Source organism: Panulirus ornatus, chromosome 69 (assembly GCF_036320965.1).
Source record: "Panulirus ornatus isolate Po-2019 chromosome 69, ASM3632096v1, whole genome shotgun sequence".
NCBI lineage: Eukaryota > Metazoa > Arthropoda > Malacostraca > Decapoda > Palinuridae > Panulirus > Panulirus ornatus.
Genome location: NC_092292.1, coordinates 19,113,887 through 19,258,065, shown reverse-complemented (window position 1 = coordinate 19,258,065; position 144,179 = coordinate 19,113,887). Strand labels below are relative to the sequence as shown.

The following is a 144,179-nucleotide window of genomic DNA, read 5'->3' as shown; positions in this document are numbered from 1 at the left end:
TCAAGAGCCCCGGCCTAGCGCCCTTAGTAGGCTGATATAACACGTAAAGTGTCAGGGCATAACAGCTACATTGGGTTGACGAGGTGCGGGGGTGTGCGCCCGGTTGGCGGGTGTCGAGCCCCGGTGGCGGATCGTGAGGGGCTGAGGGCGGGAAAGCTGCCCAGCGGCTCCTTCATTTAATCCTTTCACATCGATCAAATCCCCGGGATTACCGGCGATCCGTAGCTGTAAATGTGGCCTTAATCTGCCCCCCAACCACTCTGCTACCGTAACCAGCTCCCTGGGAATGGGAAATGTGAAGAAGTTTCGAAGATCTCACGCAGAGCCGAGTCCTCTCTGTGAATGTCCCCTTCGCTAAGACCTGACTGAATTCCACTTTTCATGGGCGCCATTGTTTTCGCAAGTTTTGGCGGGAATACCCCAAGAGCTGTTCAGTGTTACCAACACACACACACACACACACACACACACACACACACACACACACACACCTCGTTATTCTAATTCCTGGTAATGAGTCTGCTGTGGCGGATCCTTCAAATAGAAAGTAGCTTTTTCTATGAACCTCAACGAAAGATTCAGTCGTGATACAGAAATGAAGAACACCAGACGACGGTGGCCTGTTTACTAGGTTTGGCAACAGCGCGCGTGGAGAACGCCGGGAGCCGTTCGTTCTTCCACAGTTTTACGAAATAACGTGACTCCTAATTTTCGAGAAAATGACGAGAGTGGAAAAGAAATTCACGATTTTTCCATCTCTTAATCCAGTGTTTCGCTGCAGTAATCTTGGTCTATCACCACCCCAGCAAAAAAAAATTGCTTTAAAACAACCGGATATGTTCCCTTCCATTGTTGTTAAAGAGGGTTATTTCGGCGTCGCCTGGGGAATTACTAAGCTATTTTCTGTGCCCTGGTGGCTACCGGTAACTTTCTTGCACTTTTTTTGCCCTACTGTTTGTATCATCCATAAGGTTCAGAGTTATCCAGGATAAAGGGTATTAAGTAGAGAGGAAGAGAGCTGTATGGTAGTATATTTAGCGATGTATGGAAATACATGATACAAAGATGTTACATGAATCGAGAAAAGTTTTGGAGATTTATGTTAAAAAGACGAATAGAAACGCTGAGAGCTTTCCCGTTTATGATGTAACATATGATGAGAAGCGCGACTTTGATGTCAGCAGTGCTAAAAGATATATAACTATAAAATTTGTACACAGAAGTCCTCTTTATACTAATGTGGAGTCTAAGCGGCTATAGATGGTATGTAAAAGCATACAGAAAACGAGTTGTCATGAAAGAGAATAAAGTAACTTCACCTGTACTTTTAGTGAGTGTTTGTTGAGGTTTAAGGAGCGAGTGGCCGCTGGTATAGCAACCAGGAGCCCGAGGTCCCCTGGGGTATTCAAGGCTACCTGGCCAACGCCACTGCTTTCCTTTGTTTTTATCACGGACATTCAGGATGGGTTTCTCCTCGTCACTGTGGCCTGCAGGACCCGGTGAGAAAGGCTCCACTCCCGCCCTCATAAAGAATCCCCGAGGTACCCTGTAGGGCGCCTGGCCCTAGGGGGGGAATAAACTCTCACTCCTCCTGAGTGTTTGTGAGGGAAATGGTAATGTGGAAGAGTAGGAAAGGAAGATATGCGGAGGTTAGGATGTTATTAGTGGTTTATACTCAGCTGGGTGTACGATATTTCGCAAGCGAATGATTCACCAGCGGACGATTTACCAGCGGATTACTATTTAGCGAACAATTTACCAACTCCCCTAGCAAAGAATTTATCAACAAAAAATTCATCATTAGATTATTCACTAGCGAACAACTCACCAGCGAACAATTCGCCAAGGCACAACTCGCCAGGGTAGAAGTCATCATTCGTCACGGAGATGAACATGCACCTGCTTACCTCTGTTATACAGTCATTAGATAATGTACGTGGTATTGATAGCAGTGTGGCTGAACATTGTACCCAATATAATACGTCTTCGATTGGCTAGGAATTCTGGTAACTAATTACTTTCCTCTCACCACCATGATAAACTTATTCTATCTTGAAAAACTATTTCAAATGGCAAAATTCATTTGATACTTAAGTTGAGACGATGTGAAAGGAAATTGATTTGTTTTTAAACACAGGACCATAGTGGAAAAGGCTACGAAGATCAGGAAAAATATTGGGTTGATTTGTATAAAAGTACGTGACAGCTTCTGTAGATCAACAGAATCTTTGAAAACTTTCCCTAACTTCTTAGTTTTATGGTTTCCATATACCAAGGCTGAAAAAACGTGATCTAGAAAGTGTTTGTTTTTTAACGTGTGTTTGTGTCCATTTTTCAAATAACAAAGATGAAGATCAATCTTGGCCACTAGGGGAAGTCCGGTAACATTTCCATACGTTCTGTTGATTATGATCGGTAGTAATCCACTTTTACCTTCTGCTACTTGTACCCTGATCTTCACAGCCCTTCCGGCTACTGAATCATCTGCAAACACAAGTAGGAAAAGATTAATCTAGATCATTGTTTGCCCTGAGAAAATATTTCTCAACAAAAAGTCGATATATAAGGTGACCTGAGGAAAGTACATTATTTCCGAAATGTATATAATTGACATTAAATTACGATTTATGATTGATTCACCTTGTGGGAATATCTCCATTGTATTTGCTGATTTATGTCTTCGTTACTGAATTTCTACTGAGCGAAGGGCAATATCTAAGGAAAAATAAATGAGACATATGAAAGAATATGCGAAAGAAATCTGAAAAAAAAGAAAGTCATTGACCAGATGAAAGAAGTGAACGTAGCGTTGGAGAAATAAATCGTGAAACAGAAAGCGGTACGGAAACCAGTTTCAAGGTGAAACTCACAGCTCACTGCGAAACAGCTGACCCAGAAAGTTTATAAAGTAATCCATTCTCACGAGTGTGTATGTATATATATATATGAGATATCGCGGGGGAAAAGAGACTAGCGTCTTGGCTCATTCTTATATGATAATCGTGGAGCTAACAACAGGCGATAATGCTGGCAAATATTTCTTAATAACTGGTGAAACTACGAGGAGAGAAACCATAGTGACTCATGCGGGAACTGTGGTCGCCCTGAAGGACACTCTCCCTCAGCCAACACAATCCTCCCTGGATCCCCACCCCGATCACCACCACACCACCAGCAGGGAACTGGGGGAGAGAGACTTGAGGAATGACTAGGATTTTGGGTGGACCCTTGTAGGATCTCGAGCAGCAGGAAGTGGGTGAGATAGGATTGATATAAGACCGACCTTTGCATGATCTCCTAGTGGGAGGAACTGGGTGAGGTAGACACAAGGGTGGAAATATAAGCGATATAACCGGACGAGGGGAAACAGTGAGGAAAATAGAAGGATGATTAAGAGTGATATTCATCGCAATAGATTATACAGGTAGGGAATTAGAGGTGATAGACATGGAAGGATAATGTCACAGAGAATGAGGGTAAATGATACATATATATATATATATATATATATATATATATATATATATATATATATATATATATATATATATATAAGTTTGTTGAGTATTCCTGGTAAATTATATGGGAGGGTATTGATTGAGAGGGTGAAGGCATGTACAGAGCATCAGATTGGGGAAGAGCAGTGCGGTTTCAGAAGTGGTAGAGGATGTGTGGATCAGGTGTTTGCTTTGAAGAATGTATGTGAGAAATACTTAGAAAAGCAAATGGATTTGTATGTAGCATTTATGGATCTGGAGAAGGCATATGATAGAGTTGATAGAGATGCTCTGTGGAAGGTATTAAGAATATATGGTGTGGGAGGCAAGTTGTTAGAAGCAGTGAAAAGTTTTTATCGAGGATGTAAGGCATGTGTACGTGTAGGAAGAGAGGAAAGTGATTGGTTCTCAGTGAATGTAGGTTTGCGGCAGGGGTGTGTGATGTCTCCATGGTTGTTTAATTTGTTTATGGATGGGGTTGTTAGGGAGGTAAATGCAAGAGTTCTGGAAAGAGGGGCAAGTATGAAGTCTGTTGGGGATGAGAGAGCTTGGGAAGTGAGTCAGTTGTTGTTCGCTGATGATACAGCGCTGGTGGCTGATTCATGTGAGAAACTGCAGAAGCTGGTGACTGAGTTTGGTAAAGTGTGTGGAAGAAGAAAGTTAAGAGTAAATGTGAATAAGAGCAAGGTTATTAGGTACAGTAGGGTTGAGGGTCAAGTCAATTGGGAGGTGAGTTTGAATGGAGAAAAACTGGAGGAAGTGAAGTGTTTTAGATATCTGGGAGTGGATCTGTCAGCGGATGGAACCATGGAAGCGGAAGTGGATCATAGGGTGGGGGAGGGGGCGAAAATATTGGGAGCCTTGAAAAATGTGTGGAAGTCGAGAACATTATCTCGGAAAGCAAAAGTGGGTATGTTTGAAGGAATAGTGGTTCCAACAATGTTGTATGGTTGCGAGGCGTGGGCTGTGGATAGAGATGTGCGCAGGAGGATGGATGTGCTGGAAATGAGATGTTTGAGGACAATGTGTGGTGTGAGGTGGTTTGAGCGAGTGAGTAACGTAAGGGTAAGAGAGATGTGTGGAAATAAAAAGAGCGTGGTTGAGAGAGCAGAAGAGGGTGTTTTGAAATGGTTTGGGCACATGGAGAGAATGAGTGAGGAAAGATTGACCAAGAGGATATATGTGTCGGAGGTGGAAGGAACGAGGAGAAGAGGGAGACCAAATTGGAGGTGGAAAGATGGAGTGAAAAAGATTTTGTGTGATCGGGGCCTGAACATGCAGGAGGGTGAAAGGAGGGCAAGGAATAGAGTGAATTGGAGCGATGTGGTATACAGGGGTTGACGTGCTGTCAGTGGATTGAATCAAGGCATGTGAAGCGTCTGGGGTAAACCATGGAAAGCTGTGTAGGTATGTATATTTGCGTGTGTGGACGTATGTACATGTGTATGGGGGGGGGGGGTTGGGCCATTTCTTTCGTCTGTTTCCTTGCGCTACCTCGCAAACGCGGGAGACAGCGACAAAGTATAAAAAAAAAAAAAAAAAAAAAAAAAAAAAAAAAAATATATATATATATATATATATTTATATATATGTGTGTGTGTGTGTGTGTGTGTGTGTGTGTTGCTAGTTGAGGAGACAGGGATGAAACTAAACGGAGCACACAACTCACAGACACATAATGAAAGAACGAAGAAAAAATAGACCGAAACAGAGATTAACATGGAAGACAAGTGTGGGAACGAATCAAAGGAAAATAATGAAGAGAAATAAATTGTAATGATTAAGAAAGACTTGATCATTGAGAGAAAAAGGTGAGAGATGGGGGTGGGTGGGGTTGTGGGGGAATGGGACGTCTGTTGGGGTGGGGGATGGGGGGGTGGAGAGGCCCTGGAGCAGTGCGTCAGTTGGGCCGACCTCCTCCAGCACCACCTGCTACCCTCCTCTACCTCCACCATCTACCCCTACATCACCCACCGCCACCTACACCCACGACCACCACCATCAACCCCTACATCACCTATTACCACTTCTAAGTACCACCATCATCAACACGTACTTACCCCATGTGCTACATCATCCACACTCATTGCTTCATCCACATGGCTGTACCACATTCTTGTGTGTGTGTGTGTGTGTGTGTGTGTGTGTGTCGGAGCTATCAGGAGCAGAACCAACAATTATCCTTAACGATCGTTTGGGGTACGCAAGGACCACCGTGGTCGCCCTCCCTCCTTGACCTGGAAGTCAGACAACCTCCTGGCCAGCCACTCCTCGCTGGGCTAACGAAGCGGCAGGTCAAGCTTCTAGGGCGCCTTGACCTTTAACTTGGCTTTTATTAAGGGTCAGGTCAAACACTAGGCCATTATACCCTATGGCTGTAATATCATGCTCGAGAGTCGCACAACTGTGCTAAAGGGCCGTACCGTCGTACTTAAAGGGGTCACAACTTCATGCTCAAAGGTCGTACCGTCGTGCTCAAGGGTCATACCGTCTTGCTCAAGAGCTTTAGGGAACGTTTCTGGTGCGGACGGTTGGCGCAAGTGGTCTGGGCTTTAAGTGTGGCGTTCGTCCTGCTATAAGAGACAACGTTGGAAGAGCGAGACACAGGCGGAGGTTGATGGAGGTGTACCACAAGGAGATAAAGATGAGGTGCAGGTATATAAACAGATGTGGGATTAAAAAGAGAGATAAGCCCTTGGTCGCGCAGTATGGACGTGCACTGGACACTCTAGAGTTTGGTACGGGTTTTGCAATGAATCGTAAGCCCTTGGATTGATATGGCAGCTGTATACATGTGTGGTTAAGTTACTTCAGGGCTAGTGACTCTATAGCTGTAACGATAGAGACGCACGGGATAGATGGACTAGAGATACGAGGCGATCGGAGCCTATAGATGATGAGGGATTGGATGCCATTGCACCAACCATGATACTGATAGGGTGTGACGAGGGAATACCTTTTGGGCAGGTTGTTCTGATGTTTCCCTCGCCCTGCTGATCCGCCGTTCACCGTCTGCATATATACACAGAGCAGCATCTGTCTCAACGCATCGCGCACCAGCTGCCAGAATGCATAGCGCCACTTGGTGGTATAGATCTTACGAAGTAACTATTCTACAGTGAAAATATATGGTTAGCAGTGTAGTTCATAACGGTGCTGCCGTTAAGCAGTGTTCCTGTGAAGAGTGTGGTCCCTTAACAGTACTGTCTGTAATGTACGTAGCAGATTAATGGATATGTTTGATAGTTACCGTTGACCATTTACAGTTTCTCGCGTTTAGAGTTCATCCCTGTTAACGGTATAACCGCGTAAAAGTAAGATCTATGTAGAACACACAACGGTAACCGTTCCCCCTGACCCATCAAATCATCACCAATATATTTCTCCCATTAACAGCATCGACCTCTGGAAACCATTATCCTTTTTGTGTTGGTAAAGCCCATTAACAGTAAACTCCGTTATCTATACACCTTGTAGTCATATACTGGCACCACCCAGACAAGAGCATCGTTAATAGGACCGATCGCTGACGGCTTATATATACCTCCTCTTCCTCCCCCTCCTCCTCCTCCTACTCCTTCCCTTCCCCCCTGTAACAGGGCAGATGATATGCTGTAATTGCCAAAGGGATGACTTTGGTGTTACTTCTCCTTTTACCATTTTACTACTACGACTACTACTACTAATGTTGTTGCTTCTTTTGCTGCTGTTTAGCGCTGCTATGTCTGCTGCTTCTGATAATGCTGCTGCTGCACTTGGCTTCAGCTGTTGTTGCAACTGCTTCTGCTTTTTTGCTATTACTGTTGCTGCTTAATAGCCAAGGGGCTTTCTCCCGAGGGGGATCTTAAGTAATATCAGATTGTCTTAATGAATAAAAAGAAATCAGTAAACAATTGTTTCAGTAATTAGGAAAATCATTTTAGTAATATTTAATTATTTTGATGATATAAAGAGAATCTTTACCCCCAACTTATTCTTAAATTCCAGACCACCAAAAATACCTATTTGAAACTATTCTCCCCAGGCACGTACGGGTTATGCTTTCTTGCATCCACTCTGGACACAAGAAATTTCTATACATTAGGGAATCATAAATGATCTTTTAAGATTAAGGAAGTCTTTAGAGGGATTTTTTGTGTATTAGAAGTAACTTTAAAGGACTTTTTAAACATCTAGGAAATCTTTAAAGAAATGTTTAGCGCAGACTAAAAGAATAATTTAAGTCTAAAGGATTTTTCATGCTTGAAGGCATAAAGTATTAAGATACTAGAGAACATTCTGAAGGTTTATGAGGTTTATTAGTATGGCCTGTAGTCTTAGATGGTTAATAGAAGTGACTTGCAAAGTAACGTGATGTTACTTACATAAGAAACTTTACCAGAGATTGTTGATATAACAATGGTTCACTCAATCATAAATTGAATGACATTTATGTGGGTTTTTTTCGATTAGGAGAATGAAAAGCTTGTACATTTATTATCTTTAATCACTGTTCATGTAATGAAGCGTTTGGCTAAGGAACCATAGTTAAATCAGTATGTGATGAGGTGATCAAATATAGGATTTCAAGATTGATTACGTGTTTCAGATAATCAGGGACTTAAGTTCGTTAGAGGAGTGGGGTATTTGGCGTCTTAAACGACTTTTATTAAGAACTGCTTAAGTAAAAAGGCTTTGTTTAAGTACTGGGCCATGGTTGGGCGTGTGGTAGTTGGCAACATTGTATTGGCCAGCTTGTTTGAGCAACCAACCCGCCCGTCTTGCCTTTGTCTAGGTCGTTAAACTGTGGAAAACCTGTTAATTACAAGCATTGTATGGAGCTCCAGGAGTGATGACGTCATTTCCTGCTGTGTGGAAGAAGGAGTGGAACTGTGGTGGATAGATGGGGTCCACGGGATGAGTGGATAGAAGGCTGGTGGCTAGGTGGAAGTCGGGATAGATGTAGTGGCTCGGTGGGGACGAGTCTTAGAGGCCCTTGGTGAGGGAGAGGGATGTAAATGTATTAGCTAAGAAAACGGGAGGAACATAAACTAGTTCCTTGTTAATTAAGATTATCAGGTAATTAGGTTCCATTGTGACGTTAAGGAGACGTACTGCATCGAACGTTCCCGGAAGAAGATCGAAGTGAGGGAGGAATATGCCCACTGGGGTCGATGACAGGATCTGCTCGTGTGTCTTATTCATAGACAAGAAAATGTAGTGGTCGCCAGCTGCGATACACCTGTGTGTACTAGCGTGCACACCAGTACACCTGCGAAGACTGAGGAGGACAAATATCTTGAACGTTCCTTAAAAAGTTACGTGGTCATTCAAACTCGAGACAGTGTCCAGATTTACCAAAAGAGGAATATGTAGAATGGTGCAAAGTGTGAGCTGAATTTATCGAGTGTTTTGGATCTTTGTATCAAAATTGAACGTGTGTTCTCACATGGCATGGGGGAGTGGGTCATGCAGCCGGCCCCACACACCATGCATGATCTGGGTACATCGAGACGCCTATCTCTAACATGCTCTCAATCACCTTGGTCCTTAACGCTTTACTCTCGAATTTCCTCTATGGTTTCCAACACTCTTATCGCCCACATACACTCAATTACGTATTCCGCATTCATTTCCTCCTTGAATGATCTTTACATATTTCATCCCTAATTTGTGGCCTATAAATCTGTAGAGTTACAAGCACGTGGAAGACCTGTGTCATTGATATTCACATGTGGTTGTGATGAAGGTGGCGAAGCGAAGTGGACGAAGTTCTGTGGTCGAGAATATCAAAATGGATCACAATGGTCCTCCTACAGGAGAGTATTGGCCTCCGCTGCTACCAAGTCGTCATTCAACAGAGGCGAAGGTTGTTGTGTCGTTAGGGGAATGAATCATACTGCGAATATCATGAATCTTACCGCCCTGTTAAGTCTCCTTGTAGAGAGGAAGGTGTAGGTGGAGTAAAGTGAGAGTGGGAGAGACAGGAAAAGGTGTAGATGGAGTAAACAGAAAGAGGGAGACAAGGGAAGGTGTAGAAAGAGACCAGGGAACAACACTAGAAGAGGTTGACGGTGTTGTCTGGCAGGGTTGAGTGAGGAAAGGAAGAGTGAGATCTCCAATCTGTTCTGAGAGAGAGAGAGAGAGAGAGAGAGAGAGAGAGAGAGAGAGAGAGAGAGAGAGAGAGTTTGTCGTGCGAGGAGACGGAGTGTTCTGAGGGCAGAGAGTGGATGGTGGTAGGTGTGTGGTGGAAGTGGAGTGTGGCGGGTGTGGAGTCGGTGGAGTGTGACGGCCGACCTGTGTGTCTGGAGTATACACCAGGTAGTGTTGCCCTCTTCGGCCGGGCAGAGTTATGAGAGAACGTTGCTTCGAATCCAGCGTTGTGACCGAAGATAACCCGGCGTATTGATGAATAAAGGGGGGAAAAAAAAGAGTAAGTGTAGGTTGTAGATGATGGAGTGTGTGCTGGCGCGTGACAGGTGGTGGTGTTGGAGGTCGACGGGGCACCACCAACACCACCGCCACCACCAAGAGGGAGGGAGGGAGGCGACACCGGTGGTGCGGGAGTCACGCCACACAGTCCTCGCTCCGTATTGACCCTCCCTCAGACATCGTACCATCGGACAGCAGTTGATGGTGGTGAGGACGAGCTTGGAGGAAGGAGGAGGAGGAGGAGGTGGCCAGCACAGCCAGGTCCATGCTGGTGAACCCTGACTCGACACGCAACCTCTGACCTCTATGTTACACCAGGTCATTACCCAGGGACTTCGCCTCGTTAACTACTTTTTGGACTTTAGTATAGAACTGTCGGCTGCCTTGTTTTATTTAGCATTGTTCACTTGTTTGAACGAGTGTGATGGCGAGAGGCACGACTGGTGGCATGTCCAGTTTAGGGAAGCATAACTCAGGGTGAGGGCGAGCGACGTCAGTGCTCACCAAACACCTTTCCTGGCAACCCTTCATTTGATCGTGTGTACCCGATACGAAGATTCACCTCGTGTCCAGGATTTTCTATAATTCCGGCCGAAAATCACGCACGAGGATGTAATCCCAAGACGGTATGATATAAAGAGGCTTTAATACGTCATGTCCTCCACGCTCTACCTTTATAGGGAGACGTGTAAGTGATGCTCTACCGAGTAATCCCCTTGGTTCCCAGGCTAGTAGACTGGTTCACTATCTTGGGGTGCCGGTTCGACTCTTCTTTGCTTCAGGTCACGTCCAACAGCTCCTAATTTTGCCATCCCTTGTGATAATAAACTTTAGTCGGCCATCACGCCAAGTGACCAGGTTGTTAATTTATGTTTTCTGAAGGTTTGATATATCTAGGGTACGTGGGTTGTGAGGCCATAGTACTGAAGTGTTGGCTCATACCTCAGCTTCATCATCCTGTGTCCCCAGTTGCTGCTGCTGCTGCTGCTGCTCCTCCTCCTCCTCCTCCTCCTCCTCCTCGCCCTCCAGGTCTTCGTTGAGTTTGAGATTGTTACGTTCATAAGTGTCTTCAAATTACGTATGAGGAACGACGCCGAAGAGGATTGTTTAGAGGTCGGTGAAGCTCGGAACTGGTGGCTCTGTTGCAGCCATCTACATGTGCAGAGAAGAGCCTCTCTCTCTCTCTCTCTCTCTCTCTCTCTCTCTCTCTCTCTCTCTCTCTCTCTCTCTCTCGTCACAACACCTGCGGAAGGATGATGGTAAAAAGCTGGTCAGGTTTGTTAAGATTCTTGTCCTGACACAACACCTGCTAAAAACAACACTGCCTTCAGACGTGCTGAGTTATGCGACCGCAGCTCCTGTCTGGGGCGAGCCAGGTGTGTGTGTGTGTGTCCCAGTGAGCCAGATGTGTTTCGAGGAGCCAAAAGTGGCCATGTGAGGTAGGTGTATACCCCAGGGAGCCAGGTATGTTTCAATTAGCTCTTTAGAAAGTCAGACGTGTCTAAGCAGTCAAGATTGCCCCAAGGAGCTAGTTGTGTCTTAGCTGACCAGATGTGCCCTGGTAGGCCAGGTGTGTCCTTGCGAGGCAGATATATGTCCTAGTGAACCAGGTGTGCCCCCGAAACCACATATATCCCACTGAGCCAGGTGTGTCCCGGGAACCAGATGCGTCTGATGAAAGCCAAGTGTGTCACAGGGAACCAGGGGTGTCCCAGAAGCCAGGTGTGTCCCAGAAGCCACGTGTGTCACAGAATCCAGGTGTGCCCCAGGGAACCAGGTGTATCCCAGGAGCCAGGTGTGTCCCAGGGAACCAATGTAGACACACCTGATCCACAGAGTTGGTAAGACTCAGATCCAGATGTGTCCCACAGTATTCCAAGGGCCGAACACAGGAAATTCCTCTTCACTTACGCAATTATCGTTTCTATATATATTTCTTATTTCTCTTCTAATGAGAAGAATCCGAGAAGGAGACAGCAATTCTTTTTTCCTTCTATCAAATTCAATTCATATATTTACGGAATATATTTTTTCAACATGCGGAGGGAAACTTTGTAGCACGCTCGTCATCAGAGTTGATAACACAGTAGATAAAAATCAATCATATATCTATTTTTTTTTATATTTGATTTACTCACAAAAAAGTAAGTAGTATTAAGGTTTTTTTTTCATGATTTAGAACTTTTTTTCATGGTATGACTGACGATAAGAACCAGAGTTCATGATGATGATGGTAAGATTTTTTTTCTTAAATATGTGTCTACACATAATATACATATGTATGCACACACAGACATATACAAATAGCCAGGCACATACAAACCCATGTACACTAATACACATACAAAGATACATAAATGAATATATAAGAGAGAGAGAGAGAGAGAGAGAGAGAGAGAGAGAGAGAGAGAGAGAGAGAGAGAGAGAGAGAGAGAGAGAGAGAGAGAGAGAGAGACACTAAGTGTCTGCCAGCACAGTGGATGCTACACATACCTCGTGATACAAGTTCAGGAGCAGTGACCTGCGGGGTCACACAGGTCACGGTCGGTCCCCCGCCACTTGTGCTCCAGGGCGACACCCAAGCCCCATGTGACGGTACACCTAGCCCCATGTGACGGTACACCTAGCCCCATGTGACGGTACACCTAGCCCCATGTGATGGTGCATCAGCCCCTGTCGACGTTACACCTAGCCCAATTGTGATCTGGCTCATGTGGGTCATACACTTGGCTCATATGTAGCCCCAAATCTAGTTTATTTTTGGCCCCACACCTGGCTCATGTGCACTACGCACGTGGCTCATGCGGACCACACACTGGATCATGTGGGCCACACACCTGGCTCATGTGGACCCCACACCTGGCGCACAGGCCCTACTCCTGGCTCATGTGGCCCACATGCCTGGGACACGGGTTCATGTGGGCCACACACCTGGCTTATTTCGACCACATTTTTGGCTCGTGTTGGACCCTCGCTTGGCTTTGCACCTGGTTCACGAAGGGTCACACCTGGCTCATGTAGAGCCACACACCTGACTTGAGTACGGTCCCCCACATATGGACCACACACCTGGCTTTTGTAGGGGCCCCATACCTGACTCACGTAGGACCACACACCTGGCTCACGTTGGCCCGCGTGTGGAAGATAATGAGGGCTGAACAAAGACCTGGGAAGGTCTGAAGACCCACAGGGATAAAGAAGACCAAGAGAGCGATGGAGTTTACACATGGCTGAGATGAGGCTAGCTAGCGAGTGGTGACGGAGGGAGTGCGGTTGGGTTGTTGGGGTGAGTGAAGCAGAGTTGAGGTTGCGCTGCGGGTAGAGTAAAGGAGTCAAGAGAGAGAGAAGGAGCTAAGGTTTGGCTCGAGGAGGAAAATATGAGGAGCGTTTGGGTGAGCGGTGGGAGGGGAAAGTGAAGGGCTCAGAGAGGGGTGAGGAAGGTGAGAGAGTTGTGAGGAAGGCGAGGCTAGATTGTCGAAGGATGGGGGACTCGACAGAGGTGTGAGGTTTGGGACTCAGAGATAATGAACCACCAGCAGCGTCGAGGTTTGGCGTGTCTCGCTAGTGTCTGCAGCTGAGGCCGGGCAGGTGGGTGGAGGAGAGGCCAGGCAGGAGGAGGAGGAGGAGGAGGGGGGGCGGCCCTGGGCTGCGGTCGTGACTTCCGCGCCAGCGGGCTTCCGTCAGGCCCCGCGGAGCCGGGGCGCCCCGGCAGCTGCACCCCGACGCTTCCATACCTCCTCCGGGGCGGGGCGTTCCCCGGTCATCGCACGCCTCTGTCTGTATTCCGACGCCACCCACCGGTAATATGTCTCACGAGGGTTCGATGCCCAGCTTGTTGGTTCTTGTCGCATCTCTGGATCACGTAACATGAATCACGTCTGTCAAACTTAAATCAAGAAGTGGGGGAGAGAAGTAACACCATCACGTACGAAGAGGATGACATGCTCCTCTTCTGATACTCCTTCAGGAGTTTCTGGCACCTTTTTACCTCTCCTTTCACCGTACACCCAGGCCACCCCACTCCCCCTCCCTACATGGTGGGAGAGGATCCACGCTGATAGTGCAGTAATTTCCTCTTCCTAATTAGTTTGTCCCACCTGTCTCCTTTGTGCCTCAGGTCTCCTTCATCCGTACCCGCCTTGTCCCTTGGTAGTGCCCGTACCCACCTTGACTCCAGCCTTACACCACTCTTACCCTAAACCCCCCCTTCTCCCCCAACACACACACACACACACACACACACACACACACACACACACACACACACGATGAGGAACTGTTCGTCAAGTTAACTATATCGTGCATGAGACCAAAACTTAGAATATGGTTCTCCAGTTTGATCACCGCCCCTAGATAAGCTAACAGAGATTCCGTAATTCATTTCGTGAATGAAACTGTGGCTTTTTAAGAGTAGGGTCCTTCTTGGAAATCTTGCTTGTGACAGATTAACGTGTTCATGTCAGGCGATAGTATGTCATCTGATCTGTACCCAGAACTAGCCTTCCTTTTGAAATGTAAGGTACCATTCTGAGTACTCCTTACCTAGCACAGGAGACGCTGTAATCTAGTTTAGGTTTGTCCATGATATGAGCTCTGGGTTTTATTGGCCACCAGCTTCAAATCTAAACGAGCCTTAGAAGTAATAAGTATACTTATAAAGTTAACGATAAAATTTTATGCGAAAATTTATGTAAAGACTGACTGAAGACTTCCTGTCTGTGATCCTGAGCGGGAGAAGTTTAAATGCGAAAGTAAAAGTTTTGAAACCTTATCTTAAATTGCTAAGTGTTGAAAAATTTTAGATTTACGAATTATTGTCGAATGTAGAATGAAATGAGTGAACAGAAACCAGGAATAATTTAAGATTCCATAAATCATGAAAGTAATAGTAATGCAGAAAACGTGACATTCTCAAGACAGACACTAAAGGAGAGCATTTGGTTCATAGACTATAATGATCTACAGTTTCATTTATTACTGCATCATATTAACTTTATGATATCAAGTTGTGTGTATCAATATTTCTGCATGCAGATTTGGAAGCCTTTGCATTCAGGTGACTGGATATAATCAATGAATAGCTTTCTTGATTATAAACTGGAGTGACGGGTTTTTAGGATTTGAAGAATCTGGGTGGGGTTGGGATTCATAGGAATGTTAATAGGCTGACCATGATCAAACGGTGGTAAACAGAAATAGAAAAAAAAGGAGGTTTTAGAGCTTCAACCACAACTGTTGTGATACATGTGATTAGTTAGTTATTTGGTCTTTAAACCTAACGATTGCCAGGGTCCTTAAAGCCGCCTTCATCTGGCTGTAATCACCACTTGAAAAACCTTGAACATGTTCTTCAGGTGTTCAGAATAATTCAAAGACCATAAACGTTTTCTCTGCATGTATGGCGCATGTAATTACCGCGTGTGTGAAGATGCGCCAAGGGCTAAGTCTGGCCCGAGTTTTTGTCAATGAAAGCTTGTTCTCGACGTGTGCCATTATTGGCACATACCGGGTGCGGGGTCTCGAGGTGCCATTACTGGCACAGGTCGGTGTGGTCTGTATGTGACTCTGAGCGTAATGAGTTTTATGTGACTATGTGTTGCTCAATATGGTTTAATTATTACTGTTAGCCAGAGATAAGAATATATGCTATCCAAGGAAAAAATTGTGACGTGAGGAATAATGAACTGAATTTAGATTTTAGAACATTATAAAAGGTAAGAGGTAGAAAGCTGGTAAGCTGTCTGCCTGGCGGAAACGATGCTAAATCATAATGAGGTATTTTGTAAGTTGATGAAATGCCAATTACCCCTCTGATTATAATCGTCTTTGTAGATATAGGTATAAAGATGATGATTTAGAATATTTTGTGTCCATGATTCAGCCATTAGGAAAATCGTGATATAGTTTATAGAAACATGATTTTAAAATCGTTGCAATCCTTTCAATTTTCGTATCCCTTTATGAGATGATTTCTTTGATATCGTATTCACACGATTTTACCTCCCCTCCCCTCAAAATGTATCTCTGCACACATCTACACCTGCGGATATACACACAGACACACATACAGTACTTATGCAGATGTATAGCATACACTTCTGTGCATGCGCACATTTGTATCTACACATCATGCATGTATATACATTCAAGCATACATACACTCATCCCTGTGCACTCACAAGCAACACATGCCAACTTAATGCAAGTATAACCTTTACGAAGTATGCAGTTAAGTTATAACTTGAGGGTGTACGAATATACCTGTGGCTCGCCGGTGAACACAAGCGGAAGTTGAGAACGAGACGAAACAGACAGGGAGCCGCTGTTACTGGTGGGGTGTGCCTTGTGTGTAGGAAGGAGAGGGTGATTACCCTGTGGGGTTGGGGAGGGAGGGTTAAGCAAGGGGAGATGGAAGGGAGAAGCGTAAGGGGGGTTAGAACTTGTGGCTGGTGGTGTTGGGTTGAGAGAACAGAAGCTCCAGTAGAGATAATGATTGAATGGTTACTGAGAACACACGTGAAACAAAGACTTGAGTGATGAATGAATGGGATTGAGAGGGTTGTGAGTGGGACTAACTAGGCTGTCGATGGGTTGAGTGGGTTGTAGGTGAGGTTGAGTAGATTTAAGGTGAGGTTCAGAGAGGAGGATTATGAAAGACTGTGGCCTGTGGCAAGACAATTTGGGCTGTTGCAAAATACATGCAATTTACTGAGGGAGAAAAAATCCAACTGGAAACAGTACTTTGATTTCACAATCTTTACTTTCGATATATATATATATATATATATATATATATATATATATATATATATATATATATATATATATATATATATATATATATGTGTGTGTGTGTGTGTGTGTGTGACTTGATAACGAAAATACCGTCGACATACATGGGACAATATCCCGTACAAATATGCCACGATTATGGGACAAAATTTATGACAATATATGGAATAAAATACAGCACGATGCGATATAGGGAACAGAATACTGAATGGCGATACATAAAAGTAAATACTATGATGAGTGAAGAAAGACAAAAGGTGATTTACCGCGCGATATGCCATGATGCGATATATGGAACAAAATAATGTACGAGCCGATATATATGGAACAGAATACTGTATGACGAGATATAGATGACAAAATACTATACGAAAATATTATGAAACAAAATACTGTATAGCGCGATATACTGTATGATGCGAAATATGAAATAAACAATTGTAGGATGGTAAAGTAAATGAGTTATATATTGCATTATACTGCTAACTGAGCAACATTCTTTACAGAGCAGAATATAAAATAAAAGAATTGGTATATGGAAAATCCTGTTTGACACAATAAATGAAAAAGATAAAGATAAGAATAGTACTGCATTGCGTGATATGAGGAGATGATGTGCTTCGTGCGATTTATGTATAGAAACTGCTTGGTGTAATGAATGGAACGGAACAGTAGTGTGGTATGTGGAATGAATCAATGCGTGGCGGTACAGGTGAAAGGAAACATTGCCTGGTGTGATATGCCGAACGAAGTAGTTGCATAGGACTTGGAATGAAACACTGCACGCCGTAATGTGTGGAACGAAACATTTTTGTAGCGTGATATGTGGAACGAAACATTGCTGTCGCGTGATATGTGAAACGAAATCGTTCGCGCGATATGTGGATTGAAACATTACGCGGCGTGATATGTGGAACGAAAAGTTGCGTGGCGCGATATGTGGATTGAAACATTACGCGGCGTGATATGTGGAACGAAAAGTTGCGTGGCGTGATATGTGGAACGAAACATTGCGTGGCGTGATATGTGGAACGAAACATTGCGCGGCGTGATATGTGGAACGAAATATTGCGTGTCGTGATATGTGGAACGAAACATTGCGTGAGGCGATATGTGGAACAAAATATGATGTGGCGCGATACGTGGAATAAAACTTTGCGTAGCGAGATATGTGAAACAAAATATTGCGTAGCGAGATATGTGGAACGAAACTGTGTGGTACGATGTGGAACAGAAAACCGCACTGCGATATGTGGAACGAAACTACGTTGGATGGTGTGGAACAGGTGCCATACACATATGTATATGTGTGTAACGATACATTGTGTTACATGAAGCACATAACAAGGTAGCGAGACTTAATTTGTCGAAACGAAATAGAAAGAGCAACTGAAGCCAATTACGTGATAATCTGGAACCAATTTAAACTTATCAGTATATAGTACAAATAACCGAAAAACAACGATACGAGGAAAATTCTTAATATCATCGTAAAACAAATGATATCTAACGCGATATGTGAAATGAAATTAAACAAGGCGATACACTTTATCTTACAGGAAGATGTGCACAATGCTGCATAGTGTGTGTGTGTGTGTGTGTGTGTGTGACGGCATTATAATGTACGATTCTCACTGGTGTATGGGAGGGGAGTAACAATACGCCAGTGGTGTGTATGGAACGGGATATGTGTATACCACGACTGAATGAGACGGAGCCGAGGTAGTCTATTGTTATCCTTTGATAATCGGACTTTGGCAGGCTGGAAAATGGCCCTCAGGGTCAGTGATGTAGCTGAAATCGTTGCCCATATTCTGAAGTACGGAAACCCAAAATTGGAGGCCTCTAAAAGTGATAAAGATGTACAGTATACATATACAGTATATGAATAGTTTACGTGTGTTTTCAGATTCATGTATATTGTTGGATTTTAATCATCTTAAGTGTTATCAAATCCTGAATATGTCCCACAAATATGAGACACACAGAGAATACTCTTAATGATTCTCACTGTGTTGCGTGTATACGTACATGTTGGTAATTTTGATGATTGGAGTGCTATGTGGCCATCTAAATCGGTTTGCTTGTAATGCACATCACTAAAACAATGTGTATAGATCATCGTATACATACATGTGATACATATAACCATACGTGTATGTTTAGCCTTAGTGTATATACATAATATGTAGTTAGAATAGACATTATTTGTTCCATATGTTAGAAATATTCTCTTATGTACAGCTCTGTTTTATGTTACTTTCACTGTAATCTTTCTATAAACTAAGTAGTTTATTTTGTTTTACTTTTAGAAATTTGCATTGAAATTTTTAAAGAGAATATCCCATCCAAATGTGTGACGAGAAAAATAATTAATTTGGAAAAGGAAATCTTGAAAACAGATCAAAATTAAGATGAAAAAAAAGTCGCAGGAAGGTGATGAGAGAAAATGCGAATGAGGTATGAAGGAAAACGAGAGAAAGACGCACGCAAAGAAATAGAGAAGAAAAGAAAATGGAAAACGGACGAGAAAAAGGACGATGAAGAGAAGACGTCCACATATCCTTGGCACTGGAAGAATTCACAGATAGTTACAGTCGTGGATTCCACAGTGCCAAAGATGGAAGGGCTGATTGGCTACACTGAAGACAACGAACTGCGAAGAAAGAAGAAGGAAGGAAAGAAGAAAGAGAAGATAACTGAAGACAAAGGACTGTGAAGAAAGAAGGAAAGAAGTAAGGAAGAGAAAATGCTTAAGAAACATAGTACGGAAAGAATATGTATGGACGCAAACAAAGAGAAAAGGTGGGCACGAAAGATAAGAAGAATTGGCACAGCTGAGAAGGAAAAGATTGTAAAAGATTATTTTCAGGGGTTCGGTGATAATAGATATCTCTTATCTAATGTATATTGATTAATTTTAAGTCAATATAGTGTATAGAGGTAACAAGAAAAAGCTCATGTATTACTAAGATTCGTCCATATGTTTATTTCTATAGTATTTTAGCCAGGAGAGAGTTTAGATGTTTATCTTGTTAGTCTTTCAGATGTTTATCTTGTTAGTCTTTCAAAGTAAATTAGCTTTCTAAGTAAATCACTAATTCACTGAACGTTGATATACTAACAAAATAGATTCAGTATTTGCTTATGTTAAGTACTTTTGATCGCTTGAACATGTATATGTTTTAGAATATATCCTTCAGAACTGATAACCTGCAACATTTTACTCATATCTTATTAATCTATATGTAAGCCAAAACAATGTGTATTTGGGAAGATAGCTGATTAGGTAAGCAATTTGTATTATAAACTGTTAATGTGATGTAGGCAAACGACAGAACTCGGGATGTGTAGTTCAAGGTTGTCAGTTCCGGCCTCAGGCATTAAAGAAAACGAGATATATGGAGCCTTTATTAGCGTTAACTTTATTATTTTGTTATTTGTGTTTGAAACACTATGTAAAGTTCATCTAAAACCCAAAACCTTCCATCGTTATCAGTTATTAGTATACAGGTCGGGTGGCGCCAGCAGTCGTTTCCGGCTTTGTTTACATTTGTCTGGCGCAGGATGACGTCACGTCCAGTAACCACCCCTGCCCTCCGCTGCATGTGTTGGGCAGTGGCCACACCGCCGGCACTCAAGCCTCAGCTGGCATATGTGAACCACGGCGACATATGCGGGTTTTTTTCCAGTGTTACCGTAACATCTACACTGACCCAGGTTAATCTCAGTGTTGCGAAGGCTTCTAAACTAACAGGACCGAAAGGACGTTTTTGAACGTATTGTTCCGCGGAGGTGTTGTAGACTCGCGTCATCTGGGGCATTTCACTAGAGCTACTACTACAATTGGGCGTCTGCATCACGCACGGGTCGACACTAGCTAGCCAAGACGAGCAAAGTCGGTATAAAGGTTGGCAAATCATCAGTGGCGTTGAATTCTCGAGTATGTTTGCCGGTGGCGAGTGCTGGACCGGGTGACAATTCACTGGTGTTAGGCAACCCCTTGCAGTGACCACAAGAAATCCTAATGTCATGAAGCAAAAGAGAAAGCGGAGACCGAGACATGTCACCCTCGCCGTCAGGTTACCAGGAGAAATGAGGTAATGTAATTATATCAACATCTGCACAGTAACATGGCCACGTAGCAATATATTACATACGTAATTATATAATAAATCTTCATTACATCTTGGTCATTCAAGTTTAGGATTTTGTTGGTTTATTTAGCGATGTATTCCAAGTGGTAATGTATTTCGGACGATGTTTTCATAAGCTGCTTGCTTCAAATGGGCTGACCGGCCCCTAGCCGTTCTACAGTGTTGATATTCACATCTGAAATCGACTTCCGTAAAGATTATAGTCAGGTTCGTGTACGGGAGATTCGACTGTAAATGAACGTGGGTAACTCTGTCCTTTGTGAAAAAAAAAAAGCTCTTAAACCAGGATCATTCACTAAGTGCAAAGGTTCATATGATTCTCCCGTTTTGTTAATGTCGAAGAAGCAAGTTTGATAAACCGTTTAAATAAGTTATTTTCCATGTGTTTAAGTCAACTGTCGTTTTAGCTACTGTATGTATGCATCCGTTTATTGGTGGACTAAACATAAGACATTATTGCTGAACACTCCATAAAATCTGTAATTGTCGGTTTTCTTTAGCGGAGTCAAATGAAATGTGACGTAATTATTGATCTGTATCTACGGGTTTATGTAGTGAGATGAAATGTGACGTAATAGATCTGTATCTATAGGTTTATGTAGTGGGATGAAATGTGACGTAATTATTGATCTGTATCTACAGGTTTATGTAGTGAGATTTCAGTGATGAGCGGAAAATTATTAGACTTGCAAATATTGCATTATTCACAAACATTATTTGATGTGTATTGTTCGTTAAGACGTTTGAAGAAAAACCGTTCTTTATTTGACCTTGTTATCAACAGGCTGTATCCATTGTTTATTGTTCGTATTACGGAATGATAGGAGGAATAAACTCTGTGTCTATCACTTAAATACTTTCGCGAAGTGTTTAGAATAATCACCGTACTGAAGCTTAGATAACTAGAGTGTATTACGAATTTGGATGGTGTACATTACTGACCAGCAGTGTAAAGTTATCGTAGAACTAAACCTTGATTTGGCCAATGTTGTCTACCCATAATTGTATTCATGTTATATTATGAGAAGACAGTGAACAGAACATTCATACTTTGTGTTATTTAGACTACATATATGCAGGTATTACCTGGTGATTGTTACTTGTTTAGAGGAAATATAATCATTCTTAAAGATGTTTACCTACTTGTGGTACTTTTCTGTATACTAAGGCGCTGGTGCTAGTCATACATTGATCATCCTTCAGATAGATTATCAAATCAATTTTAATATCAGGTCTATTGCTGTTGTATTTGCAGTCTGAAAATTATCAATGTATGAGCCAACAGCTTTATTGACTCATTTTGTAGGATAAAAGTTTATATTCTATATATATATATATATATATATATAAATATATATAAATATATATATATATATATATATATATATATATATATATATATATATATATATATATATATAATTTGATATGTTTTTATCGTGCAACCAAGGTAAAAGTATCATTCATGTAAAGTGCGTGTTGCACATGTGCGTAATCCACATATTACTAAATTTGTAGTACATGTGTTGAATGTGAATTAGGCACTTGTTGCTATATTATTGGTAAGAGTTACATGTATTTTGTTGCATATACATCGAGTTTATTTATCATATGTATATTACTTAATGGTACATACATGTATGGAGTCATTTAGCCTTCAATGGTGTGTTCTTGACGTGTTTTGTAATACTACTATGGTCCATTTGTATTACATTATAGCTGTCGGTTGAACATTTAAGTTTTCTGTATTACCATGTTGGCCTCTAATGACAGGAAGCATTCTCGGGTATAGACCCTCATAAAGCAGCATTTCAGCTTTGATTATGTCCTCCCTTTTGACCCCTATTTCCTTATACAGCGGAAGCCACTGTGGGTAAGTTTTAACAACTGGTTTTCTTCATTGCTTTCTCATATACTTTGGACCATAATAGGAAAAAGGTTTATATATATATATATATATATATATATATATATATATATATATATATATATATATATATATATAAAATTGTGTGCGTGCATATGATTTTCGTGTAATGATTCTTAGCAATGTTTGTTGCTCATTCACATTATTTTACACGCACTGGTGCTATTAACAGCAACTCTTGTGTGAGGTTGTTTCGTGCCGTCTTTTTATCCATATTTTTAATAATCAGACGTTCTTTAAATAACGTTTGTTGTTTATGAATATGTAGGAGATGGGGAAACAACGATGTGTCTTTACCATCTAGGGTCCGACCGCCACGCCTACTTGTACGACGGTGCGGAACGCCGTACAGAATACAAGTTAGAACTTCGTCTATATTCATAACAATCGCATGATATCTTCTTACTGACTAGATGGAGAGATTTTTAGATACGTTGATGTCGGATTTTTACTTCTATAAGGACGCTGCAACGTGCAATATGGATTCATATTGGTTACTTACGGGGCATTTCAGATATTTGCAGAGGCTTGTGGCAACTTGTTCATATACACGTTTTTACTTCACATCAGCAGATTTAACGACTGTCTTTGGGTAGAATACGAAGAAAAAGCCTTGCCTACTATTAGTTTAATTTGATATACGCGTTTTGATACAACCAGTCATCCGCAATTAACGAGGAATGATATACTGACTTAGTATTCGTATCGCCACATAAGAACTCCCAGGCACGAGCCAATGGGGTGAGGGATGCGGACGCTAAACTACCAGTCTGGATAGTTTGCAAGCCACGCCCTTTGTTTACGATCTCCCAAGCCGTTGCTTTGATCATAGGTGATCAGTAGCCTGCCATACACAGGGGTTGGTGGACGGACCCCCGCTCCTCGACCTCGCACACCACCACCGTCTCGTCCTCGGTGCCCTACGAATATCCAGCGTCATTCTCCGTACGAAACGTTAGTGCTTGTTCGTCTGTCATCTCTTCCACTGTATATAGATGTGATATGTAACCTGCCTGTGTTATGCGAACATTTAGGTAATTATCAGTTGTGATTACGGGTTATATTGTATGAATCGTGAGCATAATTATCCTCCATATATATATTTGCATTGTTCTAGTATTGCTGCATACAATCGTTGGCTCGTTTATTTCCTGTTGTCACTGGGTTGGTGTAGAGCGGTGATGGTTTGTATACGTTTACCATGAAACTCCTCCCACTCCTCGTTAACGTAAGTAGAGAGGGATAGTTTAGGTAATTCGAACGTAACCTAACGCAAGAAAAAGCGCTTTCAGTTACATGATATAGTAGAATTATCGCATATGTATTTGGGGGAAATTATTATTCTTTATACAGCGACGCCCGTACATCACTGCAGAGAACATGTTATACTCTGTTGTGCAGTATTATAAGTAATTTAGTTACGTCACGGATTTATATAAAACGAAACTAATTTCGTCTTGTTTATGTAATTAGCAAGATAATAGCTGTTCGGAGCTTACGAGACGCGGAATACTTTTTTATATTTATCTCGTTTCGCTGAAGCGAAGTAGATTCGGTAGCGGGTTTACATGAAATTTAACATTCATTGTACCTTGAGTTTATTTTACATGTAGTATCCTTCGTTGTGCCAACATTCTACGAGGCATGGGGTAAACTTTATACCACGAGTTTGTGAGGCGAATTAGCTCTCGTGTATAAATTTCCGATGTGTCGTGGCTTCAAAAAGCCGTGTCCTTTGTTGCATTATAAGGCGATGTGGGTTACCTCTTGCTATATCTTGCTTATATCAGGTATAGTAGGTTTATCTATGCCTTCGGATGATTTCATTATTCTGTAAGTTTGCGTAGTGCTAATATTACTACGAGTTTACTCAGTAATAATGGAATTATATTTTTCAAATATGCATTGGAATATATCGGTCATGTAATATGGCAATAGAGTTTGTCTATACATTGATACAAGCAGTTAGGTACAGGGGTCTTGATCTTGTACATTTTGTAATTAGATACTATAATAGTCAGGGAAGTAAGAGGATCTGAAACGTACAGGTGGGTTCCAGTCCAACTGCATTACGCTACAGTGGCTTGGATAATAAGTGTTGGTGATAATGTTGACCACAAAGGAAATAGGACAATCAATATAATGATGATGTTACTGGGAATGAATAACTTATATAATGGTATGATTCAGGCTGATAATTTGGACCCAATAAACGAATACTCTGTAAGTAATCATAAAGAACTTTATATAACAGATGCCAAAAAGAATGTAACAAAAGTGAAAATTGATGACAGGTTATCGGGTAAGCACGGTAAACAAAGTATTAATAATCATTTGTTACTGAATGAAGGTTTCTTGATATTATGGGAAATAAACTAGGTAACAGTCGTAGGAGTCGTCAGCTGACTCTAATTATACAACGTTTATAACTCCTTCAAACGTAATTTAAACGTTCTGCTTTGTCGAGTGTGCAACTAACCAGCAAGTGTGGAAAATTATATATCAATCAAGTATGAATTTGAAGTGTAAACCTGCACACTTAAGAGTTGTCAGATGTGCATCTATGTAGATATGATTGTCAAATGAACGCCAGCGCAATTTTCTTTTGAATGCTCGTCTTAATGCAAGTGTTACGATTAATCTGTTATAAATTAATGGATATCTACTGAGGGCTTGTATAGGACCATTATCAGTGAATATTAGTTTTTATATATATCGAAAATTGATAACGGAATGTCTTAAAACAAAGTTTTCGAACGGTTATTTTTATGTAGGTTTATCTATCGATGGCTATGTAATACACATCTTGCAGTAGTATTTTCCGCTTGAAATATTCCAATTACAATTTTTAAGTGAACCTTAATATTATCTCTTTACTGCTTCCTGGCTAGGTAAAAACCCAACGGTGATCCGGTATTAGTAATTTTCGTGTCTTTTTAAACATCCAAGGAACCAGAACACATCTCCGTTTATTGCGGAACACCTTAGAAAGAAAAAAAATTAATGTCCTGTGGTTCGGAAGAAAATCTTCAGCTTCATCATATTTTTATTAGGTTAGTATTATAGGCTAGTCTGTCCGGGACAAAAAAAAAGATTGTTGGTCAAAATAATTGGTACCTCGTATAGGCATTACTCATTTACAAGGTTCAATTTTTGTAGATTCGATCTTTTTTTTAGATTTCCATCAAATTTCGCCTTGCTGAATGCTTTGAATATGAAAAGATTTGACAAAACTTCAGTCAGTGTCTTAGCTTATGGGTCGTACTTGCATATATATATATATATATATATATATATATATATATATATATATATATATATATATATATATATAATAACCACAACAATACGACTCTGGTGCATGGATGACTTTCGATATGATTCTGTAAGAGGCACATCAGACCATAGGGTTGTAACGTGGTGCTCAAAAAAGTTATGGACAGAACTTGTCATTGTTTTTCCCCTGCGAGAATTTAGATATATTAACACAAGTTGGATGTACCATTTATCATAGTGATCTGGGTTTTTATGGAAATCAATCGTTTACAGCAGATGATTATATTACGCTTTATTCAGTCATTGTGTTTGTCTCCATATCCGCACTTAAATTGTCTTATTTGAAGCGATAGAATGGCATATGTATTTTGAATACATATGCCAGGTTCTGGTTCACCTTGTCTACGAAAATTGATAATGACAACAGACAACTCGTATATTGAAACTTGCCCGGTCCACATTCTGAAAACACCCAGGAAACTTGTTTTTAACACACGAACCAGCGGTACTAGTAACAGAGCAAGTCGCGTGCCTGACTGATAGGATAAGAACTGTATCGTTTCTAGAGTAAAAAAAGCGTGTGGCTGCGCATGACGGGTACGAGGAGGACAGATCACCGCAGCGGCGGCCATTATGGGGAGGGCAACGTCGGTGTCCGTCAGACCGGCGCCGCCGCCGCCACCATGTTGCCATGTACGCACGCCTCCCGTCCACCGCTGACGGCAAGCAAGCAAGCACTCGTGCGCGTTGTCTAGAATACGTACGTCCCTGCGTAATCTTTTCAGAGCGTCGTATCATTTATAGAGTATTTGGAATAGAATATTTCGATTTATGCTTTAGTTAATTGCTTAAGCGACTCTATCACGTCTGGCGAACTTGCTCAAACCTTCGTATTTTCAAATCATTCGTTTTATTTACTTTTATCAGAATTTGATGCCAGCGGTTTTATCTTCCCCGATCTCGTATTAGGTAGTTAGAGGATATCAGTTATCATTAATAGGTGTAAAACAGTATACATTTGAAGATTACTGGTTGTCGTATCATTCTAATTTTGTGAAGATTTTGTGTGTGAGGTTCATTTTTCACTCGTAATTGATTTCCTGCGATTGCATTTTCCAAGAAGCAAGCATTAAAACAGCAATACTCAGTTGCTAACCCAAATTTGATCTAGTTCATTTCAAATTCCTTATTGTTATGAAGTGGACAGAAATGTATTTTTCTAGGTATGTATGTGATAAACATCTCTAGCGGTTTTTTGTAACGATGTATTACCACTTCACATAATGTTTGCTCTCCTAAACTCGAAGGGTTCCGGTAAGGTACTCGCGTCTCTATCAGTCGGCAGCTGTCGTATAAAAACAGCTTCGCTGACGTCTTTTTTTCATAATTGGAAGCCTTATGGTTAATCTCGTCGACAATATATTCCCCTGATTGTTGATGTATAAGGTTTACGCAATTCCATAACATAACGCAGCATTAATAATGCTACGTGGTTTTGGTAACTCGGACAACTCGACGTACCTTTTGGTGCCTTGAAAACTAAAGATAAGATGGATTGATTCGGTATTGAATTTGTCATGGTGGTATTTTCTGTTGGTTTGGGAAACGTCGACACTCGCCTGTTTATATAACTTCATTGACAATGTTTATGTAAGTGTTCTCCGCCTTCGAGCTTGTAAGAATTCCGTTTATATTTATTAGGTGAAGTTCTGAGTCGATAAAGAAGCCAAGAATGTTTTTCCGATTATGACATATTACCTCATTTATCACCACAACATTTTCCACCTCGACATAATTTTTGAAAATACTGATTGGTCTCCTTGTCAAGGTTTAGCATTGTTCCATGTGTTTGATCATCCACTTCTGTCCTAACATAGCCAGACCAGACAACTAGACGATTAGGTTAGGTTAGGTTAAGTAAGGCTTGGTTGAGGAAGACAGTTGTGCCGATGGAAGTAAAGACACATTCCTTTATAGGTTGCCTGAGGTACACCGTCGGGGCCTCAGTCTGTGTAAAGTAAACCAGTTGCAGTACTTTTGTCTGTGTAGGTAAACTAGTACATATGTCTGAAGGCCACACGAAGTAATGTATTTTCTGTGACACCTATTCCCATATTTATAAATCAATATTCACATAGTCTTCGAGGGTACCATGTCGTACGTGTAACGAGGTTAGTTATATGTTAGAAATGAATACGTGCATTAAAAGGGATATACATGAATATACCTCGTGTTAAGAGCTATGATATTACGAGTCGCAGAGAATTGGACAGAAATATATAGAAACTTCGTAGTGTCTCGCATAGATGACAGAATGCCTATTGCGTCAGCCAGCGGTATGGTTGGGTAAGCCAACTGACTGCGCGACACCAAGACATGTCTGTATATATAATTCATAAGTTTCATGTTCGTTTGTTGATGGCAGACTGTGTTCATCTGTCCCAGACGTTAGTATGTACAGTAGCCTGTCGCGTCTTTGTCTTAGTCATTCGTTTCGGAAACAGGGAGGAGGAAAAAAAGAACATCACCGCGACACCGCAGGGTTGAGTAGCATACTAACGAGTCCGAAGAAGAAATTCAACCGGGATGTCTGCTTCACGCTTCATTTCACCGGAAACCCTAATGGATGGCCAGCCGAGGCTAAGAAATCGGAAAAATCGAAATTTAGATTCAATGGAGAAAGTTACAAATTTAAGGTATAGCGCATTTAATTCATACAAATTCAATTTTTTTTTTTTTTACCAGAGAATGAAGAGGGTGTATATACCGTATGATAGTTATATTTAACAAACTGTAAGAAAGGAAAAATTCTAAATTGTGGTCACGAATACGATAATATAACATTCGTGTGAAGGTTTATTCGAGTCATCTGTTGCTTGCTAGGCCCTGGAAGCATACATTAGTGTTATCCTTTTCGTGAGAAGCGGGATATAATTAGCAGACCACGATGGTCGATGAAGCAGACGACTTTTTTAATCGCATTTCTGCACAGCAGAGCTTGGAACACACAGTGGCCAGACACCCGACCAACAACATTGTTTCGGTCGCTGGTCCCGAGATGGCCTTGAAATCACGTGATGACATTGGCCTGTTAACAATTGTTTAAAACACCTGTTCGAATCTTCCTACTGCTTCCTCAACCAATCAGGTGACCAAAGGATGTAATGTTACCCAAAATGGACTTTTATAGACATTGCCTTTGTTATAATGGTCTTGCAATTAAGAATTTGATTTTATATTTAACATATCAACCGATAAGAAATTCAGGTTTTTTGAGATCTTAGAATTTAAATTAGTACGTAGTCTTTCCCTCGATGTGAGATCACTGAAGTATTTAGTACCGTAAAGCCTTGACCATTTTAGCACGACGGTATGAGCTTCGACTACAACGGTACGATCCTTGAGCACGGCGGTACGATTTCTGATTACTATAGTACGGTATTTGTGTGCGACACTACAATATATGCGAGAGTACGATCTTAAGTTACGACAAAACGATCTTTGCATATGAGACTAAGATTTTTGAAGACAATGGCACGACCATGAGCACGACGGTACGATCCTTGAGCACGACGGTACGATCCTTGAGCACGACGGTGCGATCCTTGAGCACGACGGTACGATCCTTGAGCACGACGGTGCGATTCTTAAGCACGTGGACCTTACGTAAGGTCCTTGAACACGACCGTACTACCCATAGGTATGATGGCTTGACCTTTGACCTAAACACTTAAAGGTCGTATCAAAGACCTGGCCGTCAAACTACTCGAAGGGTCGTACGTGTTGGGGGAGCTAAGCACAAGATTCCAGTTCCCAATGCTATTTATCGTCATATTCACAGGACGAAGTCAACTGCTAATAGGAATATCCAAGTCTGTGTCTTATGCGAAATTCTGGCAGTTTCACCTAAATTAGATCTTAGATTCGGCAGTGTTGTGTAGCCTGTAAACTGTTGTCGATTTTTTTTTCTAAGTAAATAAGAAATAGATGTGTTGTTTACCCTCTGTATGTCTTCGTTGCTCAAGAAAATGGCGGACGTGGCCAACACAGCACTTGTGACGTCATTAGGTTCAGGGGGGAGTTGATACAAGACGATTAAGTAGACAAATATCAGTAGATGAATAAATCTACCGTCGGTGTAGATAAAATGTTCAGACGTTTGGTCCTTACGAGAAGATCCATAAAGCATATGACCGCTATAACAGATGACGAATCTAAACTTTTAGATAATGACAGATGATAGACAGATGATGAATTGAAACTTTTATATATTGACAAATGACTACTGCCAACGTTCGGCCGCTATAGACGGACAGTGTCATTAGATCTCCATATGTGAGACATAGTAATTGATCATTCATACGTCGATATTAATAATGTCATAAAGAATGTCAGCATTACTGTGAAAATTAGTAGGAAAAATGGTGTATATATATATATATATATATATATATATGTAATGGTGTTACCGGGCTCCGCCTGCAAAAAGCTACACCGCGAGTAAATAGTCACATTTAGCATGGCTTTATCGATAGCTGACTACAATCTCGTCAATTATCACTACAACAAAAAGAATTTACATTTCCCTGCTACTGGAGGTTGCGCAGCCTTGGGCTGCAAGGGCGCTCAGAAAAAGGCCCTGGTTAACACCACATGACTCTTTCATAGAAGTTTATCTTGGTGGATTTACTGAAAAAAATAAATATCCTACAGTCAAACGAGGCGATGCGTCCAACCATTTTTTTTGGGTTGTCTAAAACGTAAAGCACCATAATCAGGCTCATTAATAAGAAATTGCTAGTCGCCATCATTGTTATGGTAGCTGTTAAACTGGTGTTTCGAGCGGTAACAAGGGCAGTTTAACTGGCGTTTGAATCGGCAATTTCCTCTGCCGCTTCACCAGCTCGGATCGACAGCGTCCAAAATGTTTGGCTGCTTTTCACAATAGTGCATCGCAAACCATCAAACTCGGTCCGGTGAATAAGTGAACTGTAGTCTGTTTAGTGATCCAGCGAAGAGCAGAAAATATGTTTTTACCACCTGAGAAAAAAAAATACCATTTGTCAATTTTTTACTGTACTGTATTCTGCTTAAGAATAAGGTTTTTGAGGGACTAAGTCATTGGTAATATATCGATGCTTTTCGCTAGGAATTTGATAAGAGTGCATCATTATCATCGGTCGTTTGCGTGTACTTAGGATCTGTAAATGATGACGCGTATTAAACTTTCATCTAGATGATTTGAGGTGTTGTACTTAGATATGTGTCCATGTTTTATGTAGGTTGTACGTGTTTGTGTTTTAGTGTCTGTGTACGTGGGTGCTTATTTTTAAGCATGTTTTTGCAAGTGGGCTGAACCCTGGACTGAACCTGGAGGTTTTAACCTGGGTTCGAGGACTGTATCCTGGAACAGGAGACCACAGAGACTATTCGGTACAAAGGGACATCACCCTGGAACCATGAGACCTCGCCCGACGCACCACGCCAGTCGCCTTTACCGTAAAGGTCACCTCCATCTGAGTGGTCGATGGTCACAACTCTGGGTGACCTTCTCTTGCTATCAATACTGCAGAGGCTTCAGAGGCTCGCTCCCACCAGGATGATGAGATGCTGGTCACTTCTGGAGGCACGTCTTGTGATGTGAAAGTTAGGAGGAGGCCATGAAGCGAGGAGGTTGAAAAGAGGTTTTCAGCTGTAGCTGTTGCTCAGTTGCTGAAGACGAAGCGACTTGGAAGAATGGTGGTAGACGAAGAAGGACATGAGCTAAGTGTTGGTAGTAGTAGCTGGACTGTAGGTATTCCTTAATAGTTCAAGACGATGGGGTCCAATAGAATGATTAAAGAGAAGGTATCTCAAGAGAGCGATTGAAGACGAGGTGACTATATGACTTTCAACGACCTAGTTGTGGGATATCGATCCCCACTCGTTATCTTGGGATGTGTGATGTGCAGGAAATAGCTATATTTTCTTATTCCACTAGACGCAAAGCTGCCGTCATTGGCACTACCCTAAATTGTACGTCTCCCGAAAGGAATAGAGAAGCGCCAGAGTTTTTGTCTTTTAGAAGTTCCTTTGACATACGTAAGGCGCAGAGTTGACCATCGTTCATCAGAGCCTTCCAGTAGACCACCCCGTATATATATATATACACCTTGGAGGAACACGCACATTCATGCGGTTTACCTTCAGGATTGACATTCTAGCGTTCACTCGTACGTGAGTAGAAGACAAATGTGGTCATTTTCCCCCCACCCGCATTTTTCGGTGATCGATCGTGGGACCTGCGAGGAACTGACCAAGGCCGGGTGTGTGTCGCACCGCTGAGCCACGACATCCTCACCAGGGTTATGCCAGACATTCCATACCATAGTCACGTTAGATCAGAGTTATCGCTCGGTGGTTTGTTCTCTAGATATCACGAGTGATGATACTCAAGCGAGAGTTTGCTGCCACCATTAATTCAGATCTGTTGAACGCGAGGATACCGACGCAGGGTAAGGAATGGGTTAACTATAAGAGTAATTCAAGTTTGCCACGAACTATTGGTATTGTATAAGTGGTCTGGATAGTTGATACAGTAGTTGAGGGTAAACCATAGTGTGGGGTTATAGGATGACGCAACGACCAAGATTCTTTCAGAGTCTTCCACACGTTGAATCCATACAGGATGAAGAATGTTACGACAGTCTGTCCACTGTCAACCCAGCTGTTCATCAACTACAAGGGATTGGTCGATATAATGGGTACCTGGTTCAGGCTATATAGTGTTAATGGGATGGCCTTGATTAGGGCCTCAGTTGCCCGAGCCGAGCCGGCTAACGAAAAAAAAATTCGGGTCTGAGTTTCTTTCCGAGCTGTTGCAAAGTCCAGGACAATCATCATAAATTCCAGGCCGAAAGTGACTTGACCTCTGGTAAAAGTGACTCTTGACCTCTGGTTGGGTACGAGTTCCTTTCCCTCGAGTCTTGTATATATCAGTCACGGGCTGTGCAGTATTGCTAATTGATGCATGTAAGTCTTCGCTTTTTATCCTTAATTTCTTTGAGGAACTAAATGTGAACCGCGTACTTGAAAGATTCTCCAGATAACTTTTCTCGCTTTGCAGTGGACTGAACACTGTTAGCGTCAGTTATGGTCCAAAGCATCTTTAGTATTTGTGGTCATTATGCTCATATAGTGTTGTAAGAAAGATCAATTTTACTCATTAGGGTCGGGAGCCATTTTGTTCTTGAGATGTCTGGCCCAACGACCGTGACGATCACAGTAAAATTCCTCCAGAAATTTTGCTTTACTTAAGAGTCTTCAGAATCTTTATTAGTTCTCGGTACATTACTACCTGGTCCACCAGAGGTACGTGGTGGGCAGGTCCGGCTGGGACATGCCGGGAGAGGGGAGGAGGGACATATTACTGGACCTTCCCGACACCTTTACCCTTGGTTCTAACCCTTTGATGGTGTCCCGAACACTGGAGGTACAGTTCTGTCGCAATGTCGCTCTTCTTAAGTCAGGGTTCTGTCCTGTCGCATTCACACCCATCCAGACCATCAGGATACTGTCCTGTCGCACTCGAAATCACCCTAACCATTAGATTATTGTCCTGTCGCACGCACACTCCCCCACAACCATGGTTTATGACCTGTCGCACCCTTTCACCTCGGTACACCAGAAAGTCCACCAACAATAATCGTTTCTGTGAACCAAATATATTTGATTTCAATAACATACGCTCACCCTTTCCAAACCCTGGCGAAGGAATCGGTCCGTATCCTCGTCTTGAACACGACGGTTTACGATCCTTAGTTAGGATGGCCTTGGCCTTTTGTCTGATCCCGAAGGGTTAACGCCAAAGGTCACGCCATGGGGTCATTCCGTCATAATTAAGGGCATAGATTGGCTTCATCGTAATTCACGGTTGGTTGTGTTTGGGCTTTAGGCTTATCCGCTTCCAGAGTCATTAAGGGCGTTAGCGCCAAGCTTGCATCCATCGCCCATCTTCAGGTGCTGAGGACACCATGCTAGGACCACACACACACACACACACACACACACACACACACACACACACACACACACACACACACACACACTATGGCTATGTGGCCCATCAATCCAAGGGATTTCACGACGTTTGATCAAAATCGTTCCATTGGTTACAGATAAAATGTCATTAAAGAACACGGTGGCAGTTAACGACCAGTTTTGCTGTTCCTCATCCACCATTTTCGTCATAAAGGGAGAAAAAGAAAAATAAGATATATATTGCGTGGAATTACACATGCGTCTTGGAGAATGAAGTGTCCTTTTCAATGCATTGGTTCAAAATGAACGCCATCCAACCCTCAGCTTGCTTATGTAAATGAAACGTAGAAGAATAACAAAATTGTGTGTGTGTTGCATAACATTTATGTCCCTCCTGACTGTTGGCCTTAAGTACACAGGAAAGCCAGAAGACCTGATGGTTTATGACAGCTCATCCGCTACGACACGGTAATAGTATGTCAGAGCGGACGGTAACAGTATTCTAAATTTCCTGTCTGTATGGAAAGAGGAAGATAAAACAGAGGACATTACACTTCATGGTGACAACCGAAGAAACGGCCATTTTGAGAGCCTTTCACTGGGTACGATATTTAGCTCTTGTTAAGTCGATGTCGTGTGTGTGCAGAACCACTGTAGCAACCACGAGCGTGGCTAGATTGATTTCAATTCCTCGGTTGCCTTTGTACGAAAACTGCAGGGTTTAGCGTGCGTCAATTCGCTGCCATTGCACGAAAGCTGCGGAAGGAATTTTTCTCGCTGGAGGTTATCGTACGCTGCGCCCCCGCCTCGCGACACCGCCAGACGACGCTCTTTGTTTGTGGTTGAGGTCCTGTGTTGTTAGGGAGGGCAGGGCCGTGGCCACGCTAACTACGCCTGTCGATCGTATTGTTATGCTTCCAGATTTCGTGTGTCTTTGTGTGTGTGTGTGTGTGTTCCAGATATCGATTCTAAATCAGGGACGACGAAGGCACGAACCCCAGGGTTGATGGCCAGACCCACCATTTCCCGAAGGATGGTTACCGCCGTTGCTCAGGGCAGGTAGTACCACTGTTTGGCGGCCTAATCTTTCCCTACCACACCCGCCTCACACAAACCGCTTCTACCACCCTCAAGAACTGTTACGTATCCTCAATCTTGACCACTATGGGGAGGGCGAGGCTGCTAGCAGCAGCTGGAGTCTGCCCTTCCCTGGCCATGTGGTATAGCCTACTGGTCCGGCCGCCAGGTGTCACCACCCGCCTGACCATACCACCTGACATTTTGGCGCCAGTGACGTCACGCAGACAACCACCCCTGCCCCCCTTGCCCCCCTTCTCACCGGCCGGCCTTGGCGCAAGCCCCAGCTAATTGCGCGGCGTGACGTCATCCGACCGACAATTTCACGGTGTTAACGATCATAATTTGCATATTACTTCATTCTTCCTTTTTTTCTTTTCTTTTTTGTGAGAATTCTGAGACCCCCCCCCCCCCAAACTTATGAGCTATTCATATCCTCTGCAGTACAACAAGAACAGGTTTAAACCTGGAACAACACATTGATCCAGGAGAATCAGAGGAACAGTTTGTTGTTTGAGTTATATTTATCGTGAGAGAGAGAGAGAGAGAGAGAGAGAGAGAGAGAGAGAGAGAGAGAGAGAGAGAGACCTATTGGGCTGAGGCCACCACGCTGGCTAGAGGGAGCAAGCTGGTATGTTCAGTGACCTCGATCCGTTGGATCGAATCGTAGCAATTTGCGTTCCTGGAAAGTATTGGAACTTACTCGTGTCACTGATAGTAGAAAACGGGCCTTGTACACCCACACTGCTTTTGTGTGTGTATATATATATATATATATATATATATATATATATATATATATATATATATATATATATATATATTGTACCTAATGACTTTCGACTATAATTACGTCGGTTGAAAATAAGACATGATCACTTGGCCAGGGTCAGTGATTGACATTTAATGACCTGTTGTGACCCGTAGTGACTTAAGTAGTGCCGACAAGTCCCTCACTGTAGCGCTTTGAGTCCATCATGTCTCTCGCTGTGGGGATGAGCTCTCTGCTTTATCCTGTCTCAATCTATAGTGGTGGGTGGGGAGGAGCCTTCTGCTTCACTATTCGATCTCCATCTATCCATCTTGAATATCTAGAATGCTTATACTATCCTCCAGCAGATAACCTGGTCATAGACCGACAGGTATTCTGTCATCAGTCACTCCCAAAACTAAAGCAATTCTTGCCCAAGCTTTCGATACCAGTAGGTTGCTGTCTTCCACGAGCATTCGATGGTTTTATATTCTTTCCTCTTATTTTTTTTTTTACAAGTGTCTTACATCCGTTGGGAAATTTGTGCATCTCGTAGTTCTCGCCAACAGCAGCCGCCATGAAGGACGAGTTTGTTGAAGCTAGTGATGGAGGATGTGTCCCTGGACGCTCTCGTGATGGAGAATGTGTCCCTGGACGCTCCCGTGATGGAGGTGGAGACTATGTCCTTAGACACTTGGAGACAGTGGCTCTGGACTCTCGTGATGGAGATTGTTTCTAAACTCTCATTTTGGAAGGTGCGTAAGGCCACACTGGACGTGTTATATCTACGTAAGGCTCGTTTACTGTTCCATGAACAAGCGTGGTCACGGATGGCCTCCAGCCTACCCTACACCGGACGCAAACAAGCAAGAATCCTGGAGACTTGTTGGGAGGATAAGGCTGTCTTGTGGTTAGCCCAACCGAGAGGAAGTCATATTTCCAGTTCCCTGGACCAGAGCTTTAAAAAAATATGGTCAGTCACCATACACATCCTGCCACTACTCCTGTGGTTGAGAGAGAGGCTCCAGACACACTGTAGAAGGAAAAAATCTTTTTTACTTTATTTAGCTTATATAGTCAAAGACGTTTAGCTTCTTACAACGTGTGGTTAGAAGAATTTAGCTTCTTAGAACACGTAATCAAGGAAATTTAGCTTGTTAGCGCAAGTGTTTTAAGAAAACGAATCAAGGATAAAGTTAGACTACTTTGTAATATGTAGTTTTGAGCTATTAAAGAGCGAGAGCTTAAAATACATTACATTGATTACCAAGTAGTAACTCTCCAGCCTTTTACCGCATAACATTATGCATAGTTGTATTACGTGAATGATAATGGTTAGCAGTGCGACCTACGTACGAAGCTGAGTCTAGTAGCAATTCCTGGACTAGGGCAGTCGGTTCCCATTCAAGCCAGGTGCCCATCCTCAGAGAATGGTCGACAGTTGTGCACTGTTGGTAGATAAAGATAATACTGAATCGCTTATTAATACGTAATTACACTTAAGTTGTGTCTGCAACAGAGGCTCCCAAATTACAGCAGCCTAAGTTAGCTTCAGTCTGCGAGTGACTAATACGAAGCAATAATAACTTTCGTTAACGGGAGGGATCTTTGAAGACTCTTCCGCTGTTTCTTTTCATATCCGAAAAACTTTGATATTTTATACGTAATTACAAGATAAGTGCCGCTATTAATGCATCTACTGCTGAAGCCTCCCTTCAAATTAAGGTCAAGGAATGTTTTCTCGACGAAACTGCTTCTGCTGGAGGTTAACGACAGGAATTTTCTTAACTCTCGTTACTGCGGTGCGTTGGTTGTTGGTAATGGCCGCCCGCGGACACACGCAGGCCGTTGCCTTCGCTCGGCCTCGATTGCTTGCACTTCTGATGAAGATTGTGGGAGGAATTTGATTCTCTCTCTAAGTATTTGAGGTCATTCTTGCAGGAGTTAGTGTTGTGGTATCACGGCTGCCGTGTATCGAGGCCAGACAAAGGCTGGTCGGTCGCTTGCAACTCCGTAGGGGAATGTTTGAGCGTCGGATTTGTGTTCCCACGTTCGTTACTCCACGCACGACTCTCGTCAACGCGACCAAATACCTGGCAGCTTTAGCTTTAAGACCACTTGTAATGAGGTCTTTGAGGTCGGTTAGTGTTTACGGTGCCTTGTATAGTAATTGGTAATAATTCGGTGTGAAACAAGCGTCGAGAAATGGTTTAGTTTGTCTGCTAAAATGGTGGTGGTGATGTCCTCCTCTGATCTATCGCTCTCACTTGCTTTAAGTAGAAATCAGTATTGTTTTAGAGCCAGTCTTCAGAAATTGATAGGAAATGAAAGAATAACGAGAATTTAATGTTTAGTCAGAGGGAAAAGACGGAGCAAAGCCTAGCTTGCTTAAGGAGTTTGTTTCTGTGGTTGCTTGGAGCCGGGGGTGCCGCTTGGCTGGTTGCTTCAAATTTCATACTTAAAATTCGTATTTTCACAACGCGGTACACGCGACCCTTTATATAATAGATTCGTGTCTGTATTCCGACAAGAGTCGTAGTATTTGTTACAGGAAATGCCCTGTATACATACATTTCTAATGCGTGGTCATTGCATGGAATTATCATACTGTTAACTTAGGACCGATGAATCATTTTTCTCAAGAAACTCTGCAATAGTTGCAGGCGACGGTGGCGCGCGTGCAAGGTATATAGTGACCCCCTTATCCCCACCTCGCATCGATCAGTAAGGAGGTGACCCACAAGAGTTTTATGCTCAAGTCTGGCCACACCAGTTTTGGCTAGATTTACAGGTAAAACACAAGGACTTGAAATATATATATGTATATATATATGTATATATATATATATATATATATATATATATATATATATATATATATATATATATATATATATAATGATAATACCATCTTAGATCGCTAATTATTCTATTATCATCATACCCGCCGAAAGGATAAAAATATTTTAGTTCTGAAGCATTTCATCAGCGTATATATTCTTTCTCTTCAGATCGTCTGGTAGAACCTTCCAAGTCTTTGGTGTCGCTTCTCTTTCATTTATTCCAGTTTATTTCTAGGGTAAGCTTTTTGTTCAGATATTTCTGTTTTGAGTCGTGGAGGCGGCTTCGACTCTTCCTGGTAGACATTGGAACCCCGCCTGTGATTTGGGACGAGTTTTAGAACATGCGGTGCCATGCACTGTCCAAAAGCTCTCGGGGTGACGCCCTTAGGCCTTGCATGAGTCCAGGCGATCCTGTGTGTAAACGTCCAGACGATGATGTGTTCGCACAAGGTGCGTCAAGTTCTGATCTCTTGCCCCGGACAATCGAACGACATGTGACTGACATGTTCTCCCCAGAGAGGGGGAGACTCAGAGGTCATTCCTCCATAGGGAAGGAGAGAGGGATCAGGATGACCCCGAGATGGCCTTCCTCGGCCTGCGTCCAAGAGCCTCGCCTGAGGTCAACCTCGCCACATGGAGAACCAGGGTTGGTGACCTGGAGGGGTAGTGTAGAGTGAGAGGGATTTTAGTGGGTCTTCGATGATTTCTGTTGGAGGAGGAAATGTACTTATCTACACATTAGACTCGACAACCAACATCATCAGATTAACACCAACACTATCACTACCACCGCCACCGTGGCGTGCATGAGGGGGAGGGGGGCAGGGACTAGGCAACACACACACCAGCAGGATCAATGCCTGGCCGGGCAGGCTTGGGGGAGGGGGACGACCGGCCCCTCGGGCTGCAGCAACACCCTCTTCCAGGAACCACCTCAGCCTGCTTCCCCCTGCACCAGGAACCACCTCAGCCTGCTTCCCCCTGCACCAGGAACCACCTCAGCCTTCTTCCTCCTGCACCAGGAACCACCTCAGCCTTCTTCCTCCTGCACCAGGAACCACCTCAGCCTTCTTCCTCCTGCACCAGGAACCACCTCAGCCTTCTTCCTCCTGCACCAGGAACCACCTCAGCCTTCTTCCTCCTGCACCAGGAACCACCTCAGCCTTCTTCCTCCTGCACCAGGAACCACCTCAGCCTTCTTCCTCCTGCACCAGGAACCACCTCAGCCTTCTTCCTCCTGCACCAGGAACCACTTCAGCCTTCTTCCTCCTGCACCAGGAACCACCTCAGTCTGCCTCACGTGCACTATTATTAATAAGTGTTGACTAAGTAACAACATTGTTCTCCTGATGATACAAAGTGTACTCGCTGTATGCTTAGTTATCACAGAACTTTCTATATATTTCAAAGTACGAGAGAGAACAACAGACACTATGCGAATGCGTGATTTTGGTGCTTTATATACCTAGTCGCTTCCTCCTGAAAATGCTTACGTATACCACGAAGGAATTGTTTGTAACCAAAATTACTTTTGTAGATTTTATTCATAGTAATTCCATCTTGTTCATTCATCATTTAATTTTTTTTTTTTTTCGTATAGATTCGTGTATCTAGACCTAGCATTTTTCGCACGTATTTTACACGGATTAACGCTCGTCAGTGGGGCTCGCACAGCCAAACAGTCCTTTGGGATTTGAGCTTTATTTGTGAGAAGCCCGACTCGCCTCCGGTGTGTGTGTGACTGCGTGTCGCCAAGGCCGAAAAACGCAATAGGATTTTGACGTCTGCAATCCGGCGTGTAATGTGACTGCAGCGATGATGATGGAGATGGAGTTATTTTTTTCTGCTTAAAGGGAAGTCTGGTCTTGATGGCGTTGGCGCCCCCCTGGCGGCGGTCCATGGCAACTGTTGGTCCTTTCAGTGTACGAAGGGCGGGTCGTGAAGCCAGGCGAGACACAAGTCTCGACCTCGGGTTCGAAGCGTATTTGAATCATTTCTTGTATAAGTTTATATAAAATCTGTCGTGGAAATCTGGTACCCTGTAGCCTTAGATTCCTTGTAGAGGTTGGATATACTTAGGCTTTGCGTTTCTTGCTGAAATTTGATATACTAAAGACTCGTTTTCACCCAGAATCAAAACTCAGAAATTTCAGATTTTCTTCGTATCTCGTTAGTGGAGACCCGAGTAGAGGAAATCCTGCTGGCTGACCAGCTTCGCTCGGATAGTAGGTGCAAGGGTGACCAAGGAACCTTAGTCCAGGATCCTGGAAGAAAAAAAACGTAAAACACACTTGGGAAATGAAATATAAGAAAAGATAATACAGAGCACAAGGAAGGAGAATAAAAACTCCAGGTGGGAGAAAGATAGAAACGTAGGTAGAATGTAAGTTAAAGGAAATAAGCAAGGAAAGGAAACAGCAGAAAAGAAATTGAAAAGAATGATTGAGGGAAAAGGAAGTTACTGAGTGATGGTCTGGTTGGTATGAACGTGGCCGAGTGTGTGATTCAGATAATACCAGAATCTTTTGTCTCGTTCATTGAGGAAGTGTTTTGAACGGTTTCAGAGGCGGCCTTGTCTGGTTCGGTCACGCCCGTGATGCAGAGCTCATTTTGCCTCCCTGGTGTGAGGAAAGGGGGGAAAAAGCGTGTCTGAAATACACCACAAGCAATGAGAACAAGGGCAAGAAGATACGTACATACACGTATTTTCCTACGTCGGTTTTGAACGGGTGTCTTTGCTCCACGGTTAGACCTTGGGATAAAAGTATATACTTTCCCCTTAACCAATCGGGTTGTTTGATCCACGGACCAAAGGCCTACATCTCCACTACAGCCAAGGTGATCAAGTACACTTAGGAGATATTTATCCGGTGGGCTCACGAGCTTTACCACTTGCACGTCCGTAATATTACATACAGAAGCGGAAGACGGTTTGAGGAACCTTAAAACGCTCTCATTTGTAGTCGCGATGGCCTCAGTTTCCGCTCTTACTTCGTCGAGTTTCCCACGAGTATCGTTGGGTTTCTGAATATCTCTGTAGTGTATATGGGGACCAAGTGTTCCAGTACTTTGTTCTTATGACGAGATGTATCGTTCACACCTGAGGCTCGCTTACTGAAAATTCAGACTTGTTTGCATTCAGATTCTGTAGAGGTACATTGCATTATGCAAACGGTAAAGGAAATTTGCTGTTTGCAGAGTGTTCTAGTATGAGAGCAAGTCTTTCGTGAAATTATAATTGTTTGTTTTGGTGACATATAATGCATTTCCGTGATTTTTTTTTTTTTCCCCCCCCTTGGAAGTTCTGAACTTCTGACGGTGCCTCCGTCATGAATAAATCCAAATTTCCCTCTTGGAATGGTAGTTCTCTGAGAGTAAGTTTTGTTCCACGTCAGTTTGTTTTTGTTTGTCCAGTTATTTGACTACTTTACCATCTTGCCACCATCTATACAGGATCGAAACGTAGGATTCCATTACTGTTCTCCAAGCAGATGCCCTCGTTATAGACCAGTAGGTCTCCTGTTATCTGTCCGTCCCATGCATTGTCCCTCCCAGCAGATACCTTCGTCATAGACCATCAGGTCATGACTTCTGTCCTTTCCATAAGAATGCAGTGGAGGAGTAATTCACCCTAGAACCCATTTACACACCCATATATACCTGTGAACCATATCGGGTGTACTTCTAATTATGGGGTTAGGTAAGCAAATCTTGAAGAAAAAGGAGGAACAAAAACGGGATAGGAAGGTGTCTGTACGTATCTTTTTAACCACCCACTCTGATGCATCTAGAATTAACTGTTGGTAGTTAGTCCGCAAGGTTTGAGGTCATGTGAATTCAGGTCATAGTCTCGTGGTAGTTTCTTCTCAAAATAGTTTGGTTGAACTCATTTCCTATGGAACACAATCGCTTTGAAATTGTATGATTGACATAAGAACATACAAGGTCATCGCCAAATCTGTAAGTTTACATTCGGTGAATTTGGAGAAAATTATCAAGACGATGGAATGATTCATAAAGTTGATAACAAGAACATTCGACAACTCGAAGAAACTAAGACGTGTTAAGCTTTGGGGATATGTAAACTTGGGTAAGTTACTAGTCTGCTTCACTTCTTCCGTATGTAGTTGAAGAATGTGTGATACGTTAATTGTAAGTAACTTCCCGAATGTTTCCGTTACATTGAGAGAGATTGTAAGCAATGCAGAAGAAAATATACGAGAAAGGTAGAATCGGTGTGTGTTGCACGTGTACCAGGACTTAAATGAACGTCTCCGTGATTTATGGTGGGAACGCGTGATGGCATCTGCATTTATACATACACATGGGCGGAAGTCGACCAATAGCATAGCTCTAACGTGCCGCAGGACGCGATGGTAAAAAATGGGGGATAACAGTACCCTCCTACGTCCTCGTTGAGGTTCGTATCTATACAGTGGGGTAATATAGAACAAACCTTACAAGCCAGAAGATTGAAATTCGCAGCCGCCCCGTGCAAGAGTGGTCACCTACTGGGCAAAGAACATGTATACAGTTCCGTAATTTCTTTTTTTATAAGTTAGGCGGAAGGTTGGTGTTACGTGGATGCTCGTAAGCTGTGCTGGCGGTTCACATCTGAGCTCGTTTCCCTCGGCAATTGGTAGTTCAGGATAGTTAATAAAGCAAGTGCCTCCTTGACTGCGAGGGGGTTAGCACTGTCCCCCCCGCCGTCCACGCGCCAGGCTGGTGCCAAGACGTCGCTCGCTTATTTGCTTCCGAACTCCCTCCTCTGGTCGTCGTTGACTAGCTATCTACGTGTTGGTGTTTGTACTAAAGCCATTTCTCTCGGGAAATATACGACTTCGAGTCCACTTTGAAGTTTTGTGAGCCGTGTGGGAGAGGGAGGGAGGTGTGTGCCGAGCAGTGTCATATCGCACGCAGTGTTCTGGAGGCCGCCGGCATCTTCCCGCTTCCTCCCTTACTCCGCCATTTTCCTCGGATGACAGCATCTCGCGCCATCTCGCCCCTTGCACACCGCTTAACCGCATCAAGTTTCATTCATTCCATGGCTCTCGGTCATCAAATACAATATGGCAGTAATATTTGGACCGAATATGTACTCATGCTGAAGCATAATCATTCGGTATAATACGCCACTCGTACTGAAGAGAATATTATGCAAATAGCGACGTGCTGGGCGTGAGGGGGTAATGCTTGCGCACACTCCAAGAAACTGGAAAATACATCGGGAAGTCATTCCAGAACTGATGATTTTATTCCTTCTCTAAACTTGTAGTGGTACAGATAATGACGCCTCGTCCTATCATGGCAGACTCCGTTTGACATCATAGTTTTGATATTCCTGATTTCATTCGAGTGGAAGACGACGAGCGGCTCTGTACGTATCGTCTGTCATCGTACCTCCGCCAGGCTGAGACTCCGGAAGCCACTGGTGTTTCTGCTCGTGCGCCGGAACTAATTGTCGCCATTACCTCGCGCAACCCCAACTCTCCTGGATTTTCCAGGTGCACATCTAGGATTCTGCGATCTGAAACTTTTCGCAGAGTTATGTCGATGCGGTTTGAAGCGCATGTTCTTGATTTGGGGAAACGAAAAGTTGATCATGATTGTCATTACGTGAAATTATCTAACCTAACCCCTTATAGATTAATATGCGTTGGAGTCTTGCATGGTGTAATCTGAACGCTTTACAATGAACGAAATCGATAGCAGCTGTAGGAAAAAAGGTGTGTATTGCATGACGTGACGAGGACGCCTTAGATCAATACGGTGCACCGTCTGCCAGCTTCGCCGGGTCACCGGCGTTCCGCCAGGCAGAAATTTATTCGTGTTCATTTCTAATTCCTCCTTTGTTGCAGTATTAAGGCTCGGCTCCTAGTAAGCTTATAGGGAAATTTGGTCGTTTCACTTTAAATTCTCTGTTCAAATCGTTCACCAAGTGGATATCCACGCAAATACTTTAAACGATTCTAGAAGTCTGCAGCCTCGGGAACCAACAGAACTAAAGTTCACACGAGATCTTGTCATTTTTCCTGATACTTCTCTTAGTCGTTTGGCAGGAGTCGAAGCCAATTTTTTTCTAACCGAACTTAAAACCTAAAAAAATCCTTAAACTTTATATAAATCGAACGTAATCCCTGGCCTAAACGAGCGTCGTCTTCCGTGACCACATACTTTCACTGTATGTAGGACTCCCTCCATGTAACCATGGAAATACGTTGAGCGTAAAATGTTCTCGTATAAGTTTAGACGATTAGTTTGCATGATGAACTGTGTAGAGAGAGGAATCAAAATGAAATACTGCGTCGCTTAATTATCTTCTCTCGCTCTCAGTAATATCTGACGTATCAGTATTGGCTGCTACAGGGAATAGTACGCATACATACATATTGTTCCTGTGATAGACGCGTTGGTAATGGTGGCTCGGTCCTCACGCTACACTGCGGTTAAGCCCAGAGTTTTAAAACCTCGATGTCTCGCACATCGTAAAATGATTTAAAGAATCTGAGATGCTGTTTACCAGAGAAATACATATTCGATATTGTATATATTTCGGCTCGTTTCGTTATTTGATTTTTCCGTTTTCAAATGATTTTGTGAATCTCATAGTCCGTCTGTACATTAAATGTTTTTTTGATTAATATTATAATGTTCTTTGTTGAAGATTATATATATATATATATATATATATATATATATATATATATATATATATATATATATATATGGAGCGGTTAAAGACAGGTCATGATGTCACGTAAGGAGTTCCCACATTTAACTGAGGAAAAAAATAGGTCACTGAGAATGATATGCAAAAATGATTATAACACATGTTTTATATTAGTTATATTTTAGGATCATTAGAACTTCTCCATTTGAGCAAAAGAGATTCCTCTAATTATATCATTATTACCTGCAGTGTTCAAGGATCAAAGTTATATATTCTAAAGCTACTTGAAGTCTGTTTCGGATAATAGTATACCCTGTCTGGCAGTTTTTATATTTATATCCCAGATTATATGCCCGTCTGCTTCAGTGCTCGGGAAGGTCACCTCTACCAACCTGACAGTCAGTCTTGATACGCTGATTACACAGCGTCAAGAAAGCGTCTGGTCTGGATATCTCTTTGAATCGTAATAAGTTTACAAGAAGGGACGAGGGTTTTCTGTCTTCCTTTGGCAGTATATGTATGGTTGTATGGCTCTTTGAACACGACTGAACGACTCTTGAGCACAAGAGTCTGGTCATTGAACAGGATACGACACTTGGACGCATCGGTATGAATAGCCTTTGTTGGGATGGACCTGACCCCTTACTTCAGCGTCAGATCGTGTCATCGTGTTCAGAAGAGGTTAGTCTTTATATTCGTGTAAGATCGATCTCGATAATTCATTGATATTGTTTCCATCTTAAGATTTATCTTGTTAGAAGGCTTTCCAGTTGTAATTGTTTTTCTTTGGTGTTGGCGTTCTCAGAAGGTATATAATTCTGCTACAGGCTTTCGAAATTCACAATAAGGTGGATCACAGCACAATCGACCGCATACTGAGATCTCTCCTTTTCATTATCAATTTACGTAGATAATCATAATTGCCTTAAAACATTTGAGTATTGATACAGATTCATCTTGCTAACGTTTATTTCTGACAATCTTACTCCAGACCATATATATATATATATATATATATATATATATATATATATATATATATTATTTTGCTTTGTCGCTGTCTCCCGCGTTAGCGAGGTAGCGCAAGGAAACACACGAAAGAATGGCCTAACCCACCCATATACACATGTATATACATACACATCCACACACGCAAATATACATACCTATACATCTCAATGTACACATATATATACACACACAGACATATACATATATACACATGTACATAATTCATACTGTCTGCCTTTATTCATTCCCATCGCCACCTCGCCACACATGGAATAACAACATCTTCCCCCCTCATGTGTGCGAGGTAGCGCTACGAAAAGACAACAAAGGCCCCATTCGTTCACACTCAGTCTCTAGCTGTCATGTAATAATGCACCGAAACCACAGCTCCCTTTCCACATCCAGGCCCCACACAACTTTCCATGGTTTACCCCAGACGCTTCACATGCCCTAGTTCAATCCATTGACAGCATGTCGACCCCGGTATACCACATCGTTCCAATTCACTCTATTCCTTGCATGCCTTTCACCCTCCTGCATGTTCAGGCCCCGATCACTCAAAATCTTTTTCACTCCATCTTTCCACCTCCACTTTGGTCTCCCACTCATCCTCGTTCCCTCCACCTGACACGTATATCCTCTTGGTCAATCTTTCCTCACTCATTCTCTCCATGTGACCAAACCATTTCAAAACACCCTCTTCTGCTCTCTCAACCACACTCTTTTTATTTCCACACATCTCTTACCCTTACATTACTTACTCGATCAAACCACCTCGCACCACATATTGTCCTCAAACATCTCATTTCCAGCACATCCACCCTCCTGTGCACAACTCTATCCATAGCCCACGCCTCGCAGCCATATATATATGTGGCCTTCCTTCGTAGCCTTTCCTCGTAACTTCTGTAGATGTCAGCTTTCCTCATATCCTCATCACTGCTGCTGCTGTAAGGTGATACTCCCTGCACTACTCATAATACACCCTTCCTTCCCCCATTGCTTCACTTATCTCTTCTCCATCTACACAGATTAGCAGTTCATGATGATGTTACTGTCCCACAGTGATAAAATCCTTATAGATCATCAGATCTTCTTATCTTTCATTCCCATGTACTGTTTTCCAGCAATTAATAAACTCTTCATAGACCATCAGGTCTTGTCTTATTTTGGCTTTCATATCTCCCTCGCACCAATCAGACATTTTCACGGCTCGTACCACCTTCATACCACTCGTATAAACCTCGTATCACTCGCAACACCGTCACACCACATGTTCCACCCCCTTTTACCATTCATAACGAAATCCAAACCACAAAACCAATCCTCACATCTCTCATACCATCTTTACATCACTATCGACTCCGCACGTTCAAATCAGCATTCACACCAGCCTTGATATTACTCGCATACTACCATCGCACCTCTCATGCCACCGCACAAAACTCGTGCCAACCCCATACCATTCATACCACCATCAAACTACTCTTACCACCTGTACGCCATTTATACTGCCTTGTATATATATATATCCTCGCACCACACGTACTACCCTCATACAACACGTTACACCCATATTAGCCCCACATCACTCATACCAACTTCACACCACATATACTAACCGTCGCAACCCTCAGGCCAATCCTAGAGTACTCGTCCTACCCTCGCATTACTCTTACCTACCCTCGTACAATAAATACCAACCTCACACCATGGAAATCAACCTCACATCACTCGTAACAACAAAAACACAACATTCGTGACATATTTACACTATTCATATTAACCCTTCACTGTTCACACTGCCCTACACCACTCAAGCTAAAAGCACACTACTCATAACTACCCTCACACCAACTCTTACACAATTTCATAGTACTTATACCAACCTCACACTTGACATCCAACCCCACACCACTCATGCCAATCCCACATCGCTCATACCAACCCCACACCACTCGTACGACTCTTCCCATCCTCTCACCACTCGCATCAACCCCGCACCACTTGTACGACTCTTCCCGTCCTCTTACCACTTGCATCAACCCCAAACCACTTTCACCAACATCAGACCATTCATACCAACCTCGTATGGCTTAAGCCAACGTCACACTATTCATCCTAATCTCGCACTCATCTTGGGCCTCTCATAGCTACCCTCACAACGCTCATACCACCCTCACACCACTTATAGCAATTCCACATCATTCATACTACCTCGTCACCACCCATACCAAGCTCACACCACTTGTACGAACCTCGCGCCACTTATACCAACCTCTCAATTCTCATAACTCCACATCATTCATTCCATCCCCAAACCACTCATACCACGCCGCACAGCATTCATATCACTTTCACACCACATATCACCCTCACCACCAATTCCCACCTCACAACACCCACCAATTCGGAGCCACTCATACCTCCTTCATTTCACTCGTACCATCCCACCTCTCAGCATTCATACCATCCCACCTCACAGCATTCATACCACCCCTATACCATTCATACCGACCCCACTTCATTCAAACTTAACCCACATTTATACCAACCTCACACCACTCGTACCAACCCTGCAATACTCATAGAAATATCACTACTCACAGCAACTCCATATCGCCCATACTACCTCCACGCCACTCATACTTCTCATCCCGTCCTCATTGCGCTCATACCAGCCTTGCACGACTCGTACACATACCACATCACTTGTATCCATCCCTTAACACTACCACAGACCCTAAGCCACTACCAACCTTACACCATTCTTACTACCCTCACACGAATCATAGCACCATGTCACTCACACCAATCATATCACTCTCGCATCACTCCTACCAACTCCACACCAATCATACTAACCCTTACAGCATTTATTCCAAATGGATACCACTCCTACTGACCCAGCAGTTCTCATACCAACCTCACACCACTCATACAACGCTCACACTAATCCTACATCACTCGTATCACTTCCACATTACTTATACCATCCCTACACTGTTTACCAACCCCGCAGTACTCGTATCTGCCTCAAACACTCGTAACAGCTCCACACAACTTGTCCCATCTTCACACAACTGATACCAGCCCCACACCAATCATACCAAACCCATGCCACACATACCAACCTCGCACCCTTTATACTGCTATGCCACCCATACCAATCCAACCACCACCACTCATAACACCTCTAATCCTCTCGTACCACTCCATCACTCATTCCTCCTCAAATTACTCGTATCAACCCTATACCACCTCTTTATCACTCATATTAATTGCACACCACTCATAACCCCACATTACTCATACTAACCACACACTACTCATCCTAAACCACTCCTACCAACTCCACTATTTATCAGTCTCGAACCATTCATACGAACCTACAACTCCATAATCGCACATCATTATGACATCTTGGAAACACCACCGTACACAATGGCTGTTTTGCATCTAAAACATTGGGAGTTTTGATCAGATGCCAAGGACGATTTTGAGCCAAATCTCAAGAGTTGGATAGAATGGTGGATCTCCGATGATCTTTGTTGATGAATGACATTAAAAGTGATTGATGTGTGTGTCTACTACTCTGAATGAAAAACTAATGTCTTTATAAGTATTTGGTATTAATGAACACTAATGTAGGCAGATAGAAAGGTACAATTGAGTATAGTCATGAGCAATTGAGAACTAAAAATATGCTGATGATTAATGGGGAGAACTGAACTGAAACGCACAAGATTCTTCCATTGTGTAATAAACTATTGACCTATAATTAGCATTAATCCTTTTTTTTTTTTTTTTTTTTTTTTTTTACATAAGCGGTTTGTTCCGAGCTTGGGATGCCATAGAAATTGTTTTAAAGATCAATTACATGTGTGTGAAAGTATTGTTATGGGTGGAGACAAGTCTCTTTGAACATACAAGTTATACTGAAAGAAGTATGGAAACAGTTTTACATCTTAGCACACTGGACCAAGCTCTGTGCTGGAACTTGTAGAACTCTTATCCAAAATTGTTCAATAAAGTTTTGTCCAGTAATATTTTTTTCATTTCTTGGCTTATGCCATCCAGAAACAGATGGTCGCCAATTTACTTTCCTTGGAAAAGCTATTCGTGTACTATGGGATGACACGAGGATGCCCATCCTTCCAAAGAAGGTAGTAAAAATTATGCACCAGTTAGTCAAATATGATTTACTGACCGATTCATACAATAATTAGAGCCAGATGTTATACACAACTAACCAGTTACATAATTTGATTATTTTGAGGAATTTGAATAAATGACTTGAGATTTGTCAGCAAATAACTACTGAATTTCATTCCTCTATAGAAAGAAATGGGGAAAGGAGGAAATTTCAGTGCTACACTAGCAAACATTATATTCTGGAGAAATGATTACATGCATATATCTTTTTTTTTTTTTTTTTCTCCAAAAGAAGGAACAGAGAAGAGGGCCAGGTGAGGATATTCCCTCAAAGGCCCAGTCCTCTGTTCTTAACGCTACCTCACTATCGCGGGAAATAGCGAATAGTATGAAAAAAAAAAAAAATCGATGTCCCCAATAACAGAGTTCACACATACATATCAGGATATACAAAACAAGCACTCATGATCAGGTAATCCCTTTTTAATCAAAAATCTAGTTTTCTAATATCTGTACTATCCAGTTTCTAGCTATGGACTCAAAGTACTGCTTATGCCTATTTAAGGGCAAGCAGATTCACAATATTTCCTGACACTTATCACAGCCTCCAACATTAAATGAAGTGCACTAAAGAACATATGGTTCAATTAAATATCTTCAACAATTGCATTAACCCATGAAATGTTTAACCATAATTTCTGCTTGTGACAGTTGTATGTTTATTAAAATATATTCAAATCATGGAAAACTAAAACCTTTTTAATAGGAATATCTTGAATCATGGACATGTTCAGTGCTGTAACCTAGATGATTAATTAAAATGTATACTAGGTTCACACTTCTTGACGTTTATAATTGTTTCTGATCCAAAACCTACCAATTTTCAATAATGTATAACTGAAATCAATTCACTGATCAACAGAACTACAAACACAGACTGCTGCACTGATACAAATACTCTTACAGTTAATACACCAACTACTGACAAGTATTGTAGGCATACAGCTGATATCTTGTGCATTACATGTACTTAGAATTCTGTAAACTGTGATACTGCAACATTTACTTAAAACAGTTTGAGTACAAAATTGCTGGGATACATAATAGCTGTGCAAGAACACATCAATACTTGCAGCACAATTAACCTCTAGATCTAACAAGAATCTTGTGACTGGTATTTTCATAGACTACAAGCTTTACAATTCTGACAACCATTATTAGGCCTATTTACCATCCTTTGCAAAATGTACATCACAGTGTATAGTACTTGCACTTTCACATCTGGGACCAAGACAATGAAATACAATGCATATACCATATATACTCACATATGATTCGAGTTTTAAAGACCAAATTTTTAGGCCAAAATTTAGGGTCAACCTATACATGAGTAATAATTTCATTGGGTTGAAATCCATGCATGATGGGAAGGACTAGGAGCAACTTTTAGTTTCAAACATGAAAAATATTTACCAGTTACTGCCAGTAAACAATGGAAACAAAATACGTACCAATTAGTAATTAAAAGTACTGTAACATTGTATTATATAAAAATGACTTTTTGGAAAATGAGAAGCAATAAGAGTGTAAACACACTTTGAGTGTAACTTAATGGTAAAGGCGATTGGGAAGAGCCGATACAAAGCCTCCACAACCAGGGCTCTAACATATCGGCTAGACAGTACGTATTTTTTTAATCATTTTCAGTTAAACTTATATCAAAATTATAATTCGCAATAAATAACAATACATTATACAAATTGAAATTCTGTGCCCGAATGAATATATTATAATTAGTACTGCTGAAACATGATGTATTTCAATGTAAAATAGGATAGAATATATGAAAACAAAAGACTTTACCTAACCTTCCAATGTTCATGAGATGTTGCTCATTCTTTTAACAAGTTTTTAATTAAAATATTATTACAATATTCTATTCTATTCATACTGTGCTTGATATGATACATTTGCGGAAATGTAATATTTTTGCCAAAATGAAATAGATTAAAGTGGAAAGTGGGACAAAATGACATACAATTAACTTTCGCCATCTTTCATTGCTCAAAAGATGTTACAGTATGCGATTTTTAAATGATTTTCAGTTCACTTGTATTACAATAACATTTTATCCTAATTGACGAAAATACTTGAATGGAATTATACAATATTTTCGCTGAAACTACATGCTGTAATAATGAATGGTAATTTGCCTTCAGCACTTGGTGTTTCAGGATCAGGAAACCTCAGTTTGTAGGACACTCTCTTTTAGTAAAGATTTTCTGGAATGAGTTACATGCCAAAAAATATGGTGCTTTATTACTCTGATTGTTGTTCCATTACCCTCAAACCTGAGGTAGACACAGACGAGTGTATATGGTAGTTGCTCTAATACCTTGGACACCAGACCGACAAAGCCCTCATTTCCTAGGATACAGCACCAAAGAAAGATGAAATGCTTAAAAGGAAAAAAAAGTTTTCCTACGATACATCGCCAAAGAAAGACTAGTCTTTAAAAAATCTGCTTTGGTGCATCTAATAAAACAGTAAGTAAACCAATATTATCAAGTTTTTAAAAAGTACATAAATACTACACAAAATATATGGGATTTAGTTGCAATGACTAAATGTAGAATACCATTTGTTGTACAAATACTGTGAACTGAAATGGAATGTCATCTGCAACTTCCAAAAAACTTAGAATATCAAAATAAATCTAATTTCTATGATGTACTTTTTCAGTGTCATCACAGTTACTTTACAATATCAAATATATAAAATATCAGCGAGAAATGTTCAAGTAGCCTGTTAGGCTCATAACAATGGCTGCCATGATGGATGGGCATAAACACACACTCACATAGATGAAAAGTCCTATACCTAAAATTGTGAACAGCTTAGTTCTGTAAGTTGGGTGACATGGTAGGTCAACTACTGTATTACTAACTATTAACCACTTTATATTCAATCAATTGCATAATTTAAAATCCTTGTATATATGCTATCCTATCTAGATGTACTTCACCAATGAGCTTATCATAAGTGTGGAAATATCCATCTCGCCTAAATCTTATGCTTTTGTATGATTAGTCAACTAGTACCTATCATGACCTACCAGTTCTGTAACATATGTTGTAATGCCTCAACTGTGTATTTCCAGATGAATGGTTGCCTAAATCCAATAATCAATAAGATTTATTCAATTTTTCATACTTGATCATCATTTCCCATGTTAGTGAGGTAGTGCAAGGAACAAAGAAAGGCCACATCTGCTCACATCCATTCAATAGGTGTCATGTAATGCACCAATGCCACAGCTCCCTATTCAAAAACCAGGCCCCACGGACCTTTCCTCTGAGGATTGATACCCCTTAGTTCAGTCCACCGACAGCATGTTGACCCCAGTCTACCACACTGTTCCAATTCACTTTATTCTGTGCATGCCTTTCACCCTCCTGCATATTCAGGCCCCAATCAATCAAATCTTTTTCACTACATGCTTCCATCTCCCATTTGGTCACCCTGTTCTTGTTCCCTCCGCTTCTCACGCACACACACGAATATATACATTTGCAATGAAATGGTTCAGACATGGAAAGAAAGAGTGAGGAAAGGTTGACAAAGAGAATGTGTGTGTCAGAAGTGGAGGAAATTACAGGGAGACCAAGCTGGAGATGGAAGGATGGAGTGAAAAAGATCTTGAGCAATCAGGGCCTGAACATGTTGGAGGGTGAAAAGTTTCCATGGGATGAGTGAACTGGAACGCTGTGGTGTACTGGGATCTACATGCCATTGATGGACAAACAGAGCATGTGGAGCACTAGGATAAACCATGGAAAAGTATGTGGGGCCTGGTTGTGATAGGGAGCTGTAGTTTCTGTGCATTACACGACATCAAGAGAATGGATATGACCATGTGTGGCCCTCTGGTCCTGGTGCTACCTCACTAATGTAGGAAATAGCAAGCAAATATTAAAGAAAAATGTGTGTTTGTGTATGCAGAGACAATGTCTGATGACAATATCTTATGTTTAGCCAGGAGGAGGTAAAATCAGGATTTACAAGTGAAAGTACTATCTGCTACTTGTTACCAAGATATATAACATCTAGTCTCTACTGAACTAACAGCTTCAGTAATAACAGTGAAATCTAAAGATTTAAATGCTGCCTCTTGTACAAACATTCAGGTAGAAAAAGAACATTCATTTAGCAATGCAACCATCCTTACTCATTCTGATATAATACTGTAACTAGCATATCCCTTCAAACCTGGTAACTCTTTCAACCTTCTTTGCATCTTTGAAGGTACAGTGATCTTTTCCAAATACCTGAAAACACCCATGAAATTTAACACATGGGACAGTTGTGAAACAGAGAAAATATGTTAAGCCTATTAACCATAACTCCTCCTAAAGTGAGAGATCATTTCCACATTACAGACAATGAAAGCAAACAAGTGGTAGTCCTACTCGTACAAGTTGTTTGATCCGCTGACAACCATTTGTTTTGTACTGTTAGAAACGAATTGGAGTTAACAAAAGATGGAAGCACTTGAAAGCCTTAAATATCACTTCGGTTTATATACTGCATATCAAAAAAAAAAAAAAAGTATAATGTATATTCCAAATAAAGTAATCTTTGGGTATGATATAATATCAGTAAACTGAGATTCCAATTGGCTTCTAGTATAAATACAAACTATTACTGATGAGGTAAATTATTAAAAACTTTATGAAATAAAATTTCAAGAGATCCCCTATGTTTCTTTTTACCTTAATACTTTACTTATTCCTTATATTAAACCTAATACATTATGACTACATATGTTAATACTCCTGTCAATGAAATATATGGAAATCATTAGTTTTAACAATATTCATTCTTTTTAAGAAACTTTCTGGGACAAATATGATTAGATCAAGATATGGGAACCTAAAATAATTTAGAGTACCACCAGGCTACCGAAACTATCTAGGGTATCTCATGCTAACATAACTAAGTAATCACTCTGTATGAACAGTTTTAATATAGTGGAAATCAAATATTGCACACATGCACAAATATAGTTAACATTGTGAGTATCTTACAGAATCTACTTCTAGTGGCTGACACTCATGAGTATGAATTTTTTCATACAGGTAGATCTCCTGCCCCAATTCCTTGGGACTTATACAAGAATTACATTTTTTGGATCATAGGTACTTATCTTTCCATTGAGTTCAGACAGCCTTTGAATTTCCTAATTCTAACTGGTATTTTTGCATACAGTTCATGACAGCTTTTCTAGGTCTTTTAATTTCCTAATTTCAATTGACATTTCTGCATACAGTTCATGACAGCTTTTCTGTCTCCAGAAGTCAACACAGCACAGGCAAAAATATTCCCAATTATAGCCACCTCATAAGTGAGAAAATGACAAGTGAGAAAAACTACAAAAGGAATTGACAAGCTCCTCAGGTGTTGGTGGACCTGATTCTTAAAGAAAAGGGATGGTTAGCTGAAAGGGGAAAGACAAAAGAAGGGTGAGAATCCCTCAGCTTTACTGTTTTAGGGAAAGAAATCATCTCAAAGGTCCAATCTCGTGTGGCTGGTCTTCTTGACTATGGGAACTATGTAATATCGGAATATAAATTACATAAAATATACAAAAAAAATCCTCCATCTCCACTTCTACTGTCATATATGACAGTTTTAAATATGATAAAATGACTCACCCATACTTCTGAGGATTTTTGGCATTACATCATGGTAACCCAATCATAATTACTCAGCACCACTACAACCAGCACTATCATCTGGATGTTTGCTTGTTGAATGTGATTATAAATGCAAAAACGGCAGAAGTAAGAGATGTACCTATGAAAAGAGAAGAACACAGCCATCTCAAATTCTAATTGGAAGAATAATGAAAAACCAGGGGCATAGGCTACAGCAGAAAACAGAAAATAAAGCTATAACCTTCAGACACACTTGTACCATTTTTGTAGGAATCTTAATGTGAAGGTAATTGAATTTTAGATGATGTTGGATTATGGAAATTCACACAGAAGATCTACCTGTGTTATAAATAAGTATTTAAGGATTCCTTTATCAAACTAAATATTCACAAAATTTTAATACTCTGCACTGAGTATCAACAAAAATGTCCAGCTACAATATACAGGTATATTTGTATTTATCATACTTGGTGCTGTCTCCCGCGTCAGCGAGGTAGCGCAAGGAAACAGATGAAAGAATGGCCCAACCCACCCACATACACATGTATATACATACACGTCCACACACGCACATATACATACCTATACATTTCAATGTACATATACATACATAGACATATACACATGTACATAATTCATACTTACTACCTTTATTCATTCCTGTTGCCACCCCGCCACACATGAAATGACAACCCCTTCCCCCGCATGCATGCGAGGTAGTGCTAGGAAAAGACCACAAAGGCCACATTCGTTAACACTCAATCTCTAGAAATCATGTATAATACACCGAAACCACAATATACAGGTACAAACTAAAATATCAACTGGTTCAAAGTTATGACATATTAAATTTGCTGAAATTCTTTATGCATACCAGCCAGCAAGAAAATTGCAGAACAATATATCATTCATATACTTTCAAAATATTCATTTCCAAAGAAATCAAAGTTAGCTTTCTTGTAGCATATATGTGCAAAAAAAAATCTTGTCTCCACTTTTTACTGGGTCAAGCAATGATTTTTCCCATTTTCATATTTCTATTACCTTAAACATTCAAATTATAACATTCAAAGATTGGTATAATCATGAACCCGAGTCCACATCATCCCCTTTTATATCGGTAAATAAACCTTCTCATGACATGAAAAGCAATGCATTACTTCAGATTTTACACTCTTATATAGGACTATTTACCAAGGTGACCATCACTTTCATTTCAGGGAATTTTCAACATTTTTTTTATCAAATTAAACAATAAAGGGTTAGGAATACCTGGAATTATTGTTAAAGCAATTAATATACAATATGAACCAAACCATAATAATAATACAATGAACCAAACCATATACTGTAATGCATTAAACTTTGGGATTATGGTAACTCATAAAATATCAAATTTAGGCTCTAAAAAATTGCTTTAGCAGAAAAGTATGTACCTTGTCTAAAAGCTGATTATACTTGGATGTTTTATGACATACACAGGTTGGATTCCTTGTCCTCATAGTCTGCAGGATATTCAGCTTTCCTAATGAGCCCTTCCTTATATGTTCCATCTTGAACATAGTGTCCCTCAGGTCCATGGAGACCATGCTTCTTGATGAAAGTCTTGACTTCCTTCTCATTTACAGTAGACATCTCAAGACTGCATCCCCAAGCTAACAATGCTAGTGGCTGTGGGAAAAAGGCATCCTCTTAGTGAAAGTAAATATGGTGCTGAGACCAAAGTCTGTAAATCAGGACTGCATGAATATACATGTAAAGTAATGAGGAAGATGACATGTGCAAGAACCCTTTTACTTGGAAAGCTGTACCACAGTGATTAAGATAATGGTTGTGACCATGAGCAAGAAGGTTGTCTTATGAAATACTGGAACCAAAATAAAATATCTGGAGCACTAAAAGTAGGAAATTTAAGTTTGGTGATAATGTATGTTAACATTACATATACAATTATGTGAATTCAGTTATGCTTGGCTTAAGGATGACCATATGAAAATTAAAAAGTAAATGGGAACTCTCTCAAAAACTTACCCTCTCTTATTGAGGCAGAAAACTAACATGTACTAAAAATGAAAAGAAATAGTGCTTAAAATCAAATTTCATACCTGCATATCAAAATACTTCATGCAAACAAATCATTGTAGAGTGATTAAGAATAAGTTAACAATCCAAATCATTTGTTAAAGGGATGACATTCATTACTCCTTATACATGAAATAACTTACCCTTTCTCGAGACAGCAATGTATATGGCGTGATGATGTGTTTACGAATGCACTTCCTAACCAGTTTGCGGAGTTGATGAACCAGTGTTGGCTGAGTGCAGGGATCATATAGCATGACTATGGCTCCATGCTGAAACAAGGCAGCTTCCATCTTAGCCAATTTTGAATTATTTTGCATGAACATGCAAAATAGATTTTTAGAATACAAAGCTTGAAAAAAGATTATCAAACCTCTATGTCAAACCCATAAACATATATTCCTTGTAACCTAAATCTACTCTGCATTATAAATATACACTACATTATGTTAGAACTCGAAGACTGTTAGTTGCTCATGATTTTAATGGTAAAATTATCCTTCTTTATGTATATGGAAACACAAAGATCAGTGGGTCTTAGCTGTGGTTAGGGGGCTCTGGTTTCAGTGCATTATAAGACAATTACAGAGGAGGTGAGCAAATAAGGCCATTCTTCATGTGTTCCTGGCACTGCCTTGCTACACAGAAAATGGTAAACAAGTATGAAAAATGAAATAACTCTGTAACGTACTTAAATTTACCTATCTACATCTCCAACACCCTCTCCCTTCAGGAAATCCTTCAAGCATGTATCCTCGGCAAAAGAATATCAATAACTGGTGATCTCAGATATGCTCCTTTGCCTTTTAGTACCTCGCCCTTAAAAAGTCACTGGCAGAGGGCAGCCTTAGGAGCATTTCCAGAGCCTCCTACCAAATGTTCCAACCTACTACTACCTAATATTCACAACTAAATGTTTCTTCTTAATACTAATACCTAGAGCTCCTTTCTAATGTTCGTACTTACAGTAAAATAAAATATTCACATTTCTTTTTTTTCTTTCATACTATTTAATATTTCCCACATTAGCGAGGTAGCCTTAAGAACAGAGGACTGGGCCTTTGAGGGAATACCCTCACCTGGCCCCCTTCTCTGTTCCTTCTTTTGGAAAATAAAAAAAAAAAAAGGGAGGGGAGGATTTCCAGCGTCCCGCTCCCTCCCGTTTTAGTTGCCTTCTACGACATGCAGGGAATACATGGGTGGTATTCTTTCTCCCCTATCCCCAAGGATAAATATTCATATATCCAAAATTAATTGTCAAACATAAAAATGGAATGACTGCAGAGCTAAAGATGTCCCATATGTCCATAATGTCTCAGTGTTTGCCCCCTTTGAAATCTTAAAATGTTTATATGAAAATTACACAAGAACAAATCAATATCTACATTTGCTTTACACTCAAGACTACCCCAATTCTTTTCTATTCTTTCCCTTCCACTAAATCATACTTCATTCTCTTGTGCAAATACTTGCTTCTCACCCTCTACTTCAATTAAATGACTACTGTATTACATCTTAAAATTTTCTCCATACGTCTATTCTCAAAACACTGAATCCCATTTAGGGAGTTCATTTCATCTTCTTGCACAGCTAATAATGCCCCTGGTAGAAAAATCTAAGTAATCGCATGCTAGTCAGCACTGTCACTCTCTTCAATAACCTGATAATCATTGTTTTTCACAAGCCACTAAATCTGCCCATCCTTTAGCAATAAATCTAACACCTTCTCTTTAATACCAATCCATACTTCTCTGAAAAAGAAGAATGTAAGCTTAGTTATACTAGCTATACTTATCACCCAAGTGCTTCACTCACCTTAGCAAGGTAGTGAAAGGATCAAACAAATAACAGGCTCACTTGTACACATCCGCTCTGTAGGTGTCATGTATAATATAATGTAACCAGTCTACTATTCACAGTCCACTTTCTATTTCTTATACCTCATTTCATTTTTCACCGAAGGCCATTTTAAAACATTGAAATACAAGTAATAAAACATACCTTCTTTTAGCTATTAGTTATTTACGGTACTGTTAATACAAGCTGTATAGTTTCTACATTGACTCACTGGGAAAATATAATAACAATAAAATGTTCGAGAAAATACACACAGCTATGTTAAGACTACCCCTTGCTTGCGCTTCAAAAATGTCCATTATTTTATTGCTCTAAAATCTATCATTTTTTCAAACTGAATTCAACTTTTTTCTTATAATATATATATGTACAACTTTACACATCCTAATATCCTTCACAAACCTGACTTTCACCTAGCTAAACTCTTTCGAGTGAATTTAAGTCCAACACATTTAATTTGTTGTCATGAGAATGACTTAATGCATGACTTGTCATTCTTGTGCCTGCTAATCCTACCAATACAGTGGAGAAGACCTCACAATTCAGTAGCACTACACGATTCACAGTACACAAAAATAATCAAATTCGAAATGCTTACCATTACGTAAAGGATGACAATGCCACCAACAAGTAATGAGAAAACGATAAATCAGATGCCTTACCTCAATGCTGTGAAGCCATCTTTGGACTGGAACGAACTTATACTCTCCAAAAACAGGCCAGAGTGGACGATGTGGTCCATATGTAGGAAGAGTTGTGTTGTATGTTATCTTTCTGTTCATACAAAAATGTTGGGGGGTGTAATTCTTAGGTAAATCGACACATTCTTCTACTGATGATAAACTGGCTTGGACTGGTATACGATGGTGCCTGGGGTTATAGCAGGTGTAATTAATTGGAGAGAAATCCCAGTCCATTGTCAAGTTAACCTGCAAGGCAAAAGAAAGATAATGAAAAGCTGATGTGAAATGCATTAAATAACCTAAGCAAACTAAAAATGAGTACTAACATGGTACAAATAACACTATGCAGAAATCAATTGGCAAAACACCATTTGGATTGTGTCAGACCTAAAAGATATGTCAATTTCTCATTTTGAAAAATTTTTATATTTCTTTAATCAAGGATTTCTTTTACATAAAACTAGAGAAGAAGATTCTAACCTCATGCCTTAAAATAGGCTAAAAATTGATCTAGTACAGCACACTTAACCTTACAAGAATCTACTCAAAATGAACCTCGAAATCTCATGCACACAATACTTGTTGCCTATGTTTATCCATAAATCATACAAGCCATGGAAAGATCTATCATGTAAAGAAAATTTTTAGCAGCCAATAAATCTAGACATATATGCCAAGGACTCAAATAAACAATGGTCCATGAAAGTATAAATCAAAACACCTGATAAATCACGAGGCTTTTAAGATCTAAAAACTACTAGTAATTCTGAATTCCATGTAACGGTTATTCAGAACACAGCAACCCTCACTGCATTCTGCATGAATAACATGAAAGTAATAGGAGTCATCAAATTCAAAAACTAAATACTTAAATATGATATATATTAACCTGACAAATTATCTATCATAAGCGACGAACAAAACTTTTACAAGAAAAAAATCAAGGAAAATCCAAGGTTATAGCCAGATTTTCCACTTCAGATTTTAATGAAAATCAGGGTATAGATGTTATTTTACAGGCTGATTAAGTATTTCGAGTCAAATGACTGCATTTCACATTATTAATGTCTTTAATTACCCCTTATAATAAATTAATATGCTAATTACTCGACTAATTACACGAATTTTTGGGTTTTCACCACAGATTTCTGTTAAGCATTCCAAACGGCATCTATCCTGAAATTCTCAAGAAAATCTTTTTTTTTTTTTTAAATTAAGAAAAATCCATTTTGCTCAGATTTTCAATTTTCAGATTTTAATGAAAATCTGGGTTTAGTTGTTATTTCACATGTTGATTAAATATTTCGAGTCAAATCACTGCATTTCCCTTTATTAATGCCTTCAATTACCCCTTAGACTAATTATAATAAAATTAATATGCTAATTAGTCGACTAATTACACGAATCTAAAAGTTTGGACCTCAGATTCGTATACAGCATACCTAAAGGCATCTATCCTGAAATTGGCAGGAAAATCCATTTTTTGAAAAAAGAATCAAGAAAAATCCAAGGCTATAGCCTAGGATTTTTGCTCAGATTTTCGACTTCTTCAGCTTTTAATGAAAATCTGGGTATAGATGTTATTTCACATGCTGAGTAAGTATTTCGAGTCAAATCACTGCATTTCCCCTTATTAAAGCCTTTAATTACCCCTTACACTAATTGTAATAAAATTAATATGCTAATTACTCAACTATATACACGAATTTAAACGTTTTGACCTCAGATTCGTATACAGCACACCTAGAAGCATTTATCCTGAAATTCTCAAAAAAATCCATATTTTGAAAAAAATAAAAAAATCCAAGGCTATACCCTGCCATTTTGCTCAGATTTTCAACTTCTTCAGATTTCAATGAAAATCTGGGTATCGATGTTATTTCACATAATGAGTAAGTATTTCGAGTCAAATCACTGCATTTCACATTATTAATGCCTTTAATTACCCCTTAGACTAATAATAAAATTAATATGCTAATTACTCGACTAATTACACGAATTTAAACGTTTTGACCTCAGATTCGTATACAGCACACCTAGAAGCATCTATCCTGAAATTCTCAAAAAAATCCATACTTTGAAAAAAATCAAGAAAAATCCAAGGCTATACCCTGGCATTTCGCTCAGATTTTCAACTTCTTCAGATTTTAATGAAAATCTGGATATAGATGTTATTTCACATGCTGAGTAAGTATTTCGAGTCAAATCACTGCATTTCCCATTATCAAAGCCTTTAATTACCCTTACACTAATTATAATAAAATTAATATGGTAATTACTCGACTAATTAAACGAATTTAAAACTTTGGACCTCAGATTCGTATACAGCATACCTAAAAGCATCTATCCTGAAATTGGGAGGAAAATCCATTTTTTGATAAAAATCAAGAAAAATCCAAGGCTATACCCTGCCATTTTGCTCAGATTTTCAACTTCTTCAGATTTCAATGAAAATCTGGATATAGATGTCATTTCACATCCTGAGTAAGTATTTCGAGTCAAATCACTGCATTTCGCATTATCAATGCCTTTAATTACCCCTTAGACTAATTATAAAAAAATTAATATGCTAATTACTCGACTAATTACACGAATTTAAAACTTTGGACCTCAGATTCGTATACAGCATACCTAAAAGCATCTATCCTGAAATTGCCAGGAAAATCCATTTTTTGATAAAAATCAAGAAAAATCCAAGGCTATAGCCTTGGATTTTTGCTCAGATTTTCGACTTCTTCAGATTTTAATGAAAATCTGGGTATAGATGTTATTTCACATGCTGAGTAAGTATTTCGAGTCAAATCACTGCATTTCCCCTTATTAAAGCCTTTAATTACCCCTTAGACTAATTATAATAAAATTAATATGCTAATTACTCGACTAATTACACGAATTTAAACGTTTTGACCTCAGATTCGTATACAGCACACCTAGAAGCATTTATCCTGAAATTCTCAAAAAAATCCATATTTTGAAAAAAATAAAAAAAATCCAAGGCTATACCCTGCCATTTTGCTCAGATTTTCAACTTCTTCAGATTTCAATGAAAATCTGGGTATCGATGTTATTTCACATAATGAGTAAGTATTTCGAGTCAAATCACTGCATTTCACATTATTAATGCCTTTAATTACCCCTTAGACTAATTATAATAAAATTAATATGCTAATTACTCGACTAATTACACGAATTTAAACGTTTTGACCTCAGATTCGTATACAGCACACCTAGAAGCATCTATCCTGAAATTCTCAAAAAAATCCATACTTTGAAAAAAATCAAGAAAAATCCAAGGCTATACCCTGGCATTTCGCTCAGATTTTCAACTTCTTCAGATTTTAATGAAAATCTGGATATAGATGTTATTTCACATGCTGAGTAAGTATTTCGAGTCAAATCACTGCATTTCCCATTATCAAAGCCTTTAATTACCCTTACACTAATTATAATAAAATTAATATGGTAATTACTCGACTAATTAAACGAATTTAAAACTTTGGACCTCAGATTCGTATACAGCATACCTAAAAGCATCTATCCTGAAATTGCCAGGAAAATCCATTTTTTGATAAAAATCAAGAAAAATCCAAGGCTATAGCCTGGGATTTTTGCTCAGATTTTCGATTCTTCAGATTTTAATGAAAATCTGGGTATAGATGTTATTTCACATGCTGAGTAAGTATTTCGAGTCAAATAACTGCATTTCCCCTTATTAAAGCCTTTAAATACCCATTAGACTAATTATAATAAAATTAATATGCTAATTACTCGACTAATTACACGAATTTAAACGTTTTGACCTCAGATTCGTATACAGCACACCTAGAAGCATTTATCCTGAAATTCTCAAAAAAATCCATATTTTGAAAAAAATCAAGAAAAATCCAAGGCTATACCCTGCCATTTTGCTCAGATTTTCAACTTCTTCAGATTTCAATGAAAATCTGGGTATAGATGTTATTTCACATGCTGAGTAAGTATTTCGAGTCAAATCACTGCATTTCCCATTATTAAAGCCTTTAATTACCCCTTAGACTAATTATAATAAAATTAATATGCTAATTACTCGACTAATTACACGAATTTAAACGTTTTGACCTCAGATTCGTATACAGCACACCTAGAAGCATTTATCCTGAAATTCTCAAAAAAATCCATATTTTGAAAAAAATCAAGAAAAATCCAAGGCTATACCCTGCCATTTTGCTCAGATTTTCAACTTCTTCAGATTTCAATGAAAATCTGGATATAGATGTTATTTCACATGCTGAGTAAGTATTTCGAGTCAAATCACTGCATTTCCCATTATCAATGCCTTTAATTACCCCTTAGACTAATTATAATAAAATTAATATGCTAATTACTCGACTAATTACACGAATTTAAAAGTTTGGACCTCAGATTCGTATACAGCATACCTAAAAGCATCTATCCTGAAATTGCCAGGAAAATCCATATTTTGAAAAAAATCAAGAAAAATCCTAGGCGATAGCCTTGGATTTTTGCTCAGATTTTCGACTTCTTCAGATTTTAATGAAAATCTGGGCATAGATGTTATTTCACATGCTGAGTAAGTATTTCGAGTCAAATCACTGCATTTCCCATTATCAAAGCCTTTAATTACCCCTTACACTAATTATAATAAAATTAATATGCTAATTACTCGACTAATTACACGAATTTAAACGTTTTGACCTCAGATTCGTATACAGCACACCTAGAAGCATCTATCCTGAAATTCTCAAAAAAATCCATATTTTGAAAAAAATCAAGAAAAATCCAAGGCTATACCCTGCCATTTTGCTCAGATTTTCAACTTCTTCAGATTTTAATGAAAATCTGGATATAGATGTTATTTCACATGCTGAGTAAGTATTTCGAGTCAAATCACTGCATTTCGCATTATTAATGCCTTTAATTACCCCTTAGACTAATTATAATAAAATTAATATGCTAATTACTCGACTAATTAAACGAATTTAAAACTTTGGACCTCAGATTCGTATACAGCATACCTAAAAGCATCTATCCTGAAATTGGCAGGAAAATCCATTTTTTGATAAAAATCAAGAAAAATCCAAGGCTATAGCCTTGGATTTTTGCTCAGATTTTCGACTTCTTCAGATTTTAATGAAAATCTGGGTATAGATGTTATTTCACATGCTGAGTAAGTATTTCGAGTCAAATCACTGCATTTCCCCTTATTAAAGCCTTTAATTACCCCTTACACTAATTATAATAAAATTAATATGCTAATTACTCAACTATATACACGAATTTAAACGTTTTGACCTCAGATTCGTATACAGCACACCTAGAAGCATTTATCCTGAAATTCTCAAAAAAATCCATATTTTGAAAAAAAAATCAAGAAAAATCCAAGGCTATACCCTGCCATTTTGCTCAGATTTTCAACTTCTTCAGATTTCAATGAAAATCTGGGTATAGATGTTATTTCACATGCTGAGTAAGTATTTCGAGTCAAATCACTGCATTTCCCATTATTAATGCCTTTAATTACCCCTTAGACTAATTATAATAAAATTAATATGCTAATTACTCGACTAATTACACGAATTTAAACGTTTTGACCTCAGATTCGTATACAGAACACCTAGAAGCATCTATCCTGAAATTGCCAGAAAAATCCATATTTTGGAAAAGAAATCAAGAAAAATCCAAGGCGATAGCCTTGGATTTTTGCTCAGATTTTCGACTTCTTCAGATTTTAATGAAAATCTGGATATAGATGTTATTTCACATGCTGAGTAAGTATTTCGAGTCAAATCACTGCATTTCCCATTATCAAAGCCTTTAATTACCCCTTACACTAATTATAATAAAATTAATATGCTAATTACTCGACTAATTACACGAATTTAAACGTTTTCACCTCAGATTCGTATACAGCACACCTAGAAGCATCTATCCTGAAATTCTCAAAAAAATCCATATTTTGAAAAAAATCAAGAAAAATCCAAGGCTATACCCTGCCATTTTGCTCAGATTTTCAACTTCTTCAGATTTCAATGAAAATCTGGATATAGATGTTATTTCACATGCTGAGTAAGTATTTCGAGTCAAATCACTGCATTTCGCATTATTAATGCCTTTAATTACCCCTTAGACTAATTATAATAAAATTAATATGCTAATTACTCGACTAATTACACGAATTTAAAGGTTTGGACCTCAGATTCGTATACAGCATACCTAAAAGCATCTATCCTGAAATTGCCAGGAAAATCCATTTTTTGATAAAAATCAAGAAAAATCCAAGGCTATAGCCTTGGATTTTTGCTCAGATTTTCGACTTCTTCAGATTTTAATGAAAATCTGGGTATAGATGTTATTTCACATGCTGAGTAAGTATTTCGAGTCAAATCACTGCATTTCCCCTTATTAAAGCCTTTAATTACCCATTACACTAATTATAATAAAATTAATATGCTAATTACTCAACTATATACACGAATTTAAACGTTTTGACCTCAGATTCGTATACAGCACACCTAGAAGCATTTATCCTGAAATTCTCAAAAAAATCCATATTTTGAAAAAAATAAAGAAAAATCCAAGGCTATACCCTGCCATTTTGCTCAGATTTTCAACTTCTTCAGATTTCAATGAAAATCTGGGTATCGATGTTATTTCACATAATGAGTAAGTATTTCGAGTCAAATCACTGCATTTCACATTATTAATGCCTTTAATTACCCCTTAGACTAATTATAATAAAATTAATATGCTAATTACTCGACTAATTACACGAATTTAAACGTTTTGACCTCAGATTCGTATACAGCACACCTAGAAGCATCTATCCTGAAATTCTCAAAAAAATCCATACTTTGAAAAAAATCAAGAAAAATCCAAGGCTATACCCTGGCATTTCGCTCAGATTTTCAACTTCTTCAGATTTTAATGAAAATCTGGATATAGATGTTATTTCACATGCTGAGTAAGTATTTCGAGTCAAATCACTGCATTTCCCATTATCAAAGCCTTTAATTACCCTTACACTAATTATAATAAAATTAATATGGTAATTACTCGACTAATTAAACGAATTTAAAACTTTGGACCTCAGATTCGTATACAGCATACCTAAAAGCATCTATCCTGAAATTGGGAGGAAAATCCATTTTTTGATAAAAATCAAGAAAAATCCAAGCCATTTTGCTCAGATTTTCAACTTCTTCAGATTTCAATGAAAATCTGGATATAGATGTCATTTCACATCCTGAGTAAGTATTTCGAGTCAAATCACTGCATTTCGCATTATCAATGCCTTTAATTACCCCTTAGACTAATTATAAAAAATTAATATGCTAATTACTCGACTAATTACACGAATTTAAAACTTTGGACCTCAGATTCGTATACAGCATACCTAAAAGCATCTATCCTGAAATTGCCAGGAAAATCCATTTTTTGATAAAAATCAAGAAAAATCCAAGGCTATAGCCTGGGATTTTTGCTCAGATTTTCGATTCTTCAGATTTTAATGAAAATCTGGGTATAGATGTTATTTCACATGCTGAGTAAGTATTTCGAGTCAAATAACTGCATTTCCCCTTATTAAAGCCTTTAATTACCCATTAGACTAATTATAATAAAATTAATATGCTAATTACTCAACTATATACACGAATTTAAACGTTTTGACCTCAGATTCGTATACAGCACACCTAGAAGCATTTATCCTGAAATTCTCAAAAAAATCCATATTTTGAAAAAAAAATCAAGAAAAATCCAAGGCTATACCCTGCCATTTTGCTCAGATTTTCAACTTCTTCAGATTTCAATGAAAATCTGGATATAGATGTTATTTCACATGCTGAGTAAGTATTTCGAGTCAAATCACTGCATTTCCCATTATTAAAGCCTTTAATTACCCCTTAGACTAATTATAATAAAATTAATATGCTAATTACTCGACTAATTACACGAATTTAAACGTTTTGACCTCAGATTCGTATGTAACACACCTAGAAGCATCTATTCTGAAATTCTCAAAAAAATCCATACTTTAAAAAATCAAGAAAAATCCAAGGCATTTTGCTCAGATTTTCAACTTCTTCAGATTTTAATGAAAATCTGGGTATAGATGTCATTTCACATGCTGAGTAAGTATTTCCAGTCAAATCACTGCCTTTCCCATTATTAATGCCTTTAATTACCCCTTAGACTAATTATAATAAAACTAATATCCCAATTACTCGACTAATTACACGAATTTAAAAGTTTGGACCTCAGATTCGTATACAGCATACCTAAGTGCATCTATCCTGAAATTGGCAGGAAAATCAATTTTTGGAAAAAAATCAAGAAAAATCCAAGGCCTTGGATTTTTCCTCAGATTTTGAACTTCAGATTTTAATGAAAATCTGGGTATAGATGTTATTTCACATGCTGAGTAAGTATTTCCAGTCAAATCACTGCATTTGGCATTATTAATTCCTTTAATTACCCCTTAGACTAATTACAATAAAATTAATAAGCTAATTACTCGACTAATTACACGAATTTAAAAGTTTGGACCTCAGATTCGTATACAGCATACCTAAAAGCATCTATCCTGAAATTCTAAAGAAAATACATTTTTTTTTTTAAAAAATCAAGATAAATCCAAGGATATAGCCTTGCATTTTGCTCAGATTTTCAACTTCAGATTTTCATCAAAATTTGGGTATAGATGTTATTTTACATGCTGATTATTTTGAGTCAAATCACTGCATTTTGCATTATTAATGCCTTTAATTACCCCTTGGATTAATTATGATGCTAATATGCTAATTACTTGACTAATTACACGAATTTTCAGGTTTTGACCACAGATTCGTATTCAGCATACCCAAAAGCATCTATCCTGAAATTCTCAAGAAAATCCATTTTTTCAAAAAAATCAGTGGAGCATGGAGAGAAGGTAAAGAGGCTAGGGATGAGGAGGATTTATACAAATATTTTTCATCAGTACATGGAAGAAAGGGAACAACCATATTTTTCAGTTTAGCATCTGCTATAAGGTCCAAACTATTTTGACTACAAGCATATCCAGGACCTTCAGTGCACCAGAGTTCACTTCTTATGGCGACTATTGCCTTGGCCACCCCTTTAATGGAGTTCCAATTGGAACAGGTGTCAGAGATATACATAGATAGATAGACTTATCCAGTGACTTCTGCCTAACCATTGGAAAGTTTATCATAACGAGAAAAAAAAACGTAATCAACAATTCAAATTAATCAAGGTCACCTAATTATTTACCATCTGAAAATTGTATTCAAGAAAACCTTGATTCTCCTGAAACAGATGTACACAATTCTTGAACTCAATTATGAAATGATCCTCAGTAATGCAATTCATCCAATCACATACCTTGCCAGTATCACATTTAGCATGAGGAACTCCCATTGTAATTCCATGCTTATCATCCTTCATACTATCTGGGAGATCAGCTGGAACATCACTTACAGATGACACTTTTGGGGCATGTGGGAACCATTTACCATGCCAATTCTCAATGGGATCTATCTGGAAAAGTTGTAAAGCTTTAAATCTAAAAACAATATTCATAGGTACTATTCTTGTGTAATGTTTTTCATTAAAAAATCACTTGACAGCAATGGCCATGAAAGCATTACTGCTGAAAAGGGATATGTTACAGATAACATTATTTTTCAAAAAACTCCAGCCTTCCTTCAATGGTTTTTGATACATACTGTTCTAACCCCCATTAGAGTTTCAGTACTTTAGCAGGTATGTAAATGCTCTTACAAGATTTCCAGTAACAAGTGAAAAAATGGTTAGTATACTTACTGTCTGTGTCATCTGCTCTACATACAGTGAATGGTATGATTCATGCTGCAAAACATTTGTGACTAAAATAGTAGAAGTAATGACAGCCTCCATAACTTTCCTATAGTATAATCTCCAAGGTAATTCCATTCATTGTGCTAATTACCTGAAAAGTACAGTTGCACTAGAGCATGTGGCATAAACTCCCCTCCTTGTGCACAACATTTTCAAAAATTGGAAATTGATTATTTTCAAAGTTCTGATCATAGCAGTGAAGAAAATGCCAGTTCCTGAGCTATAAAATGTAATACTCAAGAGGCTAAGAAATCATTCATGTCTCCTGCAAGGTTTTGAGGTCACTTTTGTCAACTAGCTAGGAATTGCTTATGCAAAACAAGCATCTTGTATCTAAACATGGTTGTCATATCAGAATCTTCAATATTCCCGTATTTCAATATTAGCATTTTTCTTATTGGTATCAATAATACCACATACTCTGGGGTACCTTGCAAAGCCATGGAAGGGCTACATTATCTTACTCTATTCTCTAACACCTTCCCATACTATGCCAGCAGAGACACAAAATACATATTGTAAGTGAACACAGCTTGGGTAATAAGTTAACAGCAAATGAAGTGAAAGATCATGGATAATTGAAAAATGCAGGTCATCCATAATCACTGGAGAAAACATTTTGAAAGTGTACACATATCAGGATTGAAAGACATAACACAATAAGTAGCCATACCCTACATCAGACCAATAATTATTGGTCTGATGTAGTGTATTTTTGCTCTTCTTTTCAAAAGTATCAAGAAAAATGGCTGTGTAATTCAAAAAAGATATAAAGACCAAAGGATAAAAGTTTCCTTCTTAGTCTTTGCCAAATTTACAAACCTTAACTTTATCTTCTTCATCCTCTTTATCTTCATCCTGAGCACTGCGTCTTCCTTCACGTTTCACACTGTCCTCAACTGCATGCCAAAATGCTGACTCAACATCACTGAGAGCCTCTCGTTCACCCCTCTGTAGCAAAGGCTGATCATACTCATCAGTGTCAATATCATTCAACCAGTTTGTATCATCTTCAAACTTTTGTGGTCCTGGATCATCTGAAAATTAACATTTCTTTTATATACACAAAAGTTGGATAAAACTATGATGATGTATTATTCAAAGACCCATACATAGCAAAGAAAAGAACATTTTGTGGAGGGAGAATTTTTCTATACCTAAACTGGATAAGCTGAAAACCTTTGGAAACTGACCACTAACCAAGCCAAGTTGGTCTGAAGTTTATTAAACTAATCTGACTGTGGTTTTAGTGCAGCATCCACATCAGCTAGAGATTTGATAAGTTCAAATGAAGTCATCGATCACATGTTCCATTTGCTATCTAAGGTGGGAGAAGCAATTAGGGAAAAAATAATGATTTGACATGCCACTCATACCAACAGCTATGCATCTATCTATCAATTTATATCACATATAAAAGGTAAACAGTGTCATTAAAACTTCCAGACCCTCATGCAGTTATAGATAATCCTTTTACAACCATGTGTCAAATTCAGGTTCTACGAGTAGAATAGTGTTCACACCTACTTAGAGAAAATATCTCATCTGCAAAACCCTATTTCTGATCCTGTAATTACCACCTACCTAATCTATCAATAAGTAAATAAGGGAAAATGGCTTTGAAAAATATTCTGGTGAACTGGCTACCTTACTTTCAAGTGCTGTCATTATCAGTATCAACTTTTTATCAATAAAAATAGGTCCAACTGCAAATACTAACCTGGAACAATGTAGCCCACATCAGATCCTGGAGGAAACACAAGCCTTGCTTGTGTTCCACATACGAGTAGCAGAGCTATCGAGATGCATATCACTGTCCTCTGCAAAATTACAGGCATTACAAACCTAAGTGGAGGTTATGTTGTGTAAATGACATTAGAACATTTTAAAAGTACATATAATATACACAACCTCTGTAAACTTGAAAAGTTTAAAATACAGTTGACAGGAATATACTTTATCATGTTCTACATCTATGTGGAGGAAAAAAAGACAGTGTACAGTTGTCTGCAAATATGGCAGTTTTTGGAAGGCATATTTCAGTCAAGCCTAATATGGAGAAGAAAAATAGAAACAGGAAAGGGTAAAAACTAAGGATATTTGAATTAAGTTTGGTGGTGAGGAAGGGTAGTCTGAAAGGTGAATTAAGGAGATGGTTTAATCTATGATGCACACAGATGTGGAGGGACGAGTATGAGCATGTACATAAGCAAGGCGAGATGTAGAAAAGGAACAGGACACACAGAGAAGGTAAAGCATCGAGCAAGAACATGGTAGCTGGCACACTGTATATAATAAACAGGTTGATTACTGAGCTCATGAAACAACATAAAAACTTAAAAATATATCTATGAATAAAAGAGAGAACCTAAATTATTATCTCCAAAATGTCTATGATGGTCTGGAAAAAAGTTTTATTGTCCTGGAGGTTAAAGCTCACAAAATCAATAAGATTACAATGAAACTATACACAATAGGTATCCTTAAATCTAGACACATGAATATGTTCATGTTTCACATGCATTCACTTTGAACACCAAACTAATTCCTAATCACTACAAACATCCCCTACACATCTTCCAGTTCCATTTATTAAACATCTTTATTGTCTGGGACTGACATATGGTTCACTTAAATGCTTTCACTAATTTACACTAATATGTTTCCCTAACCTACTCTTTTGATTCCTATGATTCTTCTGAAGTTAATCATTTTTAAGTCTTATTGTTTACACATATTCTTTGGAAACTTGGTCCTCCATTCACACAAGGTTAGAGTACTATCTGTTCATACACATTTTTCTATCATTCCATGATCAGTTGCTTGGCATTCAGTAGCCTTCAAAGAAGTCTTCCTTTTATCACTTTAATCTTTTGTTACTCCCCTCTGATGTCCATAAAGCAAATAAATATAATTCCTTGCTCCTGTATTACTGCTATAACAATACATCAGGTATTTACATGACCTAATTTGAAAAAAGTATTCAACAGGCTTCATGTATATAAACTAAGTTAAGTACTATCTGTTCATACACATTTTTCTATCATTCCATGATCAGTTGCTTGGCATTCAGTAGCCTTCAAAGAAGTCTTCCTTTTATCACTTTAATCTTTTGTTACTCCCCTCTGATGTCCATAAAGCAAATCAATATAATTCCTTGCTCCTGTATTACTGCTATAACAATACATCAGGTATTTACATGACCTAATTTGAAAAAAGTATTCAACAGGCTTCATGTATATAAACTAAGTTAAATACAACCAAGGAGCCTGATTAGCAGCGAGCAAATACATCTAACATAGCATGTATAATCCACTCCAAATGATCGACATGATCACAAGAGAAAGATGAATGGACACCAGATTACATGGAGCCGAGGGGTGTCACCTCATGAATGGGGTATGTAATTTTGAAGCAGATGATTATCCACCCCATCTCCCTTGTTCAACCCCCTCACCCTTCTCACTAGGTTATCCACCTATCTATCTTCACAGCCTTGTTTTGCAGCCATCCATATCTTTCTCCCTTAGCCAACCCACATCTTTCAATGTCAATATATTTCTCCTTTTCTCTAATCTCATCTGGTTATTTCTCTAGTTCTTCCTGAATCATGTCTTTCTTCTTGGTGATCCCCACTTATGCCTTCCTGATCATCTTTTTATCATACTCCCTATGTTATTTCCTTAGTTTCTTGGCTGTACCCCTTATATTTTCCAAATTCAGACTTTCCCTCTATATTTCTAATATTCCTTTCATTTATTTCTTCATCTCTGTATTTCATCAGTTATACCTTAAGGCCCTTCCTCTTTCTGCTTTCATTTACAATTCTTTTTTAGCCACTACTACCTTTAATTTCTCCTCTTCACATCTTTCTCCTAACCTTCCATTACAATAAATACAACTCCTTTCTAATTCTGTTACCCTTTTTGCCCTCTCCTCTCACACTCTTCCTTTCCAACCATTCTTCCCTTCCTAAAAACTATTCAATTATCCTTCTTTCCCTCCCATTCTCTTCTTTCTTTCAATTCAATTTTACATCTTTCATAACCTCTCTTCTTACCATGATACCAATCCACCTCCCTCCTCCAGTTCTCCAAACCACTTCTCCATTAATGGTGTATGTCAATATTGACCCCCCCCAAGTGTGAAAGCCACAAGTGGTGAGCGAGACTTTCTGCCCACACAGCAAGCCACCTACTAATGCCCCTTTTTCCACAACACAAACTGTCCCCAAATCCTTTTTTTGTCATTTTTTTTTTATTTTGCTGTCGCTGTCTCCCGCGTTTGCGAGGTAGCGCAAGGAAACAGACGAAAGAAATGGCCCAACCCACCCCCATACACATTTATATACATACACGTCCACACACGCAAATATACATACCTATACATCTCAATGTACACATATATATACACACATAGACACATACATATATACCCATGCACACAATTCACACTGTCTGCCTTTATTCATTCCCATCGCCACCTCGCCACACATGGAATACCATCCCCCTCGCCCCTCATGTGTGCGAGGTAGCACTAGGAAAAGACAACAAAGGCCCCATTCGTTCACACTCAGTCTCTAGCTGTCATGCAATAATGCCCGAAACCACAGCTCCCTTTCCACATCCAGGCCCCACACAACTTTCCATGGTTTACCCCAGACGCTTCGCATGCCCTGATTCAATCCACTGACAGCACGTCAACCCCGGTATACCATATCGATCCAATTCACTCTATTCCTTGCCCGCCTTTCACCCTCCTGCATGTTCAAAATCTTTTTCGCTCCATCTTTCCGCCTCCAATTTGGTCTCCCACTTCTCCTCGTTCCCTCCACCTCCAACACATATATCCTCTTGGCCAATCTTTCCTCACTCATTCTCTCCATGTGCCCAAACCATTTCAAAACACCCTCTTCTGCTCTCTCAACCACGCTCTTTTTATTTCCACACATCTCTCTTACCCTTACATTACTTACTCGATCAAACCACCTTACACCACACACTGTCCTCAAACATCTCATTTCCAGCACATCCACCCTCCTGCGCACAACTCTATCCATAGCCCATGCCTCGCAACCATACAACATTGTTGGAACCACTATTCCTTCAAACATACCCATTTTTGCTTTCCGAGATAATGTTGTCGACTTCACACATTCTTCAAGGCTCCCAGGATTTTCGCCCCCTCCCCCACCCTATGATTCACTTCCGCTTCCATGGTTCCATCCGCTGCCAGATCCACTCCCAGATATCTAAAACACTTTACTTCCTCCAGTTTTTCTCCATTCAAACTTACCTCCCAACTGACTTGACCCTCAACCCTACTGTACCTAATAACCTTGCTCTTATTCACATTTACTCAACTTTCTTCTTTCACACACTTTACCAAACTCAGTCATATATATATATATATATATATATTTTCTTTTCTTTCTTTCAAACTATTCGCCATTTCCCGCATTAGCGAGGTAGCGTTAAGAACAGAGGACTGGGCCTTTGAGGGAATACCCTCACCTGGCCCAATTCTCTGTTCCTTCTTTTAGAAAATTAAAAAAAAAAAAAACGAGAGGGGAGGATTTCCAGCCCCCCGCTCCCTCCCCTTTTAGTCGCCTTCTACGACACGCAGGGAATACGTGGGAAGTATTCTTTCTCCCCTATCCCCAGGGAAAATATATATATATATTTTTTTTTTTTTTTTTTTTTTTTTTATACTTTGTCGCTGTCTCCCGCGTTTGCGAGGTAGCGCAAGGAAACAGACGAAAGAAATGGCCCAACCCCCCCCCCATACACATGTACATACACACGTCCACACACGCAAATATACATACCTACACAGCTTTCCATGGTTTACCCCAGACGCTTCACATGCCTTGCTTCAATCCACTGACAGCACGTCAAGCCCTGTATACCACATGACTCCAATTCACTCTATTTCTTGCCCTCCTTTCACCCTCCTGCATGTTCAGGCCCCGATCACACAAAATCTTTTTCACTCCATCTTTCCACCTCCAATTTGGTCTCCCTCTTCTCCTCGTTCCCTCCACCTCCGACACATATATCCTCTTGGTCAATCTCTCCTCACTCATTCTCTCCATGTGCCCAAACCATTTCAAAACACCCTCTTCTGCTCTCTCAACCACGCTCTTTTTATTTCCACACATCTCTCTTACCCTTACGTTACTTACTCGATCAAACCACCTCACACCACACATTGTCCTCAAACATCTCATTTCCAGCACATCCATCCTCCTGCGCACATCTCTATCCATAGCCCACGCCTCGCAACCATACAGCATTGTTGGAACCACTATTCCCTCAAACATACCCATTTTTGCTTTCCGAGATAATGTTCTCGACTTCCACACATTTTTCAAGGCTCCCAAAATTTTCGCCCCCTCCCCCACCCTATGATCCACTTCCGCTTCCATGGTTCCATCCGCTGACAGATCCACTCCCAGATATCTAAAACACTTCACTTCCTCCAGTTTTTCTCCATTCAAACTCACCTCCCAATTGACTTGACCCTCACCCCTACTGTACCTAATAACCTTGCTCTTATTCACATTTACTCTCAACTTTCTTCTTCCACACACTTTACCAAACTCAGTCACCAGCTTCTGCAGTTTCTCACATGAATCAGCCACCAGCGCTGTATCATCAGCGAACAACAATTGACTCACTTCCCAAGCTCTCTCATCCCCAACAGACTTCATACTTGCCCCTCTTTCCAGGACTCTAGCATTTACCTCCCTTACAACCCCATCCATAAACAAATTAAACAACCATGGAGACATCACACACCCCTGCCGCAAACCTACATTCACTGAGAACCAATCACTTTCCTCTCTTCCTACACGTACACATGCCTTACATCCTCGATAAAAACTTTTCACTGCTTCTAACAACTTGCCTCCCACACCATATATTCTTAATACCTTCCACAGAGCATCTCTATCAACTCTATCATATGCCTTCTCCAGATCCATAAATGCTACATACAAATCCATTTGCTTTTCTAAGTATTTCTCACATACATTCTTCAAAGCAAACACCTGATCCACACATCCTCTACCACTTCTGAAACCGCACTGCTCTTCCCCAATCTGATGCTCTGTACATGCCTGTACATGTACATATATATATATATATATATATATATATATATATATATATATATATATATATATACATAAGTATACGTATGTAAGTAGGAGAGATGGCCAGAGAGTGTTATTGGATTACATGTTAATTGATAGGCGCACGAAAGAGAGACTTTTGGATGTTAATGTGCTGAGAGGTGCAACTGGAGGGATGTCTGATCATTATCTTTTGGGGCAAAGGTGAAGATTTGTAGAGGTTTACAGAAAAATAGAAAATGTTGGAGAGGAGTGTGGTGAGAGTGAGCGAGCTTGGGAAGGAGACTTGTGTGAGGAAGTACCATGAGAGACCAAGTACAGAATGAAAAAAAGGTGAGAACAAAGGACGCAAAAGGAGTGGGGGAGGAATGGGATGTATTCAAGGAAGCAGTGATGGCTTACGCAAAAGATGACTGTGGTATGAGAAGCGTGGAAAGTTGGCAGACTAGAAAGGGTAGCGAGTTGTGGGATGAAAAAGTAAGATCATTAGTGAAAGAGAAGAGAGAGGCATTTGAACGATTTTTGCTGGGAAATAACACAAATGACAGAGAAAGAGGCAGGAGGTCAAGAGAAAGGTGCAAGAGGTGAAAAAGAGGGCAAATGAGAGTTGGGGTGAGAGAGTATCATTAAATTTTAGGGAGAATAAAAATAAAAAGATGTTTTGGAAGGAGGTAAATAAAGTGCGTAAGACAAGGGAACAAATGGGAACATCAGCGAAGGGGGCTAATGGTGAGGTAATAAGTAGTGGTGACGTGAGAAGGAGATGGAGCGAGTATTTTGAAGGTTTGTTGAATGTGTTTGACAGTAGAGTGGCAGATATAGGGTGTTTTGGTCGAAGTGGTGTGCAAAGTGAGAGGGTTACGGAGAATGATTTGGTAAACAGAGGAGAGGTAGTAAAAGCTTTGCGGAAGATGAAAGCCGGCAAGGCAGCACTCCCAGATATCTAAAACACTTCACTTCCTCCGGTTTTTCTCCATTCAAACTTACCTCCCAGTTGCCTTGTCCCTCAACCCTACTGTACCTAATGACCTTGCTCTTATTCACATTTACTCTCAGCTTTCTTCTTTCACACACTTAACCAAACTCAGTCACCAGCTTCTGCAGTTTCTCACATGAATCAGCCACCAGCGCTTTATCATCAGCGAACAACAATTGACTCACTTCCCAAGCTCTCTCATCCACAACAGACTGCATACTTGCCCCTCTCTCCGACACTCTTGCATTCACCTCCCTAACAACCCCATCCATAAACAAATTAAACAACCATGGAGACATCATGCACCCCTGCTGCAAACTGACATTCACTGAGAACCAATCACTTTCCTCTCTTCCTACTCGTACACATACCTTACATCCTCGATAAAAACTTTTCAATGCTTCTAATGACTTGCCTCCCACACCATATATTCATAATACCTTCCACAGAGCATCTCTATCAACTCTGTCATATGCCTTCTCTAGATCCATAAATGCTACATACAAATCCATTTGCTTTTCTAAGTATTTCTCACATACATTCAAAGCAAACACCTGATCCACACATCCTCTACCACTTCTGAAACCACACTGCTCTTCTCCAATCTGATGCTCTGTACATGTCTTTACCCTCTCAATCAATACCCTCCCATATAATTTCCCAAGAATACTCAACAAACTTATACCTCTGTAACTTGAGCACTCACCTTTATCCCCTGTGTCTTTGTACAATGGCACTATGCAAGCATTCCGCCAATCCTCAGGCACCTCACCATGAGTCATACATTCATTAAATAACCTTACCAACCAGTGAACAACACAGTCACCCCCTCTTTATTGATGGGTAAAGGGGAACCCCCAGCAAGTCAAGATTTGAGGTGGGGGAATCACAAAATGTAGCGATTTGCTATTGAAATGAAGGTCAGAATCATTCAACAGACATCAGTAACAATCAAAAATTTTCAATCAAATCAAACCTAATGTAAAATTAGCTGGGTGTCCGAAATAGTAATATCTTACAAGTCCTTTATTACAACATTATGCCATCAGAGTTCCATCTACGTATCTTCCTAACGATTTCGTCACCACAAGTTACTGATCTCCAGTGCTAATTTCAACTCGCTACTCAAGCTTTCCCACTCCCATCCTTTTCACATCGTTATTACCAACAACATAAGTTAAAACAAGCTGATATCATGCTAAGAATGCTTATCCTTATCAAAAATAACTTCACTGCTCTTACATTTACTTTCATATTCCTCTAATCAAACTAGTAAATCTCCAATCTAAACTACTGTACGTCAGATTCAGCTAACATTAACACAATGACACCACCTGCTTCCAGTAACTAATATTGATAAGTAATTGTTTCAACATAGTTCAGTTGTATCCCACACATCTCTACCACTTCTCTGCTCTCTGGCACCTGTTCCATTAACCCTTTTCTTATCGGTGACTTTCTCATACTTCCTACATTAATATATAAGCACAGCCACATCCCTTGAGTAAGACAAGGGTCGTTAGTGGTGCTTATAGGGTCAACAACAATGCCGTCAGAAGCAGCAACGTCCTCCTTACATCCAACTAAAAAGCTGGATACACCAATCTGGGCTACACTTAAGGCGTTTGGCCTCTCGACATTCAATAAGCCATCATTAGAACAGTACACTGCATGCAGATATACATATATAAAGCATACAAATAAAAAGAAAATGTGGACGTGATTAACCTTGGCGTTCTAACATATTGTGCTTGCTGGCCTTTAAATCGGACACAAAGTATACTCATTTATAAATGCATTTACTTGCTACTCGATGAAACAGCCATATTACTTAACGTAGAATTCCACATATGTTCACCATGGCGTATGAATACATTACCATGGTAAAGTCCAGGAAGCACGAAGAATCTTCGGCCTTCCTGGAGACGTCAGTATCCACCCTGCAACAACAGCTGACTGACTGACCCTTTAACTGGGCCTGCGTAACCAGCGGTTGCACACCAACATATTTATAACAAACAATTTGCGGTTATTATATACGTTCACTTGTATCTTATAGGTATTACCATCAGAAAATTTCTGATAAATGATCCATGGAGAATAAATATCATTATCAGCGTTATTTACGAAATCATATTTGCATTAGAAGTGAATAGAGTTTATCGCCTGGGGCTTTAAAACTTTGTATTTTAAAGTTCGCTTTGCCTTTAACTTATGAAAATACAAGTATACATATTCATTACCAGCCGTTGAGGTATTTCATAAGTATATACCATTTAGATATTTCAATTACGCAGTATAATACTCCATGTATATTACAGATTTATGATTAACTCAAGGAAGAAATATGTTCATGAATACATCATTTAGTATTTTCATCGCCCATTATGGTATTCTTTAGAATCAATGTAATTACTTCTTTTTAATAACTCCAATGGAATAATATTTGCAAATAAATGCATACACTGGCAAACGACCTTAAGCACCAAGTGGATTTCAGCCTCGTACCCTTGGCATGTGATCATTAAGCATTTATCTTTCTAAAATTTACGTTACATCTCAATGCATATTTCTAGAAAAACCAAATACTAAACATCATGTGGCTAGACATAGACGTGCAAAGTGTATAGTTGACTGGCTCCACATCATCAAATGATATGTTTCTTCATTATTGTCAAACTGTGGCAATGAAAGTAATATTCTCTTCATTGATGATGTTTGGAGAAATAAATCATGTCATTGAAAAAAAATCATAGTGAAATGGCAAACAACTTTAACAGGACAATAAATGATCATGTATATGCATTAAAGAAACAGTTTTCATACCAAGTTGAAGAGGTGAATTACAAGGAAAGTAACACTGAGTCAAATGGCTGCGAACTTTAAATGTTTATCTTACTTCACTTCAGCAGAAATTCTAGTTTTATATTCCCAATATATGTGTATTTTTAGTTTGATGTATCCAACATCTATACATGTATATATAATAATCGTTTGTATTACGGTAGAGGAGTTTTATAGGTACTGACAATCCATACTATTTGATAACTGAAGTCATTTAGCCACCTAAAGGCAGGAACTTAACTTTATAAGCAATATGAAAAATCTCTTTTGTATATCAATCATAATTTTTGCAGAAATGTGGTTGGAAATGAATGTAAACCATGCTCCGACATTGCTTTTTAAATCTAATTAGATATTAGTCATATTTTAGACTTGGTATATTCAACAAAATGAAACTTCTGGGGATAGTTATACATCATTAAGAATAAAGAGTATTTTGTTTTAGATAAGATTATTACTAGCATAAGACTTAAGAAGTTTGGATACTTTTTCTTGAAAATACATTCATTTTAACTATAGCTTATTTCATGAAGCCAGCTATATATAGGAGCTTGGATCATTTGTTGACAATTGAGTGATTGTTATCTAATGCTGCATTAACCTTGTATGTCACGTATGACCGCACAGGAGACGTATTTTCATATTTCATTAAAGATACAGCTGGCATTCAAGCTTCCATATATCAGTTAGTAAAAAAGAAAGGTAAGTTTGGGGGTCCTCCAGCATGAGGAGGAAGGATAAGAAAATCGGCGTTGTATGACACGTTCGAATTGGTACTTCTAATACCACTACAGCAGGATAATTAATTCAAAATTCATGGTTTTTAAAAAGAAATGTAGAGTTTGTAAGGGGTATAGGATGGCATTCGTTAGAAAGTAAAGGTAGTTGTCGGGCAGCCAATGGACAGGCACAATAAAGTATTTAGGTATGGGGGCCGTGCTAGTGAAGTTTGTGGGAGATAATGTTGGCCTTAAAGGCCGTCTTCTGTTATCAGATAGTAGTAATTCAAGTATTATGGGGAATAAGGCTTCTGTTGTATTACCACGTCACGATGGGATCGCGATTAAGTACATTTTAGCTGTTCTTCGCTATTGGCCTCGGATATTGAGTAATTCTGTTCTGTATTTGTATTTTAATGTTAAGGTAATGGGATACTATTTGCAGACCATTATATTTCATGGAATGCTATTAAATACCATTATAGTCGTGAGGGATATTTGCATAAGGGAGAATTTGGGATAAATTAATGTAGAAGTTAATACATGTAGAAATAAACAGAATCAGTTATAATGGTGTTACTTTTGACAGGACCCAAATGGGGTCACATCAAATGCCAGACCATATCTACAGCCTGTAGTCATACTCAAAGTTTAAACCATTGTGCTCAAGAGCTGTACTGATGTGCCAAGGTGTTGTACTGTAATGCTCAAGGGTTAAACTTTGCCCTCTTATTTAAGTTTAATTGCAAATCACAAAGCTACTTAAGTGCTTTGTGCTTGTGGTATTTCTAGTTTTTGCAGGACAAGCTTCAAAAGTATGTGTTTTTTGTGCAGATGTTGACTTTGCGTATAGTCACTAGTAACTTTGCCTGTGACTTAATGGTGTATAGGTTTTAAGCTTGTATGAGCTTTGTAACGGTGTATGAATTTATTTATAAGGTTTGAAATGAACTACTAAGATGGTTGAAGTGTTCCATTAATTTCACAGAATAAATGGTGGCTTGTTAGAAGTCTAACGGGCATTTACTTAAAGTACCTGTTTGGGATTCGTGATCTTAAACTAGGAATGGATTTTAATATGATAAATCTGTATTTTGGAGTTGTCTGGAATTATGTAAATTTGAATTTCTTTTACTGAGTTTTATGTACAGAAGTATAGAACAGGACAGGGTGAGAAAATATTAAGATATGTCTGTATTAGGATGCTTGATATGTTCAGTAGGCAATGAAATTTTAATGTATTATGTTTTTTGTAGACATCCTTGTAAAGAAGAAAGATGAGTCAAGAAAATAATGACACCATTATCACTGTGGTTGATGGAAGTAGTGTCAGTGAAGCAGATAGTGATACTGATGAACAAGTTTGTTCCATAGAAGAAGACAATACCCCCGTAAGCAGTGATGATGGGGGCTGTGATTATGAATATGATGAAGATGAAACTGTAGCATCTGAGCAAGTGCAAGGTATTGAAGAAAATGAAGACAGTGAAGAACAAACCACTCAACTACCGGAGACAAAAGGAAAGCAGGTCCTGAATGACAAAAATAACTTCAAAGGCATTCACAATCAGCAGAATCATGATGACAATAAAGGCAAAGGAAATTATAAAGGTACTAATAAGAAAAACAACAAAGGAAATCAGCAGAGTGCAAAAAACTTCAACAGTAAGACAGGCAACAGTCAGAAAAATAGCAGCTTCAACAACAACAACAACAGAAACAGCAATAATAACAGCACCACCAACAACATCAGCAACAGCAACAAGAAAATCAACAAAAACAATGGTAACAACAGGAACAACAACAACAACAATAACAACAACAATAATAAAAACAACAGTAACAAAAACAATAACAAAGGCACCAATAACAAAGGCAACAACAACAACACCAACAACAACAACAAGTAAGTGTAGAAATTATCTATATTCTTCCATTTTTATTAGATTTAGATTTAAGATTTTTACAGTATAACTAAGGTAACACGAGTAAGGTGTATGTAAAGATGGATGCACTACTCTGTCTCAGATATTGATACTGATCAGTAAGAAGTACTTTGCTGTATTAGCCAAAGGTTTGTGAGTATTGTATTTATGAACTTAATAGATATGATGTTTCTGGTGTGAAACCCTTCTTTCTTCATGATGCAACTGTTTTTGCTGTTGATGGGCCAGCATGATAGAATAAGAGACTTAATTACAGGAATGATGGGATTAGCAGAAACGGTCATGTGGAATAGGCATATGAGGAAGGACAAAATTACAGAGATGATGGAAAGACCAGTTAATACTCACAACAATTGGAAACATTGGGGTTGAAGGTGTAATGATGAGTGAGACTATGAAGAGTGGATGGATGAAGCTACAGTTAAGGAATGTTCATGATAGCATGGAAATATGTTCTACCTGACAGCTAAATAAAATCAGTCCTTGCTACACTGTGTTGGTACCAATAGAGTATATTAATAGTAACAGAGCAGTAAGTTTTCTTAGAGCTGTCAGAGTATGTGGTTGGTCAATTACACCCATGTTAATGAAGAACGAGGTAGATTTAGAAGTGAGCATGTAGATCAAGTTTTAGTACTTTAGCAGGTATTGGAAAAATTTCTTTGGGGAAAAACATTGACCACATTTAAGAATTTAGAAAACATGATAATTGGAAAGATTTTTAGGAAGTTAGACCTCCCTATGGTGTTTAGAGCCTTAATGATGGATGTAGGGCTTGTGTAACTGTAAGTGGTGGTATACGTGAATTTGAAAATTTATTCAAGTGTATGAATGATGCATGATGTGGCTACATTTACTGTTTTAATAGATGAGGCAAGTGTTATTGGACTCTTCCTGCATATGGTTTCATCATGATAAAATAGTTGTGTAGCAGGGGGCTGGAAATTCTCCCCTCCAGTTTTTACTTTTTCAAAAGAAGTAAGAGAAGGGGGCCAAGCGAGGATTGTCCCTCTAAGGCTCTGTCCTCTGTTCTTGATGCTACCTCGCTAGTGCAGGAAATGGCAAATATGTGTGAAAAAAAGTTGTTTACAAAGGTTGCATCATCACTGATGGATAGAAAGAATGCTGTTTCATTGAAGAGCTCACCCCCACAAGAGTCCACCATTTCTTTTTTGGTAACTGAAATGCAGCCCCAAAGCTGAAGGAACCCCATAAAATGGTTCTTAAGGTATTGATTAATTGATAGAAGGGGCATTCTGTTAGATGATTCATGTGGGATGATCGTGTTGTAATGCTGAACCACGTTAGTTTTACCAGAGGTGGACAGATGCTCTGAGTACCTTCTGTAGGGTTAGAAGTATTTCAAGAGGATGTTGGAGGAATGGTTTTTGAGATGTTTTGTGTTTGTGATGTGAATAATAACATCATCATCATTTAACATTTCAACTCGGGGTACAACGTGAAAAATTTAAGATTCTTACATTAACATGCAATTTTTTTCTTTGTCATCAGTTGCAAGAAAGATGGAGGTGGAGAAAAAAATGATATAAATTTCTTAAAGCAGTTGAAATCCTTGATATCCATTTACACAAAGGAAAATGAAATATGCCAGCCACCAATAGACAGTCTAGTGCTCAAACTACACTACCGAATGGGTGTCTGCATATTCTTGTTGACTTTCAGTATGATACAGTGAGTATAAAAAAATTCTGATTCAAGTTCTTAGTTCAACAATGTGTTGCTGTTATATAGAATTATGAGGGTGATATATAGAATCATGAGGGTTCATTGCACTTCAGATGTGCAAATTTACATGAATACAGATGTATTAGTTGATTTTATGACAAGTCTTGTAGAAAGGAGTTATGTGAGTTTGAAATTTAAGGAGAGAAGTGGCACTGAATTTTAATTGATGATTCTATTATTGATATCACATAAATACTAAAATGGTATGCCTCCCATTACTGTGAATTAATACCTTTTTATATCCTCTGTAGGTGTAACTGGTTCTTGAGGGAGTCCATCTACTGTGTGTATAATTTTAATGCTAAAGAAACTGTCAGCTTTGAAATAAAGAACATATGTCTCTCATATCCCTATGTATGTGAGGTATGTAAATTTAGTTATGGTAATTGATTGTACTTGTTTTATCAGGATGTGCCATCATGAAGAGGAGGCATATAATGACCCCCTTATGTATTATATTGTTTTGATTACCTTTTAGATTTTTACTGTGAAAATGGAAACAATTTTAGAAGACCATGAGTTACTCTGCATGTAGAAAAATGCTGAAACATCTCTTTGACTTTTTGGGAAAAGTGTATGATGCTGTTTTGTTCAGTCTTCATGCCTGTCACTCCATGTTAGGAAAGCATGGTTTTCCTTATTTATCCATTAGTTCCTGACTTTGCTATCCAGTCAGTAACTCTGTTAGATCAAGTTAGATATGTAAAACTTAATGCAATACTTTTTTTCTAGTTCTGATTTGAAGGAGGGGAAATTAGTATCCAGATGTAATGGTATTTCTTTGTTTGTTTTCTGAAACTTTAGTTATGTATAATTAGCTTGCAAAATTGTGATGATTAATTTTATTGTACTTTTTATGAGCAGTAACATACTAATTTATATCTGAAGATCTGAAGACAGAAATGAATTGTGAATCTGCATGCAAGTATCCAGAAATTCAGAACATGCTCTGTCTCTTAAATCAGGCTCTTAGTTAGTATGTTCACAATGCATTCCTGTTTCTGTCCCTTACCAGATGTTCCAGTTTAGATTTTTTGAACATAACAATACCATTTCATTGAATGACAAACTTTCTGAAAATGATTCATAAAATTCTGATCAAAAGTTCTTTTCCATGATGGGGCCATATATTATTAGAGTTTGGTATTGCTAAGCAGTGAGCATCATTAAACTTGCCATGATTTTGCAGTACATGTCGTGGTTTTAAAGTTATTGCTGATCTTATTGGAAATAGTGCAAGTGATGCTATATTGAAGAAGTATAAAAAGAAAGAGAAAGCCTAAACAGAGGAAATATTTTTGATAATAATTAACTATAAAACTAGGGTATTTTACTTAATAGCAAGCTTCTTGCTGTAGTATTGCTTTTTATTGTAAATAAATTGATGAACAGAACGAACATTTAGATGGACTGTTGAATGTGTGTGACATGGTGTCTTTTGCACAAGGTGGCTTGTGAAGTTTGAGAACTGTGCTTAATGGTTTAGTGAAAAGAGGAGGTAATCAAAGCCTTGCCTAAGATGAATTGTGGCAAAGCTGTAGATATGAATGGGATTGCAATTAAGTTTCTCAGGTATTTTTGATTGGTTAGATTATTCATTGTTTGCATGGCCCATGGTGAGGTGCCTGAGTACAGGCAAAATGCACATATAGTACCCATACACAAAGGCAAGGAAGACTAAAGTAAATGCTCATATTGCTGAGATATAAATGTGTTGATTAGACCTGTTAAGGGGTACAAGAGAGTAGTGATTAAGAGCATGATGACATGCAAAGAACTTATTAATTAGGGGAGGAGTATTATGGTTTTAGGAGAGGTATGGGATATGAGGACCAGGTGTTTGCTTTGAAGAATATGCATGAGAAATATGTAAAGAAAGAGTTGGAATTGTATGTGGCATATAAGGTAAATAGGAAGTTAATTATAGCATGAGTGTGTATCAGGATAGTAAGGTATATGTCCGAGTCCGAAGGGAGTAAAGTAAATGGTATCACGGTAAAGTTGCAGCTTGAGACAAGGATGGGTGATGTCACCATGGTTGCTTAATCTTTTCTTAGACAAGGTGATGTGGTAAGTAAGTGTAAGGGTCTTATAGCAGGAAAGGTTTATGACAATTCTGGGGATTGTGAGGGAATTGGAGATGAATCAGATTCTGTTTGCAGATAACATCGCTCTGGTTGAAGACTCAGAAAAGAGAGTACTTTAAGTGCTTTAGATACCTCATAGTGGACTATGCTACACCTAAAACTATGAGGGCTGAAGTGAGTCACAGGGTGGGAGAAAGAGCTAAGTCCTCATTGCAGTGAGCATTGTGTGGAGAGGATTGTGTTTGTTTGGGGAACATTGGGTATGTTTGAAAGTATAATAGTCTCAACAATGTTGTGAGGTTGCTGAAGAATGCAAGAGGGAGGGAAGAATGAAAGAGGGTAGATGTGTTGTTGATGTTCCAGTTAGTGGGCTAAACCAGGAAATGTAAAGTAGTCATTGTACATAGCTTGTCTGTGATAGTATGTAGGCTTTGATTTTGGTGCATCATACATGACAATTAGAGAGTTGAAGTATGCAAATGAAACCATTGTTCATCTGTTCCTTATGCTACTTAGCCTAAGGAGAGATACATGTATATTTAAATCAGAAACTTTGGAAACTCCTGTGCCTTTTTTTGTGGGAATCAGTAATGCTTGGGCATTGTGATTTTATATATGTTTGGACAGTATATGTTGAGACTCCTTGAAAATTCCTCATAGTGCATTTTATGTTAACCAATTTTAGATCGACATTTCTTTACTTCAAACTTTAAAGAAGAGGATGCAAAATTCTTCAGACTAACATTTTCTATAACTCATATATCTTCATAAGTGTCCTCAAAATATCTCATATTTGCAACCATTGTAATTATTCAGATACCTGAGACTACAACTTATGAAGAAAGTGATTGTCCTCGTCGGTACATCTTATTTTACCGCTGGATACACTTCACTTTTCTCCTAACTGCATGTGCGTACTATATTCCACGGATGTTTTCAAAGAAAGCAGAAAATCCACGGCTTAAGAAACTTATTGTTGATTTAGCCAAAGAAGAACAGAGGTTAGTTTAGGGAAAGTAATCCCATTTATGGTTCTTTGTGTAGCCTGATTTTTCATATACAAATTTTTTTTAAGAGAGACATCTGTGGGATAGAATTAATTGGATTGATGTGGTGTTAGGGGGTGATGTGCTATTAGTGGTCTGGACCAGAGCAAACGGAGTGGTCAGAGTAAATCACAGAGTAGTGAGGGGCATGGCTGTGAATGATAGGCTCCAGTTTTGTTATGTTATACATAAGAGCTAGAAAGAATATGTGAAAGTGAGATGATTCTTCATTCCTGATGCTACCTCATTAAGGCTGTGAAGAATGGGGGGGAGGGGATTTAAAGAAAAAAAATATGTGTATGCCTTACCTTCCTTTCCCAGGAGTACCCTCTACCCTTATGAGGCTCCTGCACTTGGTAAGCTGTATAAAAATATATGGATAGGTACATTTTCCTTAATCTGCATATGAATCAAGGTTAGGGGGCACATACAAGAAAGAAACAAATAATACATACAAAATTTTAAGGTTAAAAAGATATGAAAAACGATGTTGAGGTAAGGGACTCTGGGTAGTGTCATGGATGAGTGTAATATGAAAAACGATGTTAAGGAGGTAAGGGACACTGGGTAGTCTCATGGATGAGTGTATGATCAAATAAAATATACACTGACCTATGTGGTAGATTGACAGTTACACAGGTCAAGATGAGACAGAGAGGGAAAGACTGCATAACAAAGAGTATGAAGAGGAGAGTTTGCTCCTAAAAAATGGATGTATATAATGAACTGTTGAAGGTTAGGGGTATTTCTGATGAGATTGGAAAGTTTGTAGGGATATACTGTAGTTGAAGGCAAAATACCATGGAAGAGTTTTACAAATTTGATGAATGAACTGTTAAAAACTAGATGAACTATAAATGAGATAGAAGGAATCTTTATAGTGTACAATAGAAATATTTTGTGTACAGGAAGGAAGTATGAATGAAGATGAATCTCAACTACACATCATCAAAGTGTGCTACGTTAATGATTGTGTTGTAGTCATCTAGAATAATACACTTTTTAACACGATGGACATAATTTTAGTACATATAGTTAGGAGCTTAACCTTTAAATAATGACTAAATTTACATCATGCAAGTCAAGATTTCTGTGGTACTGTTTTGAATTGCATGCCAGATGTAAATTTCAACACCCCTCCATGGCAAAACAAAGGTAGATAAAGTATATAATTCTTTCATTTTCTATCCTTCTTCAGGCATATCTTTAACTCCAAGAATATAAGATGTTTTACTATATTTGTATCTCATGGTTTTTGCATGTATATACACAGGTTTTCTTGTAACGACACTATAAAGGTGAAATGTTGTATGCACTTTTAATCCCTGTAATGCTTATTGGAACAGAGTTAAAGATCTTTGCTTAGTTTAGTATTAGTTTTCAGCATAGATTTCCTTATATAAAGCATGCTTAGTTACCGTTATAGTTTATATTAACTTTTCATTGTTTTATGTGATGCATCTTTATCACTAATTTCTGTATGTGAAAGAAAGTGGTTGATTGTTGAAGAACTTTGTGTGTGTATTCTGAATACTTACTCAGAGTAAGAATTAGAATTTGTTTAAGCTTTACAATGGTAAATGACTATAGTTTTTAGCAAGGGTTATATTTTAATTTTTAATTGGGTGATCTTACTGTCTAGGTATGATGGGTCCACTTGGGAACAAGATACAGAGACAATGCTAAATTACATGCACAGCCACATCTCCACACATACAATGCTCTACTTTTGGCTTGTTTTGTGTCATGTGGTGGCATTGGTCATAGATATAGCAGCCATTTTCTTCTTTGACTTCATGCTGCAGGTGGGTCATACTTCTTGATATTCTTTACAAAATTATTGAAACATCATATACTTATGCCATTCTCTGACTGAATACTGAGTAATTAAAAGTAAATATATTTCACCCCAACATATTATTTTTTATGTGGTTATATCCAGCTCTGAAGTCTTTATTAGAACTGATTAAACCGATTTTTTTTTTCAATACCTTCAGAATAACCACCAATATGTTTGCCTTTATTATGTATTTAAATTTCAAGGTATTTGGAGGAGGATGGGCCCTTTCTCTAAGGATCTTAATTATGCTCACCAGTTTTTCACTGGGATGATGCAATTGTATAAAGTAAAAGACCTGAAGATATTTGTGCCATTGAGTTAGCAATAAAAGTAAATTGTTTTTCAGGGTAACTTTTTAAGGTTGGTATACTTGGCGTACCCATTTCAGCGTCACCCACAGAACTTTACAGACAAACTCTCCCGGACATTTCCTCCATTTGTACATTGCAAGCTTGATGGTTCTGTCTTAGTCAACAATGCTCGAGAAGATAATATTGGATGTCATCTCACATTGATGGAATTGTATGAAAAAGTTTTTATCTTCCTGTGGATTTGGCTGGCATTAATAACAGTATGCACAGCTGTATCGGTGCTTTTTCTGTTACTTGTAACTTTACCTCCCTTTAATCGGCTCTTCCTGTGTACGCATTCATCCTCTAAGGGTATTAGAAATGTCAAGAATAAGGTACTGAAACTTTGTGGTTATGCTGATTTGTATGTTTTATACTTATTCAAAAGACATAGGAGTGAAACACAGTTCATTATGTTTTTGACTAGGTTTGTTCATTGTGCTGAAAACAAAATGCTGGTTGGAAATGACGAAACAAATCCATCCAATTTGAATAAGCCAGCAAACACTGACAATGGCCTAGATTATCCCAGTAACACAAAAAATGAGAAATTTCTTAATTTCAATCATACATTTCCTCCAGATGCCCATACTTCTATTGATGTTTCAACCCCAATAAGTAAGAATATCTTGACTGGTTTCTCTACAGGGGATCATATACGCAGTCGAAAATTTCATGCATCGTTATCAAGTCCAAAAGTTCAGCTACCTTCCGACTGCATTGAGGTACATTAGGTTTAGTATTCTAATGTGAAAGTAGCTTGAAAAGAGGAATGAAAATTGGGAAGGTTTGGAATAGCATGTTAAAGATGGTCATAATTACATTTGGTACATAGGTTAGCTTTAAATAAGTGATATTAACTTTGGCAAAGTACAATTATGAGGTCTGAAGGATTAATTACTCAGAAATAGAATTAGGTTTATGTTCCATGATTGTTTGAAATCATAAGTCTTTATGAAATTGAATGTTTGAAATAATAAAATAAAGGAAAGCATACAACCATTAAACAAAATTTCTTGTCTTTTTCACTGTGCAAAATGTGAAGAACAGGAACATTGTAACAAATTTTAGTAACATTGAAGTATATTGTTGATTTAAATATATAATTCACATTGTGTAAATACTTAGTTTTCCAGCCAAGAGCAAATAAGAATTGACTCTTGGCAAGCAGAACACTGATAATATATCATATGTATTTTTTTTTTTTTTTCATACTATTCGCCATTTCCCGCGATAGCGAGGTAGCGTTAAGAACAGAGGACTGCGCCTTTGAGGGAATACCCTCACCTGGCCCCCTTCTCTGTTCCTTCTTTTGGAAAATTAAAATAAAAAAATGAGAGGGGAGGATTTCCAGCCCCCCGCTCCCTTCCCTTTTAGTCGCCTTCTACGACACGCAGGGAATACGTGGGAAGTATTCTTTCTCCCCTATCCCCTATATGTGCTTGAACAGTTGCATTTTTGTAAATGAAAAACATAAACATAATAAATATACTTATTAGTGAAAAGAGAATAACTCTGCTGCAAAGACACGAGCAGTAATTATGGTACTGCAGACTATACTGCAAGTCCTACAGCAGCTACGGCTTGTGATTCACTAAACCAAGTTTTGATTCAATTTGGTGTTACCCAGGACCCCTTTTCAGGGGCTGTGCTACATTCATTATCAAGGACAGGATGGATTTCTTTGAACCATGAATTTCCCTGATTAGATTGTATTTTGGTTTGTCAACTGCTGATGACACAATACCCCTCCAAAGGTAAGTTTTAACTCGGTGCAACCTCTAGCAGGCAGAATCTAGTAATGCCTAAACTATGCCTACCAGTTGTAAACAATTTACCCACAGATGGTGGGCAATAAGTCATCAACATTAACAGTAGAGTCTTCCAGCTTACCTGATGCTAGTACAAGATAGGTAGTGAGTTGTATCATAAAGATTATTTTACTGAGTGAATTTTGCTTATGGAACGAAAGTGCCTACCTCAGATTTATCTCTTCATGAAATTTCTGGTTTCAGGTAAGAACAGAAGAGAAAAACAACTTTGTTCTCAGATATGACATTTTCCTTATAAAAGAATAAAGTTGTAATCTTTAATTAAAGTGCACTGACTAATTTACTGTTTAGGTGTCTTTAGAAATAGTTCAAAAATTACGTATGGCTTAAGTGAGTTCCAAAGTATGAGATTGCATTACTACTATCATTTGAATCATTACATTTTCTTGGTTTGGAGTACATTTATTTATTAGAAAAGCTATTAAACATATTTTTATTTTTTTATAGTAATTGCTTGTTTCTTGGTTGTTAGTACTTATATATGGAAAAGCTATTAAGCCATACTTTTATGTTAATATGACGGGTTTTAGCTGTGTGGATAGAGTTGAAAGACTACTACCCATGTCTCCTGCACATCATGGAAGGCAACTATGAGACAATAGCATAGATTTCAGAAACATCCCATTCTGCAATATCTTTAAAAGGAGAAACAGAAATAACAGCCAAGCTAGGGTTTTTCTCTTGCTGCTTACTGAGATGTGGAAAGAGCAGACATGACAATACGGGTTTGTAGTCAACAAGTAGGATAGACTTATGTTAGTGCATTCTTATCATATAATTAAGGTAAAAACAGTTGCTGTTCACTGGATGCAGGTCATTCAAAACATATGATATTTTATGATTTATATCCATATCTTTCATATAATTTTCTTTCAGTTTAATGACTAGTTTAGGTCTGCAGTGAAAATGTGTTATGTTATTCAGTAAACTTCAGATTCCTTCATTTCTGGGAGATGTTTACCCTAAGTTGAGTTCACAGTGTCATTTCCTTTACCTTTTTTTCTACACTGTAATGGCTTGGTAAATATTCAAGTATTTTGTAGATGAAGAGGCTGGCTCAATTAATCCATTGTTACTCTAGGGACCCTTTCTGGGTCATAAAGTTGTTTGTCCAAGCTCTATCACAGACCATGGGGAACTGTTGTACATCACAGTGTGCAGAAATACAGTATGTCATGACTGTTTTATGTGAATCCCTATTACTTGTAAGTTACTACAGAATAGTATTAATTGCTGATTGTCAGAAGGCACAAATTTACTGTCATTATGTCAGCTAAACCTGCACGTGATTTAGGAGACAGACATTATTTAACAATATTTGTACGTTATAAACATTTCTACAAGTTAGTGCACGACTTCACTATCACATTTGGGTACTTTGATTATGTGTGCAGCTTTATTATTGGAATGATCCATATTATGTTGAAAACAATCTTCACCTTTTTTTAAATCATCTGTAACAAGTTGGACAGCCTTCATTACAGCTAACTTAGACCTTTTTTGCAGGCATAATATACAAATCAGTGATTGTTATAGCATGTATGTAGAGTTATTTTTTACATGACAGTTTATTTTTGTAATGTGAACAATGATGAAGATTTAGTAAATTTTCCATCACCAGCTAATTTTTCTTTTTATACCATTTGCAAGTTACAGGTACCATAAAACATTTTATTTCAATGGATATAATAGTATTACTACTAATATTGTACCGTTTGTACTTGCATGTTCTGAAAATATGAATTACTATAATTGCAACATCTTGTTTCATTATTCCTAGAAAAGTGTCAAATTTTCTACAGTTCTAGCGACAGTCACCCTTGTCTTTTCAATGGTAAGAAATTTTTTTCTAAATTTAAAGCAAAGTACCACAGTGAGGGTACATTAAATATATAGAGTAGCCCAAGTCAGTGGGTTATTGCTATATGAGCTAATGCACTGGCCTCAGAAACCATGCTCTTGTAAATTTTATTTTTAATTCAAATGATGCTCATACACTGCCCTCTAACGGCTCAAACTTCTGATAAAAGCTATGTTTTATGAGTTCACTTAAAGTACATGTCCTTACTTTGAAAACAAATTGTATATCCTTATGCTTTGAGCCTACATAATACTAATCAAGCCATAACAGTATAACTCCATTTCAAAAGGACAAGAAATTACTACTCTCTGGTTAGGTACAAGGACAGCATGACTAATGAAAAGAAATGTAGTTTAACTTTAATGTTGACATTTAAAGAGATCCTTAACAAAGAACATAATGCCATACAAAAATTGTCTTAAGAATATATCCTACTATATCTATACCTCTGATGCCTATCCCCTTCAGGAAGTCCCTGAAGAGGGTAGCTAAGGCAAAAGTCTCCATAGCTGGTGAACTCCGGTGCAGCATTACAGCCTTTAGTGCCTCACCCTTAACAGGCCACTGACAGAAGGCAACTCTAGCCCAGTGTTTTATGAGATTCCTACTTAATGTTCCTACCAATTACCTCTACCTAATATGTCTACCTAATGTTCCAACCTGTTACTTTTACCTAATGCTCCATAACCTCAGATAAAGGTAACAATGTTAATGATGCAATCTGCTAATTCATTAACAGTCCATTATCTTTAATCATTAAATCCCTTTTCCAGTTATTCACTTATTGGTTAGTTCTAGTTCTTTGCAGGTAATATCTGAGCTTTAAAATAACCACATTTTTTAAAACTTACATGCCTTTCCTACTTTAGCATGAGGAATAAACAAACAATAGCTCATTTGCACACATCCAATCTAGCTGTCATGAATAACATACTGAAACCACAATTAAAGCCCACAGACTACTCATATCACTGCTTCATATGCTATGGTCCATCCCACTAACAGCACATTGCCACCATATACCACAATGATCCACATCTCTATCCCTCCTGAATGTTCATGCCGCAATATTCTGCACCTCCCTCACTCCATTCTTCCTCTTTACCCCTTCATCCCTCCATCTTCAAACAGAAATCTCATTTATCAATGTTTTGTGTTCATCCTCTCCATGTATCTGAACCATTTCAGTACATCCTTGCTGGCCTTCCATTCACACTACATTGACAACCACACCTCTCTCTGATACTGTGATTCATTACATAATCAACCTGCCTCACTTCACACATTATTCTCTTGCATTTCATTTCTAACTCATCCATCTTCTTCCTTTCTTTAGTATTGTAGGTTCAAGAATCATATCTGTACATTTACAACACTATTATACCTGTTATCTTTGCCCTTTTTACTGACCAGTCCCCAAGGTTCCAAACATTACTACATCTACTCATCATGAATAACCAAGATTTTTTTTCCAACTTGCTAAATGAACGAATGACCTATAAAAAAAAAATGTGACAGCCATGCACAACAGTATCATAAAATGTTTGTTTTACACCACCATTAAAAAAAACAAGACTTGCTTATCATTTTAACACGACTTAACTGGTTATGAATTACAGACAGTACATGGCACTTTGATATTTTGATAAAAGATCAAATGCTTCCAGAAGTACAGCTCTTTTTGAATTATAAAATGACTAAAAACATTTTTAAGAAGGCATCTAATAATGTGTGCAAACACAGATACATAGCTAAGACTGCTTAATATAAATTTCTGAGGAAACTAATATCCGCAATTTATGTTTCTGTACCCTTCATAGAATTGATTATAACCCAAACATCAAAATTCTGACTGAAAAGAAACTATAATGTTTTGAAAGAAATTGTGAGCTGCAGCTGGTTACTGAGTCTGAGAGGCCAGGAACTTTTTTATTTCTGCCAAAAGTTCACGTTTCACAGTGTCTGGCACCAATTCTGTGAAAAAGAAAATATGTCTTAAAGAAAATACTTAAACCTTATGGCCTCTCTGATTCACACTGCAAATCTAGTTTCAATTCCTGATTTGACTGCCACTTCAAGATAAAATGTACAGCCATCAATGCTTGTTGTGGAATCCACACATCAATACCAGATGCTATAGTCTAATTTTTGCCATATACTGGTAAATCTATGCGGAGATGTGGAGGTGGCATGAACGAGATCTGCACCCTCAAACAATAATTTTTGAAGCTGTGAAACATTTACAAATTATCAAATTCTAAATTATTAATTACAGTTGTGACAAAAATACCTTGAAAAATAACCCACACCTCATACATATGCCTAGGTAAACTAGAGCAACTCATGATAAGTGGCAGCAAAGCAGGATAAGTCAGTCCTTTCCCTATAGTAGTCATAATATACATGGACCCCATATGTGCAGGATATTCTCAAATGTTCTGAAAAGATGCCAGAGGTTTGCTATTACAATTAACTAGACTGTAAATTTCTAAATAATGACATACAGCTCAAGCTAGTGAGACGCTGTTTTAATTATGCTACTCCACTGCTAAATAAAGAAGGTACTCCATGAATATTTTCAGGTATATGTAGAAAGAAGTATAGTATTTATGACTAGTAAACATGAATTCTAAGTGTTTTCATAAGCAATACCTAATATCTTGTAGCAGCAGAGCTTAAAATAGTATCACATAATCTAAGGACAAAGATCTCGTACAATCTTCCCTGAGATCACAAATACTGATCAGCGTAGGGAAACTATACATGGAATGCTACAACAAGCATTAATGGCTGTTAACATATAATTTTTTGCGTGAGCAACGTTGCGTTCAGAATAGATGACTAAGCGCTTCAGAGGACTGAAGAGCCTCATCTAGCTCTTTCATCTGCTCCTTCTTTTGGAAAGTAAAACAACAGGGGATGATTTTCAGCCCTCCAGTTCCTGCCCTCTTGGATGTCTTCTATGACACAAGAAAAACCATAGTGAACAGAAAAAATAATGAGGTATATATATGCCCCACCTGCAGTGGATAAGTTAAAGGGCATATAACAGATATAAACAATGTTTCACCAAGTTAAATTGTATTTCATTTTCTTTAGAAAATCACGCACTAGTTAACTGAAGAAACAATATACGGAGATTTTTTGTTAATACTTGAGAATATCCCACATACAGAGAACCTTGGATACTTGGACTGCTGTTGTGAAAGTTATAAGCACTTCATATTACATATCCACAAAAACTGACTGTTAAGGGTAAATATTCATGTACACTAGTTCATGGTGCATGCACACACAAGAGTCCGCTGTTAATGGTACATATCAACAAACAATAATCCACTTTTCTTGATACACATTTATACATATTTGTCCACTGTCCATGCTCCTTGTTCATACAATACACTCATTAACACAATGCTCACAATACTTTTCAGACTGAATTTTACCTATACAATATGGCTTTTGATTTTAAAAGAAAAATGAATGTGTGAAAAATAAAAAATGATAAAAAACATTCTTACGTCTCCCTTGTGGTGTGATCTCCTTCACCAAGTCATCAACTGTTATTTGCGGTAATCCTCTTTCCCGCACTATCTCTTTAGCATGTTCCTGAAAATATTTAAACTCATATGAAAACCTATAAGCTTAGTTCCCCTTTATATGTCACAGTAAGGGAATAAACTCCAGACATTTACATGGTTTTTCACTAAAAACATGCAAAATAAATATTCATGTGAAATACGTTTTAACACAAACACTGAAAAGTACTAACGTAGACAATGTTGTACTTATGTAACATGAATGAGAAAACCACAACATTGTACACTCATAAGTCATTCAGCAATAATGGATTGATGTCATGCCTCTGTGATGTCTTACACTGACAGTTTAACCAAAGGCATTTAAACAACTACTTCCTTCCCTACCACAGTAAAAATGAGAACATCACTTCATGTTATCATTAATGTGGAATTTTCCCTTTGTCCACTACAGAAAAAGGGTTAAATCTCAATAGTTATGGTATCATATCCAATATATCTAATCATCATTTAGTCCATCCCCATCTAACTAGGGTTAATTAATATATGAAGCCATGCTATCTTATGAATTAACTTTGCAGAACTAATGTGCCTAACCATGAACGCTGGGAGACCCAATTCAATGCGACTGACTTGCAACCCTGCTAATGTTATAATACCATACTATACTAATCTGTGGTAAGGGTGATATGATGGAATATGAAAACCAGAAAATATGAAATAATCATATTAATGATTACTGTACATGAATGATTAGGAACATTGGCTAAGATAGTGGCATCATGATGTCAATAAGGAGCAATAAACAATAGTTGGAAATACGTTGGGTTAATTAATGCAAAAGTAATACACTTGTAAAACATCTGCAGAACCTATTTTACCATATGTATCAGATAACCAGTTAATAACTCTAGTTTCCGTGATATATTACCAACGTATTATCATCATTTAACGATAAAGATAGTATGGACCACTACAAGTATTCTGGAACTACAACAATCCATGTGAAGCACGTAAGCTCTGAAAGCAAAGTTCTGCGGAGCTAAACTAATAAATTTCAGATTTTCATAGCAAAACCCCTTGCCAATTCGTGAGATTCAAAAATTAATTGTAAAGTTTCTCACCTTCAGTTGGTCTCTCCAACCACATTCTGTCAAGCGTTGCCTAAGCATGTCCTTAAGTCTCTCTTTCTCACCGGTCTCAACAAGCTTTTGGTTAATGGAGTTCTTCAGCTGGGTACTTCTGTCAGACATCTTTGTCTTCTTCTTCAACGTAATCAATATTCTTGCATTTATTTCTTTATGCAGTTGATATGAGGTTTATCAAGAAGTTTGCCTTCAGTCAGTTCACGTCTACTGGGCAAAGTACATGTTGTTGTGTATGCGAGCTGTGTTTACCTGGAGATACGGCGGCGACTGTCTCTTGTTTTTGGCGCCTGATACAAATTCTCTAAGATATGTTGCCGGATATTTACGCTTTAGACAGGACAGTTCCATCACTCGATATAATAATGTTTTCTTTGGTCTGACATTGAACGACCAACTGAAAGTATTCACCATATCAGATGATCGTATTGTCAGGCTCAATGGATTTTACTTGAGGCATTTCTGTTGACGGTTAAGTTAATAACTATTTACGCGGCTACTGAAGCGCGATTTCACCTTCTATTATTCATTTATATTTATCAAATTTTACTCGATCGCCGTTTCCTGCGTCAGCGAGGGAGCTCCAGGAAACAGACGAAGAAAAGCCCATCCACACATATATATACATAAAGGCCCATGTACATAACATATATATGCATACACACACACACATACATATATACACATGTACATATTCATACTTGTTTGTCTGCATCCATTTCTGGAGCAACCCCGACCCACAGGAAACAGCAACGATACCCCGTTTTAGCGATGTAGCGCCAGTTAATCAAAGGCCATATTCGTTCACACTCCGTTTCTAGCTGTCATGTGTAATGCACAGAAACCACAGCTCCCTATCCACATCCAGTCCCCACAGATCTTTCCCATGTTTTTTACCCCCATTTCACATGCCCTGGTATGTCTAATTTCTTTTATCACCACATTGCCAAGGAGCCCCTTCAAAATTCTTTAGCTTTTAAGTCTCCCTCTACTTAAAAAGGAAATTATTCTAATTTTTGCCACCTGAATCCAGGTTGTTTACTGCTGGGGGTCAATGTTTAGTACGGTATACGTATAAATATATACATATACTTTATTCATTCATGAGCAATGTAGCGTCAAGAACAGATGACAGCCTTAGAAGTTGTTCCTCAGTTGGCTCTTTGCTGTTCCTTCTTTTGAAAAGTAATACAGAAAAGGAAGACTTCCAGCCACACACTCCCACATCTTAAGTTGCCTTTTACAACACACAGGGAATATGTGGGCAGTATTCTTCCTCCCCATCCTTAGGAATACATATGGATATACATATTCATCCTCTTAGTAACAAGAGTAACAAACAATGTTGCAAATTAATATAAAATTTATTTATACAAAACAGTACAGAAAAGGCAAGAAATCACAGTACACGGAATGTCTTATCAGAAGACAGCCTGAAAAACCTGGAGAATATTTTGACATAGCTACTAAATTGTCTACTATTGGCCAAAACAAGGTTATTTCATCCATAAATAGTAAAATTTAAGTATACATACATACATATCCCTATGTAGTGAAAACAAATTGCCCTAAAACATCTTGTGCTTACGGAAAAAAAAATAGCAAGCAATATTTCTCAATAGTAAAAGATTAACTAGACAATAATTATGAAAGATATAACTACTATCACAATAATAAGGCACACGATTGTATGATTGTTACAATGCATATCTGACAATGTGGTAAGGGCAGGAGCAAAATCAGTTTCTGTTAAGGGAAAAATATACAAAATTTTGTATACGTATCTTTACCTTTAAAATACTAAAATATACAAAGGATTTTGTATGAATATGTATCTTTACTTTTAAAATTGGGATTTGCATGCAAGGATTAGTGATGTGGCAACAGAGGGCACAAATGGAGGACATGGCATCCCTTGTGTAAATGGAAAAGTAGATAAAGTTTACAGAGTTGTGCTGCAAGAGGAAAAGTGACCGATAATAAACGGTTTAAAATATGTGGGACACGTACCCATAATTTTACTATAAGTAAATATTCTGGATAATGAATATGAAAACAAATGCAGGGTCAGCAAAAACTGATAGGGAAGAGGCAACAATAAAAAATCGAGTCAGTACCCAAAACAGCTGAATGTTATATCATAAAAAAGTAGATGCAGGGTGTTTGAAATATAGATAATACACAAAATGAGTCACAATATGAATAGGTCATGAAAACTTTGCACAAAATTAAATTCAGGGATAGGGGAGAAAGAACACCTACCATGTATTACCTGCATGTCATAGAAGGCGACTAAAAGGGGAAGGAGTGAGGGGCTGGAGATGCTCTCCTCCAGATTTTAATTTTCCAAGAAGGAACAGAGAAGGGAGCTAAGTGAGGATATTTCCTCCAAAGCTCAGTCCTCTGTTCGTTACGCTACCTTGCTAATGCAGGAAATGGCGAATATGAAAAAAAAAAAAAAAAAAAAATCTGGATAGGATTGCAGTATTTTCTTGAGAGAGTGTTGTTGAGTTAGACCATTCAGAATTTGCATGACCCAGATGAATGCCTACAAAACTTAGCAAACTGCATGTACAAAACCTTTGTGCAAAGGGGGGGGGGGAACCAAAAAGCTATCTAAATTACCATGGCATATACTTGGTAAGATGTATGAAAATAGTGACTACATAGTAAGCAATGGAGGGAAGGGGAGATCAATGTGGCATCAAATGGTGCATGGGTTAAGTGCTTGCTTTGAAGAAAGCGAGAAATACTTGGAGAATGAATGACTGGTAAATGCCACTTACGTATCTGGAGAAAGCATGATTAAACTTGAAAGGATGCCTCACAGAAAGTGCCACGAATGTATAGGTATAAGAAATGTATTAGGGGTATTAAGGGGCATGGAGGATGAATGAATGTCTCAGACCTTCAACACAAGAGATATGGGTGGACGTGTAAATTAAATGCATGAGAACATGTTCAAAGCTAGGTTAAGTATAAGGAATAAATATCAAAGAAGAGATGTGACACAGTAATAAGGAATGATTGAAAGGGCCAACCAAGGTATCAAAAAGGAAGTTATGTTGAGGATGGGGAATGAAAAACTAATTAGGAAAATCTGTCAAAAATGATGGGAGCAAGGGGTAGGTCAAAATGATGTATGGATACATTAGTGACTGAAATATCAGCAAGAGGGGTGGATAGGATAAAATGAACTGGATTAATAAGGCATGAGGGAACTTGCTTACAATGGGATGAACAAGGCCATATGAAATGGACAAGATAAATTATGGCATAGTGTTTGTGGACGGTCAGCTCTGGTTTTGGTATACTATATATGACAACTAGAGATTGAATGTGTACAAATGAGGCCTCGGTTCATTTGTTCCTGACACTACCGTACTAAAATTGAAAAAAAGATAAAAAAAGAAATTACAAAAATTTTGGTCATGTAATCAAACATACGGTGCAAGCATTATTAGTCCTGAAAATGGCATTTTTTACATAATGACTTTATAAAGTTGACCCAGGAATCACAAGGCTACAGCAAACGAGATGTAGACTTTGGACACCAAAAAGATACTGATTAGCTTACTTGCTAACCATCTGTGACAATGCTATTACAAACGTAATGACATCACAGCGATGCCGAGAATATTGCTGCCCTGCATTGCGAGGCTAATAGTAGGTACAACTGTGCTTGGAAATTGCAGCAGTTACTGTGGCATTTGAATACAAGGCCCCCAGAGGACTGAGGGACTTCTATCAGTAATGTGAGCATTGCATGAGTAAAACTCATGCATGGAGACTAGATCCACTTCTTTAAGTCTTGACTCCATTACCTTATCTTTCACTCCAGAGGAGAATCATGCAAACCTCTACAAACACATTCTGTAATTGTACTGCAGTTCATATCTACAAACAGACAATTTTTTCATCATAAATCTTCTAAATAGTACCAAATAACCAAGAAGATTTATGATCCCAGAATGTGTATGTAGATACCACTGTCCATTCATTACAAAATGACTAAAATAAAGTAATATGGACTGACTAACAATTGAAGTGCATATAATTTAAATTAAGTTTTAATCTCACCATATAATTTCCTAAAATTCTTTTTACAAATTAGAAATTACTCGTGCTCACACTTCTATTTGCCTTTCTACCTATTAACCTAGACTTTCTTGTAGTTGGGCCAGATCTTACAGGATTTAATGAATGAACACTAACTGTCGGTGCCACCCCAGCAAGGACACCAGAAGCTACTGCAACCAGAGTAGATGCTACATTGGGAGTCAAATTCTGAAGACACTTGGCAGCCTCTTTAAGATGCTGTGATAAAATATCATTTTTCAATCTTTCTGCATTAAGTTCACGTCGCAGTTGTGCACGAGACATATTCGTAGGAGGGCAAAGTGTGGGATGATGAACCAACTGTGATGCTGTAGGTCGTGCAGCAGGGTCAACTTGAACCATCTGCTTTAGTAATAACTGTAGCTCCAGGGAATATCCTGGAAGTGGAGCCAGTTCCCCATTACGTATTGCATGCCATTCATCTCCATTAAGGGGCAGAGGTTCACCTCTCACAGCTTCGTATATCGTGAGCCCTAAAGCAAATACATCTGCTTTTGGCAACTGAGAAAAGTCTTCTTGAAGAATTTCACGTGGCAGGTAACGACAATCACCCTCTTCCACTTGGGGATTAACTACAGAAGTAACATGACCAAGATCACCTGAAAAATGAATAAATCTGTGAAAGATTTCTATGGAACCCTTACACCTACTGTGTGGATTACAATGAAACTACCCAGATAGGGGGAGGTGCAAGGAATCCAACCATACTCAATTAGAAGAGAAAATAATTCCTTTTACAGATTCTAACTCCACTCAGGAAGGTACCAAAAAGGGGGACCTTTATATTATAGATTCCATATAAATCATAAGATACTATCAAAAGTTACTGAAGAACTAGCTTACATGAGAAAATTTTATAATCCCAACACCTTCATAGCAGACCTGATATAAAGTCCGTTAAGTGTTGACCAAATCAATCAACCACACCAAACACACACAGGGAACAGAATCAAATGAATCAATAGAGCATATGAGAAAAAATTTGCATGCTGGCAGGATGAAACAAGGTATAAGAAACTTGAACAGGGAATAAGGAGAGCAGATGGGCTAGTTGTAACAGGCAAAGACCTGAGGAAGACATGGAATGAGCATCTTGACAAATTTCTAATAAAATCTTACATGATGGGGAAGCAGATATGGTGTGTTTGAGAGAAGGTGGCATATGGGGAGTCAATGTGAATGATGGCAGGAAAAAAGGACAAATCAGGGTGTCCTGAAAAGGTTTCAGCATATGGAAGGGATCAGTTAAGAGAATATATATATATATATATGAAGTAAAGGGAACAAGGATTGTTGTGCAAAGTATAGGTTACAGGGGAGGAAGCAGGAAGTCTAACATATTTTGAAGACAAATGTAAAAGTCTGTGATAGGTATAGGAGAAAAAAAATTACAAAGTGGTGAAACTGGACAAATTTCAGAGTGACCTGTATGTAGATATACTAGGATCAAAAAATTCTGTCTTCTTGAATTCAATCAAGTCCATTTACTATTAACTTTAAATTTTTGTGTAAATCCCAATAAAACAATCTCATTACATCAAAGATGTTCTAATCATACCTAACTGCTTTACCAAAGAAGTGTAGAGCAACGAAGAATGGGTCAATTTACACAAAATTACTCTTTAATAGCATATCATTCACAGCTTTATAGTATAACTCATTGGTTTACCTTGACAAATAAGAATTCTTAAATTCAAAATTTCTAGGTTCAAAAGAATACATATCTTTTGGAAAAGTTCTGCAAGCTCTATGGTATGAAGTCAAACCATATAACAATTCTTAGAAGATTTTTCAAGGTTGTGTGCCTGAATTTTCAAAGGGAAAATCAAATAAGACAACTTCTTCAAATGTGAGCCCTGAACTCTGCCATACTAACAAATAAAGAGAAAGAGCTTACCAATTTTATAGGTGACTTCTTCTTCGTCCTCTACTTGCTCCTCTTCAAACCCATCATCTGCCGACTCCTCCCCCTGCAAGTTTACTTTCTGTTCACGGGAAACGAAAATGTTGGCGGGCTTTATGTCCAAGTGTACCAACTGAAGAGAGTGTATGTACCTGAAAGACAAATATATATATATAATTTGCAGATCAACATTTTCATGGAAACAGTAAAATGTAAATGCTGACATGCAAAACTCAAGACTATAAGTAATTTGGTATATTCTGATTATAAACGAGATTTTACACTTCATAATTCATTGATAATTGAGTCAATTCATGCAAACCATTCATTCACATGTAAGGTTTTCATTCCACAACATACATCCAACAATGGGAGCCATTAATGCTGAAGTAAACAAAAAGCACATTCGATTATCAGAGGCTACTTACTTAAGACCCTTTGATATATGTAACAGGACTTGTTTAAGGACGTGTTCATTTATTTTTCTTCCGGCTTTATTCTTCTCAATCATATCTGCTAAAGAGCCCCCATTGCAGTATTCATTTTGAATTATCATGTGGTCGTTCTCAGCCCAGGCAGAGTAGTAACGCACTACATGGGGATGCTTTCCCAAAACAGCATGTGCATAAACTTCATTTAACGCTATTCTCCTGCAATGAAGACAACAGTTAATGACCTAACTAGTTAGCATCAGGAATATATATATATAAATGGCTACATGCAAGTGAGCTAAAGTAATTCCATAACTTTTATAAAATCATATCTAACGGCATTATCGCCGAACTAAAATTATTCATTACATCCACTTTAAAAACAGCTACATAAATTTAGTAATATGGCCCGAAATGAAATTTCATACTTACTCGTTAATCGAACCAGCAACAGGCTTTAGAGACTTCTTGATGGCATAAATACAACCATCTAATCGATGGAGACACTTGTATACTCCACCAAACTCTCCTTGGCCAATCTGTTCTAATTCAAGGAATTCGTGATGGTATCTGAACACATTTGCTTCATGTATCGCTAATCTCTTGGTTGGAAGACCACCTTCATCCTCACATTCGTCACAAGAATCGTTACAACAGCAGTCTTCCAAACTAAGGTCCATTTGTTCAGGCATGGTGGTTTCACTGCAAAAAAGAATAAGGAAATTGTTTAAGAAACCCACAGAACAACCTATAACAACTCTGAACTAAAGAATAAATCTAACTATAACGAAATGTAAGCACCCTAAGATGCATTTCCTCAGAACTGGTTGTGGGTCCATGGAAAAGGAACAGCCCATTTCTTGGAAAAGACGTTCCCTTCCTTAATTCGTATATAACCCTAAATCGCCAAAATTACTAAAAGTAAGCAATTCTATAAAATATTCATTTCATCATAGAAGGTTCGGTCACTATCATAAAAAAGCATAATAAAGATACGCTCTACTTTCGCCTATCTATATATATCCAATAGAAATAAAAAAAACCTGCCCATAGAAATATTGCAAATCACTAACATTGTCACCCCTAGTGCCAATAGTAGAACCAATAAAACCCAATACTCAAAAACCATGGGTCAGTTTACGCGTGTTTAAACCCCCGTAACCCGCTAGTACCGGTCAAATCTTCCGCGCTTAGCAACAGCTTGGTAGTGCCACGACCCTCGCATCTACAATAATTTCATATGAGCACTCGCTCAAGCCGAAAGCAATGAAAGTGACTATCGATAAAATATATATTATATTCTCAAACATTTCCAGTTTGGAGACTGTCAGTAACGAAAGATGATCTTAAAATAAGACAAAGTGAAGTTTGGCAGCATCAGGAGGGGCTGGGTACCGGAGGGAGAAGGCAACGTTGCCATCTTCTCATTTTTAACAACTTTTCGGGTAATCTTTTAAGGTGTTACCTCTACATGAAAACCCACAACATTCGTGAGAAACTGACACGTATAAGTTCTTTTCTTTTTTTCTTATGGTTACGAATAGAATATAAAAGTTTCATGAAACGAGCACCCTGAAGTTAAACTTTTTTTAAAATTTTACGAAATCTTACTTCATATTACACGGTTGCATATTATCTGTTAATTCCAAGTATTAATCTGAACCACAGGAGCATTCCTAATATATCTCGACTTACTTGCCAGGTGATGTTAATTCCCGCTTTGATCTGCTTCGCTTTCTAGAGATCATCATCCCAGTCGGTGTAAATGGATTGATATTTGCAACCCCTTTAGCCGAACATTTTCCTTGTTGGTCTTTTTGCTGTGACGGAGTTGTCGATGAGGGAGTATTAACTAAACTGGACGTGGATACCAAAGGTCTCTGTCGTAGATTGGGGAATAATCTTGATCGCGAGGTTCTGCTGGAAGAATCTGTCGTGCTTTTCTGTAGAAGTGTCTTTGGTGTGGCTGGAGAATCGAATAGACGCAATGCTCGAATTTTCTTGTACGGCGGGGAATCTACGGCGACATGAGGCGATGTTTCACATTCTGGTCTGATAACGGGTCTAGAGGTCTTCCTGGGGCTGAACAAACGAGCTGGAGAGGGACTGGGCGGTGCCACAGCGACTATATCGTCTCCCGAAAGATCGCCGCCATCGTCAACATCACATCCAGAGCTCAGCGTGTGAAACGAGGAGTTCACCTCTTCGTCTTCACAGTTGTCAAAGTCTAACTTCATCGCCACATCCATGTCTCTCACTTCACACTAGACTTGCACTAACATGCCACAAGAGCGCCACGAATACCAACGAAGTCTATCACACTACTAAGATCGCGTTCTCACTCCACGACTTCATCGTCTCAACTCAAACTGGGAAGCGGCTAGACGCTGAGCATTGTGGGAGAGAGGCCTCGGCCAATCACCAGCCTGGGGAGCTACTACAGCCAATCAGCGGGTAGCGTGCCGTCCTACCGTCAGATGCGCCACCCCGACCCTCCCGCCAAATCCCAGCTGATCCTGATCACGTGATTATGCCGCATGTTCCCATGGTTTTATTTTATTCATTTATTTCGCGTTTACTCGCTCGAGAAGCAAAGGTACGATACATGGTATGATCATATAGACCACACGTATATAATTGGAAATAGTTTCTGTAATTAAGATGTCCAGAAAACAGCTGAACTCATACTATGACACACGTGGCAAAATATTTGTTTTGAGCCGTACCTTCCCACCAGCTCGTATACAGCGTGATTCATTTCAACGATCTCACGATAGTACAATATCGTTACCCACTTACACTTACGTGAAGGAGATGAGGAGTAGTATGTCCAATAAATCTTAGTTACCTCATTTTCAGTAATTACCTTCAACATAATACTCAATCTTGTACAATCAACCGTTACTACTATTGCATCACAGTATACTAAATTTACGTGCTTGGGAGAGGGAGATGCAGCATCATCTTGCTCGCGCTTTGACAAAGCGTCGCACGCTACCACTGAGAATAATTACTTACTTTTTTCTTTACACTCACTTGATTATTTAGTTCTAATGCTTAATGAAAGGGAAAGTGTGTTGGTGCAAAGAACCCGTGGACATAAGAGGTATTCCTCCAAGGCAAGCCAGAATATATGCTAAGAACATTTTGAGATTTGAAAATAGCATTTGGTACCTTTTTCATTCACGATGAAAAGTGTATTTCTGCCTGCAGAAAACGTCATTCACACATCCTCCGTGCAATAATCATATTCAGCACAGCTATTTTAAGCTGAATGGCTTTTGCGTTAGTTGCCATTATATAATTAACAAGCGGAAATAGTGCGATTAATCCCTTAATTGTAAGAAAAAAAACTAACGGACATGAAACTGTACAAAATTTCAGTTTTAGGACAATTTTTTCTATTCATCTATTCAACGTTTATGTGACACTTACAAAGCCTGAGTTAGCGTGTTGTAGGATGCTACTTGACCTGCCAAGAATCAGCTGAAATGTAATCTCATGAGAAATTACCATTTGTAATTCTGTCACTTCTGATCAAGACGACTGTTCGTTCGTCTGTTCGACTGGAGCTGATGATATGGATTACTGAGACTTGCAAGTAACATAACACCAACACGCTTGCCTCGCCCACGTGCCGCTACCTGTTGATACCATGTGAACTCATCGGCGAGGCATGCACCCGTTGGCTGGCTTACTCACACATCCGGCGTCTGTGCGTCATATTACGTCACAACTTGCGTCACTGCGTTCACTATTTACATTTTCCGCGTTCCATACGCATGTCTGGCAAGTGGTATGGTGGTCTCACTCACGCGACAATCACACGATTAAAGCAACAAAATTACAGTAGGAAAATAAATGCATTAATGTACTCTGAAATGAAACATTTGCGCACTGATTATATATATATATATATATATATATATATATATATATATATATATATATATATATAATATATATATATATATATATATATACTATACTAATACTATACTATTACTATACTATACTAATACTATACTATTGCGTCTCCTCACACTTACCTTCATTTAAAGGGTCTAAGACTACAGATCCGGGAGGACAGATAAAACTGCCGTCCGCGGTGAGGTCATAAAAGCCTTAAGCGTCTGACGCAGAGATAGCCATGACACGACCTCAGGTATAGCTTGGCAGGTTTGGCGAAGCGATGGGCGTTGTCGGCCGACCACTGTCGTCCTGAGAGGTCATTCTCCTCGAAGGGTATGATCGTAGCACGGGACTTTTGCACGAATCTGGGCCGTTGCATTCCTAAAAATTGCTGCGTTAATGTACACATGTAATGCACGGATGAATTAACCTTATTTGCAACATAGGAATCATGAATAACAAATGCGTTACCAAGAGTTCATATGATTCTATTTTGCTAAATAACGATTCTTTTTCTTTGCCATAGGATCAAGAAGCATCAGTAAATGGAAATTGAGTTTCTAGCCTCCATAACAGCCGTCCTGACTAAGGGAAATGTATGTAGAACTAACGTCCCTCTCTTGTGACAGGTTATGTTTCGTAGTGGAATGAGTTTAGAAAAAATGAGAAGAAAGGAAGAAAGGGGATATAAAAAGAGTGAGCGGGGTCGTAAGGAGAGTGAATGGCTCTTACGCTTAAAGAGGAAAGCGGGCAGAGGCTACCTGGGAGAGGAGAGACAGTTGCACGGCGGGGCGAGATTAGAGAGGAGCAGGTCACTGGGTACGGAGATGATGATTCCCCCCCCCAATCAAGAACTTCGCCTTCAGGTTGGGCAATATGCTTCGTGGCATTTCACTCTATGTGGCGATTCCTCACACAGGAATTCACCTTGGGGTAGTTCGATACGCAAATTCATGAGATAATTCTAAGCTTACAGGGAAATTTTTGCCATCGAATTCACTGGATTCTTCCCAACTGAGTGATTTGTCAGGAACTTTTGTGATATATATATATATATATATATATATATATATATATATATATATATATATATATATATATATATATATTTCATACTATTCGCCATTTCCCGCGTTAGCAAGGTAGCGCTAAGAACAGAGGACTGGTCCTCTGAGGGAATATCCTCACCTGGCCTCGTTCTCTGTTCCTTCATTTGGAAAATCAAAAAAAAAAACGAGAGGGGAGGATTTCCAGCCCCCCCGCTCCCTCCCCTTTTAGTCGCCTATATATATATATATATATATATATATATATATATATATATATATATATATATATATATATATATATATATGTTGTGAAGGTTCTGTGTCACACTGGGTTTGTATTCTAGCTTAAAGCAGAGGATCGAATATTCAGAAAAGGGTTTTGATCGTCCGTGTAAAATCTATGATACTGAACAACGTGTATCCGAATATTTACTTCGTGTGGTGTCTAATGGTATGTAACGTGGGGATCATCACAGATTTTGGCTAAAGCACCTGGTGTCAGTTCGTATAAATATATTTCATATTATTTTCCAGGTACTGCCGAATTTCTGTGACATTTACGAATCACCATCAACAAACGTTCATCATCCATTCATCACCTCAAACCGGAAGAACGTAAATGCTGGGACCAAAGAAATTCACTTTTTTATTTACATTATTTTACTACTGACGCCATATGTGGATGCTGCGGAACTGTGGCTCTTTCATGGCGATTGTCTGCACCGTTCACTGCAAAAATATTATTTGATTTTTTGCCGCAAGATCGATGAATTCATTATGGTACACTCCTGCCCATCCTGTGAGCGGTGTTACAGAAGAGTTGGATACAGGATGGACACAAGGAACAGAGACTGGGCCTCGGTGACTGACTTTAAAGTGACTGTTAAAGTGAACTGGGCAACAAAGGATAAGTCGTTCAGCAATTCGCACAGTAAATTGTTCACAAAGGTAGAGCAAGAACGGCCAAATTATATTACAAGGTATGTAACACGCGACCTATTTTAAGTGGGCAATGTCAGGATACTTTTCTGTTATCCGAGGCAGAACATTGCTATGGATGAAGTACATAAATCATGTAATGTTGGTGGGAACTATCAATGAATTAAACCATTTTCTCAGTTGCAGGGTGTGCGAGTAGTGTTGTGACATGTCTGCTCCCAGTGTGATGCAACGCTAGTTAAGGAAGAGTCTGCGCGTCGCAGTTCCTCGTCGTATTGCGTCATTCTTGCGTAAACTCAAAATTTGGCGCCAAGAACCACTCCTTTCACCATAGCTTCCCACAGCCATACATACTTTCAATTGCTTCCTTACACGTCCATCTGTCGAAGAGGAAGGAATGGCATAGCTAATCAGTAAGCACGGCAGAAGCCAGTCATGACCGTATGAATCCTAAAATGAACAGGAGGAAAATACAGAAACTGATAACTGAATTAACACGAGTGGGAGAGGAACTGGCGGGAAGATATACTCAGGCGGGAACCACGACAGCATCAGGCCCCAGCCGCCTTGCACGTATGTGGCCGCGTGACCCACTCTACAATCCTGGCCAAGGTCAACTAACAATGATGCCACTCACTGTCTTTATCCTCCCTTTCAAAATGTCATTCCATCAATGCTTTACGTCTGAAAATGTTTTACCACGACCACTAACATACACCCATCACTCATCAATAATTAGTAACATCAAAAGGTGCAACTGTATTAAGTATAATTATTTAATTAGTGGCACAAATTAAGACCAACAAAACAAGGTGACTTGGGGTTGTGTGTGGCGGCAACTCGTTCTTTAGTCTTTCCCGCCGCTATATGCTAAATTGCGTCACATCGTCAATGGGCCTACTCTCACAGTGACCACGTGAGTGGAACACACTGATAAGGCTGTTATATATGGCTGACAATAATAATCAACGTCGCTATGAAATTTAATACTGTGGTTCACAACAAAGCATAAAAATGTAAACTGAAAAGTCAACAATTCCGTAGTTTCATATACGACTCTTCTCTTCACTTATTTATGAACATATTGTACGAATAACGCTAGCATCATTTGAAATTACGTTATTGACATAAGTTACATCAATATTCATTCATAACAGAGCACGAAAACCTTGGAACATCGATAATGATTTCTATATAAAAAAGTGAAAACAAGCATACTCATTTTGCAAAAGTCCAACATACATCACAGATGCCAAGCTAAGATTGTATATTCAATCTTTGCACATAAATCTTTCAATGTTTTACCCTATTTGTACCCTGCTTTCTATACCTCTGTTATGCCCGTATTTCTATATATGTGCCTGTTTTGTTCGTCTGTAATACACTCTTCCCTCTCTCTTTCTCTTGCACTAATCCATAATATGCCAGCAGTGAAATTCAGCATCTCTAAATAAAGGACTCAGTCTTATTCATTCTAAAAACATGATCCGAGAGGATATGAGATTGTGAATGGGTTATATGATAAACCAGTATTACTTCTAGTTTACGTAACTCTGAGGCAGCTTCAAGGCTCCGTTGGTAACAGGGCGGTGGACCCACCCTCCTGGGGCCCACTGACCATACAGAGGGGTTCACTGTACATAAAGTCACAAGGCTAGCGCGCAGCCTTCTAGGCGTCACGAGAGGCGTAACACCACCCACGATCAAAAAGTATAAGTCCTTCAAATAAACAGAAAAGCTTGACATCACATATATTCTTAAATCTACTTGATATCCGACTGTCTTTCTCGCCTTCACGAAGTAGTGTCTGGAATAGAAGACCAATGGCCTAATGCACTCATAAAAAAAAAGTCTGTTTATAATTGAATAAGCTGGACACAAAACTTTGACTCGCGTAATTACTAAATATTCATCTTTAGGGTGTTCTCAGAGATTCCGGGATGTGTGTATACCTAATGTATCTAACTGTATTGGGAAGTTATGTGAGGAAAGTTGGCAAAAAAAAAAAGTTTTCGAGGCCAACTCTCAGAATAACTCCACGGATCTCTTGATCCTTGGGCGTCTTGGTTACGTAAAAGCGGCAGCTGAACCAGCAGCCTCCACTCCCTTGTCGGCCTACGCTCTAATGCTCTCACAAATACACCCAAACGAGTTACAGTGAAAGGCTAGACGTCATATATTTGTCTACCATGAAACGTAAGAGTATGGGATGACTTCATCACAACCTTTAGTTTCTTGACCGGTTTGATGTGACCATTTCTTCAAAAGTCACGGAGCTAGAACCAGAAACTTGTTAGAAAAATGTACATTCACAGTATATGAGTTAGGAATGAATGGAGACTGTGAGGAAATAGTAAATGTGGACAGCATACAAAAGTTAAAAATAAAAAATATACGATACCAAAGAAAGTTCAAGAGATGAGGCCTCACGAGTTTAGAACTCCCTCCCTGTACAGGACAGAATTCTATGAAATGTTACTAGGGCGGCTTATGTTAGAATAAAACTATTCTAAAAAAATCGGAATAAAAATATTGAATAAGAAGGAAAACCAAGGATACGTAGAAACAAAAGACAATAAAGTCATGGGCAAACAGAGGACAATGCATTCTACTAATAAATAAACCCAAAGTGAACATCAGACAAATACCTTATATATCCAATATATTCTGCGTGAATATAAAATCAAATGTTTTATCAAGTACTTGTTGCATTGTTTTCAGCTAAATTCTTTTACTTTACATACATGAGAAAAGGTGTCCTTAGAAGATAAGTGTGTGTGGAGGTGTTGAGTTTCGTACACAGTTCATGACCGTTTGTCTCACGGGCATCAGCTGTTCCTGACTCTGATCTCCGTGCCAAGTCATCCATATTGATATCCGTATGTGTCTCGTACAAGTTTAAGGTGCCTTAAATCATAATATATACATATTAAGAGAAATCAGATCTTCCCAAGTGATCTCTAATATCATAAAAAACTAGAGAGAATAAGTTTCTTTATCAATAATTAAAGAACAACTGGTACCTGCTGTGGTGTGGGTAGGGATGCGAGCCAGGCTCCACAAGGTTAAACGTCAGGAAAGTCAATTTCAAACCTTATATGGCGTTGTTTACATCTAGATAAAACTGACGTATCCATAGAATTAATTTCGTTGAAATGTGCAAATATTGTTGTGCACATGCACATGTTCAATTAGATAAGATTTTACCCGATGCAAATATGTACTCAAGGACATGACATACCACTTCATCCTGCTGTCATGATCCAAAAATGTCTTTGTCTGCCATCAGAAACTGTGGCCTTATTTCGTAAACATACAATCGAACGAAAATCATGAAAATCATGAAATCATGATAGGAGTTTTAGCTAAGTAGACGGTGATGGTAAATACTATCAGTTCATGATATCTTCGGTTGGAATACTCCCTCTACGACCTATGGTCATGTAGGTTGTACCGTCCCATTCGACGTTGGTAACTAATCTACAAATAGTAAATTTATTTTATAAAATCTATGTAGGTTTGAGGTTATCCGTTGTTCTCAGAAAAAATTATGCACATAGAGGCATGTTTAACTCATGAACGGTTGCGTCTCAGGAAAAATGATCCTGTGGGCTTGGTACAAGGCCATATGTGGGTACATGCTGTTTGGTAACACTGTGAACTCTTTTGTTCTCTCGAAGAGCATTTTCTGCCGAGATAAGCTGTCTCAAAGGGACGAATATTAGAAACGAGGATACTGCTTCATTGGAATCATCACTTTATTACCTACAATTATAAACCCGAAGCATCATAATTCTGAAGGATAATTTGAAAATAAAAATTACTAAACAGCGAAATATACCTTAAGTTAGGATTTGTTCTGAATCTATGCTACGTCTCACTATAGAACCACAATTTGCGAGACATACCACTTTGTTACGGGAAGTTTTGAAGCGTATAACCAATCCACCGTGAAATACGTTTATAAGGCGACAAAAATCAGTACGTAAGCAATGTTATATGTAAAACAGTGTGAAGGTCACAAAAAAAACTTATCCTTTCTGCTATTTGTATGACTTCTATTTAAGGAAGTGTTGATTCCAAGCTAATAAAGGACTAGTACAATCTGGTGCTAATGCATAATTCCATCTGATTTCACATTAATTTTCCTAATTGATTATTATGAGTTGTTAGGCTTCCGGCGTCCATGACACATTCACGGACTTCAACCAAAATGAAATCCCAAAATACCTACTAAAAATATCGTTGGTAATCGGTACACTAATTTGAAATTCTAGTTCACAAGAGTTAATACTTAGTTCCCTAAAAGTTTCCCCTAGCATTGGACTGGAGCCATCTTGGTTTAAGCGTAATGCACCACTTATATTTTCAGGTTTTGTTAATGTTTTAACATGTATTGGTACACCAATTCTCATGATTTGTATGTGTGGTCATGGTTGTTTTATACTTGGCAGAACAAGGCTCAAGGGGACACTAGATGATGACAAATTTTGCTCCTAATTGGTTCCAAGCCATAACAGTCATTCAATACTTCACTGTTCTGCTACAGTAACCACTCACCTCTCTGATACGGTTGCTCCAGCAGTTTCGTAACCTCACACCAGTGGAAGTTTGAAACTTGTGGTGAATGTAACTGCCCGGAAGTATACATTTAGGGGGTTAACTCTGGTTGGGCAACTCGGCACAGCTTGTGGTCTCACGGCCATCAACAATCTTGTCTTGTTGATGTATTCAGAACGCAGTTTCAGGCAGCTTCTTGAAGTTCTGGCTTGCGAAACTGCTTACCGAGGCTGCTGAACATAGGTAACACCGAAGATGTTTTTGTGAATTAAATGTTTGAGGTAAAAACCTATAGAACTCGGTAACAATTCGGTGTTTCTCCCGCTTCGCTTCCTCTGAACACCTTGTTTACATCATGATTCTCTGATACATCACGACATAAAAAATCTCTGAGTTTATACATCAACATGACATTAAATTTAATGAATCAATTTGTACAGATTTATGTCACTGCATATTCTTTTAATATATAAAGTAGTACAAATTTGATATATTTAGTGATATGTTCGTTTCCTTTACGCAGACGACGGCCGTAAATCATAACAATGGTGCATGGATATAAAGGTTAGAAATTGTAATCCTTTTCGTATCTTTAGGGAGCAATAGTTGGTGATTTTTCTTTGGTACAAATGTTAAAGAAATATGGTTCACTGCATATGGATGTTTGAAATGATGATGAGAAGGTATGGAGGCTGATATTATACGTTGTTTTCAAAACAGCAGGAATGGTTGTTGAAAATGAGGTGTTCCTAGCATAATTAGTAATATTATTGTGGTTATTGCAGAACAACTACAACTCATTGCAGTTGGCAAGCTTTTGTACTGAATGATATGTTTAGAAGAAATATTGTCCTGACAAGGGTTTCATTGAACGTATTAAACTGCATTAGTTACGAGTGTTTTATGTCTTTAATTGTGTAACGACTGTCACAAGGATTTTGGTTTGTACTTGACGTACTTTTGTCAGTGTGTGTGCAGGATGGCAAAAAGTTTTTGAGGGAAATTTTGTGTCGCGCATTTGCAAAAATCGAAGGGTCCGTATTAGAGTTTACACGTACGAAATTATGAGTGTTTTCAGGAAATAATCAGTCATCATGTTTTCCTACTCAAGAAGCACTAAGCACTGGGTATCTCATGTCTTTTTTGATATTTGAGTCGTATATTATTTTAGAGGACTGTGAATGAATAGAAATTCTAAAGCTACTAGAAGGTAAGTGGAAGTAAACTTTGTCATTTTGATGTAAAGTAGATATCAAAACCCTCATTGCTTGCCTAGCTGTAAGTATTTCATCAACAACACATAGTATACACGCTTTTGTCATTTTGATGTAAAGTAGATATCAAAACCCTCATTGCTTGCCTAGCTGTACGTATTTCATCAACAACACATAGTATACACGCTTTTGTATGTATCAGCGTTGGTAGAAGAATATCAACGTGTGAATTACAAGAGGGAACCAAGCCCTAACATGACTTGAACATTCAGCAATAGGCATGAATGGGTTGCTTACCGCCACTATGGGCCAATGAAAGTGAGGGTTAGTTCATTCACGTCTTGAATAACCCGGAATTCCATTTGAGAGAGAGAGAGAGAGAGAGAGAGAGAGAGAGAGAGAGAGAGAGAGAGAGAGAGATTTTTCATCCTTAACTGTTCGTGTCGACAACCCTTACATACATAACGCCATTAGGTCTTTGACGCAATGCCGCCTTTCAGAAATATCGAGGAATATAGAGAAATTGCAGATCATACAGATACACATTTACCATTCACATGTGGAACTTGTTAGACAGTAATACTACATTATTTAAACTAGTAATTTTGCAAGCAGAATGTACTGGAAATGTGAATGGAAACAGGATTCGAGGCTGCCCATGGACATTATTGATACACTTGAACCAATTACTAAGAAAAATTAGGGTTTGTATCATATTTCAATACGAATAAGCAGCGTCAGTAAAAACAAGAACAAGGCCCAAAACGGGGACCTCATCAGTTTAGGTTAGCATCACTCAGGCAGCCTAGCCAGCCCCACCCACTACTGATTGTTGATATCCTTGACACCCTTGAGGAGAAGAGCTAGTGGTCGACGAAGTAAAACTTTCTTTTTTGTTGCTTTTTTTATTAATGTTCAGCACTGAGAAATTCAAATTCTGTTGTTTCCTGTTGATCGAAGAATCAATATCGAAATGTTCTTTACCATAACTTATATCCCGCCCGGTGCAGAAGTACCAGCTGATGTAAGTATCCTCTGCTCTTCGTAAATAACTCGCCTTTCCTTTAGAATCATTGCAATTCTTTACATATAACTTACTTTTCTACATCATCACCAATTGCTTATTGTGTATTACTTTTCCTGTACTTCTTTGCCTCTCTATCCACCTACTAAACTACCGAAACATGTTAACTGCAGCTCTACTGCCTTCCCTGTGTGTACCTTCCCATGACTTACCTTTGTATGTGCTTATCGTCTACTTGTTTATTTAGCTACAAACCCCGTATAATTAGTTATATCACTGTCTTAGTAAATGTCTTCATTCTTAACTAATTCTTTGCCTCCTTAAATGTCTTCTCACGTACTTGTCTACATATTTACTAAAAATATGTTTATTTTTCTATTTATTTAACTTTGTGCCTTCATACTTGCAGTCGTACCCACATACCTGTCTGCCTGCCACTGTACCTGCTTTCGTACCCTTTTACTTCCTTATCAACTTCGTACCCAGTCATTCATCTACCTGGCTGCCAGCCTCTCTTTCCACATACCTGCCTCTGCTTATCTGCCTAGATATCTTCCTGCGTACCGTACGGTCTTTGAACCTTCTTATCTCTTTACCTACCTACAGATAACCTTTACCTGCCAGCTTCCTTCTTTACGTATCTGCTATTCCCTTTTCTTCTTTCCTCTGCTCCTACTTTATTGTCTACTAATACTTGATCTTCCACATGTTTATGATCGCTTCATAATATTTCACAACACTGGTTATTTTGTTTCAATAAGGTAACAGGGGAAACTGAAGAGCTAGGAAATGATTCTTCTCAACGAGTTTTGACAAAGCTTTTGGAAATTAATAACTATGTGGGCACTAGATGAGAATGAATTCGTAACTCTTTGCTTCATTGTACCCTGTCTGCTAGCTAACATACTCGTAAGCGCTTGGTTCCCAAACACCGCAAGCCGAATGTCGGACAAAACCCAGGAAGAGAAGAGAATAATGATAATAAAAGAGTAACTTAGCAGTAAAAGAGCACTAACCCCCCTAGCCAAAAACGAAAGAAAAATAACCTATCGATAACATAGAAACTTAGGGATAAATGGAAAAACACGATTACGTAGCCATGGATAAATAAAAAAAAAAAAAGTAGCGCAGCTTAAACTTTCGAAACTTAAGTCAAAGTAACCATTTCTAAATCTACACACACACACACACAGTGTCAGGTGTACTGGAGTTTTCCCTGTCTTTTCGATTTAATAGTCTCCTGGGATATGGGTCCTCTTGGGAGTTTAACAGACCTGCTACAAGCCTGGGAGCGACGTTGTGCTTTCTTTGGTACTGTTACTCGTGTTTGCTATTTTTTTGTGTTATGGTGCTCAGAAGTTCCACGTTACTTGTGCAAATAAACGACGGAACTTTGTTTCGTTGAAATCATCCCACACGAACGGATGAAGGAAATGAATACCTCTATATACTTTGGAATATCACAAAGGAACAAAGTATAAACAGTCTGAAATTAATTTAATATAAAAGTGCTTATATGATTGTTGCAACATCATTCATTCTAAGAGGACTGTGTTGATGACTTGGCTTTTCCATAAATGCACTGCAGTATGATGACCTATCAACTTCTTGTATGTGGGTGCAGTGCATATATAACCTGACGTGACATACGTAGGATGACGCGTTAAGTCACTTCACATAATCCCTCGTTGTCATTTAGAGTCACTCCTTGCGCGGTCATCGTCCGACCACACCTATGTCTCCAGTTCTAACTAGTGGGAGACTTTCTCATACCAAGTTGGGTTATGCAGTCCTGTATCAACTTTCCTGGTGAAAAATACCACCAGCCCGGTTTTTTCCCCCAACTAACTTATCGTAGCAAAGCTATGTCGGTGTCAATGCAATAGTTCACTCAAACTATGACAAAAGTGTTGTTTATAGAAACATAAACCCCGTTATGTATATATTTATATTTCACTGGATCTCCATGCTTTTATGTTCTTAGTGACCTTACGCTCCGTGGTAACATGACACGAGTTAGTATATCGCTTTCGGATTAGATTTAAATCCTATGGTCAGAATGCTGGAGTCTTGCTACCTGGATGACAGAACTAGGACTAAAATCCATTTCAGGTGTTGACCACATCAAGCCGCGAGTCACATCAATTTACCTGACCTCTGGTGACCTTATGTGCCTCCTGTCACGCTGGAGTCGGTTTTAGCCTCTTCTCTAACCGTTGCCGCAAATCACCCTTATGATTCTCCTTACTGTCCTGTGTTGCACAAGTTTCAGTTATTCCTTTTTGTCCATACAACAGAGGGGTCCCTTTTTCCTGTTTCCACTCCCTCCTCGCTACCCATTCCTCATATTTTTTTTTTTTTTTTCCTGTGGCTTCTTTAGCATCAAGTAACTTCCATTTTGAACCTGTCCAACACCCCATCCTTACCTATCACCCCCCAAGGTGATGTCACTTTCTAGCCTTTATTTTTCTTTTGCGTTTTCGTGTAGACTGGCAGATCAGAGCCTAATGAAATGTATATTCTTTATCTTCGTAATATCATGAAGTGGGATTGTTACAACCTATGGCGTGAGATATTACGATCTCCATGGTATTCGTGTTGCCAACACGAAGGCTTCCCGGTTATGGTATTGACGCTGTCTAAACTCCATTGGTGCTGGTAACGCTGCCTACATACCCCTTAGTATGTTGGTAATACTGACAGGCGCCGGAATATAGATGTTAGTTGTTTGATAACGCTGACAGAACTGTCCATAAGTCAAGGTCGTCCATATACAGGAACGCGCATGTTCCCTTTCTTATCATCTTGCCTCGTGTATACCAGTGAAATCGTATGTAGAACAGGAAGGAGACATCTAGCAATTGATATATATCTACACATAAATATATGCCATTCCCTTGTAATATATGTCAAGAGCGTTCGCTTCTGTAGTGACTAAAGTAAGTGCAACACCCTCTACCCTCTTGTGATATAGCGAGCTTTGAGCTGTAACCAAGGGCGTCCTAAATTGTTTGGTGAGAGAAATATTTTTTTTGGTGTAGTAATGTTTAACCAGCGAATGTGAAAGCAAGGTCAGTTCTTTGAGAGGTTAAATTTGGCTGGTTTACATGTATGTTTACTTTTATCACACGATCCTTTATGGAGTGTGATAAGTGTTGTTAGTGTTCGTGCAAGGCAGATAAGTAGTAAGTGTTTAGTGCCTTTAGATATGAGGATATAATTGTAGACTGGATCGTGCATTCCTTGCTGGTGCATAGGTCAACACAGCCGACGAGAAAAAAGTATTTCTGATAAAAAAAAAAAGATAGATTCCATAATGCCTTAAAGGGAAAACATACATAAGTCTCCTTGATAAGTGTGTGCCAAGGACAGCAGTAACACAAAAGGAGATATCTTGCTAAAGATCTACCGGACTTGCCCAGTTCAAAGCTGGTCGGATTCGGAACAGGTAAGGCACGGAACAAGTTGAGGCTGGGTACGGAAGAGGGACTGGTTGGGTAGGGAACGGCTTTGTTGGATATTGAACAGGTAGTGGTAAATAAGAAACAAGTATACCTCCGGTCTTACAGAGCAGACAGTATGGAAAATGTGGTATGGGTTACGTACACGGAACAGGTTCATGGAGTTCCACATCTCAATATTTGGTTGCTGGGTAATGGAGAACTGGTAGCCCAGTACGAATAGGGACGTGATAGTGAATATTGTACCATGCATTGTTTTACGCGCCACCGCTCAATAAAAAAGTACGAATAACAAACTGAATATTCATCCGTAACCTAAACCTTTGATAACTCAGCCTGAACTTATACATTTATGACAGAAGATTCTATCGCTCATCGTGGAGCCATAACCAACTCCTCAAAAACATGCTTAAAAAAAGAAAAATGCTGTCGATGTTCTTCGGGCGCTATCGTAACGCTGTCCCACCGCAGCCGTCGGAGCTATGAACGCATCTGGCACATTTTTGAATATCACTCACCCATCGTTAATGCGAACATCCATAGAAACACTGGCACTCCAGCTCCCGAAAATGTAGTGGCTTTGGGATCCACAATAGTCACTTTACAGGGATATTCACTGATAAGCAAGCGATACAGTTTCACGTATGTATGTAAGGAAAGCAGTGGACGCTTCATAGTTCAGTAGAATATATGATAGAACACCTCCTTACCTTTCATATTTCAACGTGATCCAGATCCTCTTCGTTGTAGTCGATCACCCTAGGTGTTTCCTCAAAATGTAAGACACTGCCCACTTGATGAGAGAAGTCATTTCGATGTTCAAACATTTAAGTAATCCGGGCTAGGCTGTGGAGGTGGGTGTTGATCGTCTTCACCCGACAGGCTGCCTTACGTGAGTGATAAATCTTCTTGTTCATTCTTACCCTCCCTCTCGTGATCCCTTCCCCCCAACCCCCAGTTCCCTCCAATCGTCCTCAGTACCTTTTTTTCTTTTTACCCCTACCCTCCCTCCTTCAGGTCATCCTCCCTCGCAATGTTGCCAACCTTCAGGGCTCGTGTGCCGACAGTGTTCCTTAAATCACTGTAATCATTGTGCCACATACGTTTCAAAATAAGGTTATTTGATACTTCTATAGATCAAACAGATCAAACACGATGAACAACAAAAGATAGAGAGTTGGGTTTGCTTTTTGCAGTTTACGGTAAGCATAAAATCAAGTAAATCTGTGGCAAAAGGCAAAACTGCTTATGGAGTTTAAAGCCCAGTGATTACGGTGTGTGTGTATTAACAGTTTCGTGTTTGTAGATCAACATTGTGTTTGATTGCGTAATTTTTTTAGTTTCCTGATCATTTCTAATATCCATCCACTTCCTTTCTTTGATTTAATGATGTATCATAGTAATACTGCTTGTAGCTGAGGCAAATATGAAAAACTAAAATGTAACTTCCCGTGTGGTATGCGACCGTTTTCGGGGGCAAATTTCCAGGACACTGTTTGTTCATGCCCAGCCACTGACCGACGCCTCTCAGTGGGCAGCATTTTTGGCGAACCATTCAGCGGAATCGATTAATTTCGCGGAAGGTCGTGACGTGGTAATGGGCAGCAGTTTTGGCACATGTCTTTGGCCAGGTACAAATTGCCCGCCTAAGACCGATCAGTGCTGGCGGCTGAGCCAACGGTCACCGACCTTCCCTTACCAGTCTATTAATTTAATTTTCTTTTTGTCTCATGCTGAAACAGAAGGTAGGTAAAATGTGGTTGACGGGGGAGGCAAATGACGCCGGGAATGTGGTGAGCGAGGGGGTGGGGCGAAGGAGTCGGGAACGAGGAAGAACGTTACACCAAATGTTTTTAACCATCATGGACTGTAAGAGAAACTTAAATTTCACAATGTAACGAGAAAACATCACATGAATATTAAAGAAATGTGAAAGACAGCTTAAGATATGATTTCAAAGTCGTAAGACTTATTCTAATCAGAAAAATGATTATTTGATATCTATGACATGAGAATATTGAAAGAATATTATGTTCAGTAATAGAGGGAGTAGCACTGACTCAGTTTGAGAGAGGTTCTGCACATCTGAAGGTGAGTGAATGGAAAAGAACGAGATAAATCTTCAACTTCTTTGTTTTAAAGTTGAGATTTACTGAATGTGAAAAGGGGTGTGAGGGACTTTTTTCAGCTTAATAGCATTGAGAAAGGGTGGCACGTAACCATTATTCAAACCAGTATTAGGAGATGTGAGATGCCATGGTTTGGGACGTAAATTTACTTGGTTATTTTTCATTTCCTATAGGGAAATCTGACTTGAGTCACACTTCGTCAAAAGCCCATAAAAGTAATTCAGCGTTTGCATTAGAAACTTGTAGCACACACACAAAAAGGTACACAGATACCATGGTGTACTGGTTGACGTAACTGACAATGACTTACGCACAAGCTTGCCCAAGCCCGTATCTGAGGCCGCAGTTGGCCCACAGTTAACTCAGCTTTCCATCCTTTCTATAAGCTGATCGATAAATGGGCATTTGACAGACTGGGATATGTGTATGTGTACATATAAAAGTTTCACATTAAGAAATTGAATACCACGACGGTAAAGTTCTTTCTCCGTAAAACACAAATGTCACAATGGTAAAGAGAGGTCAGGATGCGGCCCCATGAGTGAAGAACTTACGAGTAAGCCACGCGGCCAAACGAGTAAAAAACATCTTCCCCTTATGCACAACAAACAGTTTATCACACTGATTCACACATGTAGACACAAACAGTTTGCTTTATAACGGCAGAGTTTTTGATAATGTTGAAAAACGCAGGTTAGCCGTGAGGCCAAGACCCAGTCACACTGGGCTACGCCGTGCGATCCTCAAACAAACAGAACAGAACCGCAACCATTCATTCTCTCCACACTCACAGCTTTTTTTATCTTTTTTTTTTTTACCACGCTGTCAAGGGCCTGTGAGACGCCTGACGGAGAAATATGACAAGTGAAGCCCGTGTCCAGGAGGAAAAATTAATCTTGTGTGTGACCTTTTTCTAACAGAAAGGCAGGAATGTTTTGGGTTCGGAGGCTTGGTATGGATTATATGGAGCGTGGCTGTGGGAGGGTTGATCTGCTGATTTGAATCGGGTTCATGGAACTGTAAAAAGCAAGTTCGTTTCTGCTCAGGAACGAAATCACATGAAGTTTCTAATTATTTTGCAGTGTTTTATCGTGTTTTACTAAAAGGCTTCGAGTGTGCTGTTGAGGGCAGCGAGAATATTATTTAGAAATAAGCAACTACGAGAGGAGAAAATGCTAGCATAATGGCTGTGCTCACATAACACAAATATGGTAACAGAATCAGATGTCATTACTAACACTTCTGCATACAATTTTTTGTTGATACAATTTGTGTATCGTGCAGATTCGATCCTTGGGTGTGACTGCGTTGGGGCAAAGACCAAATTATCATACCCAAGGGTTGCACTTAGGCAATGGTTGTACCATCATACTCAAGAGAATAATGAACATCTAACAGTCGAAAGCTATGTAAATTAGCAGCATATATATATATATATATATATATATATATATATATATATATATATATATATATATATATAACTTTGTTTTCGAGTGTTAATTAGTTATGCAGTTAGAGTAGGGTGTATCTTTGCATGTTAGTTTTCCAAAGACGGATTTTTCCTGATTCTGAAATTAAAATTAGGAATAATTTTGAAGATGTTTCTTATAAAACTTTTGTAGCCACTTATGATTTGTGTTTAGAATGACACTGAAGCTGTTTAGCCTAACATTCGCTCTTAGCCATAGCGTAAGATTGCAACATTGATAACAGGAAATTGGAGTTACCGAAGGACTATTTTTCCAAATATTTTCTCTTCAATTTCATCTGTAGAAGGAATGAATGATAAGAATGTCAGCTGAAAAGGGAGTTCTAATAAAGACTTTATCATTTAAAATAAGGAGGCCAAAAAGCACTGTCTCAAAGCTCAAAGTGGACCATTTTGTGTCACTCTACTAGAGCTAAACGCAACCAAGAGGGCCGTGCACATTGAGGCAGTTGCGTGAATTTTTGCTTGTTCTTCGAAGAGTCCAACGGGAAGAAAAACGAACGGCGGAGTATTGGTTATACGAGAAAAGAACGTGTTCGAAAAAATACAATGTGCATAGATACCGAAGCATTTAACCATATGCATAGTAATGATTTTCCCCTTGATTACGGCGGTGCGTCGATGTTGCGACCAAACACCATAGAGTATGGTCACTGGATGCGACTTTTTTTGTTTTATATATTACTGCCCTTGATTCAGTGGTGTGTCCTTACCATATCCTAGAGTCGAACCGTCGTGATCAACAACTGTACTTATAAGTACGAACCTTGAGTATGATGGTCTGGCCTTGAACGTGACCTTAGTGGTAAGGTCAAAAGCCATGGCATCATACCAAATGTTTGTGCCGCTATGCTCAAGGGTGGTACCGTCGTGCTTTTAATGGCCGCATCGTGGCGCTGAAGGGAAGATTTCGCTCTCAAGAGGCTAGGCGCTGCAGTAGCGGCTGATAACAACAAGCATACCTTAGGCCTACCCCGTCTACTAGGCTGGCCGCGGCCTAATGGTGGTGTCAATTGTTGTCGGTGGGGGCAGGCTTACCTCTTTTATGAGCGTAAGCGATGGTGGTTCAACAATTACTACCTGAGGGCAAGGGTTGAGAGACAAGCATTCATTTCTTTTCATTTTTAAACCAAAAGAGTCGGAGTACCTTTTTCCAGTAGACAACGGGCGCGAGCGATAACCTTTGCAGCGAGTCGCGGATTCTGTTATATTAAGGATTAACACCATTAATTCATCACAGGTTTTTGATGAGCTTATCCTAGATAGATAAATAATATGCAGGGTTTTTCCTATATCCATGTAATGAATATATCTCAATGCCAAACTCAGGGAAGAGAATAACGAATTCTTTTCGGAAAGGCCGAAGCATAGAGGACACTAGGACGGAGGGTTAGGCTATCCCTGCCAACCTATGACATGTAAGAAGCTCTAGCAGATGTGGGAGCCTTGTCTGAACTGCCCACGAGGTCAACATCTGCTATTGTTTAGGTTTCAGAGAATTGTTTTCTCTACATATGTAGTAATGGAAGAAAAGTAAAGTTCAAATTGTGGAGGTTGATGTTAGGGATGGAACGATGGTGTGTTTTATGCATGAAATTAGCGTCTTTTTGAAGTACGGACTAGACTGAGACATAGTGAACGGAATTAGCATACAGTGTGTATGAAACTTCTATAAAATCCTTTAAGATATGTGCACACACACTTATTAGTAAAGACACGGCTGTACAATCTTCCACCTGTAACACACAACGGAACACTATCCTTAAAGTATAAACAGGTAATTACACATGCACAAAGGGAAACATTAATTTTCTGGATTGGGTGAGTCGGATTATACATATGGCAGCGCTGGAGTGGAGAGGATTGAAGGACATAAGTGGAAACTTATAAAGGAACTAGTGACAAAGTATGTATGATTATAAGTAGTAGTTGTAGAATTATCTGTAGTTAGATTCATTGAGAATGTTCATATAATAAGAAATATGTTTTCATCGCAAAGCTGGATAGACTGTGCAGGAGAATACTGCGATGCTGAGGAACAGGTAAGATTTACGACAGCTTTACCGCTGAGACAAGAAGCCTCTGATTTACCACTAAGCACCGCGTTTTCTCCTTGGCCGCAGGTGGTGTGAGTGTGGCAGCACACCCACACCTGCAGGTATCACTGACAGGCCAAGACACCGCGAGAGGCCGGCCCGGTGCATTAGGCCTATTCCATCCCCTCCAGAGGCTTTTGAGGATGTCACTTTAAACGTCGAAACGAAATATATTCCACTACCGCATTCAGGTTAGTGTTGTCATTGCCTAGCTTTCTTTTATTATGTGATCTTTCTCATTTTTAAGACTTAAGAGGTAATGCTAATATAAATACCATTATGAAACTTATGTTTAATTGAGTGTATGATTTTGTACTGATTACATACACAAATACACAGACACACGTCATGTGGATGGACATTAAGATTCTTTAAAGCCAAGTGGGTGAAACGGAAACAATAACAGCCTTCACTCTCGGGAATTCATACACTTACAACCCTGGAAAACTTTGTCAAGTTAGATAGTTTTCATATCTGCATCGGATGTTATTCTAAAGACATTATGAAACAAGAGAAGTTGAGAAAATGAGTGAGCAGAAGTGGCAAAGATGCGGTATGGTGATGCCAGACAATATGGAAAAGAAAAAATGAGATCCCTTCCTTCGCACCCACCACCATTAACTTCTTTCTGTATGCCTTCAAGATGTAGGTATATTTTGCTTCGCACAATGTCACTTCTGCTTTTAGTGGACGGGAAAATTGTCTTAAATATTTCATGAAAGCTCAGATTTGTGATAATTATATTCAAATATTTCTTTAGACAGAATTATAAGAGTTATCTTTAATAAGTATTGTAACTTCATATTGGACGAATGCTTCCAAATGGTTATCATTCTGAGGAAAACGTTTGAAATTCATAGCGAAGAAATGTAAGACATAACACCACAAGCCATCGGTGGATGAGGAGCTGTATGGGGTTTCGTAGCAAAAGCTGACTTCGTTATATTCAGAGCTCGTTACCTCGTCTTTCTTGCTTAGAAATATTGGTTTTATGTCTCGAAATGCCTCGTGTACATACCCATATGTGCTCAGAATTTTCAATATTTGCATTTTGTTCTCGATCCAAGAAGATTAGAAGCACATTAATGTTTATCTCCTTCAAGTACACTATGTCAGGGTCTTCACCCTGTGCTCCTCAGTATCCTTCTGATGTACGGGCTTGAATGGTGTGAATATACGTACAATTTCCATTTTGATTTAGATTTTTTTTCTTCAGCGTATCCTATTTAGATATGAGAAGTCGCAAGAATTTAGTTAAACACATTAGAAATAATATGATTAACCTTGGTTATGTCAAAGCCATCATCTTAGATTGTGATGCCGCATTATGAGGTTGTGGTTACCTGTGTACGGAAATGCACATAAATCCTCCTGTAGTGAACTATGTTGACGCACGTAACAGATCGAGATAAGACTGCGAATATATATAATTCTGTAGGTCTGTACTCTGTCACAGCAACGATTTTCAATTCCTGAGTGAAGTTAGATTAAAAGAATAAGGTTACAGGAGTCTAGAGGAACTTTGATCCCTGTACTTGCCCTAGCCTGGCAACAGGTCAGCGGCCACTTTTCCCGCCTTTTCAGCCTCCTACCCACGCCAACAGATGCCTGGTAGGGAATATTTTACACCAGTTTTTACCTTTTTTTTTCGCTGCATGTCCGTAGGCTGTCCATGGAGTTCAAGGCTTGAAATGAGAGCTGTGGTTATAGGTTAAGAGGCGATTACAACCGGGATAAAGCCGTGTTTCCGTTCATCTACCATGTGTGCTCTGGTTTTTGATCAGGAAATATTTAATGTTTTACCTTACGTGCATTAAAATGTGAGGAATATTGAATATTTTACAGTGGTTTTATATATATATATATATATATATATATATATATATATATATATATATATATATATATATATATATATATGCATGTATGAAGAGAGAGAGAGAGAGAGAGAGAGAGAGAGAGAGAGAGAGAGAGAGAGAGAGAGAGAGAGAGAGAGAGAGAGAGAGAGAGAGAGAGAGAGCGCACCTCAAGAGTCAGGCTTAGTGTATAGGTGGGTAACGAACGATTGGGAAGATAGCCATGAGTGATGGTGTTATTCTTACCAGTAATGTAAATGTTGTTGTGGTTGGTGGAGGAACAGCTGGCGGCTGGCTGGTAGTAGCCTTCTCCCATAAAGTAACTTCGTTAGTTCATTACTGTGCCATGTTTGTGATTACATGAAATTGTGTTCCATTAGTATTTTGAGGCCTATTTTCAATAGTCTATACGGCGCCTAGATTTAGATTTTCGTTATTCTATAGACGTCTAGTATTACATAGGAAGTTTTCGTTGGTTAAACCCTTATCATATATATATATATATATATATATATATATATATATATATATATATATATATATATATATATATATATGTTTTAGAAGGTAAATAGTTTTGGAGCATCCATTTTATCATGTTTTGTTATATATTTCATCGAAGACCCAGTGTAATTAATGTTCATAGAAAGCATAATGTATGCATTCTAGAGCGAAAATTCCTTCGAAATTTTAAGCAGACATAGAAAGAACGAGTCCTGATTTCTTTGTCACATACTTCAAGAATTCCACCAGAATACTTCTGTGGAAACAAAATCGACTGGTGAAGGGAAAATAAGGGGACAATGGAGAAGAAAAAACGGATCAGTCTGAGTGTGGGCTTATCTAGGGCGATCAAAGCCAAATCCCCTCTCCAACTCACGACACAGGAAACGTCTTACCACCGGAATTCTCCAGCTTTTCGACGAAAGTGGAAAAAGCATGAGTTGTTTTTCAGTGAGATGATGGATCAGGCGTCCTCTCAAAGCTAAGTTACTGCGATATCATAATAAATACTGGAAAATACTGATATGTGCATTACACTCGCATATTTAGCATATCCTAGATTTGTACACATACTTGGTCTTCAGACCACAGCATTAAATCTACGAACCTAACCAGGTTTCCCGAAATTTTCTATTTTTCCGTCGGAGTTTGAATATATATATATATATATATATATATATATATATATATATATATATATATATATATATATATATATTCTGACTTTTGTGGGTAAGGTTACGTCACTAACGGGTGAAAAATATGAGCGTGACCCCCGATGACCCTGCGACTAGCGTCTTTTCTCACCTTTCTTCGACTCAGTCTGGTCGGGTGCAGCTCCCAGACCTATTCTGGTCGAAAGTTGCTATTGTACCTAATGTGGTCGAGAGTTACAATACCTAGTCCGGTTGAGAGTCTGATGAAGTATAGCTACCGCGCTTACTCATATAACTGGATATTACAATATATATATATATATATATATATATATATATATATATATATATATATATATATATATATATATATATATATATATATATATACAGAGAATTAAGCGCACCTATCTTGGTTCACAACGGCACATCCATTATATGGCTATATCGTAATGAGGTTGTTGACAGAGAACTGTCGGGTCGAGGTGTGGGTCCCTTGCCTCTCGTCGTTATGGAGGATGACGGGGGTAGGCTGGGGGGAGGAGGGGGGAAAAGGGGGGGTAATGAGGCCCACTCCAGCGTCTGACACCGCCCGTCCAACCTCCCCTCTCCCCCCTGCCGCTCCCTCTACTTTTCTCATCTCCCTCCTCCGCCTCCGCCTCCTCCTGACCCATAACGTAGGCCCACAGCAAGCAGCATCAGTGAAATTATGGCGGTTGTCAGACTGGAGATCTTCCTTCTTTTTTTGCTTTTTTTACATTATTACACATATGTCTGCATGTTACGTGAGATGTATTATGTAAAGGTCATGGAAAGTTTTTCTTTACTGATTACGATATTTAACTCCATAAAAAGCAATATATATATATATATATATATATATATATATATATATATATATATATATATATATATATATATATATATATATATATATATATATATATATATATATGATATAGATGAAAATTTTATATGGTTTGTTTCAGAAATTCAAAAAAATAGATACATAAATTTTGTTGGTAAAAGACTGCGTGATAATACATGTCATATGCACTTGATAATTAACATGATGAAGGTCACATAGCATGTGTAAGATGGTGCTGGAAAAAAAAAGTAGATTTTCGACTAAGCAAATTAGATATATAACACAAGTAATATGACAGGTCTATTATAAGTTTTGCGGGGAGAAAGATGGAGGAGTACGTCCAGTATCGATCTTATAGGCTCAGAGAAGTACGCTCAGTATTGATCATGTAGGCCTAGTCGAGAAATCCATTCAGTATTGATCATGTAGGCCTAGTCGTATGTCTCGTATATTTCCAAGATTATCATTTCATTTCAAGTAACGCACATGAACATCGTTGTAGTACTTTTGCCTCTCTTAATGTTATTTCTAGTAGCTCCCTTAGAGGAAACACGTAAACTTACATCCTATCTTGCTACGTCACCATAGAGTGTTACAGTTCAGTTAAATCAGCAGCAAAACCAGTGGGTCCCAACGAAGTCGCTTGTGATAGTGGAAGAGACCAGAGGAGAAATAGGCTCGGAGGAAAACAAGAGGGTCATTTAGGGGGGTGAGCCTTCGCCCCTCCCCATCCTCCCAAGATGCACTATACCAGTTCTCTACAGTTAGGGTTTTTCTCGGCCCTAAGTTTGAATTTAAAGGTCCATGAGAAGGGCGTTGGGGGGGTGGGGGGAGGGTAGGGAAACTCTGGCGGCCCAGCCAGCGGCCAGCGGGGGGTTGAGAGAGAGAGAGAGAGAGAGAGAGAGAGAGAGAGAGAGAGAGAGAGAGAGAGAGAGAGAGAGAGAGAGAGAGAGAGAGAGAGAGAATTGTATATATATATATATATATATATATATATATATATATATATATATATATATATATATATATATATATATATTTACTCGACAGTCCATTTTTCCTGTGAAGAAACATTTATTTGGTTTGTTTAACACTTTACTTATAGTGGCCATTGCATGAAATGCTTTCTGCTGTATGAGATGACAGTGTAAACACTACCTGAAATTTAGTTGATCCAATATATTGAGTTTTGAAGTACATTACGTATGTATTGCCACAGGAGCTTTAACTTGTCGAATTAACGTGATATAACTTAGGCATGAAAATTAAAAGAATCATTCGTTGAGTTTTAAGCTAGCCTTTAATGATCAGAACCTAAATTTTGAAAGATTAGTGAAGCTGAGTGATGAGGAGAAGCTTACGTAAAGTTTCACGAGTACTGTGGGGAAAATTTGACGTATGTCGGTGATGGGGCTCGGCCCGGCCAGCTCACCCTATCCGTGAGAACAAGTGTGTTTCACAATGGAGGTGGGTATGTGGCACACACGAACGTAAACAACTTTTTTCTCCCATTCCATGTCTTACGAAACACTTGAATGTACGTGTTGTACGTGTGATGATTTATAATATATGGAGTGACTTACAAATATGAGTGGTCGAAAGCTATACCGTAGATACTTCTAAGTCTTAACAGACTTGATAGATGTTTCGTTTCAAGTTCACGACTGACTTTATTTGCACCTCCTTAGGTACAAGAACAGTTTGCAGTTTTTTCTCCACGCTGAAACATCTGTATGTCTCACATCTACTACACTAATGTGTGAGTTTCTGACATGTTCCAGTAACACACACTGCCTCGAAGGGACCCATTGTTGCAGTCTCAATTCCTCTGTATAACAAGTGTTCCTCTTCATAAGAAAAATGAAAGAACGTCTTCTTGTTTGTTTCTCGACATTTTTGGGAATATTGCTAAAAAGAAAATACATGAAATAACGTAAGAGATGTTTTCTGAGGAATAAGGCTATTCGGTGCCCCAATAACACCTGTGGAAGAATGCCTCTGACATGACATGACCTGACCTGACCTGACCTGACCTGACCTGATATGATTACACTTGGAATAATGATCGAATTACATTGCATATTGAATTTACTGGCACCATCCGATGTAATCATTCCATCATTTTTTGTATTACGTTTATCTCAGTTTTACATGGCCACTCATAGGACCATATGAAGTGTTTTATATCATGGGTAGGAACGTGAGGCGGCCACCACGCGCCACCATCACCCAAGGTTTGAAATTAAAGGTCCGTCCTGGCGGTCAGTTGGCGGGCACGCAGGGAAACTCGCCACGCGCCTCGCCACGCCTTCATCCCTGAAATACATGTGTTATTTCCCTTGTATATTGAGCTTCAGTGACTTAGTTTCTCTTAAGGTGTGTCAACTCTATAGGAATCAGATTATGGAATTTCATTTTAAATAGAAGTAAGTAAAGGAAAGTTGGCAGGGAAAACGGTAGCGGAGCGTGGAGGGTGGCAGAGTTGGAAGGTTACTGGCAGGGGCGTAACCCTACCTCCCTAGCCTCCGCTCCGCCGCCACCAGCGCCCTCAGCGTGGTAACACTGCACAGCACGTACATATAAAGAGGCTAGATAATTTAAAGGATATTTAGACGAAGGATATTACATATTAATATGCCACAGACTGAGAGTGGTTATGGACTGGAAATAATTAGGTTTATCGTTTTGTGAACGAAATGCGCTGGGGTACGAAAGAAGATTGAAAAGACAGGCTTGGATCTGTACTCTAGGTGGCAATGTGGCTTGCCCCACACTCGCTCGGGTGTGTGAGCTGCTCCTTCCAGTGGGTGTTCCGTGAGGACTGTCATGGCCTCACTACTGTAGCAGAAGGTGTGGGCTGCCTCACTCTGTGGATGGTGGGTGTATGCGTTACGCTGTGGTTGGTGTTGATATGGGCCGATTGAAATAATACGGGGTGGTTTTTTGGACCGCTCTGTGCCGGGTGGTGTTGTGGCCCACGTCATATCATGGGTGCTGCTACTGTGGGCCGCAATATACTAAGGGAGGTGGTGACGTGAGGCCACACTAAGGGTGGCTGTGGTGTTACTGTTCTTCCGACATTGTGGATGATAATGATGGTATGGGCTTTGCCACAGCGTGGGAAGTGGTGGTGTAGGCTGCATCAGACTGTAGGAAGTGGTGGTGTGGGCTGCTGCTGACTGTAGGAAGTGGCGGTGTGGGAAGCAGTATGCTGTGGGAATTGATTGTGTGTGGGATTTACTATACTGTTGGAAATGATTGTGTGGGCAGCATCATACCGCTTTTCGCACCGCACTTGCGATGAAAGATGACGCGGGGTTTTGAAAGGTGGGTTTTTATAATCCATCACATATTCAAATAAGTCCTTGACAGTCTGGTATAGAAATTGTGAAGACATAAGCAACGCACTCACATAAATCGTATATACGGGTTACTGACCGTTATTATTTGAATGCTAGTCCAATTACCGACCTCTGCTCTAGCAGGTTCAGAAGGAAATACCGGATGGCCGTGGGATCCCCGTCGATGTTTTGGGGTTCTGAACTTTGCTGACAAGGAATATTGAGCCTGCAATGCTCTGAAAAGCCTCGGTGGTGCAAAACTGGGTAGTCGTTTTTAGTGTTTCCTCGAAGCTGCTTGCCCTGTTGTCGCTCCCAGACTGTTGTCCGAAATACCTTTCGGTGGTGAGTTTTGCTGGGAAAACTTTTGTTGCCTACTTTTGGAACGCTGAGAACTTTTTTTTTGTAACAAAGTGTCTCTCCCAATTCTGTTTTCTGTCATTCACTCAGTATTATTTCTTTGTATAATTCTTATTAGATTGGTTTTCTTTTTATATAACTTTTCTTGTTACATAACCCCTGCTTTATCAATTTTCTACCTGGAATAGGGTTTGGGTACGAATTACGGTTCTCCAGTGGACAATTACTTTTTTTTTATGACTACAGCTTGAGCATAGGATAAACGACTTGCAAATCTTGAGTAGATACAAAAGTTGTCTTTCGTAATATCTAATTGAAAGAAGATGGTTACGAAGTTCTTGACAAGGAATTCTCTAGCATCGCCATTCTTCATTTTATACATGGCTAGGAAGAACCAAGGTGAACAATAAAATTTTATTTATATAAATGTCGTAAGAAATTTATAGACGTGCTGAATTTAATATTTCGATAGTTAACTGACGAAACTTTCCAGCGTTGTTTAGTTTAAGTGATAGTTTTGAGGGGTGAAGTTAATAGCCACTCACATGGCGTTGTGATGGTTATTTGTGATTATTGTTCTTGTTTTCCGAGGACAGAGTTTTACACTTCGTGTTGTATGGTGAAAGGGGCGCCTGGTGCAGGTAAGTCGTGTTGGAGCGTGTGGAGGGCAGATGAGCGTCGTTGCAGCAGTACACCAGACGTGCTAAGACGTGATTCCTGGAATTTCCTGCAATGTGGCGGCTTCATGTCTGAATTTCTCCATTGTTCTATGCTGGTATGTACGTTTTATTACACACACGCATTATATATATATATATATATATATATATATATATATATATATATATATATATATATATATATATATATATATGAAATTGTAGACCACGAAGGAAAATCAAAGCAGGAAAATTTGCTTTAGCGCTTTCGTGTATTTCAACACATCTTCAGAATTGAATAGTAAATCACAGATGGAGGGAAAGATAGAGAGATGTCAGTATGTTACCAGGATCACATGATCACATCTTACATGGTAATGAAGCAGGCAGTGAGGGTGGTATAGTAACCCACGTGGAGTCAGAGGACACTCAGGTAACAAAACCCGATCCTACAACTCAGGTCACTACAGGTGTGTCAGGTCATCAACCTTCTTTCTCAATTCACTCAGAAATATATTTAAGATGACGCTGTCTAGACTGGGTAATCCTCTACTAACATTCATATTCCTACCATCGATCAAGTGTATGAGAGCAGATTCAAATAGATTTCTGTTTATAAAACTTTAACACTTAATGATGGAAGAAGCTCTGGACTAGTCAATAAATGTAACTTTTCACTCATGTGAGCTATCACACCATGGAGAGAGAGAGAGGTTGACTACGTGAAGCTATATGAAGTTTCAAATTACATGAATATGTTAAGCATATACTGTATAATTCTGTGTAATGCTCACATTCTGTATATTTTGTGGGTCGTGTGATATATATTGATGCCTTCAGTCAAGCGTCTCTAGTTAAAATTGTATATACATGCATTTCCCTTATTAAGTTTTATTATATCTTATGTATTCGCATTAGGACTAGTTCTTTATAAATATCATTGAAAGGCAATAGGTAAATATGTAAAACTACAATATAAGGACAAATAGGAAAAATTAATATCTGAAAGTAAAAACACATGATTGAACAGACGTGGACATGCACAGACAGACGAGGCTGCGCTCAGCCGCAGGGTAAGCAACGGCTGGCTGAACCTCCCCAACACCAGATGTGTGGGTGGAGCTCACGGGATGCCTAAGGTGGGACTGTGGGTCCATCATTATTCTTGTGTGATACACCGTGTAATATCAAGTGGCATTTGTGTGCTAATATTTATGATTACTGTTTGTGTGTTACGGGAAGAGAAGTTCGCATTCGTGTAGTTCCTCCTGTTAACCTTGTGTAAAGGCACCATGTCATTACTCCGTATGACAGTTAGCAGTAAGTACTAATTAAATCTAACAACACACGCCATTATAGTCCCTCCTAACTCGAGGTCATAAAACTTACATGAACACAACAAATAATGGGGTAATTATGAAATCAACAACCAACAGAACCAAACTGTCTTAAGCGTTGTTCCGTATATGTCAAAGTTTTAGTAATATCAGTGAAGAGGCTGTACGTACCTGATCCACCTAATGAAATTAAGTGAACAGATAGATGAAAAGAAGTAACTAAACCAGAGTTACCCCTTCCCTCAACCCTCGCTCCAGAAGCCACCATTACTTGCAACGGAACAGGCCAATAATTGCTTGGTATGATCGCACCCACCTCTCAGGAGGATGACTGGGGTTGAGGAGGATGGCTGGGGTTGAGAAGGAGCTTGGGGTTGAAGAGGATAGTTGGAACTTGACCCACGTTAAAAGGTGTAGGAGATGGCCAGATAACGCACTTGGTCATTGGTAAGGCCATCTGCTGGAGGACAATATAAGGCTATAAGCATTCTTTATTCCTAATGTGTACAGATAGAAACAAGTTATCGAAGCAGAAGGCTCCCTGTCACCCTAACTCCTCTTTGCGCATCAGTCTTATAAAAATTGCCACGAAGGAATATGAAATAGGGAGCTTTGGTTTTGGTGCATTGCAATGACAGCTAGAGAATGGATGTGAGCGAATGCGGTCTTTCTCCGCATGTTCCTGCTGCTACCATGTTAACACGCTAAACGATGATCGTATATATATATATATACATATATATATATATATATATATGGTGGGAGTTTGGGTGTAGTGATGTAATTGATAAAGGTAGCCCCAAAGGGCTTGTGCGAATATAGTGTTGGCGTGTCAACAAACCGCAACATGCAGCCGCGACACGAAAAGAAAACGAGAAAATAAACTGGTGTGTTCTGGGAAGGCGGGAACTGTGACACACTGCTGCTGTTACTGACTACCACAGCAAGACCTCCAGCAGCTGTTACTTGTTTTTACTCTCCCATTCTTTGGATATGTGTGGCACGAAGAAACATTCCTGGCACGAGTGAGCCGTCTCAGGGACCATTTTATACATAAGATTTCACTGTCTCATCATCCTCCCAAAAGGATGCTTACCTTCTTTTCTATATAAAGCTAAAAACAAATTAGTATCAACTGGTTTGTGGGAAATTTAAAGAAAGGTTCCCCCAACTTTCCTTGCTTACACCAAGAAATTTCCCATCCCTCACTTTCTCAAAATCAACAAAGATTTCCTTACGTATATCTCTGCCTTGCCTTTCGGTCCCTCCGCTCCTATTCTGTCACCTTTGTGACCGTATCTGTCCACCTAAATATGCGTTTTTTTGTTAGTGTTTCCGAGTAACGGGGCCGAAGCTGTTTGTATGGCAACTTTTATGTAATGTCGGAGAGAAAGACCTGTTCATAAAATAAAGAATCCTTCCTTTACACGTCACGTTTCTATCTCAAAATATTTCATATCGGAAGCGTGCCTTACGTCACCCAGGAACAGAACAGGAAGGCTAGTCTTGTATGTCTGTTGTGTCTCTGCCCTCTTTTAGCAACCCTTGCCTGATACGAATACTATTGAATAATCACCTCCCTATTGTTGCCAAGTTGGTGTGTCAAAGGGAACAATAGGAACATGTGATCACTTTGGTAATGGAGAAGAATTAACCTGGTGGAGAGAATAAACGCGGGTGTGAAAATAAGCCGAAGACGCCACGAAGCAGTTGGTGGTGCGGTGACCGGGTTGCCGTAGAGTCTGCGCCGTCTAACCCGACCAACACTTACTGTCTTGTTTCGTATCTGTTATTTAAGTCCATGATACAATATTGACTCGGTGTACATCTCATACCTTGGACCTCGCGTTGTAACAAGCGAAAGGACGTGCCAGGGATGCATAATAGCCTTAGATGATAGTGTTATCCGCCTTACGCTGTACTGAGGTGTTCTGTTCCCCGCGCCAGGCACAGCAGACCGCTGACCGCACATCAACCTCTGGAGGAAATATTGTCAGCATTTATTTTTCAAAAAGGATTGCTGAGAAGGGTACTACACTGTCATTACTGAAGAGGAAAACAGATTTTCATGTAGCGCCTCACCACATAAAGAGCAAGAGGAATAAGAAGTAAGTTTGTGACAGAGAGAAGAAAAAAACGAACATGTTAACGACGGTGTAGGTCGGTTATCTGTTGGCTACTCGTTACGGGACATGACACCTCCCTCGGAGGCCCAGTGGTCATAAAATCCTTTCGCTCACTTTATGGCAATCTGTGACGCAAGACACGGGAACTTGTGTCACCGTCTGTGCAGAATTTGGGTTGTTCCATGCGTACTTCTTTGTTTCGAGTTTTGAAGATAGGGAGTGTGATTTGCTAGGCATAAATTCCTTCACGTAAGTAATTTCATCGTCTTCCATTGAATTATTCTTACGTGTTTATTCTTTCTGCAATGAATTAGAAAAAATAAAATCAGATTTGAATACTTGTTCAGGGTGATAGAGAAGCTGATGGAGCGTTTCAGTAATCATTTCTGACATCTGCATCGGTACATCTTTATGGTATGTATATCCCTGTCCCTCCGCACCATTGTATATTAACTTTTACGCTTGTTTAATGAGTGGAATGAATTTCTTTTGTGCATTAAAAACGTAAGTGGGTATTACAATTTGAAGAAATACTCGACAATAAACCGAAAAAAAATCAATTTAGCGGGACAGTATACCAAATATGATGATAATTGGTACGAACTCTGCAGATCAGACAGATACTAGCGAGGGACAATAGATCCCTCAGAGATATGCTTTATAATTATACGATAATGATAGACATGATGATATTGAGTGACTTTAGGTGAGAGAATATAATAGGTGTTGATAATGTATGATGATGATAACATGTGCTAATGTTATAAAAACAAATATTATGATGGCGTTGTTTCCTTCATTTTCTATATAGGGCTTGATAAGACAAACTATTATCTCTAGCCAGATAGTATTTGTTATATAACCTGATTTGACTGTTGGATTTCATTTGCACATTTCTCGATAAGTGACAGTGTATTTTACGTCCAGTTTGATCAGTCGCTGGGCCCATTGGTTGAGCCTGAGATGCATGTTCCATTGAAAGTTTCTTAAGCGATAATGGAATTTACCATCCGACCTCTTCTGCTTAGGTGGTGTAGACGTGCGATGGGGTCGCACTGTTGTGTCGTGCTCATGGGCCACACCATCGTACTCAAGGGCTGTACCGTCGCACTCAAAGGCTGTACCGTTGTACTCGGGGACTCTGCTGTCGTACACAAGGGTCGCAGCGTCGTATTCAAGGGCTGTACCGTCGTACTCAAAGGTCATATTGTCGTGCAAGAGGGCCGAAAGTAGTCACCGAACAAGATGTCAGGGTTTACACACATTCATGGATAAAACATTATTATCACAAGAGCACAGGGGATTGATTGGTCAGTGAAGCCCTCCTTACTGAACACCATATTGTTAGTTGACCCGAGAATCCGGAGAAATAGACATTTCCCTTCGTCATTGTTTAGAGAGATGGGGGCAGGCTGGGGCGTTAACACTCTCAACGGTTGGGGTTATAAACAAGCTTAACCGGCTGGCGAATAAGAGTAAGCCAGGTCAGAAACAGCTGATCGGAGGGCAGGTCAGGTCACGCCAACGGTTACGGGCTGCCGTTACCCTGGGTTACAATGACCACTTTAAACCGTTGGGAACCAGCACGTTGCCTGTGTAGAGCTGTGTCGTCACTCCACCTTTCTGTTGGCGTTGTAAACAAAGGTCGAAATTGAAGATGCAGATTGGGTTTCCCTCACTGGGATGGTAACATTAAACATTAACCTAAATGAACCAATATATATGGTACGAATAACTTAAAAGATAGTCTGTGCAGTCTATTATTTTTTTTTGTTTGTATAACCAAAGTGAACGGTTCAATATTCTAAAATTGTATGTAGTACATATGGTTAATACATACACAGTCGAACTTTGAATCTTGAAAAACCTTACGTAATTATCTTTGCTCTGTTCATACTTGTAACGGGAAAATACAGTTGTTTCAACATGTAAGTGTGACCACGGGGGTTAAGTTTGATGAGGCATTTAACCTTATCACAGGTAAGTAGATCCCCTGTTATTTGTTGATGTTCGTATATTTCTATTCATTTTTGGTATTACGTGGCAGTGACCCACTTGCCCTCATCTCAGAAAACTAGTCAGCTTGTAAGCTGACACCATTGTGTTGCTAAGGGTTGTGGGGGGAGGGAGCTGGGGTGTGTGTTTGGTGAGTCCCCTTCACTGGGAACTGACTTATGTCCCCTCCACTGGAAACAGACTTATTGTCCTCTCCACCGGGAGTAGACTTATGTCCCATCCACTGGGAACTGATTTATGTCCCCTCAAACTGGATACAGATTTATGTCTCCTCCAGTGGGAACAGACTGACGTCCTCTCCACTGGGAACAAACATGCATCCCCTCACATAGGCAATGGCTTATGTCCCCTTCGACAGGATATGACTTGCCGTACACCCTGCCTCATCGGCCTGGCTCAGGCAATGACCTGCCTTGACCTTTGGCCTCCCCAGTTACTCATTAAAGAATTATACGGCTAAAGCGTAGTAGCCTAACGTCCCTTTAATTATTCATTGTGGGTATTAAAGTTATCCTGTTCATTCAGGTATATCTCCGTCATCCCCATGTGTGTGTGTGTGTGTGTGTGTGTGTGTGTGTGTGTGTGGATTACATGGACGATGTAAAAGTATATAGACAACTTACGTTGGAGGGGACAGATGTGATGAACATATGCAGGGGTTACAAGTGTGAAGATGGCTTGGGAAGATTTATAGGTGTGTAAACGGCGTGGGTGCGTGTGTACACATGTGTAGTGGGTGTGTGGAGGACAGATGTCCAGGTGTTGTGGGGCGATAGATGTGCTGATGTGAGCAGGTGGGAGTCGCAGGTGTATTGCAGGTATCGTAAGAGGACTTACAGGTGAACAAGTGGCGTAGGCGGAGCTTACATGTGTCATGGGTGGAGTTACAGGTGTGAGGGACGGGGCTACAGGTGTGCGCGCGGAGTGGGAGGGTGTGGATGTTGAGCACTGCAGATGGGACTCGGGAAGACCCCGCCTCACGACAACAAAGCGCCTCGCACACCTGCCCAGTAATTATACCAGAAAACAAAGGTCAGCCCCTTTAAACCGTGTCAACGTGAGGCCAGTCCAAGTCACCTTTGGGGCCCAGATGCCGACAGCCACAAAGGATCTAATTATATGCTGATTGATTTGCGAAAATTCACCCTATTTTCGGTAGACCGTTAGGATACACCAGCATGGCGTCAGAAGTATGAATTTACGACTGTATGACGAGAAGATCGATGCTATATTTCAGGAAACGGTACGACCCCTCTCGTATGATCACCTGGCCTTTAGCATAATCCCAAAGGGTCACGTTAAAGGTAAGGCCATCATGGGAATACATGGGAAGGACAGATAATAAGATGTCATCCACGACAAGGTTGTATGCTTAAAACTAGTCCAAACGTAGAAAGAAACGGGATAGTGAAACGCTTTCCCTCTCAACGCTCTTATCTTGTAAGCCCAGTGTTCGATATTTACGTCAAGATGTAAGAATATTTACTATTCATCGTTGCCCTTTCCCTAGTACTTAAAGTACACTCTGCTCCGTATTGTCACTCTGTCAGGCACGCGTCGTCCGTATCCGACACCCAGTGTTAGCGTTAGTACTGAAAATGTAATGATGTATTTTCCATTTGCCGACTCTAGTAATCAGGCTAATCACTAAATTCAGCAGACTTTTATAGTTAAAGCTAGTTTTCAACAGTTTATGACAGTCCTTTCCACTAGCAGACTTAATAGATTAAGCTGCGAGGAAGCGTAGTGTACACCTGAATGCCATTGAATTCGAACAGCGACAGGCAACTGAGTCCTACCGAGTCTGTTTGTGATAGCGAATGAGAGCCGGAACTTATGGATTCTTGTGGTAGGAGTAGAAACACACATGTTTTAAAGAGGGAGACCTGTATGTAACTAATCGTTTAGCTACGGCGGTGTGGATCATGTTGGTCGCGAATATGAAACGAAATATTTATCATGTTTACGCTTAAAGGTATCCATGGCACTGTTCTCAACTACTCCGAATGGTAAATCGTTCCGCAAGTTAACAAATCCTGATGAAGAAAAAGTAGTTTGCCTCATTCGAAGTAAAGCGTTAGCTCATGAGTTTATATCCATAATTATGAGTGAACTCCGACGACTCTGTCGTCAAGTATCTTGTTAGATTGATATTGTCGAAGCCTTTCATGATTTTTGATAACCTGTATCGGATCGCTAAGAAATACACCGCTATACTTCCTTTGAGTAGACTTCTTGTAGGTATCTTGACTGTCAACAATAT

General features: G+C 39.2%; 4 protein-coding genes across 6 annotated transcripts; 1 reads left to right on the top strand and 3 right to left on the bottom strand.

The window, feature by feature from the left end:
- Window positions 1-55,366: 55,366 nt before the first annotated feature.
- On the bottom strand, window positions 55,367-80,889 carry LOC139747620 (uncharacterized). Its single transcript, XM_071660105.1, has 7 exons — window positions 80,792-80,889; window positions 72,522-72,621; window positions 71,624-71,838; window positions 70,307-70,462; window positions 60,905-61,171; window positions 58,529-58,657; window positions 55,367-57,974 (listed from the first exon to the last, which is right to left on the bottom strand). Exons 1-7 carry the CDS (start codon window positions 80,792-80,794, stop codon window positions 57,771-57,773), a joined length of 1,074 nt encoding a protein of 357 aa, XP_071516206.1. The 5' UTR covers window positions 80,795-80,889; the 3' UTR covers window positions 55,367-57,770.
- Window positions 80,890-81,500: 611 nt separating this feature from the next.
- Window positions 81,501-95,080, top strand: LOC139747665 (uncharacterized). 3 transcript variants are annotated; one of them, XM_071660233.1, is made up of 7 exons: window positions 81,501-81,605; window positions 83,732-84,381; window positions 85,934-86,113; window positions 86,419-86,530; window positions 89,071-89,255; window positions 90,943-91,105; window positions 91,487-95,080. In XM_071660233.1, the coding sequence occupies exons 2-7, from the start codon at window positions 83,753-83,755 to the stop codon at window positions 92,222-92,224; spliced, it is 2,007 nt and encodes a 668-aa protein (XP_071516334.1). In that variant the 5' UTR covers window positions 81,501-81,605; window positions 83,732-83,752; the 3' UTR covers window positions 92,225-95,080. The 3 variants fall into 3 exon arrangements, with proteins under 3 accessions (XP_071516334.1, XP_071516333.1, XP_071516335.1); XM_071660232.1 differs by lacking the exon at window positions 81,501-81,605 and adding an exon at window positions 82,303-82,458; XM_071660234.1 differs by lacking the exon at window positions 81,501-81,605 and adding an exon at window positions 82,756-82,864.
- Window positions 95,081-95,530: 450 nt separating this feature from the next.
- On the bottom strand, window positions 95,531-100,137 carry LOC139747666 (transcription and mRNA export factor ENY2-like). The gene is made up of 3 exons (XM_071660235.1): window positions 99,847-100,137; window positions 98,705-98,792; window positions 95,531-97,157 (listed from the first exon to the last, which is right to left on the bottom strand). Exons 1-3 carry the CDS (start codon window positions 99,973-99,975, stop codon window positions 97,084-97,086), a joined length of 291 nt encoding a protein of 96 aa, XP_071516336.1. The 5' UTR covers window positions 99,976-100,137; the 3' UTR covers window positions 95,531-97,083.
- Window positions 100,138-101,212: 1,075 nt separating this feature from the next.
- On the bottom strand, window positions 101,213-108,724 carry Wee1 (Wee1 kinase). Its single transcript, XM_071660281.1, has 5 exons — window positions 108,016-108,724; window positions 106,753-107,022; window positions 106,318-106,539; window positions 105,884-106,041; window positions 101,213-104,585 (listed from the first exon to the last, which is right to left on the bottom strand). Exons 1-5 carry the CDS (start codon window positions 108,567-108,569, stop codon window positions 103,978-103,980), a joined length of 1,812 nt encoding a protein of 603 aa, XP_071516382.1. The 5' UTR covers window positions 108,570-108,724; the 3' UTR covers window positions 101,213-103,977.
- Between the last annotated feature and the right edge of the window lie 35,455 nt (window positions 108,725-144,179).

Excerpts from the sequence above, each read along its gene's own strand:
- LOC139747666 (XM_071660235.1), bottom strand. The coding sequence starts at position 99,975 with ATGTCTGACAGAAGTACCCAGCTGAAGAACTCCATTAACCAAAAGCTT. Across the intron at positions 98,793-99,846 it reads GTTGGAGAGACCAACTGAAG|GAACATGCTAAAGAGATAGT; the intron begins GTGAGAAACTTT and ends AAATATTTTCAG. Across the intron at positions 97,158-98,704 it reads GATCACACCACAAGGGAGAC|AATTGGTGCCAGACACTGTG; the intron begins GTAAGAATGTTT and ends TCTTTTTCACAG.
- Wee1 (XM_071660281.1), bottom strand. The coding sequence starts at position 108,569 with ATGGATGTGGCGATGAAGTTAGACTTTGACAACTGTGAAGACGAAGAG. Across the intron at positions 107,023-108,015 it reads GAATTAACATCACCTGGCAA|TGAAACCACCATGCCTGAAC; the intron begins GTAAGTCGAGAT and ends TCTTTTTTGCAG. Across the intron at positions 106,042-106,317 it reads CATATATCAAAGGGTCTTAA|GTACATACACTCTCTTCAGT; the intron begins GTAAGTAGCCTC and ends TTTGTCTTTCAG.
- LOC139747620 (XM_071660105.1), bottom strand. Across the intron at positions 71,839-72,521 it reads TGTGGGCTACATTGTTCCAG|ATGATCCAGGACCACAAAAG; the intron begins GTTAGTATTTGC and ends GTTAATTTTCAG. Across the intron at positions 61,172-70,306 it reads CTAAATGTGATACTGGCAAG|GTTAACTTGACAATGGACTG; the intron begins GTATGTGATTGG and ends TTTGCCTTGCAG.
- LOC139747665 (XM_071660233.1), top strand. The coding sequence starts at position 83,753 with ATGAGTCAAGAAAATAATGACACCATTATCACTGTGGTTGATGGAAGT. Across the intron at positions 86,114-86,418 it reads TTGACTTTCAGTATGATACA|GTGTAACTGGTTCTTGAGGG; the intron begins GTGAGTATAAAA and ends TATCCTCTGTAG. Across the intron at positions 89,256-90,942 it reads TTAGCCAAAGAAGAACAGAG|GTATGATGGGTCCACTTGGG; the intron begins GTTAGTTTAGGG and ends CTTACTGTCTAG.